Source organism: Sturnira hondurensis, unplaced genomic scaffold (assembly GCF_014824575.4).
Source record: "Sturnira hondurensis isolate 20B ecotype Veracruz unplaced genomic scaffold, ASM1482457v3 Scaffold0022201, whole genome shotgun sequence".
NCBI lineage: Eukaryota > Metazoa > Chordata > Mammalia > Chiroptera > Phyllostomidae > Sturnira > Sturnira hondurensis.
This window is the reverse complement of record NW_028094832.1, coordinates 409293-553471: the sequence shown is the minus strand read 5'-3', so window position 1 is coordinate 553471 and position 144179 is coordinate 409293. Positions and strand designations below refer to the sequence as shown.

The following is a 144179-nucleotide window of genomic DNA, read 5'->3' as shown; positions in this document are numbered from 1 at the left end:
CTGAACTAGAGACAGAACAAAGGGAAGGAATATTTTTCAATAATCAAGACGTCATATGTACTTTTATGATTGCCTCTTTTCTCATGTCAGATTGAAATTTTGGAAAAGGGAAGAAAAACCAGACAGATGCCACACATTATGTTTTCTACTCAGACCTCCTCTGAAGCCTGGGTACACTTCTTGGGAGGTCAAGGAAAAGGAGAAATAGAGAGGTGTCATGAGACTCAGCAGTCCGGGGCCACAGAGAGAATGCGACTAACTCCTTCCATCCCTGTTAGAGGAAGCAGCTGACGTACTTGAACCCTTCAACGGACTAGCAAGGGGAAAATCCACATTGTACTGAAACCCTTCCAGAGGTAGGCTGGTTACTATTTCAAGGAAAGAAACTTTTTAAAAGAAAGGGAAGTGGAAAGAAAGATGAGACATTTTTATGATTTTATTTCAAAATGATAATACAATAACTTATCTTAAAATATAATGGAGCATCTTTATCTTAAAGGGATAATACAATAATTCTATTGTACTACTAGAAGGGATTAGAATAAAGGAAAATAAGTTAGAATGAAGGCTGAAATGCTCTACTGCATATAGAATTGAGTACTTATGTATAAACTACATTCAGAAACTAATATTATTATAAACTACATTATTTTTCCTTACTCTTTTTAGAAACTCTTTCACATATGTTACTTCGATTCTCACGATCTCCTTAAGCAAGACTTAAGAAAAGTATTCTTCTCCCCATTCTTTATTTTCTATAAATGAGAATCATTGAAATGAGGTTAGAATTCAAGCCCAAGTCCTATACGGTTAGGGCTCTTTTCTGCTAAATAACTCAGATATATTTGTTCTGCTGATGACATAGAAAATATCTCATTTCCTCTTTTTTAATATGTATATTGAACTAAAAAATTGATTACAATGGGTAAAATTTTCCACCCATGGAAGCACCCAGTTCAGCCCTCACTTTCAGTGATGTTCGGAAAATATAAGATGACTGACATGCACTTGATCTTAATAAGGAACAGACCTCTTTAGAAAATTATAGTCTTTATATTAGATTTTTCATTACTTTTTCCTTTACTTGAAAATTGCCTACATGCTACTGAAAAGAATACATCTTGGGGGATAAAAAAATGTCTCAAATATCAAAGGACCTGTGGCCAGAGTCTCTTAAGATAGTAATTTCTCTCTCTCTCTCTCTCTCTTTTTTAAATCAACTCAGTAGAAATTACTTAAATCATATTTTTAAAGAAAACCAACCTGATCTTGAACAGCTCACATGCAAAATGAAAAAGAGTGAAGTTAGAAACCACACGACATCCAAAATTGTTCCTGCGGAGAAAATGGCCACGGTCAGAATGGTTCGCTGCTAAGAAACAGTTGGGTTGGGCTTGGTGAAGACAGAACCCTCCTCTCAGCCGACCTGGTCTGTGGCTGTGAGGTTTACCTCTGCATGATAAACCGTAAATACATCCGTGGAGGTATTTATTGAAAAGGTCAATAAGCCATTCAGATGGTTTCTAATTTTCATCTGCCAAGACACATACATGCATGTCTCATATTTCCACCTGACGAAGTTCTCGAAGTGAGTGTCCTCCTCTCTGGTAACCTGGGAATGCGGTTTTCTGCAATCACCTGCATGTGTAAGAATCGTGAACTTTGTATGCCAGGTGGGAAGTAGCTTCCTAGAGACTAGGGTCTATGTTTCTGTAAAATGACTCTGCTCATTTCCCACTAGAACCCACAGTGTATGGACAGAAAGAATGCGGCCGAAGGCGCCTCCCTGGCCTGCTGGCCTTCCAGGAGCTTCCTGGCTGGGGCAGTCGGTGTGGCCATGAGCCTCCTGCTCAGAACCACCTGGTGCTTGTTGATAATGCAGATCCTTGGGCCTCACCCCAGACTTCAGAGTAAGAATTGGAATTTGCATTGTAACAGGCTCCCTGGATGATTCCTGGGAATTTTGAGGGCCTCCAATTTCCCAGCTATCAGAGGAGTAAGATCCACCCCAGCAAGGGTAAACTAACACAACCTAGAGAAAGGGGCTTGGGCCCAGCAAGGATGGGGATAAAGCAGCAGAGTAATGATGGGGGATTGGGCTGGTCAGACAAAACACCTAGACCGAAAGAGCTTCAAATAGTAGTAACAAAGAAACAACCTTTTGCCCACAGAACAGTAAGCTGAGCTCCCCATCCTGCCCACACCTACAACAGGGACTAGAGAGGACTAAACAGTGTTGAAAGAACTGCCAGCCCGCCCCGATGCATTGTGGGATCTGCCCCTTCTCGGCTACACAGGATTGCTGTGCGCAGACATTGAAAACAGGGAGCCTCTACCCTACTGGTGTGCTGGTGAGTGTTTAACAGACTCTCCAGGAAGAATAAAACCCTGACTTAGAGCACTGGCCAGTTTCCACGGTACAGATTCTCTCACCATGGCTAATTTCAAGCCATTTAATGTGATGTCACTGAATGGAGACCTAGGCATATAGGTACATGATGGTTCTCGTAAGCCAATATGAATCAGCGCACACACACTTCTCACATAAAGAGACTCATCACTCTTATACCATTTTGTCCTTCTCACATTCCTGTATCTAAGAGGAGTGTTCTTCCTATCTCACAACTGCACGTGTAACTATTCTTTGCTAATAATGCATTTAGAAGATCCCCATTTCTATACAAAAGATGGTTTTTCCCTAACAAAATAAAAAGTTTGAATCCAGAAAATGTTCCCCATAGTTAACCTGCCTCTTTTTAATCAAATAAAAAAAATTACGTGGTGCCTGTGTGGTAGCAGAATAGGGCCCCCACCAAAGATGTCCACATGCTAATCCCTGAAACCTGTGGCTGCATTCAATTACATGGGAAAGGGAATTAAGGGGGAAGGTGGAATTGAGTTTGCTGATTATCTGATTTTCATATAGATCGTCCTGGGTTATCTGGATGGACCTAGTGTTATCACCAAAGTCCTTAAATGTAGAAGTGGGAGGCAGAAGGGTCAGTGTCCGAGAGAGTGATCCGATGCGACAAAGACTACAGGCCACTGCCAGGTTGGAAGATGGAGGATGTGGCCAGGAACCAAGGGGCGTGGATGGGACCCCTGTAGAGGCTGGAAATGGCAAGACAACGGACTCTCCCCTGGAGCCTTCAGGGAGGAATGCATGCTGCCGGCACCTCGATTTCAGCTCAGGGAGACCCACTGTGGACTTCTCACCTCCAGAATTTATTATTTAAGAAAATAAATCTGTGTTGTGTTAAGCCTCTAAGTTTGTGATCATTTTTGACAGTAGCAGTAGGAAACTAACACAACCTGTTTTTCAGGAAAGAGGCAAAATAAACCAAGAAAAATATATAATCAGAAAGCCGTAAGTGGCCCTAGCAATGCTGGCCACACCTGCCCGAAGTGCAGACAGGGAAAGCCTGTCCACAGTGGTCTTGCTACACTCCTACGTACACACACACACAGCAGGACGGGAGCCCTGGGGGGCTTAAGGAAGCAGTTAGACTCTCTGAGGAATTTGTAAGATACTACAGAGCTTAAGCCTCAGCCGTTCCTTCCAGCTAGTCTCACGGAGGAAGGGTTCCACCTTGATGCCGCTTCTCACGGTCACGGGGATACCTTAAAACAAGACTCTCAGCCTGAAGGGGACACCTGCACCAAACCCTGAAACTGGTACTTAGCCCCGCCCTTCCTGGCCAAAGGCAGGACATTCAGAAACCTCCAGAGGACTCGGGCATCCTCTCTTAAGGATGCATATTCATTCAACGGTGGGAGAGCCTTGAGGCATAAAGTATACCCTCCTTCGAAATCTCTAATTTGCCACCTTTAAATTTTCTCCATGGGGCTCAGAGATCCGTTATTCAAACTTTCACATATTGCAGGCGACACCTAAGACAGGTAAAACCAGTGGCCCAAAGCCACCCCTTAAGCTCATTGGCATCAGAACCAGGACTCATAGCCCGAACCCTGCTCTCGGCACTTGGTTTCTCCACTACAACTCATGACATGGACTCTGTGGAAAAAAAAAAAAGAAGGTAAAGCTTCGTTCTACATTCAAGAGGCAAAGAACAGATACTGATTGTTTTAAAAAATAAGTATAAATTGCCTACTTATTTGCGTAAGATAGGGAAAGGCTTCTCATTCCCCTACTTTGGCCTCCTTCCCTACCCTCTTTCTCAATCTTTCCCAAGGAGAAGAAACACTAAGATGGCTTTCTAATGCAAATATTGACCGGGCCACATTTGTTCTGGAGAAGGTTCACCGGATTTTAAAATGTCAAGCACGTTACCTTCTATTGTGTTTTCATTTCCATGCAACAAGAGAGAATACAAACACAGAACCCACCTCATCGGGACAGGATCCGGTACTCTCTTCTTTTCCTGAGCATTCCATTCATGGTACCACGTGCTGGCCGGAGGATGGTCTACCCCAGATGTGGGCTTGGGGTGGGAGGAGAAAGGTGAGTGACAGCCCTGCCGTGCCAGGAGCTCCGGCTCAGCCGCATCGGAGTTCTGCTTCGGAGTGAGGGTGGGAGGTAGAGGTCTTACCCGGCGCTTGTTAAACCAATAATGAAGTAACGTGACTTGCTTTTGTTTGCTATGGCTCCTGGTACACATGGTTCCCTTCACTTCTCAAGAGGAAAGGCATTGCAGAAAGCCGTCTTTCGGAAGGCCAGGGAGGAAAACAGAGAAAAGAAGGAATGACTGCTCTATACAACACAACCAAATCATCCAACAAACCTTATGTTGACAAAAAGAAGCCAGACACCAAAGGGCATATACAGTTATGTTTCCATGTATACGAAGATCAAGAACAGGCAAAACTAATCTTTGGTAAATGATGTCAGATTAGTGGTTACGGGGAAAGAGTTGAGGGGGAGGAATTATACTAAGACTAAAGGGAGCCTTCTAAGGTGCTGAAATGTGATCTGTCTTGACCTGAGCGATGGTCACACACATGTATATACATGAAACCCAGTTGTTGACCACTGGTTGAGTCACGAACTCTCAAACAAAATCCTGTTTGTCACATGAAATGGTCATTTTCAGGTAGTTATGTAAGTGAAGGTGCATTTCTATTTTTAAAGCTTTGAAATCTTTAAATTAGAAACATAGAAGCTACATTTACTCTTGATTAGGCAGAAGAGTGTTTCATTTAAGACATGTTTAATTGTAGTTCTCAACTTGAATTTTCTTTCTGATTAGAAAGATCATTGGGAAGGCCCTGTATTACCTACTATTTCCGGAAGGAGTCTTTTTTTGTTTGGTTGTTTGAGGAAAGCTAAGGCAAGAATTAGACATTTTATAAGAGTTACCGCATCTGGATTTGTCTGCATTTTTATCTGTAAAAAGCCGAAATGTTTGCCAACGTCTGAGATATTTCAGTGTCTTCTTTGCTGCATAAAGTTCATGTCCTACATCTCTTTTATAAGAAAGGAAATGAAGAGGCACATAACTGTTGTTTCAGAGTGGTGACTGTGGTATACAAAAATTTTTTAATCATCTTGTTGAAGAGTTTAGAGGAGATGTTATAAAATATGCATTTACTGGTATTGGAACAGATGAAAACACCATATTTTAATTTTTAAAGACCAGGAGAGCTATTTTAAAAAGCATGTGTTTTTCATAGCATACTTTATCCCAATGATTCTAAGGTTTCTATTAAACAGAAAAACAAATTACAAGTCTGGCAACCACAAAGATGGAAGGGGGAGACGTCTCCATAAGTGAAAGGGATGGTACCCAATAGTAAAGTGATGACAAAATACCGCGGTGTATTGACAGCATTGTTAAAGCTCCAAATTATACTTAATGATAGCTGACTGATGTCTGGGGGGACAAGAGCCCGTGGATGTCTGACTGTTGAGAAAAAAGGAAGAAAGAGAAACGAGGGCTAGGGTCTCCTGCCGAGAGCAGCTCAGTGAAACAGACCCAGCTGAGACATGGCGGCTTCCAGGACAAACACCTTCTGTTCTAACCCAGAAGGTGCAGGGATCAAGTCCGGCTCTCCCTTGCGTGCACAACCCAAGCTACGTTATCAGCCCGTGGGGAATAAATTTAGCGCCCAACAGTAGCTCTGGATCCAGATTCCAGAGACACCAGTTCAGGTCAGGACTCTCGTCTCTGAGCAGGTGGAACTTTGCTTGTCAAAGGCAGTTTAAATGTGGTATTGAGTGTCAGCTGAAGCTCGGCGAGGTCCCTGTTCCTTGCAGAAATGTAATGTTCCCCAGGAAACTGTGAGCTAAGTAGACTAGGTCTGGTGGAAGGGTGTGGGTGTTTTCGGGTGTCTAAACTTTGAACAGAGAAACTTAATATTTGCATAAGCAAAGAGGATTATTAGACTAATGGATGGACACATTCACATGCCAAGCATCAAAGTCAGACATTGTCAGGTCTGCTTTTCTAGGTAAAAAATTTCAAATGCTAGACTTGTCACCTGGCAAAATACATCCTGGAGCTAATGTGGGGAACTTGAGAGGAATGTGTTCCTTGGCTGAATAAAAACCCCTGCCATCTAGGGAAAACAACTGGACCTTAAGAAGAAGCAAACCCGGATCACTACCCATCATTTTCATCATCACCCAGTAGGTCCCACTGTGAATTGGTCCCATAGGTAAAAATTAAATTCAAGAGGAAGAGAATGGAATTTAGTATTTAAGATAATATTCTCTTAACACTTTTTAAGAGTTTAACATTCCTGTGTGAAAGAAATATTCATCTGATCAAATTTTAATTACACATTTTTCTCCGGTTTTTAGACGAAGCACAAACACTGAGAAGTTTTGATAATGATGTCTAATTCTCAGAGCTGTCAAAATGCTGTTACTTATTAAGATAAATGAGTCATGCTATCATTGTTACAGGGAAAAAAAGATGCTCTTAATTAGAAATAAATGGGCAGTAATCGTAATCTATATCAAAACATTCTTTTACCTAAGTTTAACAAATTCCTAGTACTATCCAGACACAGAAACCCGAATTTAATTTGGCCACCTACCATGCACAAAAAACATTATGTTGGTGCCGTGTGGAAGCCAAGACTTTTACCAGTCCCCGCCCTGCAGAAATTTACAGTATGAGAACCGCGTGCAGGCAGTGCATTCAGCAGGAAGAATGCCATTTTAGCCAAACCAAAGGATTGGTAGGCTATCAACATATGAAGATTGACAGAATTTTCCAAATGAATGTCATGAACAAAGTTTCCTCTAAATGGTGGAAAATAGTCCCTCCTCGGCCCAGAAAATGCAAAGTAACTTAATAGGCTTGTTCACTTCTACAGTCCCTGGCACACAATTTCCCTAAAAGGAATTGCTTAAGCTCTTGTGGGACAGGCAGTGTGGTTCATACCCTGGAGCTCCCTCAAGTTCCGCGTGGACACGCCTCTCACACAGACCCATCTCTGCGGGCTGTTCAGTGGGCAGTCAGTTCTGGGGCACCAACCAGATCACTCTTTGACTTTGGAAACTGAAGAATCTGGCAGGGTCTACTTCTTCTTTCCATGGCATTTTCTCAGCCTGCTTCTTGCCAGCTTCAAGGGGGGATTGAGTGAATGTTTTGCAGCATATGCTGAAGGTGATACCTTTTCAGCAAGCCCATCACAGGAGTCAGAAATCGGAAGGCACCCCACTGTGTGGGTTGTGTGGGCCCAAGGGCCAGCAGCAGGGGCAAATGGCAGCTGTTCTGAGTCTCCTGGTCAAGGAAGAAGGATGAAGGTCACACTCCAGTTTCTTTGGCGGGGTCTGGAGGCCAGGAATTCCCTGACCTCGTAGTGAGGTGGGAATGGACATGTCCATGCTTGGTGCAGGGACTTTTGGTGACCATGAATGAGAAAGAAAAACCTCTGTTGTAAAGAAGCAACGTGCGCCCGTTCCCTGTGGTAATGTGCGCTGTGGTCCCCATGGAGGGACTTGATGAACACAAACACTACGTCAAATGAGAGTTCTGACATTAATGCTGGCGATTAGTATATTAGTGTATCTGTGACCAACAGGAGGGGCAAGGCCTTCTTCATCAGAGGCCTGTAACACTGTGGGGAGGGAGTTCTGCCATGCAGTGCAGTCACTGCTGAAGACGCAGGGAACTGGGAAGCAGAGTAGGAAAGTAAGGAACAATATAAACATCAGCAATCCTGCAGACATGGGAAAGGACCAGAATGACGGTTGCTGAGACCACCATAGAAAACAGTAGAGGCCCAAAGGAGCAGATCAAACACTGGCCTCCAAGAAGAACCTTGTGACCAGAGAGCAAGTGTGAGCCATGGCAGGAAAGCTGGGATGTGGCCACGGTTCCCTTGATCACCACGGTAGAGGAAGAGTTAGCACTGTGGATTATATTTTGTTGTTTTCACCCAAACATTTTGCATCAGTGCAAGCTGGAGTAGTTTGGGAATTTAGGATATACTGGGCTTAAAACTGTATCATTTCTAAATCTGATTGAGACAAAGTTAATGAGTTGGAGCCTTAAAAAAGAGAGAAAGAGTTTTGACTCACTTGAAATAATGCTGGAAAAAATGCATTTCAAATGACAAGGGTTCAGAACCCTTTTTTAAAACACAGCAGTTTCCAAGGTTTACAATTTTGTGGGTCTCTAATGGCGAAGACCCTACAAAGCAAACCCAGCTTTGCCAGCGTTCTCTTTTAGAATGTTCTTGGAATTTGGTTGAGGTTAAGGATATTTCCATAACGTAAGTCTACACCTTAGCTGTTTTCCAGCATCTGAACATCACTGTTAATGGGACAGCTTCTCTTTTTATTTTACTGTGGCCTTTCTCAGCTTCCCACAACTGGGATAGTATTTCATATCCACAGGAATGGAAATAATAACCAATAGCTCACTTTCCTCTTCTGTGGTTTCTGTTTGTGTTTTTCTCCTGCTTCCTTGAGCTTCCTCAGCACCCCTCCTCCCCAACCACTTTTCAAGCACTGCTCCACCCAGCATCTTTACTGAAAGTCAAGTTTCATGAAGAGTAAGACAAAAGGAAGATAATGAGGACTAATGAATGCCTGGAGCCTGTCATCTCCAGAGCACCGAACTTGAATCCAGAAGGCCAAGGTTTAATGCTAACCCCCAAGCTCCACACCAAGTCTTCAATGATTCCCTAATGTCTATAAAAGGTAGAAACTCCTTAGCCTGGAATTCAAAGTTTTCCTCAATCTGACATTGACCTGCATCAGTGTGCTACCGCAGTACCCACATGAATTCTCTTCTGCAGCCAGCTGGGAAGCTGCCCCCGAGCAAGGCACGCTCTTGCCTGGGGTCTGTGCTGTGCCCGGGGCTCCACTCACTGACAACGCCAGCCGCATCCTTCCCCAAAAACGTCCCGTTGATCCGGAGCCCGTTCGTGGGCCTTACTCTGGGTCACCACACTCAGATGCTGAAATAAGGTTATAGCTTCAGTTAAAAGCACATTATATTAGGTGATATTCACTTTCAGTAAACGTCACCTTAAAAAAATCTTTAAGTCAAAAGAATAAAGGGAACTGAAAATAGCATCTGGTATTTGTTAATTGGATATAAATTGAATACAAAAATAGCCCTGGCCTGCTGACTCAGTTTGTTCGCAGCACAGTCCCGTACACCAAAAGTCTGCAGGCTCAATTCCCAGCCAGGGCACTTCTCTAGGTTTCGGGTTCGATCTCAGGTATGGGTGTGTATGGAGGCAACTGATTAATGTTTCCATCTCTCTCTCTCTCTCTTCCTCTCTTTCTAAAATCAGTAAACATATCCTCGGGTGAGGATTAAAAATTAATTGATTAATTCAAAGAGGCCAGTGGTCAAAAAACTATGTGCAGAAAGGATGTGTCAACAAAAAAAGGACTGGCCTGCTTGAAACCTAGAAAAAGGGAGCCCAACGTGTCCATGTATCCGTGTCACTCTCCAGAGGACAGTGCCTCCTCTCTGGTGAGCACAGCACTCTCAGCCACCTGGCTGATGGCCTCTGAGCAGGGATGAGTGTGCTGGAATATCACAATCCAGTCGCCTCCCTGCTGAAACCACCCTATCCTTTACTTTCGCTCAGATTTCATGCCACCAATGAACCTTTGGTCATATTTGAACTCCCATGTAGGTGTCCTTAAGGAAGAGAAACGCTAACTGGAGAGCATGAATATCCCAAACCTAAGACATCAACAAGGGGTCATTGGGTTTGTACTCTTTACCTTTGCCTTCTGTGAGTCTGTTTGGCAGGTATCCCTTGCTGAGACCCTGGCCAGCTTGAGGCACACCGACCAAATTGAATTCGTGAACCTCACAAGCTAAAAGCCAGAGCACAGATGTGGGAACTTCAGGAGGTGATGCTCTCTGAACACCCTGGGTGGGGGGCCAGCATGATCCCTGCAACATCACCCCCCTGTCCCTATCATGGTCTGGTTAAGAGGGAGAACCCACACCAGTTACTTTAACAGAGAGATCTTAATGTGAAGAATTGGGCACTAGGTATTGTTTTTAATTGGAAGTCAAATTTTATTGCTTTTAAAAGGTGATTACACAATGATCACCTTTAAATTGTTTACACTTAATTTTTTAATATATATATTTTATTGATTATACCATTACAGTTGTTCTATTCCCCCCCTTCATTCCCCTCCACCTGCACACCCCCTCCCCCACCGTTCTTCCCGCCTTGGTTTATGACCACGTGTCTCAAGTTCTTTAGATTCTATATTTCCCCTACTATTCTTGCCCTCCTCCCTATCTATTTTTTACCTACCATCTATGCTATTTTCTGTACCTTCTCCCCCTTCTCCTCCTCCCTCTCCCCTGTTGCTAACCCTCCATGTGTTCTTCATTTCTATGGGTCCACTCCTGATCTAGNTCTCTCCTTCATTTTAATCTTGGCTAATGTAATTATGATGTGCCTTGGTGTGTTCCTTCTTGGGTCCAACTTCTTTGGCACTCTCTGAGCTTCCTGGATTTCCTGGAAGTCTATTTCCTTTGCCAGACTGGGGAAGTTCTCCTTTATTATTTGTTCAAATAAGTTTTCCACTCATAGCTGTTTCTTTCCCCCTTCTGGTACCCTTATAATTTGGATGTTGGAATGTTTAAAGATATCCTGGAGGTTCCTAAGCCTCTCCTCATTTTTTTGAATTCTCGTTTCTTCATTCTTTTCTGGTTGGATATTTTATTCTTCCTTGGTCCACTCCATTGATTTGAGTTTAGTTTCCTTTCCATCACTATTGGTTTCCTGTGCATTTCCCTTCATTTCAATTAGCTTAGCCTTCATATGTTCCTCTAATTTGTGACTAAAATCAACCAGTTCTGTGAGCATCCCGATGACCAGTGTTTTGAACTGTGCATCTGAGAGGCTGGCTATTTCCTGGTCGCTTAGAGTTATCGGCTCTGGGGCTTTGAGTTCTTCTTCAGCCATCTTTTGGACTGTTCGTGCCTGTTATGTATCAGGATCGGAGCACTAGGTGTTCACCAGAGCAGGGCAACTCAGTCGCTGGGTTGTGACGCTGTATGTGGGGGTGGGGTCAAAGAGGAGCAATGGCATCCCATCTGCCGCCTCCCACCGCCACAGCTGCCACCGCCACAGCTGCCACCGCCACGGGGGCCTGCGCATTTCGTCCCACTGCACGTGAATGTGCCACCACCGTCAGCCCTCCACCACTGGGTTTGCCCACTGGGGCCTGCGCGGTCTGTCTCACTGTGTGGGAATGTGCGACCTCAGTCAGTCTGCCCCGAACCCCGACTGGGTCTGGGCTTCCTGTGTACCTGGGTCGGGGGATCTGTCCTGCCCGACCCTGCTCCGCTGCTGGCTCCACCTCTCTTACCGGTCCCGGTTGAAGGGTTCGTTGTTGTCAGACTTCCGTAGAGTTCAATTTTCTGTTCTTTGGCTGTGTCATTGTTTACTAAACCGTTGTTGTATTCAAACTTGGTTGTGGGAGAAGGCGCAGTGTTTCCACCTATGCCTCCATCTTGGCAAAGTCTGGGCACTAGGTATTAACCAAAAAAAAAAAAAAAAAGGGAACACAAAAGCAGAAAGTAGCTCCCACCCTTAAGATTTGGGGGAGCAAAGGAAGCATGTTAGAATTATTAAAATTTTGGAGGTTGGAGTAACGTCATGGGCTAAACTACATCCCTCCCCTTAAAAAAATCTGTATGTTGAAGTCCTAATTTCCAGTACTTTGGAAGGTGACTATATTTAGGGATAGGGTCTTTAAAGAGGTGGTTAAGTTAAAATGAGGTCATTAGGGTGGGCACTCATCCAGTATGACTGGTGTCTTTATAAAAGGAGGAGATTTGGACATCGGTGTGTACAGAGGGAGGACCAGATGAAGGAGACACAAGAGAAGACAGCCATCTGCAAGCTAAGGAGAGAGGCCTCAGAAAAGACCAACCACAGCAATACCTTGTTTGGGGGCTTCCAGCCTACAGAACCGTGAGAAAATAAGTTCCTGTTGTTTCAGCCACCCGGACTTTCTGTAGTGCTTTGTTGTGGCAGCCCTAGCAAACTGAAACAAGTGGGGAGGAGGGGATTCCTGCAAACTGGAACTCAGAAAACTAAAAACGGGGCATGCACTGCTGGTGCGGTAACCACGATCCAACAGGCAAAGCAGGGAAGTGGTTTGCTGAGTCCCAGCTCCATCACTGTAAGGCAGGGGAAGAAGGATGGTTTGGAACTAAGACAATAGCTTATGACAGGCATCATATTGTATTTGTAGATATTTGTCATCATCCACTTGAAAGTAGCTCCAACAGGGTAAAGATTTTGTTTGTTCACTGCTCTGCCACCAGTGTCTAGAATACCCTCTGACAAATAGCAAGAACTCAATAAATACGTGTCAAATAATTAAGTGAATTTGTATCATCACCCAAAACAAAGGGTGAAAATCAAAAACTATGGGGACAGATACTCTCCAAAGTATCTCTTTTTTCCCCCCAAAGTATCTCATAATCAATGTATTAGTTAGGATTAGGTTGGCTTTAACTACCAGAAAAACCAAAACGATAGTGGCTTAGGCTAAGGCCCTTATTATTATTTCCTAGCATGTGGTACAATGAATCTTGAAAACATGTGTTAAACTGGGCTGGCTTTTGTTGGCTTTTTTTTTTCTCCCAAGGACAAAGTGCATTTTTCATGGTATTTATTCCAGGCCCCCTCTGGACATCAGCCACGGTTTTGCTTGATCTCCATGAAGACACTGGAAAGTTCCTAGTCTGGAAGCATGTGGGCAGCTATTCACTGAGGAGTGACCTCCCTTTCCGAAGGGTCAAAAGAAGGAAAAGGTTTACCTCTTCGTGGCTGAAAAAAGCACTCACTGGTGCATTGTGGAGGCAGAGAGGGTGCAGCGCTTGCTGCAGTGATCACAAAAGCAAATCTTTCCTTCCGCCTTAATAAAAAATATATGCATCTACAATTTCTTCTGATTATTCATAATTTCGAATTTGCTGATAATGAACATGTATTTCTTATGTAATAAAGACCTTTTTTTAAAAAAGCACAGTACAGTGGTTGTTTCCAATTCTCATGGTTACAGAATGAGTCAATCTTTTTAATGTCAATTTTTTTTTTCAGAGAGTGACCTAGTAGAAGGAACATGAGTCTGGGAGCTGGAAACTTCCTAGTCCTTGTCAAAGCACCAAGAGTCCCTTGCTGTGTAGCCTTTGCAATTCTTTTGACCCCTCTGAATTTTGCATTCTTGTGCCATAAATAAGGATACTCAGGGACATTGAAAAGTACAATTGGTTAGTGTTCACTGTATCTATAAAGGCATGACACCTTTTTTGTTTAGAATAGATCAAGAATTGAGTCTGAGGCATACCACCTAAATAAAAGCTGCCTTTATTGGTCTCTGTGCTGAGAAAAATGCTATGTCCTTTGAGTATATTGCAAAGATCAGAGTTGCAGTAAACCAAAGCCTTGCAATCCAAAACCTGCCTTGGTTGCCATGGAGAAAGAAGATTGGAAACATTCCTTTACTCATTTGCCAAGTATTTACTAAGTGCAGACAATGAGTACCACTCGTAGTAAAGGTACCAGCCTCCCCCATACTCCTTCACAAATATTAGATGTGTGCCCACAGGCCTAGCATCCCTGTTCTTCATGGCACAAGCCCTCTCCAACCCCAGCGGACAGCACTGAAGTGAGGAGCTGGCCCAGGAGGAATTGAGCCTGTCAGAGTCAGTCTCCTGTGAACAGAGACTGAGTCAGGGATCTCCTAGAACTTGGGGTGGCCACCTTGTTGGGCCATGTGCAAGCAGAAGAGCCTGGGGTGCAGCCAGAGCAGAGGAGCATGCACGGAGAGACCCGCAGGGCAGAGACCTTGAACCCGAGGAGAAAGGACAGGGGAGAAGAGAGGAGAAAGCTGCTGGTTTCTACAGACCAGGAAGAACCTTTGCTGGGTTCAGGAAAGTCCTGCATGTCTCCCAGGAAACTCCTTTCTCAATCTGAGTTGAGTAGGTTCTGTTTCATTGCCCCAACAATCCCTGATTAAATCTATAGAGCCTCACCTTTTATGGTTGTGAATACTAGGCTAAACTCGTATACACCAGGAAGAAACCCACCAGAAATCTGGGAAGTAGTATAAAGTTGCCAACTTCTTATTCTGCCAAATAAAATATAAGGAATGTCATACTGTACTATCATCAACATCATGCTATAAATTATAATGTAGATGTAATACATAACACTTTCAAGTTGAATAGTTTAATTTAAAACTCATTGCATTGCTCTTTTTTCATTTTTTATTAAAGTGCAGTTTACGTATAGTAAATTTCACCCTTTCAGGTGTACAGTTCTTCAAGTTTTGAAAAATGTATAGTGCCATATAATCTCACCACAATGGAACAGTTAAAGAGAACAGTTTCATTACCTTAAAAAAAAAAAAACTCCTCTGTGCCCTTTACAATCCACCTCTATCATCACCCTCAGCCCCTGGACACCATTGATCTCTTTTCCATCATCGTAGTTTGGCCTCTGCAAAAATTAGCATTCAAGTGAAACGAGGTAGTATGCAGACTTTGAGTCTGACGGCTTTCACTCACTGTGACATGTTAGAGGTTTAACCATGTTGATGTATGCACTAGTCACTCATTTCTTTCATTTCTGGGTAGTATGCCATCACACGAATGGGCCACGTTTTGTTTGTCTGTTACCCAGTTGGGAGACATTTAGATTGTTTCTGGCCTGGATTGTGAATGAAGCCACTGTGAACATTCACATACAGGTTTTTGTGTGAATATAGGTTTTCGCTTCACTTGGGCAAATATCTAGGAGAGGAATTGCTGGGTCTCACAGTGAATGTGTATTTAACTTCACAAGAAACTGCCAAACTGTTTTTCCAAAGTGGCCAGGCCGTTTTGCATCACACCAGCAACTGCTCCTATTCTTGATAATGTCGGTTTTTGTTTATTTTAGCTATATAATTCTAACAATTATTTAATGGCATTTATGGCTTTTATTTGCATTTCCTCAATGATTAGTGATGTTAAACATCTTTCTATGTGCTTATTTGCCACCTATATAACTTCTTTGATGAAATGTCAGTTTAATTCTTTGCCCATTTTTAATTGGCTTATTTGGTTTTCTTAGTATTGATTTTTAAGAATTCTTTATATATTCTGGAAAGAAGTCCTTTATCAGATAAATGCTTTACAAATATCATCTCCCATTCTGTGGGGTTTTTTTTTTTCATTCTTTAACCACTGCATTATTCTTATTTTTGTATTTTGACTTGGACAGATGAAAATATTGTTAAGAACATCGTTGGCGTGGCAGTGTTTGTGAGTCCCTACTATGCAGAACACAGAAAATAATGGACAAGGATGTGAATAATTTTGTTAGTGAGCTAGTACATACATAACTTAAACCTTATTTTAAGATGGGTAGGCAGCTGTACTCCATGGGGTCATCTAGAGACCCAAGTTCTATCTTTATCTCGTGGTTCTATCATCCTCTGGCATATTGTCTTCAACTGCTTGATTGACGTTAATTCACTTCAATGACATCATTTTATTTGCATTCCTGCCCTGAGGAAAAGAGGAAGTAAAGTGCAACTACTTCCTTTTCAGGGCATAATCTGGAAATTACCAAACCTTAGTCACTTATCCCCAGCTAGCTGTTAGGCAGGCTTGAAAGTATGCTTGTGAGCTGGGGCAGCAAAGTGCTCTCTTGAACTCTATTACCATGGAAGAGTACACATGGGAGGACAAGCACGGTCCACTAGATGTAAGAAGTGGAGCTGTTGTACCTAAAATCAGAGTTTCTTACTTTTACTCCTTTACTCTTACTTTTACTCCTACAGAAACCAGAAAGCCGAAGTTTCTTTTTATAAGCTACAAAATGCTTTGCCCAAAGCCACTTTTGAGGTCAATAGAAAGTGGAATGTGATTTTCTTTTTGCCTTGGAATTAGTGGAAGGAGTTGGCAAAAGCTGAGGACAAAAAGGGAGCCAAGCATCAAGTATGTCAAAGACACCCATACCCCTCCAGCCCTGCCCCAAGCCTCCCAAAGACTGAGTTAGTGAAGAGGTAAGAGGAAGCTGTTGAGTGATTGCCCTATAGGAATGTAACTTTCTATGGTAAGAGATAATTTCTTCCTCATCCTAGAGGATGGGAAAAGAATTTGTCTTTTCCCAATGGTAAGTGAGCAAGGCTCAAGATGATCACTCACCCAAGGGCAATTCTACCCCCTAGGTAGGATGACCAGCAATCCTGATTTGGGTTGGGACTAATGAATTTCTGGATGTTTTAGTTTTCTGCTGCTGCTGTAACAAATAAGCATAAACTTAGTGGCTTAAATGATGAAAATTTTACATCCTACAGATCTGGAAGTCAATAGTCTTTCTAGACTAAAATCAAGATGTTGATAGAATTGTGTTCCTTCTGGAGGCTCCCAGGGAGAAGCTATTCCTCGTTTTGTTCAACTTCTAGCAGTTGACTGCATCCCATGGTCTGTGGTACCCTTCCATTTTCCAAGCCACCAGTTGCATCACTTTGATGTCTCTTCTTGTAGTCACATCTCCCTCTCTGACTCTGGCATTCTTGCTTCTTTCTTATAAGGCCCTTTGTGAATACCATGGGCCATCCAAATTACCCAGGATAATCTTCCCATCTCAAGATACTCAACTAATCACATTTACAAAGTCTCTTTGTCAGGTGAGTTAATACACCCACAGGTTTGGAGAATTTGCATGTAGACCACTTTGGGGAGATGGTATTCTGTGTAGCATTCCAGAAAATGGGATTTTCAGGGTTAGCACCAGAAAAGTTGGTCACCCTATTGCCAGGAGGCAATTGGCAATATCTGGGGATTTTTTTAATTTTTCACAACTGTCATCCAATGGATAGAGGCCAGGGATTCTGCTAAACATCCTACAATGCATAGGACAGTCTCTCATAACAAAGAATTATTGAGCCCAAAATGTCTGTAGTGCAAGGCTGAGAAACTGAATTAGATGTACCTACAAAAGTCATGAATTGCATCCCTACATGGTAAAACTGGTGATTTTTCTCTCTGCCTACCTGAGCAACAGAAAAGTAAATGGAAGGGAATGGTGGGTTTTAGAGAAGATGTGGAGTGAGCAACAGGAGTTTCTATTCTTGGCATGGAGTGGATACTTGAGTTTCTTGTGGGTTGCACGGCTCTTGTGGAAGAGTGCTGGGAGTTTGCCCTGTGGTGCCACACTCTGAAGTTCTACCAAGTGAGTGAACTCTACCACCAGGGGCACACAGCCAGGGGCAGACAGCCAGGGGCAGGCATGAAAGGAGGCTGGAAGAGGTTGAGCTAGACCTTCCAAAATGGGACTTGCACAGTGGGGCAGCTTCATGTTGTTTCATAAGAACTTACTAACTATCCCATAAGAGAATCAACCTTAGCTGCCTGGCACAAAGACAACATGCACAGCCCATTCATTTCACCCAAAGAAGCAGCAACAAGCAACATGAGGAGATAGTCACTATGCGTCCACATTTCCCCTTTGTCCCTAATCCCTCCAAACAACAAGAAAGGAAATTGAAAGGCAGCCCAAGAGCTTCCTCGCTTAAAGTCCTTGAAGCCAAAAATCTAATTTGTGATGAGGGAGAAGGAAGGTTTTGGATAAGATATGCAGTTAGGGTCTAAACTGGACTCATTTCAATAAATTGAGAGTGACTAAAAAGTAAGAGGATCTGTCACAAATGTTTAAAAATCTGCTGCCTAGTAGAACAAGACCAGTGGACAGAGGGCAATGGAAGGCAGTGATGAGAGGAAATATAACTGTATGTGTGTTTCCCACGCAGTTTGCTCTCAGGACTGGCATCATAGCCCCTACAACCTTAAAGTCAACAGGTTTCTTTTGTCTCATAAAGTTAATGAAAAACGTTTTTTTCTTGGTTTTTCAAACCCACAAATATTTATTTGTGGAAGAAAATATAATAAAATTTTATCTTGCTTAGCTCCCCTTATGTTCTTTCCCTTCCACTATTTCAAGCAGGTGGCCAGACATTTCTGTGCCTCATGATAATGGGGTATCAAAGAAGTTACAGAGCCAAAAGGAAAAGTTGCCTGAAAGATATCTTGCCCAGCAAGCAGTGAGATTGCACTTTTTAATACTATTCCCCAGTATGTGAACCAGGGCCCCTTGAAGAAATGGTTGATTCTAGGCCTAGGACAGAAAATACATAAGTCTAGAGCATTGTTTAGTACCAGAAAGTAAGAAAGTATTAAAACACATGGACACACATGATCAAGGAACACAGGACCCGACTGACAGAGTTCTCAATGACCAAAACTGGAACAACTTAAACAAAAAAATAAAGCAATATTGAATGATAACCCAGGGTATAAAATGAATAGCCATGAGTCCATACTGATATTGATTATTGAATAAATAAATAAATGGGGAGAAAGGACAAATCTCTTGTGCAAAACAATTCCAAATAATTTGGGGGTATTCTCCACCCCTAAGAAGGTGAAATGTAATGCCCCACTCATTAAATGTGGGCTGCACACAGTGACAAAGAGGACATCACAGAAAGAGGGGGATAGGGTAGCTTTATGATAAACAAACCAGATTGACACTGTCTCAGGCAGGTGCTCAAGTTCAGTATCAACAGTGAGAAGTGGAGTGCGTAGCGGGTTCACTTGGTGTCATGAGAATGTCATGTTGCCCCTGTGGTCTTCCTCCCCAAAACCTACAACCCAAACCTAATCATAAGAGAAATATTAGACAGATCCCAACAGAGGGATGGTCTGCAGTATCCCTGACCAGTGATCCTCAGGACTGTCAAGGTCATCAAAACAAAGAAAGTGGAAAAGCTTTCATTGCCAAGAGAAGCCTAAGGAAACATGGTGACCACATGTCATGTGGTGTCCTGGATGAGATTCTGGAACAGAAATAGAACATTAGATAAAACTAAAGAAAGTAAATAAAGTATTGACTTTAGTTAATAATAACAATGGACCAATATTGGTTGACCAATTGTAACAAATATATTATATAGTGGACTGAAACTTGGACATTTTATCACAAAGAAAATATAATTTAGTGGTGATAATCTCTAGAAAGAAATTTATACATTTATATAAATTGGTTTGTGCTATCTTGGGAGTCAAAGAAAATGTACTATCTTGAGAGTCAAAAAAATAACTCATGAATAACATGAGTTATTCACAGTGGTGGATGTCTGAGGTGGTACTCAGTGGTTTTGGGAAACATCTATTGTGCTTAACAGGAGTTTTATGATTAAAAATGTTTATATAATTTGAAACTTTCCTTTTGTAATTTCCCTACTATCTCTGAATTATTTTCTTGGGATTCAATAAACCATTCAGAATTTTTTATTCCATCCTCAGTTTTTAAACATTTGAAATGCAACCTCACTTATAATAAGAGATATAGAAATTAGAACCAAAATAGCATTTTTATTACACCTACAAAAATCTAAAAGTATACTATGTTGGCAAAGTTGTGGGGAACCACTCATCTTCATTTAATGCCAATGGGGATGTAAGTTGGTAAAACTTAAATGGAGGGGTATTTGGCAATATCAAAATTACACATGGTCATACCTTTGATCCAACAATTCCATTTCTAGAAATGTATCTTACAGTTATACTCAAAAATAGGCAAATTATGTTAGTATAAGTTTATCCATTGCAGTATTGTGGATAATTGCAAAAGATTCAAAAGGTTTATAAAAAAAGTCTAGTTAAGTAAAGTAAGATGCACTCCTACAGTGAAATACTATGTAGATTTATGTTTTTCAAGAATAAGCAAGCTCTGTATATATTGATATAGAAAAACTTCAAAATATATTAAGTTAAAAAAACAAAATCCACAGCAGTGAATATATCATTTATATATAAAAGAAGGTAGAAATTGGCTTATAAATGCAGTTTTAAATGTCCTTGGAAAGATAAACCAAATATTAATATCAACAATTACATAGTTGGGGATAGAGAAAGGAAATGAAGAGTAAGAACCAGGCAAATAGGAGACAGGTATAGGAGATTTTTGGCTGAATACCTTTTTATACCTTTTGATGTTAGAACTACATAAATATACTATTAAAAAATCAAATAAGTTCTAAAACTTTCACCTTGTGAAAGTTCTACCTTGTCAGAAACAAAAGATCGCTGTTTACAACACACAATTCATTAATTCTTGCTCAGATAAGAATCTAAATGCACACACCATAGAGTATACAAGTTAATTATTACATTTTATATTTCCTGTAAATGATTCAGAACAGAAACAGCAGAATTAAAGGCATGATATTTGTGACTTTAGTATTTGTTATAGTTTTTACTTGCAAACAATCTAAAGCTAGTTTTAGAGACATGATTTGCAATGTTAGTCCTAATGACACCTTAAAAAGCATCTTAAGTTAAATGATACATACTTTAAATGATACCAGATAGAAATATAGACCTACACAGATGAATTGCATAAAGACCCAATAGTAACCGCTTGGGTAAATATTTTTTCTATTATTTAAATTTCCTTACAAGGAAATTAATTTACAGTTTAAATAAAAACAATAAAAATGTAATTTAAAAATATATGACAAGCCATGTAAAAAGTACAGAATAATAGCACAAAAAGAGGAAGAGGTAGAAATGAAAGTAACTATTTTAAGTTTCTAAGACTCTGTATGAAATAGTAAAATATCACTTCAAAATAGACTGTGATTAAATTAAAGATGTCTACCATAAATCCTAAGACAACCATTAAATAACAAAGAGTTACAACTAATAAGTCAACAAAGGAAATAAAATGAAATCATAAAAATAATTATTAGTTCAAAAGAAGACAAAAGAAAGAAGAAATAAAGAACAGATAAGACAAACAGAAAACAAATAGCAAGATGACCAATTTACACTTAACCTTATCAGTAATTATATTAATATGACAAGATCTAAACACATCAATTAAAAGGCAAAGATTGTTCATTATGAATAAAAAATTGAAACCCTACTGTATATTTTCTTTAAAAACATACTTTATATGTAAAGACACAAAATGATTAAAAGTAAAAGGATGAAAAAATATACCATGTTAACACAAACCAAAAGACGGCTGGAGTGGCAACGCTAATACCTGACAAAGTAGACTACAAAACAAAAAAATTTTGCCAAAGACAAATAAGTTCTTTCCTAGTGATAAAAGCATCAATACATAATAATCAATTCATAATAAGGAGAACATAATAATCTAAATGTTTATGCCCTTATAACCAAACTTCAAAATATATAAAGCAAAAACGGGTAGAACTGGAAGGAGAAATAAACAAATCCACAACTACAGCTGAAGCACTCAATAACCTCTCTCAATAACTGATAGAACAAAAGGAAAATCTGTAAGACTGTAGAAGATTCAAACATATCCACCGATTGGACCTAATTGACATTTACAGAAAAACACAGAAAAGACATTCTCCAAAATGTGAAGGGCTCAAGGCACACAAAGTATATTCCCTGACCACAGTGGGATTTCATTAGAAATCAAGAAAATGAAACAAGAAGTAATTCTGATTACTAAATATGTGGTTAAAAACATTACTCACTGCATTTTCAGACCATATTTTAGGACAATGATCAGGACAAACACAAATTCAGCAGGAATTGACTCTCTCAACTCAACAAATCTCGAGACTGGGACTGAGTCACGTGCTTAGTCACACACAGAAGGATGCCATCACTGCCAAGGGAAGCAGGTCTTGCCATGTACAGACAAAAACAAAAAGATGATTGCCCGCCTTAAAAAGAATCTCTTCCCACCACCCAAGGCCAGAACACATGCCACAAAAGCATTTTTGAACGCTGGTTCATAGTAAATTGCAACTGCCTGCGACAGCCTAGGGGACCTACAGGAGGGAAAATAAAGGGAAGAAAGACTTTTGTGCAGATTTCAGTTCCTACTTTAATAAACAAAAGGTGGACAAGTGACCTCCTGGAGAGAGTGATCTAATAGTTATTTAATAAATCCTACATTTCTCCAATTAGTAGGCTTGAGTGGTTCTATTGTGGGAGCTCCCCCCCTTGTCCCTCTGTGCTCTGTTTGCACACCTTGGCTGATGTTAAGAGATGGAGTTAGTAGGAGCCATGATTTCGAGTTGTGACCCACGTAAATGACCTGATAACCAAGAGAGGACCCCAAAAGTGATGTACGTATAATGGGAATATGGGAGGAGGGGAGAGGGTATATTATATCTTTGTGTGATATTATCAGAAGTCCATTGATAATATCTAGTATTAACAAATCACAAAGTGGGGTAGGAGAATATCGTTTGAGAACGCAGAAGTAACTACAAGAAGAAACAAAGAGATGTGGGGGCTCTTGATGGACAGTAGGTTGTTTCTATCTTTGGATTTCATTTTGAATGATGTGGGGGCCTTTGGATGGTTTTGAGAAGAGGAGAGACATGAACTCTGATAAAAAGAATCACTTTGGTATCATATAATTTTACTTATATAGAATCTTAAAGAAAAACAAAATAAATGAACAAACAAACACAAAAACAAACTCATAGATACAAAGCACAAACAGAGATCACCAGATGAGAGGGAGGTTGGGGGGAATGGGTGAAAAAGTAGAAATGATTAAGAAGTACAAATTGCCAGTTATAAAAGCAGTCACAGGGGTGTAAAGTCCAGCATAGAGAACATAATCAACAATATGGCAATAACTATGGTGTCAGGTGAGCACTAAACTTATCACTTGGTGAAGCACATTAATATCTAATAACTATGCTGTAAACCTGAAAGTAATATAATATTGTACTCTGTAGTTGAAAAATTAAAAAACATTTTTTAAAAAGAAGAATCACTTTGGTTTCCGTGCTGAGGTGCAAGGCAACGGCAAAAGCGGGAAAATCACAGACCTAACAAAGAAAGCTGTTGCACACAGTCTTACAAATAACCGAGATTAGTCCGAGATACTCTCACCAGAACATCATTAGCAGACATGACGTAAGTCCCACTATCGAATATTGCCTAGTACTAACAAGGGACCTAGAATATTATAGGTCCCTTCATGTGTCATACAATTGCATCCTTTTAAAAGTATTCTGGGAATCAAGCTTTTCACTAGCTCGATTACCTTTTTCTGCCATGATTTGAGGTGGAGAGGTTTTGCTGGGCAAAGAGCAAGGAATGGGCTCCTTCCTTTCTCTGACCGCAGTGCCTCATCCCTTCCTGTGTCACTCACACCTCAGAGGACAAGTTGCTGGAGGCGTGGGTCACAGGGCACAGGGCCACGGAGGACGCTTGTGTTTCCCTGGGGCGTAGCCTTGAGGTGCACAGAGTCTACAGTCCCTGTGAGTTTGTCACTGCCTGTCCTCTGCTGTTTTGCAAAGAGGTGAGAGGAAAGGAACAGGGAACCAGAAAAACACCTTCTCTACTGAGCCGGCCACAGTGTGAGACAGAAATGCCACAGAGACCACTTTCGTAGGACCCTGAGCCTCAGGTTCCTCATTCGGAGAGAACAGTGCCACCTCATAAACTAACTGGGGGATGAGGGAGACAATCCACGTAAGGTGCTTTGCACAGTGCCTGGCACAAACTACGGACTAAAAAGTATTTGCTATTATTGTGCTCACGTATTTGTTGCCTATGTATTTTAAATGTCAACTAATTCATCTTAGCTATGATTTTGTTCTTTGGCTTAAGAATAATTTGATGATTAAATTTAAACATGTTACACAACTTTATGTACGTAGCAAGGCTCCAAATATTATTTAGTGAGAAACTATTTTGTGGTGCTTCCTTAAATCGAGATTAATGCTTAAGACCCCCTTATAAATAATACGCCCAGTGCCTAGGTTCTCAGGTCTTTTATTTATTAATCCACTTTAGAAAGTGTTCCGTACTAACCTGCCTTTTCCTGAATTTCTCTCTACGGGGAATAGTGTTATGTTCAAGCAAGCTCAATGTCTTTATTTTAACACATATAAAAAAATAAAAGCAGGCACAGTAGGGCATTGAAAACGGTTTCAGTGACGGGCTGACCGAGAGTGGCCCTGCGCTTTGTGGGCTGGTTGGGAAGTTAACATACACCTCAGCAGTTGCTTCAAAAGACATGCCCTCACAACATTAAAAAGCAGATTTCATTTTCCACTTGAAGAAGTCACAATGTCCTACTACTCTCTTAAAAAACAAACCCAGGAAACAAAGTTTGCTTGTTATAGTTCCTCATCACTGTATGTGTAGTGGAGGTTTGTTATTTCTTCCCCTTTAATATTTCTGGGAACATTTCTATTCTTGAGGTATAAATTTACATATTTGGGGGCTCCTCCTGTTTTATTTACTTGCCTTTCAACCAATGTTTATTTTTTATTTATGAAATTAATACATCTTTAATGTAGGAAAGCATAATGATGAAAAGAAAATTGCCTATAATCCTTTCATCTGCAGATAACATTTTGTGTCTTACTTTCAGTCTTTTTAAAAATACATTCTTTTATGGTTACATAGTTGAAGTTAAACAATACACACAACTTCAAACCTGCTTTGTTCCCTTAATATTATAGCATAAGCATTTTCGTATGTTACTAAAAATTCATTTTTAAGGGTGCCAAATAGCCCAACACATGAATGCATCATAGTTTTACTCAGCTCGTCCCCTACTGTGATAGTTGAGTCTCAGATTTTTGCTAAAATAAATAATGCAGAGGTAAACATTTTTTTCATAAGGCTTTTGTCAGGTTATTTCTTCAAGATTGGCTTCTAAAAGAGGAATTAATGTCAAAATGTGCAAAAACTAGGATCATGATAAATACAAAGCTCTTTCCAGAAAGACAAAACCAGTTTGCCTTGGGGGGGATTTCAGAGCATGGTGGGCTGGCCAGCACTTTTTTTAATAGGAAAAAAAAATTTCTAGAGGGATTTTAAAAATGCTATTCACATCCTGTTTTGAGAAAACAAAGTAGAGTGACATCAAAAGTTAGTAATAACTGCCCTGGCTGGTGTAGCTCAGTGGATTGAGCGTGGGCCTGTGAACCAAACAACCACGGTTCTACTCCCAGTCAGGGCTCATGCCTGGGTTTCAGGCCAGTTCCCAGCAGGGGACTCACAAGAGGCAACCATACATTGATATTTCTCTCCCTCTCTAAAGATAAATAAATAAAATCTTTTTAAAAAGTTAATAATAACCTAGAAAAATGGTAAATACCCATAAAAAGCAAATTGTTGTCCTGGGTATACAGAAATAATTCACAAGAGATGTGCACCATATAATAATGATATTTGAAAAATATTTTTCACGTCTGTGTGTCTGTCAGATCCAGAAGTTCATTGATAGATAGCAATGAAACTTTTCCAAACTCAAAGATTTAAGACCAGACATTGGAAAAATTCAGTAGCACTATGTAATTAAGTATTAGAAACATGATTGGAACTGCTTGATCACTAAAAAGGGAGATTCTGGGATGGGGGTAATATACAACTCATTTTTTAATAATGAATGAATTATTTTTAACAAATACCAAAAGAGTTTATAAAACATATCGTTGGCGCCTTTCTTCCCCGGAAGCCAAACTGAGACTTAGTCGTCTGAACTGCACGCTGTAATATTTAAAGCGGTGGGTCTCCAAGTGCAATCCCCAGACCTGCAGCAGCAGCCCCAACATCACCAGGGAACTTGCTAGAAACACAAATTCTCAGGCTCAACGACCTAATGAGTTGGGAACTATGAGGGTAGGTCCCAGCCAGGTATCTTAGCAAGCTCTCCCAGTGATTCTCATGCATTCCCAAGTTTAAGAGAAGCTGATGTAGTGTGTAAAAGCAAATCGGTTTGTGCCCCCTACCCAACACCACCACCTGAGGCTATAAAGCATCTCTTTAAAAAAAAAGTGCTCTGCCTCACTGTTTTTGCTTACCTACAAGTGTTTGGAGAAGTCACTGAGTGTGCTTCGTATGTTGCTGTCCATGACAAAGAAGATATATAGGCATTGTATTAAACTTGTATTAGAATACAAGTGTAGGACCTTTTCCCTATTTCTCACTTTATAACAAGATGGGATTCTTTGTTGCCCCCAGACTTCATAGGGTTAATTGAGAAAGTAGGTGGAAATGCAGAAACAGTTAAGGGAAGGCAGTAGATTACTTTAAGATAGGCCTCAGAGATATGGGAAGCCATTTCCCCGAGAAGAGATTCTGGGAAATGTGTAAGACTCTAGGTTCCAGGCACAGTTGTGAAATATTTGTGCACTGTCTGCAGTGCCCTCTGGCTTGCTCTCCCCAGGGTCATACGCCTTTGGTCTACTCATAATGGTGATGTGGGTGAACTTTTACTGAGAGCCTATCCCGTGCCCTCTTGAAGAGCTCACTGGGCACTGCGTCATTTAATCTTGGCAACTACGCCAGGAGAATGTGGCCTCAAAAACAGCTAAGACTCAGGGAAAATAACACACCCAATATCACACAGATATAAGCATCAGAGGCAAGTCAGACCAGACTTACCTGATTCCAAGGGTTGTGCTCTTAGTCTCTGTACTCCAGTGTTCCGGATTCCAGAAAAATTCATTCCTCTTCCCTTCAGTCAACCCCACTCCCTCAGATCGTGATCTTAGACGCTCCTGGCTCTGCGGGGGCCGTGGGCGTGGGGAAATCGCTCCACAAGCAGAGTGCACATAATTCAGGATAACATCTCTCATGATTATTTGTGTCTAAAAGGGAAAGCGTAAAAAGGCAGTTCTTTAGACCTTAACAATTTGGGGTGGCCTCTCGAGCAGCTAGCGAAAAAGGTCTTTGAGAACAAGTTCAGGGGAACTTTCCAGAAAAGTTTCTGAATTCAGGCCGCTGCCTCTCCAGCCCATGAGTAAGGACAGATGGTTTATATGATTTGGAATGTGTGTGTATAAGGATGGATATAAAGGGATCATTCTGCAGCAAATGTATATTAACCCAGGTTGAAAATTAGATCTAATTTTTACAGTTAGATGTTTTCCCCTATTAGTCTTAGTGAGATTAGCATCTCAGAACAAACTGCAAAACCACTTACTGAGCATTTACTACGCACTCAGTGATAGATAGGCACTGGCATACAAAGACTGACTTCAGGGAGCAAGGTGAGATGGGAGGGGAGGAACTACAGCCACGACACTGAACAACATTGTGACTGGAACAGTGCCAGAAACGTGCACGAAGAATTATGGGAAAAAGGGAAGTCACCCACCTTAGCTTGGGGAAGTCAGAGATAGGTTCTTGGTGGTGGAAGTAACGCCTTTCTTATTCTTAAAGAACTGGTACAAGGCAGAGGAGAGAGCATGCTGAGGGCACTCAGGTGGGTATGTGGAGAGACGAAGCATCTGGGCGGTCTTCAGCATGAAGCTACTGGAGATGCAGGGAGTGTAAGACGATTCACAGGACAAATAATGAACTTAAACACTGTATTTAGGAGCCTTGCCTTTCTTCTGTACCCCGTGGGAGGCTCTTAAATGCTCTCAGAAGAGAAATGGCACGGGTCAATTTGCATTTTAGGTGTGTGGTCTGGCCAGTGAGTGTTAAACTGGAGAAACCCAAATGTAAGAAAAAGGTATTGCAGTTACTCACTGGCGGTTAGATCCAAGTGGCAACAACCTTACAAGTTTGTCAATTATCTGAGTTCCGAAATCTTGAACTATTCACCCCATTAATTTTAAAGGTTTTATTATACTTTAAAAATGTTGTTTAAATCAAACATACACATGCTAGGTTACAAGCCACAGTGCCCTGCCCTCCCTGATCCAGCTCTGGCCCTGTTGCATAAAACCATGGCTTCTTCGTGAGTTGTGCCTTTGACAGTTATAGCTACATTTTCAAATGATATTCTTTTGCCCCACTTCGTGATTTATTTATTTGGGTATTATCAACAGCCTTCTAGTCATATTACACGAAGATATAATACACTCTCTTCCCTCCTCCCATATTCCCATTATACGTACATCACTTTTGGGGTCCTCTCTTGGTTATCAGGTCATTTACGTGGGTCACAACTCGAAATCATGGCTCCTACTAACTCCATCTCTTAACATCAGCCAAGGTGTGCAAACAGAGCACAGAGGGACAAGGGGGGGAGCTCCCACAATAGAACCACTCAAGCCTACTAATTGGAGAAATGTAGGATTTATTAAATAACTATTAGATCACTCTCTCCAGGAGGTCACTTGTCCACCTTTTGTTTATTAAAGTAGGAACTGAAATCTGCACAAAAGTCTTTCTTCCCTTTATTTTCCCTCCTGTAGGTCCCCTAAGCTGTCACAGGCAGTTGCAATTTACTATGAACCAGCGTTCAAAAATGCTTTTGTGGCATGTGTTCTGGCCTTGGGTGGTGGGAAGAGATTCTTTTTAAGGCGGGCAATCATCTTTTTGTTTTTGTCTGTACATGGCAAGACCTGCTTCCCTTGGCAGTGATGGCATCCTTCTGTGTGTGACTAAGCACGTGACTCAGTCCTAGTCTCGAGATTTGTTGAGTTGAGAGAGTCAATTCCTGCTGAATTTGTGTTTGTCCTGATCATTGTCCTAAAATATGGTCTGAAAATGCAGTGAGTAATGTTTTTAACCACATATTTAGTAATCACAACTACTTCTTCTCCCATTTTCTTAATTTCTAATTGGATTCCAACCTAGTTGGATAATCTACTTTGTATGACTTGAATGCTTTATTTTTCTTCATATATGTTATTGATTATGCTATTACAGTTGTCCCATTTCCCCCCTTTTATTTCCCTCTACCCTAAACACACCCTCCCACCCACATTTCCCCCACCTTAGTTCAGGTCCATGCGTCATACATATGTTCTTTGGCTTCTACACATCCTATAGTATTCTTAAACTCCCCCTATTTTATACTTACCATTTATGCTACCTAGTCCCTATATCTTTTCCTCCATTCTCTCCCTCCCCTTCCCTGCTGATAACCCTCCACGTGATCTGCATTTCTGTGATTCTGTTCCTGTTCTAGTTGTTTGCTTAGTCCACTTTTGTTTTTGTTTTGTTTTTTTAGGTTCAGTTGTTGACAGTTGTGAGTTTGTTGTCATTTTTTTGTTCATATTTTTTATCTTTTTTTCTTAGATAAGTCCCTCTAACATTTCATATAATAAGGGCTTGATGATGATGATGAACTCCTTTATCTTGACCTTATCTCAGAAGCACTTTATCTGCCCTTTTATTCTAAATGATAGTTTTGCTGGATAGAGTAATCTTGAATGTTGGCCCTTGTCTTTAATGACTTTAAATACTTCTTTCCCTCCCCTTCTTGCCTGTAAATCTTCTTTTGAGAAATCAGCTAATAGTCTTATGGGAACACATCTGTTGGTAACTGTCTCCTTTTCTCCTGCTGCTAATTTTAAGATTCTCTCCTTATCTTTAATCTTGTGTAATGTGATTCCGACATGCCTTGGAGTGTGCTTCCTGGGGTCCATCTTCTTTGGGACTCTCTGAGCTTCCTGGACTTCCTGGAAGTCTATTTCCTTTGCCAGATTAGGCAAGTTCTCCAATATTTTTCCAAATAAGTTTTCAATTCCTTGGTCTTTGTCTTCTCCTTCTGGTACTCCTATGATTTGGACGTTGGAATGTTTAAAGTTGTCCAAGAGGTTCCTAAGCCTCTCCTCACTTTTTTGAAATCTTATTTCTTCATTCTGTTCTGATTGAGTCCCGATTTCCTTCCCGTCACTGTCAGCTCCCTGTACATTTTCCTTTATTTCACCTTTCATAGCCTTCACTTTTCCTTCTATTTTGTGACCATACTCAACCAATTCTGTGAGCATCCTGATCACCAGTATTTTGAACTGTGCATCTGATAGGTTGGCTATTTCTTCATCACTTAGTTGTATTTCTTCTGGAGCTTTGATCTGTTCTTTCATTTGGGCCATTTTTTTTCTGTCTCTACGTGCCTGTTACATGTAAGGGGCGGAGCCTTAGGTGTTCACCAGGGTGGGGCAACCCACGTCACTGTGTTGTGGCCCTGTATGTGGAAGAGGGGTCCGAGAGAGAACAGTGCCTCTTGTTCAGTCTCTGCCCAATTTCAGTCACTTCTCCCGCCACCCACAAGCAAATTGGGCCCTTCTGGTGCTGGTTTCTGGGTGAGTGGGTTTGTGTACATTCTAGGACCCTGTGGGTCTCTCCAACAGACTCTCCTGTGAGACTAGGAGTTTCTCCTGCCACTTCAACTCCCACAGTTTTTTTCAGTCAGAGGTTTGGAGGCTTTATTTTTCCACTAGAACCCTGGGTTGTGTGGTCTGTCTCAATCCTCTATTGTTCCTCCCGGTTTATCTGCACGCGAATGTGGGACCACCTACTCCACCAGCTGCCACCTCACCATGAGTCCTCTCTGCCCAGCTGCCCGTCTCTACCCATCGTACCAGTCTGGATGTATATTTCTTCTTTAACTCCTCTGTTGTCGGACTTCCATACAGCTTGGTTTTTCTGTCAGTTCTGGTTGGTTTTTGTTTTTAAATTCGTTATTGTCCTTCTTTTGGTTGTGTGAGGAGGCACAGTATAACTACCTATGCCTCCATCTTGACTGGAAGTCCTCTGCTTTACTTTTTTTTTGAGATTTATTATATGGCTCATATTACAATCTAAGTTTGTAAATGTTCCAAAAAAAGAATGTCTATTTTGCGCTGTTCTACAAATGTCAGATCAAATTGGTGGATATATTTGAGTCTTCTATATTTTTGCTGATTTTTTTTAGCATTGGTAGTTAGCTAGTTATTAATAAGAAATAAAATGAAGGGAATTGGACATTGTCAAGACTTAATGGGCTGGGAGCATGAGCCTGTTGGTTTCAATAGGAAGTTACTGCTTCACATACTCCCCATGGAACCGATAGAAGTCAACATGGTGTAGGAGAGATGCCTGCTCACAGAGGCCTGTCAGCCTAACCTGGGAAAAGAATCAATTGGCTAGGGGGTGGACCCATCAGAAGCCCACAAATGCTTGGGAAGTTGACTATTTTGAAAAAAAGCACCTTGCTCTTCCTAGACCCTAGATAATGCAATACTAAGAAACAATGAGGTTTTTTCCTCACCCAGTAACACCCCACGACCACGCAGGTCCAGCAGCTGTGTGGGCTGGCAGCGGACTGCACAGGCTCCAGAGGACTGAGCTTTACTACGAAACAGAAACTCTGGACACCGGCCTTTGTTTTGGCCTTGCTGAAGGCACGGTTGGACTTTCTCTACACTGGGATGGACAGAAATGAGACACTGGGAACCCCAAAACAGACTTCCATTTCCACACAACTATATCTTGCCACACCACAATCTCCCACAGGGAGTCTGTGAAACGCTTTTGTGTGATCCCGCAAAAGAGTCCTACTTCCACCAGCAACAATTTTCTGCTTGTTCCATCAGTTATTGAGAAGGGTTATGAGCGCTTCTGCTACGATTATGAATTTGTCTTCTTCTCCTTACAGATCTGTCAGTTTTTGCTTCATGTATTTTGAATACTTATTATAAGGTGTATAAATATTTTTAATTATTTTGTTCATTTAGAATATTATATTATAACATTTTATGTTATTTTTTATTTAAATGGTATCACATTTAGTATTAGGTATGTTATAAGGCATATAAACATTTAGAATTAAATGTATGGTACACTACATATAAAATATTTCAGAATATTTTATATTCAATGATTTTGTAAATAAAACAATTCCATTTATACTGTACCAAAAATGTCTCCTTCCCTACTCCTTTCATCTCCTTTAAATTTTAACTATAAGAAAGAAAAGATAATTCAAAGTTTTTCTAATTGTTGCATTGTCACTATGAAGCTCCCTAACCAGAGGCCTGCAGTCATGAAGCCTGGCCTGAGAAGGCAGTGTCTGGAGCTCACATAGCTGTTTACATTGGGAAGAACAACTCGGTGGGAACTTCCAACTTGCCAGTTTCTCAATCAGAGAAATTAATGAAAATGTGTGCCTAGAAAAATTAATATGTTTGTCTGGTCAAAAAATTTTAATTCAATCCTGATATATTGAGTAACAAAAAAAACTTTAGTAATTAGTTTGGGTTATATGATACTTTTATTAAAGACAAACAAAGGAATTTAATTAAGATTAAGAATGTTAAGGAAATAGGGCATATGATTAGCTATGAAATAACTTTAACTTTTGAATAAGCTCATTGTTGCTTAATTAAGATATATTGATTTATAGAAACTTCAGAGGTACTTTTGTTCCAAATCGGAAATATGGTGGATTTCTTAATATGTAACTTTTATGCTTCTTAATTACCTATTGGAGCAATGTCAACAACATAGTGCTCTTTCAAAAATAAATTTAATACTTGGGTCTTCCTCTATTTTAAAAAATCTATTTAGTTTATTTTAATCTCTCTCTTAAAGCAAACAAAAATTCTAAAATGCTACCTGGCATAGTCTCACTGTTTAAACTTGCTGCTTTAGATAGAGCCAAGTCCATGCTAATGACTTTAATTGCATCAATCATTCTAAAATTGTGCTTTTTATCTTGACTCGTTCAGTTCTCTTAGACTCCTGATTATGAAACCGTTCAGTCTATGGTCCAAGGCAATTGGAAATGAGGTTAATCAGATCTTGTTGTCAAAAATATATTCAACTACTCACTCTTTATAAAGCACTGTACTCATCAGAAGCACCACACTTCTGTCTAGTGATTCAATTCACTTGCTGTTTCCACCCTTAAATTCTGCAAAACCCAGTGTCAATTACTTCCTCTTGGAAGGCTGCTAAGATTACTCGTTTATGTTCCTCAATTGTGTTGATTTGCATAATTCTTGTGTAAATTGTGCTGATTTGTATCATTTTAATGAATATTCATTGGTATGTTGCTTCATAAGTTGTTTTCGAACCATGTAGTTCTCATGATCTGTTCCCATAGACTTAACCCTTGATGACAGGCACTGTTGTGCATATGACAAGTAACATCATTGAGGTTAGAACACATTCACTTAGAAAGAGCAAGTAATATTTCTAACGATCACATCCAGTCATCATAAAATGCTGAAGTAGGTTTCTAGATAATCAAAGAAAGTTTAAAGTGAGCTTCATGCTATACTCCAATATTTTAAAATTTGAAAAATCTCTTAATGGAAAATGTTCTCATCACCTTCAGTTCACAGACCCTGTGATCCCCAATCATCTGAATAAGCAGAAGTTTACTATGTGGTATTCTGCATAGAGCAGGAACTCAGAGACTGCATTTGATTTTGACAAAAACAGAACAAAACCCCAGAAAGTAGACCTTTTCAATTTCAATCCCATTATTTTACATTTTTTCATAAATTGTCAAACAAGGCCTATGCTGAAGCATATTCTTACTTTTACTATAAAAATAGAGTTTACCTAGTAATATATTTATGTGGAGAGAAAGAATTTTAAATTATTCCTTCAGTCAACAGCTATTTATTGAGCACCTACTAAGTACTATATATTCTTCTAGGTTACCGATATACATAAGTAAGCATAGCAGACAATTATTTCCACCCTTATGGCATTTATATTCTAGTGGAGAGGACACAATTAAAAGTTAGTAACTGTATTGGATAGTGACCATTGCTGCAGAGAAAAATGAAGCAAAGAGGGAAGATAGAGAAGACGAGGGGAGAGGATAGGGGAGGTGGTTCAGAAAGTGCACTCTGGAAAGGTGATATTCAAATAAAAATCTGCAGGGGTGATGGCTGAGGCCATGGATAAGCCTGCAGGTGCCAAAGGAGGAAGTGTGCTCCTGCCAGGCACAGGCACTGGCAGGCACCCCCGGGGTCTGCAGTGGGTTGGGCGAGGAGGAGAGTGGTGGAGAAGGAGGTCAGATCCTGCACAACTGTGGTTCTCCACACTGCCTGCACTTGCGCATTCCCTGTGGGGCTTTTAAAATACTCAGGTGAAGGCCCCGCCCCCCTAGAAACTCTGGTTTTCAAAGGCTCCCAAGGTGATCTACTGAAGGCTTTGGTTTGGATAAAAATTTATTTTCTTATTTTTTTATTTTTCCAGTTTTATTGAGATATAATTGACACATCGGGTTGTTTTAGTGTAACATATACAATATAGTGATTTCTTATATGTATGTATTGTGAAATGGTCATGACAATAAATGTAGTTAACATTCATTACCTCACATAATTACAGTTATTTTTCTTATGATGAGAACTTTTAAAATCTGCTCTCTTAGCGACTTTTGAATTCATAGTACAGTATTATCAGCAGTAGTCACCAAGGTGTACGTTATGTCCCTGGACTTATTTATCTTTAACTGGAACTCTGTACCTTTGGAACGCCTTCACCCATCTCCTCCCAACACCTCCCTGACCACCAGGCTTAACTCTGTTTCTATGAGTTCGGTTCATTTAGATTCCACAGGTAAGTGAGATCATTCAATACTTACTTGTCTTTCTCTGTCTGATGTATTCACTCAGCATAATAGACCTTTCACTCAAGGTCTATTCATGTTCTCCGAAATATTTTCTTATATGCAGTAATACAGTGTACATTTGTTTTATATAAATTTACCATCTCATTCATGATGATCAGTATCTACCTCTTTTAATTCTACAGAGAAGCCTGGAAACTGCCGTCGAAATTTTCTTCTCTTTGAGTCATCCCCAGTAAGCCGTCAGCAATTCAATTCTTATGTGTGTTGCTGTTGTTTATTTGCATGGGTTTTCTGGTTTCAAAATAAAACTGGACAGATGCAGCTGCCCTGGCTTGTTGTTTGAACCTTTGCACATTCCAGTAGCATTTTCCCCTGGAATGTTGAGTTTATTGAATGAAAAACCAGATGTTTCAGGTACATCCAGCCTGGGCTAAAAAGGGCATATGTGACAGGGCCTTGATGCCTTTTGAAATAGTTAATATGTCAGTAGTATCCATGTCAACTCTGCAACATGTGTATTCTCTAAATGTAAGCTTGACATGTTCTCTCAAAGAGAGATTCGTATCACTCAGAATGCTATCAGATCACCTCACAGACGACATGACTTCGTTTACACCAGCTGATACTGTGAAAACTCATAAAAGTGTTTATTCTGCTGTAATATAATAATGTAATCACTAAAACCTCAATCTAATACAGCATTAAATTATTGTTTCAATGGTAAAGAGGCAGAGACTAGAGAGTGTCAAACATTCAATAACAAAGTGATTTTCTCTAAAAGAATCTTAGTTAATAGAAAGTTTTTAACACTGTAAGTGAATGGCTATAAAACCTCAGTATTACTGTGTAAATCCAATACTTGATTACATATGGTTTTTGCTGAAGAGTAATTATGTGTGTGTGTGTGTGTGTATATATATATATATATATATATATATATATATATATACACCATACATACATACATATACATATATATTAGTCACCAGCTGTATTAGTTTGCTAGGGCTTCGATAATAGAGTACCACTCTACTCTAGGGTAACTTAAACAATAGAACTTTATTCCCATATAGTCCTGAAGGCTATAGTATGGTTCCTTCCAAGGGCCATGAGAAAAGGGTGTGCTCCATATCTTTCTCAGATGGCCATCTTCTCCTTCACCCATCTTCCTTGTACACCCATCTGTGTTCAAATTTTCTCTTCTTTAGGGATTAGCGCCCACCCTAATGACCTCATTTTAACTTTACCTCTTTAAAGACCACATCTCCAAATGTAATTATACTCCAACATACTAGAGGTTAGGACTTAAACCTATAAATTTGGCAGGGGGAACACCATTCAACCTCTAATATTAGCGTTATCAATGGTTTCTAACATATTTTTAGCATCTGACTTTTTGATATGCAGATACACTCAGGAAAAGGGGCTGCATTGATTAAGTTATAGCTTCTTCATAGTCTGATTCCAAGATCATATACAATTTGGTATCACTTTATTAACCAATAGCACCCTACATAATGCAAATTATGTTCCCAAACAAATGAATTGCTTTATGGACAGTTGTTATTAAAATATGTGCCGTAGTAAAAATATGTACAGATTGGAAAAGCTCCTGAAAAGTCAGCAGACCTGGGATCTGGTATAGGTCCCACCACTGACCCAAGTTCTGTGACCCGAGCTCTCTGAACAGAATTAGCTTTCTCACAGAATTGTGACAATCAAACATAATCATTAATGCATGACAGCATTGAAAACCATAAATTGCTATGCAAATATATAGAATTTTAAAATCTTTTTAGAGTGAAACATAATACAAACTACAGTTCTGTTTCTTCCTTTCTAGTCCTTATACTTTTATTTTACCTTCTCAACTTAGTATACTGTCAAAACCTCCAGTACCACATTGAGTAGTCGTCATCATGAGCAGATGTTGTAATGGACTCTTAAAATACACTCAAGATCCTCTGATGGAATTGTGAACGACCTGATCCATTTCTGTCATAAATGTTTAATAGAGACCCAGCGAAGCCATCTAAGCCTTTTGTTGGCCCACTGTCTCTCCATGGAAGATAATGTCTTTTTTTTTTTGCTTGCTTTTAAGAGTTTGTGCTGCTGGTTTTCTTCTGTTTTACTACAGTGAGTTTAAGTGAGGGTTAAAGTTTTTTTTCTTTAATTTATCTGGCTTGAAAGTCTGTAGTCTATGGATTGGTACCTTTCATCAGTTCTGGAAAACTCTACCATTATATCTGCAAATACTACTCTTTCCCATTGTCTGTCTCCTCTTCGGGAACTTCAACTAAACGTATGTTAGACCTTCTCTCAGTATCCTCTGTGTTTCCAATCCTTTTTTCCCTCCTTATGCTGTTTCTCTATGCTGTTGTCAGGATATTTTTTCCTGAACTATTACATAGTTCAGCAATTCTGTCTTTAGCTGCCTCTGATCTAGTGTTAAAGCCATCCATTCAGTTTAAATTTTCACCCGTGTTCATCTACATAATTGGTATTTATATTTGATGGTTTCAGATCTGCCACCATTGCTCTTCTCTAGTTACCTTTGACCACTGCACATTGTATTTGTAGAAGTATTTATAGGATAATTCAAGGCTCACAGTGAAGGCACCTTCTTCCAGAAAAGATCTGTGCTTGCTTTTGGCAAGTGTGGCACACTATCAACCCAAGACCCCCTTACACTAAATTTGAGGTTTGACCTTTCTGGAGATCCAAGGAATTCACGCTGCTTAGAGGATTTGAACAGAGATGGTTGTCTTACTTGAGGTTTGCTCCTTATACACCCATTGAGTTCTCAGCTTATTGTTGGGACCGTCATTGGTCTGGCTACCGACCTTGAAAAAACTCTGGACTTTGATGTTTGTCCTCCGGTTTTCAAGTCTATTAAAATGAAGGTTGTAATTTTCCAGGATCACAAAATGACCTCAAGGCAAAACTGACTTCTTTTTTGCTTTTCTTTCATCTTCTTTTCATGTTTGGCCTGAGAGTTTCTCACTGTTCTGTCATCTCTTCAATATTTCAAGTCAATTTAAAAAATATTGTATCCAGTCTTTTTAGTTGTTTTTATCGGGGGGTTTGGGAGGTGATCTGAATAATTTAACTCATCATTACTGTAAACAGGAAGTACATACATAGGTTAATATTTTAAAAATTAGCGTTACTTATGAGGGAAGGAAAACCAACACGTACTTAAAATATTATGTCAGTCCCTCATATATATTCTTTTACATAAGTTTGACAAGAATACTTCAATCCGGATAGTATCTTTATTTTAAGGAGGCAAAACTGAGTCCCTAGGAAGTTAACTAGGCCAAAGTCACCTAACTATTAGTAATTGGTAGAACCCAGACTTGGACACAGATATTTTTTGTACCAAATGGCTATTTTCATTGTAACATAAAATAATACATTTATGCAATAAGCATCTAATAACCTTCACTAGATTCACCCATTGGTAAAATTTCCACGCAGTTACTTTCTCTCTCTCCTCCTCCTCCCTCTTCACCTTGCTCCCTCCCACCCTCTCTCTTCTCCTGTCTCTTCCGCTGTCCGTTCATCTGCCATTAGATGGTTACCTGTGGGCTTCTTGGCATCTCACCACTAACACTTCACCACATGTCTCCTAAGAACAGGAACTTTCTTTCACATCCACAATGCAATTATCATTCTGAATAAAGTGAATATCGATATAATATCATTATGAACTATGGAATCAATTTTAAATTCTCAATTGTCCCTCTATAGTTGTGCTTTTTTAAATCTAGGATCCAATCAGGGGTTATGTATTTCATTTACTTGTCATGTCTATGCCATCTTATTTTAAAAAGAAGTGATTAGAAAAAGACCTGACCAGATACAGACACATAAATGATGATTTGAGGTTGGAGTAAAAACAAGTATTTTAGTTTATACTCTGATGCATTGTTTTTATTTTTTTAAATGAGAATGTGCAATTTACATAATTTTAAGCCAATATATTGTTTAAGAAAGGACTGCATTTTAAAATAATGCTCTTCATAATAATGTTGATGTTCATTAAATTCATAATATTTCTGCTTATTTTTTATGTAAAAATACTCAGCATAGTATTTTTTACTATACTATAGGCTCCCCACTTATCTAAAAAATGTATGGTTTTTATGTAGTAATACATTGAATTGCGGAGATTTTAAAAATAATTATGTTGTCTTTCACAATATTATGATCAATGTACTTTGTTTTGCCTATAAAATAGGGTGATCAACTTACAACATCCACAACTGCCATTGGTACTAAATCACAATTTAGTTGAAGGAAAAAAAATTATACAACCTTAGGGAATTTTAGAAGGTCATGTTTATAGCTACTCAAATATCTTATACTACAGTGACTACTGTCCTTGATATCTCTGAAAATATGCATGCTATTCCTTGGAAATGTATTTTCTTTTGAGAAAACATGTAGTTTTAAAATCAGAAGACATCACTTTAAATCCACACTCTGCTACTGACTACTTGTATAATCTTCAACCAGTCATCTCAGCTCTTTCAACTTGGGCTTTTTCATTTATAAAGTGGAGATTTAAGGTTACTCTAAGGAAAAATTTAAAAATGGAAGACATTGTGCAAAGTCTAGAAAATATACCAACACAGAGAAAAAAACATTGATTTTTCTTATTTTGGGAGCAAATCCCATAAAGTAGTATTATATTCCCCCACCTGACAGAACCTGTTTGAGAGTTTTAAAGATAATCTCAGTTAGAGGGATTAATTCTCTAACTGGCTAAGTACATTCCTTCTGCTCATGTTGTTTTTGAATTTAAAAAACATGCCTAGTTCCGTTATTACTAACAACCATAACTTTTCATTGGGGACTTACTGGAACAATCTTTTCCATGCTAAGTGAATATGGGGATTTTTTTCCCTTTGACCAGACAGCTAACTGTGAGCATTTTAATATATTTCATACTCAACAAAAATGTACAGTATTACAGTGGAAATTTTCATCTGTGGATATAGCATTGGCTTGAAATAGTTAATTCTAGTCAAGAGACTAATAATTACATTAGGGTCTATTGTCAGCTACCATTCTAATTCATGTGAGAAAGAAAATAAGCCTGATAGTGCAGTGCAAATTAGAGGAAATTTGTTTTTTCTATACTCAGGTTTTCACTACATAAAAATGAAGATAGATCAACAAAACAACATTTCTGCTAGATAAAAATGAAGTTTCTGGATGCAAACAGGAAGATTTTTTCTCATTTGTATTGAACAATTTTGGTCTCTAATTGTAACAATATAGGAACAGTACCTCGTATAAAACTACAAATATGTTAACTGAGGATAGACCCTGTAATCCTGATAATTTGTGAGCGAGTCCAGGTAAAGGCACAAACCCCCAAATGTCTGTACATTGTAATAGTCACTCTGATGAAATTTTAAGCCCTGGTTTGTGTGCTCAACTTCAGAGACCCACGATGTCCTATTTCTCACACATAAAAGGGAAAATCAAACAGAGTGGTTCTGATCGATAAGACATGTTCACTGAATCATGGGCACAAGATGAGCTGCAGTCAGATGATCTTGACTCTAGAACTGGTTCCACCAACATATCTGACCTAGAGCAACTTGCTTAGTTTCCATGCAGGTGAAACGAGGAAGTATTGTACAATAAAAGGGTCTTGAAAATCCCTCCTAGTTGTAAAGTTCCACAGCTCTGTAGATTATTTTTAAATTTCAAATGAGACTGAAAGTTGATTCTTAGGATACTTCTATTTTTTCAACCTTTTCCTAATTGAATACAAGTCCTTGAAAATAGTTTAGTGTTATGCAACAAAACTTTCTGTCTGTCATGAGTCTGGAACCATCATCTCTCCCCCAACGACCCCATCCACCCCCTCGACACCACACACACACACTCCACTGTGGCTAAAAACAGACCCAACGTCAGACTGAGGAAAGGACCAGGAGATCCTGCAGGGAACTGAAGAGACAATGACAGGGAGAAGTGGACTGAAGGCTGAGAGAGAGTAGGGGAAGTCAACCAATGATCCTTAGCTTTGAGGCCAAAGTCACTGCAGTGGCAAGTCCTAGACTTTGCATCCTGCTGCATGGAAAGGGAGGATCCTGATTCGGTTACCTGAGTGCATCGCATGCACCTTGGCAAAAATGAACCCAGGTATAAAGTGGAATGCTGTACCAGGTGCTACACCACTCAGGGCTTGGTGAGTTCTGCTACGAGATAAGCTGGGTAGAGACTGAGTGATGATGACGGGAGGCCAACTTCCCTCTCACCGTTGGAATCATCATGAACTGGGCTAAGCGGCAGAGGCCCACAGTGGGGTCGACCAAAACCTCAGTTCTGTGGGACGGGGGCACCTGACATGGTGATCAGAAACCATAGATCATCACCAGTGACACCAGTGGCAAATCTCTGGCATTTGAGGCAACCAAAACCAGAAAATGTGGCAAAGAGTCAACAGTGACAGAGTTTAGCCTCAAAGGACCTTTGAGTTCTCTCTCCACTAATGGACAGTAACAGGGGAATTATAGCAATCCTCGGGGAGTTGGGGGGAGTGGAAAGCCTGCTGATCAAGTTATGGTTTTGGAGGGCCACTATAATTCAGAGTCCAAGATAATTGTAATTTTATTTGTACATTGAATTTGTTGATGTCTCCTCTATACAGATTATGTTTTCAACTATTAAAATTTCTTAACATGAAAGCCAGCAAGAAATTAATGAGAATGACATAGTTTTTTTTCATATTACAGGGATAACATTCATCAAGAAAACATGGTCAGAAGAAACAAGAACCCATGTTTATAAATCCTAACTCAATGAGTGCTAGTCCACATTTTAAAATCTTTTCATTTATTTATTTGCTTTATCCATGTAAAAGGTATTATATGTCATAAGAACTGTATCCTCATTTGAATGTTTCCATATAATATTCTGTGTTCAGACACATACACTGTGACTAAGAAGAGATTTTGACATTCAAGGAATACTTGTCAACAAACACTATACTAAAAACATTAACATCCTTTAAAATCTTATTTTTATTATTTCCAAACAAACCACTTTTCTAAAGCTATTGACTCAGTAGTCACTAAGCCACCATTTTGGAAGACAGAAGGAAAGTTTGAAGAAATAAGACATATCTTCCCATTAGATTCTTATGTTATGTGTACAAAATTATACATGCCAGTTGTGAAAGTTTTGACTAAGAGGTACAGAATTAAACCTGTTTTCAAATGCGAGAAAGAAGATCTTTCATTTTGGTATCTACAAAGCCTTAGTTGTATACGGAGAAAACCTCTCAGTCAGCTTCTATGCACTTACAGTCTGCCCTGCTTTATACAGTCAATCAGAAAATACGCCCGAGACAGGCTCAGAAGCAAAACCTATCATTCTCACAAATGTTAGAAAGTTACGATCATATATATGTATGCATATTTTGCGTATGTTATATATGTGTACATATATTCACTATATGCATAGATAAAAATTCAGATGTTTTATACAATATATTTTTATGGCAATACATTTTCATTTTTCATATTTTTTATCTTAAAAAGCATATACCAAAATGTAAACTATGGGCAATTCTAGGCTTAGAATTATTAGTAAGTTTTATGTGTGTTCAGTTTATTTTCCCTAAAATGGCCATGTATTTCTTATAAAGTAGAAATATCTGTTAAAATTGTATAGAGGAACAGTTTATGGCTGAGAAGGATGTTCATAATAAAAAGTTTCTATTTCGCAGCAGACTTCCAACTTCAGGGGGTGCAATAGGCCAAGGCCCTCAGCTGCTGGCCTCTGAAGTCCATCAAGCCTGCCCTCCCTAACTCTGCTTCTGGCCTGTGACACACAACAAGGTTACTAAGACAGGCTCCCCCCTGGGGGACTCCTCGGATGGCCCATTTTACTTGGGGACCTCTCTGGGGCCTTGCAGAAATTTTCCTGGACCAGGTGTGCTGTGCAGAATTCCATCACCCAGCCTCCTGTCCTTCTCTCTCTCACTCAAAGCCAGACTTGGATCACGGTGTGATGCCGCCACTCCTAGCCTCTCCCAGCTCCCGTCCACTTTCTCTCATAGGCATTTTCTTATGAAATTCGTGTACCTTTAATCCTATCTTGGTGTCTGCTTCTCAGTGGACCTGAAATGAAATGACACAGGCTGCAAAGCAGTGTAGCACATTTTTATGTTTGGGTTGAAGAAAAAATATTCATGTGTGTGTGTGTGTGTGCGTGCACACATGTGTTTTTACATTATGGATATACACATATATCCACAATATGTATGTTTACAAATTTAAAAAACATCATAGAAGAGCAGCTTTCTCTGGGTAGGAAAAGTAAAGGTCATTTTTGGCTGGTCTCTATTTTCTTAACATTCTACTTTAAGTGTACATTACTATATAATTAAAAAAGTAAACTTTTACACATTACTAACTTACTTCAATCTGTGACAGATATGTTTATACTTAATTTTACACTTTACCAGATTAGTTAAAGACTCACTCTGTTCATTCATTTCTTCACAGACACACGTGCCTGGTATGTGCTAGCTCTGTGATAGGAACCAAGGCCAATGTGAAGGTAAAGATGAACCAGTGAAGCCCAGAAGCAGGCGTCTAAAGGCAGTGCCTGGAGAGAGGCACAAAGCACGTGCTATAAAGCTCCAAAAGATGGGAAAAGGCCACGTGTCTGAAGGACCAGGGGAAGTTGGTGCGGAGGTGGCATTTCAGCTAGGCCCCAAAGGAACAGGTAACTTTGGGTTTTTTTTTTTGCTTTGGAAATTTACCTCCGCGGTTTGGGTCACAGTTTGGGAGTGCTTCGGTGTTTGGACTGAGGGCATTCATACTCTTCATTTGTGCCAACGCAGGTCCCATCCGACAACTTTCTGCTAATGAGGGTCCCCTTGCCAACCCCACCCTGAACCTGCATCGCGCCCCGGTGATCTAAGGTCACTGTGCTGTTGGCTTTCTGGCCGCATGGTGTAGTGTCCTCACATTTTTATCTCAGCTTCACGGAGGGCTCATGAATTTTAAGGATGCTTTGGGTTTTGTATTGATCACTTCCCCGTTGGCACTGAAGGGTAGAGTGGATTTGGCCGGGCAGTGTGGGCCCCTGGCGCCTCCTGCTATTCCTGCAGTGAGGGAAGTCTGGGGGTCCAGTCTTGAAGTGTCTGCTTTAGTGGGACCGCCTCTCTTTTCTGCGCTCCGGAAGCATGGCCCGTCCTGACTCATCAGAGACAGACAGGCGGTATAGAAGGGAGCACATCTGAGAGCTGAAGACGGAAAAAGGGAGGGTACAATAGCAAAGGGCTAGAACCCAGTGCTCCACTTTCAGTTCCCACAGCGTTCGACTTTACAAATTAGCAGCAGGTTTTCCATGATCAGAACCTCACAAGATGGCTCATCATTGCACCCAAAGGACTAGACACCTTGGTTTAAAAGTGGCTTAGCACTGCAGTCTTTTTTAATTTGAAAACAGCACTTGAATCATGTTAAAAATCATTTTATCGTAAGTAGAACATCTTTCTTCCCATTCAAATATTGTAACTTTCTGAAATGCCGATGAATAGCCCTTATGGGGCAGAGTGAGGGCGGAAGTACACACTATTAACAAAATCTAACATCACATTCTGCTACACGAGCCCGTAATATTACTGGGCTCACCACAAGCTTGAAATTCAAACACTGCAATAGCTCGTCGCTTTGAGTGCATTTCCTTGCTGGAAGGACCCTATCCGAATCTCACAAGGCTGGCCTGACTCAGGAGCCACTAAACGTGTGAAAGCGCCTCCTAATCGTTTCCGTACCTGGAAAGTCCTGCCTGTGCTTTGCTGTTAGCAGATGAGCTGTTAGAGTAGAACCCTGACATTATCGTGTGGAAAGAAAAGTCGTCTGAAGCAAGAAACAATAGAACACAACGTTCTTCAGTGAAATGCTGACTTCAAGTGTAACATAGACAAAGACGTTATTCATAAATCTGAGGTAACATTCTTTTCAATTTTATTTAAAGAAATGCTATAGTAGCTGAAACTGGAGTCCACAAGTCTTTTCTTAACATGTCATTTTTTCCTCCAATTAAGATACATACACTTATTATTATAATGTTCTTCAGAATTCTTAAGATTTTCCATTTTATCACAGCAAGCATTTCAACATTTATTTTGGAAAAAATGTTTAGAAAGTTTTGTGAATTTTTCTAGTAAGTAAACCAATAATTAGGTATAGGGATGGACGATTACCCAGTGCCTTTCCTCTCCCCCACCTCCAAACAATCAAAGTTCGATTTTTTTCCTTTTTATTTATATAGAAACATTGCTCTTAGAGAAAGAAGAGGGAGGGAAAGAAGGGGGTGCTCTTCTCCAGGTTTATAGAATTTGGGCTAAACAGTCTTATTGAGAACTTACTGTGTGCTGGGCACTGTGCCCCTGCTGGGCTCACCAGGGCGAGTGACTGGGGAGGGTAGGCAGACCTCATATACAGAGATACAAAGGCCTGAAAGAGCCTTATTAATTTGCAGTTTGTAAACTTTTTGAGAATAAGAACTTCTTTTTCATCTAAGTATATTAAAGTGTGGCTCTCTACCCAACAGCAATTGCACTTCTGTCTGTTTAGTTTTCAGACCATGTTTGGGACCCCCACAAAATCACTGACTCCTGACAAATAAATAACCTTGTTGTCAGCCCCAAGATCTGAGGCTGAGACACTGTTCTTTTCCGTTCAAAGGAGGCAGAGTTGTGAGTCACAGAACTATTCTTTTGCAAATGCAATAAGCACTGGGGCTTCCCGAGTCCCACAAAACAGGAGGTTGAATTAAGGATTTTCAGCCACCTTAGCGCAATAATGGGTGCAGAACCCAAAGGGCTTAATATCCAGATAAAGTGCAAATAAGATCAAGTTCCATAAGGATGGAGAAGAGTGACGGGGACAAGGGGAGAGCTCTCTTGCAGCCTACAGTCTTATTTATATACGTGGGAATTTACAAAGTTTTAGGGAAAGTTTTAAACAGAATGGCCAATCAAGAAAGAGGCAAACACCCTACCTGTCCTCCATTTCATCACACACCCATCCCTGCTGAAGAACCTATTGCAAACCAAAGACCAAGGCTACTCAGATTTTTTTTTTCTGTCTGCTACCCTGTCAAGGTTTATTTTTCTGTAGTTCTTTTAACCAACGTGGAAATGAGGTCAGTACTCTGTGATTGTCATTTTGTTCCAAATAGTTGAAATATTTTATTATTTACAAAAGATTTCCCTACTGACTTTGGACAGAAAAAAATGTGGATGTGCAAAACCTGAGTTTTAATAATAAATTTCCATTGTCATGAATTCAGTTAAACAAAACTTATTCCTGAAGGACCTTTGAAGGAAAATAATTAAGAAATGTAGTTTTATTTTGTTTTTATTGGAGAGTTTTATTTTGTTTGTAGATGTGTAAGTAACATATTCATTGTTAGAAATTCAAAAATACTACCCCCCAAAGTATAAAGAATAAAACAAAGGTGTTGCCCTGGCTGGTGTAGCTCAGTGGATTGAGCATCAGCCTGAGAACCAAAAGATTCAATTCCCAGTCAGGGCACATCCCTGGGTTGCAGGCCAGGTCTCCAGTGGGGAGGTGCACAGGAGGCAACCACACATTGATGTTTCTCTCCCTCTCCTTTTCCCTCCCTTCCCCACTGTCTAAAAATGAAATAAATTAAAAATCTTTTTTTAATTTTCTAAAAAACAAAGGTGTTGCCCCTAATGTCGCCACTGCACGTTATGTTTTGGAGTCTGTCTTTACAGACTTTTTTCTGTTCGTTCCCACATGCAGACACACACCCACTGTTTCCAATGTGATCAGAGTATTTTCTATAATCTAGCATGTAATTACCTTCTTCACCTAATATAATATTGTGTCATCTTTTCATGCCATCTCTATGTGTGTACATCTCCAATACATTATCCTCTTTAATCATTGCCTCAGACTGTATTGCATCAATGCACTATACTTTAGAGCACTATTTATTATATAATCAGGTTGTATACTTTTTTATTTCACTTCTATTATAGGAAGAATTCAAATAAATATTCTGGAGCATACATCTTCAGATATATGTTTAATTATTTCTTCCTTGGAGTGGAATTTCTAGGTCAGACAGTTTGCACACTGAAAATCCCAACGCACGTTGTTAAATACCCTTGTGGGAGGCTGACGTTAATCCTAACTCTGTACCAGGATATAGCAATGTCTGTGTCTCCATAGTGCCAACACTGGGGCTTTGCTTTATTTTCTTTTTACCATTAACAATTAAAAAATTAAATGTCATTGTTTTTAGTGCAACTATTGAGAATGACTTTATTTTTCTGTGTTTATTGATTACATACAATACTTTTAAAAACCCGTTTATGCCTTTTGTCCACCTCCTCTCAGCCTGTAGGATTTCAACCTTACAGTTTTTAATAACCTTCTGTATGTTAAGGATAGTGATATCACTTGGTAATGACTGTAAACTCCACGAGGACTGAGACCATCTTCTTTGTCACAATACAGCCAGCATCTAGTCCAGGGATTTTCAATCTTTTTCCTCTCATGGCACACATAAACTATTATAGTGACTAAAATTCTACAGCACACCACAAAATATATTTTTTGCCAATCTGACAAAAATAAGTATAATTTTGATTCATTCACACCAGATGGCTATTGTGTTGACTGTTGTCATTTTTCTATTTGACAATCTAAGGGAAAAGAGATCGGTGCCCCTGACTAAATAGTCAGGTGGGGCATGTTTTAAAAGTTCTCATGGCTCATGAGTTGAAATTTGTTGCTCTAGCGTCATCTCTGATCCACAGCAAGTTCTCAAAAAATATTTGTGGTTTGACTGACCTTGCCCTTCGTATATGTGCTAATTATGTTTTTCCAGTTTATATTTCTCTTCATCTTTTTAATTTATTATCCACCACCCAAAAGTTTTTAAATATCATGTAGGAATAATCTATCAATATATTTCCTTTATGATAGATGACATTTGAGTCATGTAGTTCCTGTATCAAGATTATAAAAATAATAACAACATTTACACATATACTGTATGTACATGGCCATTGCAAACACTGGACATTTGTTCACTCATTTAACCCCTGTAACAAGCCTTCTGTGTAACAGAGTATATCATCCCAATCCTCCCACACCCCCCAATTATTTCTCCTTTTAAAAAACTATCCTAACCATTCCTCTCAATTACTTTCATTAATTTAAATATGTAATGCTTTCACATTTTCTAAACCAGAAGGAGGAGGGAGAAGAAAGCAAGATGTCTCACTCTCTCCCCTTTATCTTAGCTGCACCCTATTTCCCTCCACGCGTGTGATTCCCTCCCCTTTTTACAGAAACTGTAACACACTTGCACACACTGTTCTGCAGCCTGTGTGTTCAATTCACTTAATAAGATATCCAGATGCTCTTTAAAGTCACTTTGTCAATTTTTTATTGTGGTTGAGTTAGATTTATAAATGTGTAGACGATTTCATCTTTAAAATATTGTCTTCCCACTCAAAAATATATTCCTTTTTCTTTCCAGCTTCCTTTTGTGTCCTTCAGTTGGGTTTTTAGTTTTCTTCTTATAAATCCTATATATTTTTAAAATTTATTTCTGAATGGTTGGTCTTTTCAGCTTTTATCTAATAGGCTGGAAAAACATCTCCTTTGTGTTTTTTAACTTGTATTTACATTATTACCAATGAGGTAATTCATTTTCAAATGCCTATTGGCTGTGTGTATTCTCTGTAAATTCAACTTCTCGCCCTAAACATCTGAATAACAGAGAAGGTTTGAGAAGTTTGCAGGACCACTAAAATCATTTTTCACCACTGTAAAAACTGAATTCATCATTCCCACCAAAAGCAATTTCTTCACCTTATTCCTTTGTTTCTCTTAATAGGAAAGCAATTCTCCATCATTCAGGCGCAGAAATCACAGTATCTTCTTTGATGACTTTTCCTTCCTCACTCCCTACTTTATTTCATTTGCCTAAAGTGATTTTTTAAAAATCTACCATCAAAATTTCTCTTGCTCTGATTCTTTCTTTGTTATTGCCACAACTTTGTTCAGGTTCTCCGTACCTTTGCCTAGTAAGGGCCAGTTTTATGGTCTCCCCACCTCCTGTCTCTTCCTTCTCTCCCTAAACCGAGGATAAGTGAAGTACAAATGCAATTATATTCTACTGTTCATAAAACTTGAATAGTACACACTGCCTACCAAATTTAGTTCCCCTTGCTACCATTTTCTGTCTGTCCACCACCACTATACTATGTTCTCCCTATAGTTCAGCAAAACCACACCACTTAATGTTCCCAAAATACGCTCTATGCTTCTCTTACTCTTTCTGTGCTTTTGCTCCTGCATCACAAGCACCCGAAATGCCCTCTTTCTATTAAAGCTACTTTATTTTGTTTATATTTTTTGGTGTCTTGCAATCTCGTCCCTTCTTCAAGGCTCATGTGAACTACCCTCTCCAAGAAACCTTCCCTGTGATCTCCTCCTCTGAACTCCCAGGATACACATCTTGTTCTTCAACTGCCTGCCCTGTTATTATCACCATTGTAAATTGTTTACGCAAAGAGAATGAAGTCTTGCCTAACAGTGAAAAGGACCTGGCATATGCAATAAGAGGATTTGTTCAAAGGCCCACTGTTCACTTACTAAATTTCTTAGTTTGGGTAAGTCATTTATCCTCTTGAACTTTAAGATCTTTTGTTACGAATTGGTAGTGGTAGAAATAATGTATATAACAAAAAGAACCTGTGAAGAACAAAGTAGACAATATATGGGGGAAAACTCTGCAAATTATAAAGCATTGTATAATAAATACTGGTTTCTAATTGGGAGGCCCCGAGCTGCTGCATATTCACGCATCACACCAATGTATCGATATGCCATATTCTACACCAGACAGTAGCAATATTTTCTGATAAGGTTTAGCATCATGATGTGGCCTCAAAAATGAAAATCATCATTTTTAGAAAAAAACAGATTTTTTAGTAAATGATTTTATAGTCACTGAAAAGTGAAGAAGAACCCTAAAAGTACTGGGCACCCAAGTCTAGCTTAAAGGTAAATGACATTCTTATAGAATGTAAAAAATTGCAAGTGATGCTGACAGAAACTATTCCAAATGGAACGTATTTTAGTTAAAGAGTCTATGGTATATGGGGAAAGGGGGAGATGAAGATGAGAAGATTAGCCATTCTCATTTCTTCAAGTCTAGTCCTGAGGCAAAGGGTAGCTGAATAAGGGAAGAGGATTGTTGACTTCTCGTGGATCAATCTGCTGTTATTATTCTCCTAAAATAAGTTTTTAAATTATTCATAACAACTTCTGATGCTTCTTTCATCAGCGTTGTCACAAAACACACACACACACACACCATATTTTGTGCACATGTGAATGAATCGCCCGACCTACCCTAGGGAGAGATGAGATGAGTGACTCTCTGCCTTTTTATCACCATCTCCTCTCCATAAGCTTTTTTCTCACACTCGTATTCTGGGCAAAGACCTTGCTTTTTACACATATGAAAGGTAGGAAGCCCCCATAGCCTCTCTAATGTTCCGCTTTTTTCTCAGATAGTTTCCCTACATTTTCCCTCATTTTCTCCTTTCTTTACTTTTTCTTGAAGTACAAGTGTATTCTATAAAGTGCCTAAATGGCATCTAACTTTCGTGTGTACAGCTCAGCAAATTTTTGCATATGTTTAAATCCAACAACCACCACCCAGATCAAGATGTAGAACATTCTAGTACCGCAGTAGGTTCCTTTATGACACATTCTATTCAAAACTTCTCACCTTGCACCCACCCCAGAGGTAACCACTATTCAGACTTGTATTCCCATCAGTTAGTTCTGCCTGTTCTTGAATTTCACATATATGGAATCATACAATGTGTATTCTTTTATGTCTGGATTTTCCCCCCTTTCAGAGTGTTAATGAGGTTCATCCATTTTGTTAAGTGTATCAGTAATTCACTCCTTTAAAATATGTAACATTCCTATTAAAATATAGTCTACATACCATAAAATTCACTTTCAAAGTGCAAAATTCAGTGGTTTTTAGTATATTCAGAGCTATGAAACCATCACCAATATATAATTTTGGATCATTTTGATTATCCCCCCCAAAAAACCCTGTACCAATTGAAAGTCACTCCGTATTCCTCCTGCCTCTGGCAAACACTAATCTATTTTCTGCCTCTATGGATTTTTCTACCCAGGACAGTTCATATACATAGAATCATACAGCATATGGTCTTTTGTGATGGGCTTCTTTTAGTTAATATAGTGGGTTCAAGATTCATCCATGTTATAACATATATTAGTAGTTCACTCCTTTTTATTGCTGAATTATATTCTATTGTATGGATATACCATCTTTGCTTATCATTTATCAGTTGAGGAATATTTGGGTTGTTTTAACTTTTTGGCTACTATGAATGATGCTGCTATAAATGTTATATACAAGTTTTTGTGTGGACATATGTTCTCATTTCCCTTAGTTATTACCTAATTTTTAATTTAGGTGAGGTCCTAAATTAATATAGGTATCTATATTTTCTTTTGTTTTTTATGCTTTTGATATATCTAAGAAACCACTGCTCAACACAAGGTCATGAAGATTGACTCCTGTATTTTTTCTAAGATTTTTAAAGTTCAGGCACTTGGGTTTATGGTTTAATTTGAGTGAGGAAATATACATGGGGTGAAGTGTACTCTCAACTTCACACTTTTGCGTATGGATACACATGTGTCCCAGTACCATTTGTTGAAACAACTATTCTCTCTCCCTCTTGAATTGTCTTGGCATTCTCACTGAAAATTAATTGACCCTAAGTAAATGGATTTGTTCCTTCTTTTTTATTGAGTAACACTGCATTGTATAAATATACTACAATTTATTCTTCCTTCTCTTGATAGACATTTGGATTGTTGCCAGTTTGGGGCTATTAAGAATGATGCTATTGTGAACATTCAGTTTTGGGCTATTATGGTTAATATTATATGACTATTCATGTACATGCTTTTTGATTGTCCTATGCACTTATTTCTCCTGGGCATATGCACAGGAGTGAAATTGTTGAAAGCCAGAGTTCTCCAGGGGAACAAAACCAATAGGATAGATAGGTAGGTAGGTAGATAGATAGGTAGATAAGGAATTTCTCCCATGATTATGGAGGCTGACAAATTCAACTTACAGAATGACTGCTGGTAAACTAGAGACCCAGGGAGAGCCAATGTCACAGTTTCAGTTCAAAAGCCATCAGACAGGAGAACCAGGAAGAACTGATATTCCCAGTCAAGTCAGAAAACTATCTGCTGGAGAGTTTCTCCTACCTCCGGATAGTTGCTCTTTTGTTCTAATCAAACCTTCGATGATTGGGTGCGGCCCATCCACTATGAAGGACAAACTGCTTTAGTCAAAGCCCACCAATTTAAATGTTAATATATAAGACACAGTTGCAGAAATACCCCAAATAATGTTTGACCAATTGTCTGGACACCCTAACCCTGCCAAGTTGACACATAAAATAAACCCAAATAGTTGAGTCATAGAGCAGGCATATATTTAGCTTATTTAGATACTGCCAAAGGGATTTCCAGTTTGGTTGAACCAGTTTATGTCCCCATCTGCCGTGCATGAGAATTCAGGTTGCTCTATATCCCATCTTAGAGATAGGAAGGAAGTCAGCCAGGGAGTGAGAGAAATGGTTCTTGGAAACATTTTCCCTCTCTTAAGAGGATCTCTTCTTCTCTGGACATTATGACTTCAGGATATGACAACACTTGGCACTGTCAGACTTTTTAATTTTAGTCATTTTGGTGGGTAGGTAGTGAGAAGTCATTGTGTTTGTGCTTTGTACTCCTGTGATATGAAATTATGTTGAACACTTTTCTATAAACTATCAGCTATTTGGAAATCGACTTTTGTAGAGTACCTCTTCAAGAGTTTCCCCCATTCTAAAAATTTAGTCATTTGGTTTTTTCTTATTGATTTAGAGAAATTTATACATATTCTGAATGAGTTCATTGTCAGACGTATGCATCAAAATATATTCTTTCCACCCCACCCACTCTCATGATAGTATCTTTTGATTAATAGCAACTTTGTTTTGTTAGCTTCTCATTTAGGTCTGTGACCCATCTTGAATTAATTTTTCTGTGTATGTTATGAGGTAGGAGTCAAGAATCTTTTTTTCTGTATAAATAGCCAATTGCTCCAGCACCATTTATTGACAATATCATCCTTTCCTCACTGAGTTACAGCAGAGTCTTTGTCATAAATCAAGTTCTATTTCTGGATCCTCTATTATGTTCCTTCGTATACCCTTGTGCCAATACCACACTGTCTTAATTACTGAGCCTTTTAATAAGTCTTTAAATTTGGTAGAGTGAGTCTTTTGATTTCATTTTTCAAAATTGTCTGAGTTATTTTATATCCTTATATTTCCACATAAATTTAAGAATCAACTTTCAATTTGTACACACATAAATGCACACGCATACACAAATATTTTGGGACTTTCTTTCTTGTTTATTTCTGTCTCCGCTAATGTCTCTTCCCCTAAAAAGTTAAACTCTCTTTTCATGTCTTCATTATTATTCCCATATGCTTCTCGTGGATGCTCCATTCTTGCATCTCCAGTCTTTACACTACTTTAAATTTGCACCTCAGCCTCTAAACATGGCCAAATGTCTCATTTCCTACCAAATCAAAACTAATAAAAGCAAATATTTTTCAACCTTACAGTACTCTGACATTACCATCCCCATTTAATATTTTAAATATATGCATATACATCTTAATTATAAAATTTCTAAAACATTACAGATACTTTGGAAAATAGAAAAATATGCCATGGTCCAACAACTCCAAGGAATTATATACTTTATTTTATGTATTTTTCTAGTATCTTTATGTGCACATGTATATATGTACTTCTTAGTGTTGTGATTCATGTGTTTGATGTTTTATTTAAGTTTTTTCTATCCTTTTCCTTCATTTATTATTAAAGTTTTTTCATACTGCTTTGTAATCTTAGTCATTATTTTCAATGATTGTATCACATACAATTCAGTATATAAACTCAAATTTTTAAATAATATATTCAAAAAATTCTGTTGCTTCTGATGTTTAGTCTTAAAAAATATTACTATAAACATCCTCATTCATCCACTTTCTCTTTCATGACTACCAGACTTTTTGAAAGAATAGTCCTCATGCTTCTAGCTATCCTTACTCCTGAAATCTACCTGTTCCTATCTTGCTATGGGACAACTCTCTCACAGGTCACAATGACCTTCCAGTTGGCAGCCCGATGTCTCTAAGTGGACATGATTTTGAATCTCTGACTAGCACTGTTGGTCTTGAAGCTCCATCCATTCTTCCTGATTTCTGGCAATATATGGCCTAGGTTCACTTACCTCTCTGACCATGTTTCCCCTGCTCAATTCATCCTCCAGAGTTGTGTTGTAGACACCCCACCTCTACTCTGGCTGTATTTTTTTTCTCTCTGCAGATGATGTCCGATGTATAACCTCATTTCTGATATTTCATTCTAAACTCCAGTCCCATGTTCTTACACATTGATCATCTCCACCTAGATATCTCTTTGGCGCCGCAAATTAGGACGATCGCAACAATCGTATTTTCTTCCATAACTTCTCCTCTTCCTATGTACTGTACTCATTCAGGTTTAACCCCCAGAGCCATCTTAAACTCTCACCTCTCTGTCTTTGACTCCTCAACATGTGTTCCATCAGCTAGACCAAGGACTACTTCATGAATGGCCACGTCGTTCAACCAGGGCCTAGGAGATGGGAGGGAAGTCAGCCAGGGAGTGAGAGAGTGGTTCTCGGAAACATATTCCCTCCCTTAAGAGGATCTCTCTTCTTCTCTGGACATTATAATTGCAGGATATGACACCGGGAACTTTCATTACTATCTTGTTATTAGCCAGAAAATGATGCCAACACCCAAGACACCAGAGCAAACATGAAAAGAACCTGGTCCTTGATGACAGTATCAAACTTCTGTTCTGAATCTTTTCAACCTGAAGTCTACCTCGTAATCCCCAAATTTGTGAGATATAGATTTCCTTATTGCTTAAGCCATTTTAAATCAGAATAGTTACACGCAGATGAACACATCCTTAGTGATAGACCACTTTACATCAACTCCTTGTTATCCCTCGGTTGGGTTTTTGCAGTGCTATGTGGTCTTAGTGCCTTCAAACACAACCCATTTTATACATATGCTGCTAGATCATCCTTCTTAAAGAAATATTTTATCATGTCTCTTATCTTGTTCAAAGACCATCAGTCACTTCCTATTGCCTAGAGAGTAGCCCAGGCTCAGCAGCTTAGCATTTGTGGTTTTATACAGACCTACCCTCCTTTATATACCTTGTGTTGTAGATATGCAGAATTAAATTCTATCTATCTCTTGAATATGCCTCTCCTTTTTTCTGCCTAGTTCATATTTTCTTAACCTGGAATATTCTTGCTCCTCTTCCTCCTGTCCATATGCAATCTGATTCTCAGAAGCGTTCCTAATGTTTCCCCACTTCCACATCCTGCAAAGAAATGGCTCCTTCTTTTAAGCTTCTGTAGTATTTATTAGTCTACTTTGTAGTGCTGTTAATTGTATAGTGTAATCTCTTCTACTACCTGTGATGTTCGATAGAACTTTCTGTGAAGATGGTTAATGAGCACTTGAAATATGGCTGGTGCAATGGAGGGCCTGAATGTTTCATTTTGTTTTGCTAATTTAAATGTAAATATTGGATTGGCCAAAAAGTCTGTATGTTTTTTTTTACAGTACAAAAAAACACATTTTTTCATTTTCACCAATAACTTTATTGATTTGGATACTTTGAGTACATCTGCTATCTCCCACATGGTATAATGTTGATTGTTCTCAATTAATGTCTTGATTTGATCGCTATCAACTTCAACTGGTCTACCCAACCCTGGAGCACTGTCCAACGAGAAATTTCCAGCACAAAGATTCACGAACCACTTTTGACACATTTAATCAGTCACAGCACCTTTTCCATACACTGCACAAATCTTTTTTTTTTGCATTTCACTTGCATTTTTACTTTTCTTGAAATAATAAAACATAATATGCCAAAAATGTGGCCTATTTTCTTCATCTTAAATATTAAAATGGCTACACAAAAATTCACCAATTTTTATTTTTTTAAATGCACACTGATATGACAGCTGTCACAATACCATCAAACAAAATTGTTTCGAATGAGGTTAAAGACTAAGCACTGCTAGCACCACCTTATAGAAAAAAACCAAATGAATTTTTGGCCAATCCAATAACTACTGTCTCAGCACAGTAGCAGACTAAAAGGCTCCCGAACATAGTACAGGGATTATATCTTACTTCTGTAATCACCAAAGAGTACCTGAAAGGCACAGACTGCTTGTATTCCCTATTCTCTTCTCCACATAGCCTTGTTGATAATAAACACTGAATATTTATTGGATCATTAAATATGGAAATCACATTTACTAAATATAGAAGGGTTCCTATTTTTGTTCCAAATTCAATCAAATAGGGAAGAATGACCAAAACTCGAACTTGTTACTGAGAAACAGACAGCCAGTTCCATTGTAAAAGGATCTCTCCCTCTCTTCCTATCTCACAACATTCTTCCTTAGTCACATAAACTTCTTTGCAGTCCAAAGCTCTTTTTTTTTTAAAACTTTCAATTGTGCAACAATTTCAAACAGTGAAAAATTGCAAGAATAGTACAGAAATTTCCATACTCATCCAGTTTTTTAAATACTTAAACATTTCTTAGAATTTAAACATACCATGTGGTTGTCATGGACTGGGAGGAGGGAATTAGTGTGTAGTAGGTAAAAGAGTTTCTGTGTCACAGGCTGAAAAAGTTCTAGAAATCTCTTGCACAGTAATTTAAATATACTTAACACTACTGAATTCTACATTTAAAATGGTTAACATGGTGGGCTGCGTTGGGAGTGGGGGTGGAAAACTGTACTTGAACAATAATTAAATAAAAATATTAAAAAAATAAATAAAATGGTTAATATGGTAAATTTAATATTGTTTTTTCACCACAATAAAAAAACCACATACCATCATCTTCAAGCATGAGAACAGTTAATCCATCTTTAAAAAGCAAGCTATAATTTTATTACAGATTCCAAAAGAAGCAAATATCTTCTCTTTTGTACTGCAAATTATTTTTCTAGGAGTCAATCTGCTTTTGTTTTTTGGAAGTTCTTCCTTATGGCTGATTTTTAATTCCTTGTTTTATAAGATAACCCTTTTTCATCATATTCCAACCTCAATAGAAATAAAATTAATTCTTCAATAAAAAACAATAATAACAGATTCACCAAGTTTTAGATTTTTGTTAGTAATTTCTGTACATGTGTATGTGCAATGTAAGAGGGTTTTTTTTTAGATTTTATTTATTTTTAGAGAAAAGGTAAGGGGCAGAGAAAGAGAGAGAAACATCAATGTGAGAAAGAAACATCAGTCTGTTGCCTCTCATACATGCCCTGACTCAGCAACCCAAGAAGTGCCCTGATGGGGAATCCAACTGGCTGCGACCTTTTGTTTCATGCAGTATGACACCCAACCAACTGAGGCACACAGTTCAGGGTGAGGGATTTTACGTGTGTGTAATTTTTCTGAACCACTTGTGAGAAAATTGCATGCCTTTTTTTATGACTAAGATATTCTCATACATAACATTCTAGAAATTTAATACTGATACAGTACTTTTATCTATAGTCCATATCCCAACTGCATCAATTATCCCAATAATGTCCTTTACAGCATTTTTCTCCTCCAGTAAACGATCCAGTTCAGGGTCACATATTGCATTTAGTTTCCTTTAATCTACAGGTTTGTTTTGTCTTTTTGTGACATTCATGGTGTTTTAAGGGCACATGTCTATTATTTTATAGTTTTCCTATATTTGGGTTTGTCTGATGCTTCCTCATGATGAGATCCTGGATGTATTGTTACACATACTTTCTCTGCCACCCACTGGTTCTTAGACTTGACCTATTCACACCTATCATATTCCTAAGTTTATAAAGCATATCTCTGTGAAAATATATACCCATACATTTCATTTAATACATTTATTTTTGTATAAAATACAAAATTCTAGCATTTCAAAAGCAGTTGTTGGCTCTGTGCTTATAATGGTTTCAAAAGCAAGTGAAATTTACTTAAGGGATTCAGTTTCTCTCTTTACATCAATTATTTTAAGTGTGGAAATAATTCCTCAAAGAGGACTACTGTAAAGTATTAGAGTTTAGTGATCTTACTACTGCCAGTGAATATATCAGAACCCTAGTCTTTCCATTTTTTAAATCCTAATTTACTTTTATACCTCTTAATGAAATCGACAATGTAGGAAAAAGACAAACTCTGATTTATAAGTAATAAATACTTTTGATTTTCGAAGTGGTAAAGGTTTTGAATCCGTACTACATCCCAAGATTTCAGGTATTTTTAAATGAGAGGGAAATAGACTGGCAAGGCCCTTTAGAGAAGCTTGTACTTAAAACGTGCTCTAAAGGGGGGAAAAAGGCCCTCAACTGTAGCTATAGCGCTCACACTGGAAACAGAAGAATAAAAATGGTCCTTGAGGATTTTTCTGGGGAGTAAGAACATTGTTTCAAGGAAGAAACTGGCAGAGATATGGAAATTTTGGACAGAGGAAGAAAAAATGCCGTAGTGTTTTGGACACCGTGAAAGCGCTAGAATGTTTAAATAAACATTTTACATTGTGAGAAATGTCTGAGTGGTTTTTTTTTTCTAGAGGAAATTAAATATTTCTTTAAGAGGACAGAAAGAAGTCTCCCCTTCTCCCCCCAAGTTAAAGTGTCTTTGGCTCTGCTTCTAGGACTTCTAGGAACGTGCAATTAAAATAAAATCGACACGACAAAACGCTTGCAGCATTTAAAGTTGTTTTGTTTTGTTGTTTTGTTTCCCAAGCGCTCAAGAAAACTCAAACACTGGGACCCTTTTTTGAAGTCTAGAAGCCGGGCGTTCCGGGCGTTTAGAACGTCTCCGGCACATTCCCGGACGACTCCGGTCTCCTGCACCAGTCACCTCCCTTAGCCCGCTGCTTCCGAGCCGCGGGGCTCCAAGGGGGTGTGTCCCGCCCCGCAGTGGCTTGACACTAGCCTCGCCGTGGGCCCACCTGCCGCGGTCCACGGCCGGGGCCCGGAGGGGGCGCCGGGCGGCTGCAGGGCTGCGGCGTCGGGTCCGCCTCCCCACCCCACGAGCCCGGAGTGCGAGACCCCGACCCCGCGCCATGAGGCTGAGCGCTGCCCCCCGGCCCCAGCAGGCGTGAGCTGGGGGTCCTCTCTCCTTTCGGCCCCAACTGCTATAGGCCTCCGCGAGGGGAAAGCCTTGCATTTTTCTCCCCACACTTACACCCCCCTCCAAAGTCTGTGCGGCTGGGACCAAAAAAACAAAAACAAAAACAAAAAAAACCCAAACAAACAAAAACCAAAACAAACAAAAAAGACCCAAAAGATCGAGAGAGGGTTCCGGCCCTTCCCGGGCCGTGAGCGGCAGCGCCGTCCCGCGCACGGCCGCGGCGGCGGCGGCCAGCTCCAGTCCGCGCGGCTGGGCAGCGATCTCCCTGCAGCCTCCGCAGGACGGGCGTGGAGTCTGCGAGCGCCGGGGGAGGGGTGCAGGGCGGAGAAAGAGCATCCCCGCGCCGCTGCAGCCCGCCGCTCCCCCGCCGCCCGGCGGGGGGAGGCCTCGTCACAACCGCCGCCTCAGCAGTGGCCGCAGATCTCGCGGTGTTTGCCGGCGGCCGCGCCGCCATATTGTGTGACAGTATTTTGATTTGCACTGGGCTGGCACCGCGGCGGCGAGAGCGAGCGAGAGCTGGGGGGGGTGGGGGGAGGGCAGCGAGCGTGAGGGGGGTGGGGGCAGCGGGAGGTAGGGAGGCCGAACGAGCCCGAGCGGAGGAGCGGGGAGCGGCGACGCCACCCAGCCACCGTTTTTGATCTGCAGCCGCCGCCGGCGGGGCGACCCAGCCCGACCCCCTCCCCTCCCCCTCAGCCACGAGCGGCGGCGGCGGCGGCCGGAGGGAGTTGGCGGCGGCGGCCGATCCGAGGGGCTGAGCGGGGAGGGAGGGAGGGCTGAGGTGTCCCCCCTGCCGGGAGGAGTCGGAGGCGGCGGCGGCGCTGGCGGCGGCCGTGGTGGTGGAGGCGGCAGCGGCGACGGTGGAGACGGCTGCCCTAGTGGGAGAGGCGGCGGCGGCGGCCGAGGAGGAGGAGGGGGAAGCGGCGGCGAAGGGTAAGCGGACGGCGCTGCCGGGCCTCGGCGGGCTCCCGGGTCTGGGCTCTCCCCTCGGCTCCCCGCACCCCCCTCCGTCTGCGGGGCGCTCCGGCGATTCGCGAGGCCCCCTCGGGGCGTCCGCTCCTTCCTCTCACTCTTCCTCCCTCCGCCTCCTTCCTTCCCCCAGCGGTGAGGCGGAGAGGGAGGCCCCCCCAGTCTCCAGCCCGGGTGGGGGTGGGGAGCATCGGGCCGGGCCGAGCTCCGGGGAGTCGCGGGGGAGGGGGAGAGCCCCGGGTGGGGGAGGGTGCCCGGGGCGGGGGGCCCTGCGGGCGCCGGCGTCCCCGGCCCGCCCCTCGGGCAAGGGCGCGATGCGGGTGAGGGACGCGAAACTCCTTTGGGGAACCGGGGTCCGCCGAAAGGCGCCCCGCAGGCGAGGTGCTGGGGGAAGAGGCCGAGGGAGTTCAGGGGGCCTGGAGGGGAGCGGCGTTGCCCTCCCAGTGCTGGCTGTGTGCAGCCTCGCGGGAGCGGGGGGCCCGCCCCGCGGCGGTGGTGCGGCCCCCTGGGGTTCACAGGACGGCTGTCGTCCTCGGTCCGCCGAGCCGCGGACCCCCGAGGTCGTGGTTGTGGCCGGGAGGCTGAATGGCCGGGTGCTGCTCCGCAGGTGACAGGTGTACCTTTCGGTTGCTGATGCTGCGGCGTCGCTGGGGCGGCGTGGTGCACCCGAGTGTCAGAGGCCGTGGGAGTGTGTGTGTGTGTGTGTTTGGCCCTGTCTCATTCCATACATAGCGTATTTGCGATGTTAGGTTCCCATTCTTCAAGTCAGCCTCGTCGTTGGGGAGGAATTCTTCACATGTTTCTGATAAGAGGGGTTTCCAGGGGCGCGGAGGCCGGCAGCGGGCGGCGTCTCGCGGGTGCGCGGGTCGTGGAAGTCCGGTGCCCGGCTCGGCGGTCCGCGGCGCCTCGATTCATTGGGAGGTTCCTGAGCGCCAAGGTGGTTGGTGCTCGAGGCAACAGCGAGGCAGTGTGATTTTGCATCCATTTTGTCTGTTTTAGGTAAGTCTGGGAAGGGTCGCGTGTTAGGGTCAGGTTGATTCACATTTTAGAAAATGTGCTTTAGCTTACTCAGGAGAGTACGATGCTCATTGTGCAGTTTCAGATTTGGCCTGGAATTTTGGTGGGCATGGAATGGGATTTTGCTTTCAGTTTTTACGCAACTACTGCTTACCACACTCTTCATACAGTAGCATAGTATTGATGCTTTTGAAAAACTACCTTTAAACTTTTTGTAACAGTGAAGTCGTGGCTGATTTTTAATGCTGACAGCTTGGGGTTTTAGATTTTGAAACCAGTTGCATTCTCTTACAAAGATACACTTTTCATCTAATTGTATGCCTTGGCTGAGCACATAAAGTAGACACAGTGGGATAAATTGTCAGATAAATGAGCTACAAGTTAAGTTACGGCCAAGCTAGTTTTTAAAGAATCCTATAGCTTTTTAAAAGTGTGTATGAGACTGATACTGAATGATGGTCTATCAGTATGTTAACGGGAAAAAGAACAAAAATTCCAGTGATTCAGAACTTCTGTTGGGGTTTTTTCCCCCCTTAAAATCTACTCAGTTTTTAATAGAGGGTGCTTAAGATTTAAATCTTTAAAGGATCAACTGAAAGTTGATGTGTTAATTAGATGAGTCAGTCATCCACTGAATATACTCCATTATTTCATTTTTCTCTTGGGTGCATGGAATAACTTTTCCTGAGTTTGAAAGTATTCTCAAAGGACACTAATGAAATGTACCCTTTCAGCCCTCTTTAGTGAACTGTCACGTTGTAGAAGCTGTGCTTTTGTAACTCATTAAGAAATGGGAAATGATCAGAATCTCATGTATTACAGATTTTCTGAAAAATTAATTTTAACTTGGATCAATCCCATTTGATTGAAATAGTACCTACATTAGGTCCTCTCTTCAGTAAAAGGAAGTACCTGCCTTCAGCTAAGGATATTGTTTAAAACTTGCATACCAATTATTAAACTTCATAAAATGAGGTCCTTAAACTCCCAGAGTTAGGTAGGTACTACCCAGAACCCCAATTATATCATTATTAAATATTGCTTCTTTAGTATTAGTAATACATTACAATTGTGAAATGTCTTAATATGATTGTTCTTGTGTGTCTTGATAGAAGTAAAAGTTTGTTCTACTTCTCTAGTTTTCCCTGTAATAAAAATCTTTAAAATACTGCTTAGGATTAAATGTATGTACCCATTTCTGAATATACTGCATTTTGAAAAATAGGTATAATGTAGACTATTTACATGAAACGCACATGAATTTCATGCCCCCAAAAACCCATGAGGAATGTCTGGATTTTTTTAAACAGCATTTTTAAAAAGTTATATAACCTGATCAATACTAAGAGTTTATTTTTTAAAGATCATCAACATACTTTAAAGGGGAATGTTTGCTTTGTTGTAGATGTTTTGGAAATAAGCCCTTGATAATCTCTATAATATGTACAGTTCATAAATAAAACTGTAATTCAGAAAGGCTTCTATTCCATTATATCTGAACTAAGCTCTCATGACCCAGAAGAGAACAGTAGTAGCACTTTTCCCTTGCTTCACTTACCTCATCTTTATTTGATCCATCAAAAATGGCAGTGCTCTAAAATAGAAGGGTAATGAGGTAATAACAGGCAAATGTGCAAATTGGGGCAAAACAGTAATAAGAAGAAGTTGGGGCATAAGATACTAGTAGAGCATTAGGTGAACAGTTTCAGGCAGCAGGGAATTTGGAGATGCAGGTTGTAGTGGCTGCCAAGCATAGGAAGGTGATCGGGCTGAACCTGAGAATCTTTTGATAGACTCTGACAATCTGTATATGTCACCTTATTTTAAACTCTCTGCATTAGGATGGTAAGGATTTGGAGACAGTAAAATTGTCTGAAATTTGAATATATGTATGTTCATATCTATTTACCACTGGCTCAGATTTCTAGAATATTTACTGTATTTTAATGTTTTATCCTATGATTCTGAGCCTTAAAAAGTCAAGAACGCTTGCTTAAGCATCTTTGTTTTTTTTTAGCAAGAACACTTGCTAAAGAAAAAAACAAAACCATGAGTTAAATACTCTTAGGGGTAGCTAATACTGTATTTTTTTTTACATTTTCTTTAGTTAACCACCAAGCTTGACTGCCTTGATAGAGTCAGACTAAGAATGGCTATCTTTTTCTTTGTTTTCTAAGGATTCCAGCCCTCAAATTATCATGTTTAGTTCTAAGTAGTACTGCTTCTAGCCAGCTATATGAAAGTTATGCATTTCACTTACACTTTTCATTTTGATTTTTATTAGACTAATTTCAGAATATACTTAGTTTCTTATTCCTCAGAAAAAGACTGCTAACATGTTGCTGTTTCAGAAGGCGATCCCAGTAAGAATTGCCACAAAGTAAAAATCGTGGAAATACATATCAACAAAAGATCTCTATGAAAATTGATCAAAGTTTTGGTACTTAAAAGTGCATTCGTTTGAAATTTATTTGTGTAGATACCTTTATCACCTGACACTGCTTGATAAATGAGGCTTTGCTGAATGTGTCTTTCTGATTTGCCTATCAATCGTAATGTAAAACTTTAATAAATTCTATTATATTTCTAAGTATCTATTTCAGTAAAACATTTGGTATTGAGTTGTAAATTTCTTTTGATCTTTAATATCTTAATGTTAACCTTTTTAGTGCTTCCTGCATAGTAAAGGGAAGAGAAAGAAACTCTATTTACCAACTGCCTTTTGGGTACCCAACTTTCATTTATTTCACAAATATTTATTGAGCACTTACTAATGTGTGGGCCAGGGACCTTTGAGATGCTGCAGATGCAGCAGTGAACAACATAGACAAAATTTCTGTCCACATTATAGTTTACATTTTAGTAGTGGAAGACATAAATAAGTAAAATATAGTGTGTCTTAGAGAAAAAAGTGCTGTGGAGAAAAATAAAACAGAAAAGGTGTTTTGGGAATGAACATAGCCTGTTTGTTCCTTTAGTAACTGGAATGGATATTATCCTTGCTTTCAGAAAAAAAAATATTCTACACATAATTTTTTTCTTCTATCAAGAGTACACTTTGTAGCTTGGCAACACCATTGTATTTGTACTTAAGAGTTACAGAGTTTCAGTTAATAGCGGTTTTCTGTTGTTAGTAGTTAAGAAAGCTGCTTTGTGGCTCAGTAGAAAATGTGGAGTTTACTGTCCTGGTGGCCATTTATTAGTTTTGTGATTTGGGGCCAGTTACAATGTCTTAGCTTTGTTTTCTGTTCTGTAAGAGTTATAATAACTGTAAGGTTATTGTGATAAATTACACATTTTGTGTATCTGATATGGAAGGGGCTCAAGTAAATTGAAATTTTTTCGTTTACTGCCTATCTGGAGTTCTGTTAAACATAGTTGAAGTTGGTGATCCTTCCAAGAAGTTTAGCACTGTGTGGGACATAGTTTCATGTACATGAAACAGTTGGTTTGAACGACTAATGCAGTCTTGTCTGATAGCATAAGGTTAATTAAAATGCAACTGTAACTTAACAGTCACTGTTGCTTTCTGGGGAGTTTGTACATGTTATCTAGTCAATGTGGTGTCAGCAAACCTGCTGTCTTCCTTTTTCTGGAAGATTGTATGATACATTTTGTCTTATAAGTTGATGAGCTGGGTCTCAGCATTTTAACAAGTAGACACAAATACTGTGTAAGATTCCAATTCATGAAAATACTTGTAAAATGTTTAGTGCCTGGCATACTGTAAATACTCAATAAATGTTTGTTATTGTTATCATTTATTATTTCTTTATTGTGCAAAAAGAGGGTTAATTTAGAGAATTTACAATTAAGGAAAAACCTTTACAAAGATAAAATAATGCAAATGTGAATGAGTTGGTTTTTTTTTTTTTTTTTTTTTTTTGNATGTGAATGAGTTGGTTTTTTTTTTTTTTTTTTTTTTGAGGAAAGAGTAGAATAGCTAATCTAATTGCAATTGGTTTCCATTTTTTTGATTGGGAGATCACTAAATTGAGTTTCTCAAGGACAGATTATGTCTTATTTTGCCTTCGGTCTTGACTTCACCATACCTTCAGTGCCTGGCCTGTAGTTACAAGCTGCAGAAATACTGTGTGTTAAATGTTGAATGGTTCCTGTTGATAGTTTTGCTGTGTATCACAACTCTTTGGTAGTAAGCATCTTCTGAGTCTGAGAAGTGGCTATGCTACATGTCTTCGAATCTTTCATTTTAAGCATAGACTAAGGTGTCATGCAAAGCCTTCTGAGTACCATTCTTTTAATCTAGCCAAAAATTTGAAAAATATCCCACAAATTGAAAGAAAGAAAAGAAACCAATTATTTGCAGCTAGATTAGTATTTGTTAACCCATTCCCTGTGAGTTGTTGAAATTAAAGTGAATAGCAGTTTTAGAAAACAGTAGAAAAAATAGTTCATGCATAATTATAGGCTCTTAGTTGCTAAAAGACAACTTAAATCTTATCTCTTCAATGCAGTTTCACTGAAACTGTAGGTTTATACTGGCTTTGTGAATTTAGTGGCTCAGTCACTTTCTTAAATTCCTGTGATGTAAGGGATATTGGTGTTTTCACAGAAAAAGGAAAACATCCCAACTCACCCTCCTTTAACCATTTTTAGATGTTTAAATCTTAGCACCAGTTAGCTTTTTCCAGTTCTGTGGCAAGTTATCCTCTACCTAGTAATAATAATTTTAGCTTTTGTAAAATGTAATACTTCTCTTAAGTTCTAAGCTCTTTAGTCATTTACACCAAATATTTCTTGGCTTTAAAAAAATCCCCACAAACATGTATAGGACAAATTGTTTTATATTCAAATCAGATATGACACAATACTATTTTAAAAATGATAGAAATACAGCCCTGGCTGGTGTAGCTCAGTGGATTTAGCGCAGGCCTGCGAAACCACATGATCGAGGTTCGATTCCCAGTCAGGGCACATGCCTGGGTTGCAGGCCAGTTCCCAGCAGGGGACTCACAAGAGGCAGCCACACATTGATATTTCTCTCCTTCTCTCCTTCCCTTCCTCTCTAAAGATAAATAAATAAAATCTTTTTAAAAACGATAGAAATACAGACAATTTAATATCGCAATACTCTTGTGGCCTGTTTGCTTGTTTTGAACTGCAACAACTTTTCACTGGAAAAAGATGCTACTGCTGAACATTAGTTTGAGTGGCTTCAGAAAGTAAGTCTGATTTATCCACAAACAGGTACAACATAGATGAGGACATTTTAAGAATTTGTAGTATTTTAATTGTCTTGTTAAAGAAAATGGCATTTCTTGTTTCACTTAAGAAGAAAAACAAAAACAGTCCTAGTATAAGTCACAGAGCCAAATAATAAAATGGGAAAAGTCCTTTAAAGAGAGATAGGAGAAGAGTAAGATATGTAGAATTTAACAGAGATTTTGGTGGAAATACATGAATACCAGTTGTTATTAGTAGAATTATTCAGAAGAACTAATCTGTTAAAGTGTGTGATCTCTGCATCCAACCTCTCATCCCCAACCTGGCCTAAGCAGTGCCACATTCCTGGATATTACTACAGAAATCAGTGCTACCATCAAAGACTTGAAAGTTTCTGGGAGGTAATTTTGGCCATTTAAATTGCCTCTTTGGCTGGTGCAGAAGGCAGTTTCTGGGAGAATGAATTATTGCACACACAAAAAGTGAAAGTAATTAATCAGTTGTACTTATTCCCAGGTTTATTTACCTATACTTTTATCTGAATTATTAAATAACACTTTTATTTTGAGCTTCAGCTAAAAGTTTTATTCTAACATTTATATTAAGGAAAACTTCTCTTGACCTTTAATATCTTTGTTAACCTTTTTAGTATTAGCAGAATTAATCATATCACAAGTTTCCTGTCAATTTGCCAGCCAGGCAGGTCACAGATATGGCATGTTTCATCAGTGTAGGGCTAATAGTAATTGAGTAGATTTTCCATTCCCTATCAATGAGAGAAAATACTTGGCAATATAAACAAAACTTGAAATCAGCATCTTGACCTTGCAAAAAATATAGTCCTCACACAGGCAAGTGTTGTTTAGTCAGAGAAATAAAAACAGTAATTCTGTTACGAGCTGGAGAGAGAGGAGTAGAAGGGAGCTTACCTAGTTTTAATTCTCTCAGCAACCTAAGAAAATACTGCTTTTGAGTTGGCGTCTGTTGACTTGTTGCCCTCCATCCCTTTAAATACCTTTAATTTTATCTTGTTGGGAGTCAGCGAGGTGTAATAAGAAAAGACTTGGGCTTTAAAGTCAGATGAACCCAAGCTCAAATATGAGTTCTATTATTGCTGACTATAGCTATGTGGTCTTAGGCTCATCACTTAGACTCTTTGAGCCTAGGATTTTTCTTTAGAAAAATACACATGTATAGTAACACCTACTCTTCCTGGTAGTTTTAACTACATTGTCTGTACTTCTTACGTTAGCTTGGCTTAGTACCTATCTGGAACCTATTAGGCATCAATCAAAACTAGTCAAAATGTAAAAATACATCCTATAATATTCTATGCTGAAGTTTTTCTTCCCTGTAACTTATATTATTTTCATTTTGGGCATTTTCTATTTAATAAAGTTTAATTTTTGGAAGTATTAATCTTTCAACTAGAATAAGGTAAATTCTTGTTCTAGTTACATTAGAAACACGTAGCTTAAATAATGGTAATTAATTTTATTGGAATTTTGTCTTGTTAGACAGTTTTTCCCTCAGGGTACTTGTTCAGTTCATTTTTCCTCAACAGATAGATGAAAAAGAAATAATTTCTATACTGTTTAATTTGCTGTAACTCTTTAGACCAAACATGAAATAAACAAAATACCAGTTTTTAATTGCAAACTAAACATGCAAATCATTATTAACTCTTTGTATTTTTCTTAACTATTCTTGTGAAAAATCCTACATTCTCAATTTGAAAGTAGTCTATAACCCATAATTTAATTCTTTTGTGTGAAAAGCACTAGAAAATTGGCATGGGTCAGATTTTAAAAACACCTCAAATATACTTTAAAACTTTTGCCACTTTATCTGTATAAAGTAATCTTTATATTTTTTCTGTTCTAAGTTGCTAATCTCTTTTTTCAGTTATTTCAACAATACTCTTTCCTGTGTCCATGTTTACACTCAAAAGGGACATAGTGCAGAATTTCCCAATATTTATTACTGGATTAATTTTTTTCTTTGCTTTTTTTCCTAATTTTTTTATCTTAATACATTGAATAGACTAGTGTGATTATTATAGAATATTTTTCTCTACTAATTAATATTAAATGCTGTTTGTATACATAATATTTAACATATTACCAGTAATAATATGTTAAGCCCTGGCTGGTGTAGCTCAGTGGATTGAGCACGGGCCTGCGAACCACACTATCGCTGTTCGATTCCCAGTTAGGGCACATGCCTGGGTTGCGGGTCAGTTCCCACCAGGGGACTCACGAGAGGCAACCATACATTGATGTTTCTCTCCTTCTCTCCTTTCTTTCCTCTCTAAAGATAAATAAATATGTTAATATCATTTGTTTATTGATTTTTCTGTATACTTCAGAACTCAGTTCCTGTTAGTATAGTAATACAGATAGCTTATTACTGAACTGTAAATCTAATTACTACAATTACTGTTGAAACATTTTTTTTAAAATGCTTGAGTTTTAATAAGTGTGTTTGGAACATTTAATAATGATATGTGAAAGCTCTAATTCTGGAGGTAATAAGTATTCTTTAATCTTCCACATGTGCTGTTTTCATGTAATCTTTAGAATAAATCCAGAAACACAAATAGTGATGAAGACCCAAACATGAATCATCAAATAAATAACTTATGATTGCAGAAAATAGACTGTGAGATACATATTGATCTTTTCAGTCTTGTTTTAAATGCTAAGTAGCTTTGCTGTTAGCAAAGTTGACATGTGGTATGAAGGATTACTTATGTATATATACACAAAAGTTTTATTTTTGTTTTCATCAAATATTATTATTTTGGAGCATTTTTAAATTCAGATAGGTCACTTATTAGTAATAATCAGATCAGCAAGTTAAGTTTGCTCTTCTGCAATTTGCAACAGTTTATCTTATGTGTAACAAATAAACCAATAATCAGTTGTATACAAATTTAAATTGAAGAAACCTCCCTTTAAAAATTAATATTCAGCCTTGGCTAGACCATCATTCCATAATCAAAAGGTTGCATGTTTGATTTCTAGTCAGGGCATAGGTTGTGGGTTCAACCCTGATCCAGGATCATGGGAGGCAAGTAATCCGTTTCTGATGTTTCTCTCTCTGCCCTTGTGTCCCTCTCTCTTTCTAAAAAAAAGGAATGAAAAAGTGTCCTCGAGTGAGAATTTTTTAAAAAATAATACTCATATTGACATTCTATGGACTGTTCTTCCTTTTATGCTTTCCTTTTTTTATGCTAGCATTTCCTGATCAAAGGTTTTTATTGGTGCTCAGTCATCACTAGAAAATAGTTAATAGAAAACTTAACAGTATAGGCAAGAAAATGTGTGTGTGGGGGGTGTGTGTGTGTGTGTGTTTTGTTTTTTTAAGGAATTGAAGCCCTGGGCAGTGTGACTCAATTGGTTGGATCACCATTCTATAGCTTAAAGGTTATAGTTAGATTCCTGGTGAGGGCATATGCCTGGGTTGCAGGTCAAACCTCCATCCAGGCCATGGATCCCCAGTCCAGCGGGAGGCAACCAATGGATGCTTCTCCCTGGCATTGATGCTTCTGAAAGCAATGAACAAATTGCTTTCCCTCTCTCTAAAAGCAATGAACAAATGTCCTCCAGTGAGGATTAAAAAAATAAAATATAAGGAATTCAAAACAATGCATATTCCATTTTAATCCTTTGAGCACAAATTACGGTATAGTTGTTTGGTTAGTTTTTAAAAAGCAATTAGTGACCTGATAAACTTGGGCATTTACTTTTGGGAACTTAGATGAATGTAGGTATCACAGATAATTCAGTTCAATTAGAGCTGAAAAAAAGTACTTAAGGAGATACCTAAGAGATCATTGTCAGAAGTTGGTGAAATACAGGCACTGCATATTTGCATTGAGTGTAACTTGCCATTTACCTTTTGACTTGCATGTACCTGAACTGTATTTGACTAAGTACTGTTTGCCACTTTATGGTGATTTGTTAAAGAAATAAATAAACACATGGAAATGGGGGTTTCAAAAAATTCTCATTTCTGCATAGTCTGTTCTACATTTTTATATATAAAAGTGTATTGACATGTATTGGTTTAGCTTACTTTTTCTTTCAGGTTTTTTTTTTCTTTTTTGAGATTTTTTCTAGCTGAGATGATTTGTTGGTCTGAGTGAGACAGCCTCATTCTCTTCGTGAGATTCCCCCTCGTGAACAGTGGTGTGAGTTTATGGGATGACTGTGCAGAGTGGTTGCTGAAGCTCTGCAAGTGGAACAGGAAGTACTTTTGGGGGAGGTAACTGGTTCGTAGGAAATTGGACTGGTGATCTTAGCCAAACCAAGCCATAGGATCAACTTTTATAGGATATCACATGATTAAAAGAATAGCAAGAAAGTCCATAGAGTTTGTTTCTTATGCTTTCTGTCACCTGTTTCTACCTGTTCAAAATGGCTGACTAGTCCAAGAAATCTTCCACTATGTCTCATCTCTGCATTTTTTATTAGTCTCTCTAATTCACTTACCCAGTAGTTTTGTCTTCCTGCTGTGTGTCAGGTGCTTTGCTAACGTGACAAGGGTGGGGAGATGAGTTGGGAGGAGAGAGGCCATTTCAGTCAGAACAACATGTGCAAAGGATGGAGAAGATTAAAAAGTTTATAGGTGTCCAGTAACTAATGTCAACAGTGCACTAGGCATCAGCATTGAGTCAGTAGGAAGTGATGTAGAAAATTAGAAAGAAGATGGAGTATGAAGATGCTTACGTACTTTAAAAAGTGTATTTGACTTCATCCTATAATTGATGAAAGGCAAGTGCTTAAATTCACATTCCATAAAAAGCTACAATGCAGGTCTCTCTGCATTGTAGAAAAGATTTTAGAAAAGAGCTAGGCTTGGGGGAGAGAGGCAGATGTGTGAGAGTTGAGAAGGAGCTGAAATAGGGCTCTGATTAAGGAGATGAGTAGATGATGAATTCGAGAAGAGAATCCTGAGTATGAAGTAAACACAACGTAAGGATTGTACTGTGCCCTGGCTTGAGTACTGTGTGTATAGTGTCATGCCTGCTATTCCCAGTACAGGAACATACCAGGGGGGCAGTAACAGGTGAGGAAGATATTTGAGTTATTTTTGCTGATTCTATGGAGAGAAAAAGAGGAAGAAGTCATGACATTATATGGGGAAGGGGGAACAGGGAAAACTACTCTGATTAGATAACGTTTGAGCAGGTACTTAAATGAAGGGATCAAGAGAAAGCTTTCCAAATGAAGGGAATAGCAAATGCAGAGGCCTTTAGGTGGGAACATGCTTGCAGTGTTTAAGAATAAGAAGGCCAGTGTAGTTGGAGCTGAGACAAAAGGAGAAGGGTAGATGGAGATCTGTGTGTGTGCTTTTCCCGTAGCATCTTTAGATTGTATTAGGGACATTAGATTTTATTAAGGATGAGCTAGGAAGCCACTGAAGGGTTTTAAGACATGACCTATTTGTCTTTTTTCTCCTCACTTATAATTTAGTTTTTGGTCATTGTGTGGGTTTAGTTCCATATCATTTATCATGTGTATAGGTTCATGTAACCATCACGGTCAAGCTATAGAACTAGAACTGTTCACCAAAAAGAAATTTCTCTGTGTTACCCCTATATAGATGTTTCTTGACTTACAATGGGTTTATGTCCCAATAACCCTTTCATTAGTTGAAAGTATCATTAAGTCAGAAATGCATTTAGTAAACCTAAGCTGCCAACATCCAAAGCTGAAACACAGCCTGTCTTAAATGTGCTCAAAACACTTGGCATTAGCCTGCAGTTGGGCAGTTATCTTGAGGTTCATCTCAAGATGCCTTCTTCTCAGTAGAAGCAAGAAGCACAGATGGGTGTTTTGTAGACATGATGGGATGTGAAAACACAAAACACAGTGTCCAAAAAGCTGGCAACAGAGTGCACTGTAGAATATTGGTTGCTTACCCTCATGATCACGTGGCTGCTGGGGAGCTGCAGCCTGCTGCCACTAACCAGGGTCACATGAGAGAGTATCATACTGAATATCACTAGCCTGAGAAAAGGTCACAATTCAAGTACAATTACTATTGAATGTGTATCGCTTTCACACTATTGGTAAGTCAAACTATGGTAAGTCAGGAACCATCTGTATATATAGTCTTTCCTTTCTCTCAGCCTTAACCCCTGGCAACCACTGATCTGTTCTCTGTCACTGTAATTTTATTCTTGGAGAGTGTTATGTAAATAGAATTACATGTTATGTTATCGTTGGCTTTTTTCAGTCAGCATTATGTCCTTGAGATGCATCCAATTTGGTGCATGTATCAATAGTTCCTTCCATTTTAATGCTAAGAAGTATATCTTTGTAGGGATGCACTGCAGTTTGTTTAACCATTGACTGACTGAAGGACTTTTGGTGATAAAAATAAAACTGCTGTGAACAGTTTTGTACAGGTTTTTACATAAAAATACATTTTTATTTTTCTATGATGAATCAATCCCCAAGAGTGCAGTTGCTGGGTTGTGTGATAATTTATAAGAAGCTACTACTTTTCCAGAGTGGCTGCACCATTTTACATTCCCACCAGTAATTCATGCAAGATTCAGTTTCTCCACATCCCTGCCAGCATTAGGTATTATCAGTATTTTTTATTTTAGCAATTCTAATGGGTATGTAGTGACATCTTATTGTAGCATTAATTTGCATTTCCTAAATGGCTAATGATGTTGAACATATTTCCAAGTTCTCCTTTGCTGTCTATGTATCCTCTGTGGTGACATGTCCATTCCAATCTTTTGCTCGTATTCTAATGGTGTTCTTACCGAGCTTACTGAATTCTTTCTATATTCTGGATACAAGTCCTTTTGAGTATGTGATTTGCAGATATTTTCTAATGGTCTGCTGCTTATCTTTTCATCCTTAACAGGGGCTTTTGCAGAGCAAAAAAAATTAATTTTGATGAGTCTAATTTATCTTTTTTATTAATGGATTGTGACTTTGTTATTAAGTCTAAAAACTCTTTGCTTATCCTTAGGTCCCAAAGATTTATTCCTGTTTTCTTCTAAAAGCTTTCTAAAAGCTTTATAGATTGCATGTATAAATCTGTAGTCCATTTTCACTTAATTTTTATTTAAAGGTATGATGTTTAGATTAAGGGTATTTTTGGTTTTGTGGGGATTTTTGTTTTGTTTTTGTTTATTTATTTTTTGTTTTGTTTTTGGTCTATGGGTATACAGTTGTTTGAACACTATTTGTTGAGAAAATTATCCTTCCTCCATTGAATTGTATTTGCACCTTTGTCAAAATCAAATGGCTATACTTATGAGAATTTATTTCTAGATTCTCTGTTCTGTTCCACTGATCTTTGTGGCTGTCCCTCCACCAATAAGTACTGTCTTGATTAGTACTATACTATAGCTGTATAGTAAGTCTTAAAATTAGGTAATGAAATTAACTTAATCCTCCTTTTTCAGAATTGTTTTATCTATTTCAGCTCCTTAACATGAAAAATTTGGAATCTACAAACAAATCCTACTGGGATTATGGTAGGAACTATATTAAAACTATAAACCAATTGGGAAATTGACACTTTTATTTTGTTGTCTTTTAATCTATGAATACAGTTTGTCTGTCCTTATATGTAGGTGGTCTTTGATTTCTTTCATTAGCATTTTGTAGTCTTCAACACAAACCCTAAACTTGGTTTTGGCCTTTTTTAAAAAAAAGTCGTACCTAGTTACATTTTTTGGAGCAATTATAAGTGCTACATGTTTTTAATTTTGATTTTCAATTATTTATTTCCAGTTTATAGCAATATGGTTGATTTCTGTGAGTTGACCTTGCTAAGCTAAACAGTTCTCAAGAGTTTTTAGTAGATTCTGTGAGCTGTCTAATGTGTATATAAACAGTTTTACTTCTTCCTTTTCTGTCCACACTGCCTTTTATTTCCTTTTCTTGCCTTACTGCTATGACTAGTGTTTCCAGTACTGTGTGTAATAGGACCAGTGGAATCAGACAAGCTTGTCTTGTTCCTGATCTTAGGGAAGAATGCATTCACTCTTTCACAATTAAGTAAATGTTAGCTGTAGGTTTTTTGTAGATGCTGTTTATCAGGTTGACAAACTAGTCCTAGTTTAAGAGTTTTTATTATGACTGGGTACTAAATTTTGTGAAATGCTTTTTCTGCTTTCACTTATATGATCATTTGGCTTTTCTTTCTTAAACTGTTAATTGATGGTAACTGATGCGGACACTGGCCCACAGTGTCCAAGTCATTATGGATAAAATGAGACATTCACAAGGACTACCGAGTCCTGTGGAGGAAAAGGGCAGGCTTGGCCTTTCTCTCAAGGGGAGCAAAAGCCACGGCCCTTGCCTGGGCTGGCCTTTATTGGGTTTCTCTGCACATTACATGATGGTCCTCATTTACTATGCACAGGTTTGCTTTAAGTGGTTACCTTTTACAGAAAACTAAGGAGAGGATGCTGGTAGTCACATCACAAAAGAGGAATATTTGCAAATAAAAATGCAAGAGTGGTTGAACCGGTTTCACTGGTCCTTGGAAGGTTTAGCACGGTTTTTAGGGAGTTACTTTGCAGTAAATGTTTGCCACAAATCCAGGAGAGGGAGTTTTTAGCAAAAAAGCAAGACTCAAAGCGGCCTGCGTACATAGCAGACCTGATCCCCCACAGGAGAACCTATCCGTGGGCGTGGATCCTGTGCATCTCCCAGTGGGAGCTGGGCCCACACCACACAAAACGGTCTCCTACAGTAACTTTTTAAAGATTCATCCTGGCTGCTCTGTGTGGAATAAATTGTGGGAATGAAGCAAAGATGTAAGCAGGAAAACCATGTTGGAAATTATTACGATAATCCAAATGAGATGATAGTGGTTGGACCAGGGCAGTAGCAGGAAAAGGGGAGAAGAGGTCAGGTTTTGGATATGTTTCAAACTATGAGGGCAGGAATTGCTGAGGAATAAAAGAGAAGTCAAGAATGACTCCAAGATTATTGGCCCAAACAATTAAAAGTAGAGTGGTACCTTGGCACTTGTTAATTTGTTCTAAAATTCTCAATGAGTGCCAAATCCGACGAGTGATGAAACATTTTCTCTTGTGGATCAGCTTCATGACTCCCACAAGTTCTATCTAGTAAGTATGATGAGTCCTGACCGAGCACCAAAGGCTGAAACTTTTTTTTTTCTTGTCAAAATGTGAGGAATACGGAGGTATGACTACATGGAGTTGGTGTTGAACGAGTTGGGGAACACAGTGAAGTAGCAAGTTTGAGTTGGGAAATCAAGAATTTTTTAGGACATGTTAACTTTGAAAGGCATAGTAGACATAACTAGAGATGTCAAGTAGGCAGTTTGATTTACAGAATAGAATTTTGGCAAGTGATTCAGGGTAGAAGTAGAAATTTTTGAGAGTCATCAGTTGAGTTAGTTGATAGATGAGAAATTACAGTGTTATTTATTGAAAAGTATATCTGTAATCTTTTCCCTTTTACTGTACTGTTTTAAGATTTATTAATAAAAAGCCATATTCTTCTAGCATGTGAAGAACTTTGTGAAAATTTGGATTGGTTTTGTCTGTTACCAGATTGTCATGTATTTGACATTAAGTGCACCAGAAATTATGTGACTGGGAGATAATTTGGGGGGATATGTATTTTTATATGCATTTAACCATACTTATTTGATAGGTAGGTGGCTATAATATTAATGTAGATATATGTCTCATTAATTTCAGAGCATTGTTCTAAATCTTTATAAAATGAAGTAATCCTGTATGTATTGTGAAAAGACTTGATACCATTATTAAGCATTTGGATGGCTTTCTATGGCAGTATTTCTTTTTGTACAGAACAGACAAATCAAAATCAAAAAGTAAAAATAGGAATGCAAAACAGCTAGCAAGGAGAGACTTAGATTTCTAACTTAGAACCAAAAATCAGAAAAGAGAGAGGGTGAGCCTCAGTTTACAGAATTAGTAAAAAGACAGATCTTCTGAGTTCCATTCAAATATGTTTACTTCATTTTAACTGTTCTGGAAAATATTTTTAAAATGCCATGATCTTCTGTTGTAACTGTAACTGGTTAACTTGGTTAACTCTAATGATATTTTCTGATTAATTTATATATCTCTAGGTCTTTGTTTTATTTTACAAGATTTATCATATTGTAGTATAATAAATATTGTGTTTACTTTTTAGTTTCTTTCACTAAAATATAAGTTTTTACAGCATTAGTACAATGGCTTGGCAATTAAGCACTCTAAATATTTGTGAGTGACTGAGTGAACCTACACACTGCTGAATTTTAAAGTCCATGAACTTGCTTGCTTTTGAAAGTAAATGAGTTTTTGAGGTTCCAATGTGTAATGGTCAGATATCTTTTTCTGAGTAGTACCTTAGGCTTTCAAATTGTTTAGTGCTCTGGGTTAGGCATTATGGGGAATAAGGTGAGGGTGGCGATGTATAAAATAATCATTATTCCTCCCTGGGAAAGAACAATATATGGTAAATTGAGTCTGATGCAGAGATAATACCTTGCATGATTATTGGGAGCATTGAATGAATGAATGCTTTTAAATCATTTGACACAGTGTACCTAGCATATAATGAATTCTTTTTTTTTAAATCTTCACCTGAGGACATGCCTACTGATAATAGAGAGAGGGGAAGAAGGGGAGAGAGAGGGGGGAGAGAAACATTAATTGGTTGCTTCTAATACGCACCCAGACCCACCAGGCACCCATCCTGTAACCTAGGCCTATGCCCTGACCAGGAATTGAACCCAAGACCTTTCAGTTTACAGGCTGACATTTCAACCAACTGAACCACACCAGCCAGGGCTAAATTCTTAATACATACTAGATATTTATAGAAAACATTTTGCTATTAAAAAACTTAAAAATTTATAATAATTATTGTTAAGCCTTTTTTCATTTACTGTCTTGATCTCATTCTTTTCTGTGCTTTATCTAACTTTTCTGACCCCTTTTTAATAAGTTCTTGGTCTTCCAGTCTTCTCTCTTCCTGCCTAGCCTCTTTTCCATTATTCCCACAGTCAATATCACCACCTTCTGCCGAAACTCCGTACAATAATATCTCTTACCTCTTCTGGGGAGGAAGATCCAGATACAGTTTTAGGCACTATAAAATTTGTTAGCACTGTGAAATACAGCTTAGAAAGGCCTAGGAGTGGAGTAAGTCATCAGATAAGAGATTACTGTGTTACTGTGACTGTACAGGTAACAGATACCTGAAGAACAAGGACATTCTAGGAATAGGGAAAAGGATGAATACAAGAAATATTTAAGAGTAATCAGTGGAAATTCACTATTCATTGTATGTGGAGGAAAAGAAGAAGACCCTGAGGTTTCTAGCTTCAGAATCATGCTCATTATTAATAATTAACATAGGGATACATTATTGGGTGGGAAGAATTGAGTTGAGTTTTCGATAACATGACTGTAGGTTGCTAGTAAGGCTGTTTGTTTCGGCCCTGCCCGTATTTCTGTACCCTTCACTCATTTAGGAAAAGTAATTTATATTTGATGTCATAATCAGATAATCAGCAATTGAGATTAAAATGTGTGGCCAGCATTTTCTTTTTTCCCAGCCATATTTGAACTATCCTCTTTTGTGTCCTTTCCTCCAATGAAAAAGATTAGATTGTTTAGAACAATATTTATCACCATCACTACTGCCATCCCACCCCACTTCTGGGATGCTGGTAGTTTTTATATGGAATAAATGAAGTAACTTGTCAGAACTCTTTATGAAGTGTTTGTGATTAAAATATTAATCAGCCCTGGCTGGTGTGGCTCAGTGGATTGAGTACCGGCCTGCAAACCAAAGGGTTGCATGGTTTGATTCCCAGTCAGAGCACATGCCTGGGTTGCGGGGCACATGCCCAGTAGGGGCTGCAAGAGAGGCAACCACACACTGATGTTTCTCTCCCTCTCTTTCTCCCTCCCTTCCCCTCTGTCTAAAAATAAATAAATAAATAAAGATATTAGTCAATGAGTAAGGAATACCTCATTCATCTAGTATCATTAAGTAATAAATATTCTACATAAGATCAATGACCATAAGATCATTGACCAAATCTGTACCTTTATAGATTTTATATAGCCTGATTTTTATGTTTTTAGATGTACTATGTAGATTTTATATATACATATTTTAATAGCTCCAAATCTTTGTTTTTATAACTTAGCCTTCTGAAATGAAGAACATTTCCCCTGCCCCATACTTAACCTTTTCTGAAAAACAAATGACTTTTTTTGTTTCACAGTTTTAGAATGAGAGTCAGGAGCCCCACGTTCTAGTCCCAGGTCTAACAGAAAATTCCTGTGTGAAATGTTTTTTGTTTTTTTCACCCCTGTATCTTAGAATCTGGAATAGTGCCTTGCATGTATATAGTAGGTACTTAGCAAATATTTTTGAAATGAATCATTGTTTTATGTCTACTTTAGTACTCCTTTTCTGATTTATTATTTGGAATTTATTACTGCCTAATAAATAAGCTTCTGAGTGTTTAATATAGTAAGAGTATTTAGGTTCTGATTGAGAGTGAACTGTTAAGCTTTACTTATAACATCTATTTTAACTGCTTAGTAGAACTTTCGGCCTTTTCTGTATGTATTTTCTGCTACTTTAATTTGCCAAACAAATGATACTCTAATACTTGATTTACTGATAATAGTTTATTTCATACATTCTGTATGCCTATATATAGGCAGTGTGCCATATACAAGCATATAGCTCATATCCCCAGGGATCTTCTACCTTAGATGAGGAGACAGAGAAGTAGAACCATAAGAAAATAATTAAATGTTGGATTATGAATCCTACAGTATTAGGAATAGCCCTGGTCCATATGGCTCAGTTGGTTGGGTGTAATTTATTACACAAAGCAAAAGGTCGCCAGTTCGATTCCTGGTGAGGACACATGCCTGAGTTGCAAATTCTGTCCCCACTCAGGTGTCAGACGAGAGGCAGCTGGCAATCAATCAATGTTTCTCTCCCTCAAAAAGTAAAAAGTTTTAGGAGTAGAGAGATTCATGGGGCTGAGGCAGTAGAATGAGGATTCAGGGAGGAGATGAAACTTGAACGGTTTTGAAGAGGTAGTTGAGATTTTGATAAGCATCGAAGTGGAGAAATGACATTCTAAGCATAGTCAGGTAAGGAAGAATAGATGAACGTGTTCAGACAAGCCTGACTGGATTCTTACAGGTGAAGGGGATAGCAGGAAATAAAAGGAGGTGGGTTTAACAAAGGTTTTTACACTGGTCTCCATGACCCCTGAAGGCAGTCTGAGGATAGAATTTAGAGGAATCTATGCAATTAGATGAGGAAAAAAAATCACATTTTAATATTTTCACTAACAATAACTGCAACTGAAATTTAGCAGCCCTTCTATTATTATTTTAAGCAATAACCACAGTAGTATTAGCAGTGCCTTTGATTTTATTACTAATTGAAAAAGCACTGATATTTTCATATTAATTTACAATTGTAGACATCTCTGAATATAATTTGTGCATATTTCTACTTCAAAATTATGGTTGTTGTTAGACCCTGTTAGATTTTAATGTGTTGAGTGTTAATAAATAAGCATGTATATTAATATATTACAAATATGGATTTTAGAAACACTTGGTAACTTTTTGTATAACTGATTTTCTTTGTAATCATATTTTATGCATTTAAAAATTAACTATATTTCACTAAAACTCTTTCTTTGTAATCCTGTGTACTATATGTATTATGCATTTAAAAACATTCTGAGTGGGAATCTAGCTTTCTTTATCCAGATTGCCTAAGGGGTCCATGGCACCAGATCTGGTGGAACCAAACTGGAGAAGGCGTTGAAAACTACACCAGCAAAGGAACCCAGTAAATTTTTCACTTGTTTGTTTTAATTACAGAATAAATATAGGTTAATTTAGAAAATTTTTAAATTTTACAACATTTTTAAAAAGAGGGAAGACCTCTTTTTGGCTCACAACTATAAATGAAGGTTTCGCAGTTAAAACAACATATATCTGTGATCCCACAATCACTTTTCTTACTCTCTTATTGTTTATCTGCTCCAGTTTATTAATTTCTTGTTCACAGCAGTAAAATATTTAAAGTGGTTATGAAGGAACATTTCTTAATGTGCTATAGTCTACTCGATAAGTCAAGTGGGAAGACCTGGGTGTGGCAGGGAGGTAAGCTATGGGTCTGGTCATTCAGATGCTGGATGATCCGTGGGTAGTGTGGGAGCAGTGGGAATGGAGCAGAACTGACGATTCCAAGTCCCCTTACAGGACTGAGTGGTAAATAGTGAGGCCGAAATTCATGAAGTGCTGGAAGAGGACATATCAGAAAGAAGGGAATAAGGTGCTTAAATCGGGATTCTTGGAATAATCTTGTACAGGTCCACAATACCTCATCTGAAACCCAGAGGCCAACTGGGTTTTGGAATTCAAATTTTTTTGAGTTTTTGAAGGGGAACATTGTGTGTTTGGTATATATTATGTAACACCCCCAGGAAGATCTAAGGTATCACTCAGAATTAAACACTAACATTTTTGCAGTGAAACATGGAAATATTCACAGTAAATAGGCCAAATAAAGCCTAGAAATAGCCTCATATCAGTTCAAAGCAGATTTTTGCCACTGCCAGATGAGTTTTGACATGGAGTTGCATGAAAAAAGATCTTTGCAGTACGTTCTAGATTTCAGGACTGTGCAAGTGATTGTAGGCTGTATTGATGGTAACAAGCAGTGAGAAGACTCTTGGAAATTGTGTGAAAATGATAATTAAATGGATGAGAGTTAAAGGAGCCAAGAGAGGCATGTGAAGAGCTTAGGTAATTTTTGTTTTCAGACTAAAAAGAGAATTGCTACTTCGAATAAAAGTGAGAAGTTGAGGGAAGCTAGTTTAGGAAAGAGTGTAAGTTTAAATTTGCTTCACATGAGATTCCCTTTTAATTTTCATGTATTTCATATCATGGATAAAGTAAAAGCTCAGATGTATTAGACTATAAAGTTTCCTTTTAAAATAAGCTCTGAATTTTCAGAGCCTTCAGACTTCTAGGCTGAGATAGGTGGTCCTGGATAACTAGGAATCAGGGCCATGCTCACCTGGAAAGTAGACTGAAAGGAGTACAGTGAGGTACTTGTCCCCTAACAGTAGTCTTTTCTGTAGAGTCATTAATATGGCCTTATTTGTATGATACCAATATATGCAAAGGGAGTCATGGCTGCAGCAGCCGCAGTGGTAGCTGTAAGAGGTTTTGAATTTTGAATTTCTACCATGTGCCAGCCACTGGTCTAAGTGCTTCACAGCAAGCAAGTCCAGTGGTGTCTGTGTGTGCCCAGTGGGTTGGGTCGTATCACCCTAGCCAGGAAGTATTACCATAGGTAGAGGTATGATTTTGATTCCCAGTTCACATTAAAAATCTGAAATATAGATAATTAATGCGTGAATATAAAGAATTGGGTAGGTTTTAACTGCATTGCAGTTCTGTGACATTTCTAAAGATCTACTTTGATAAATGGACTCAATATGTTAATACTGTCGTATAAATAAAAATTCTTAGAAATAGGGACTACTGTTTCTTTGACAAAAATGAAATAAGGTCCAGTAATTATACTTAAAATTAGTTTTATTTCTGTTTATGTACAAATGTATGCATTATGTGATTCATACATTCTAAAAGGCAAATTTTGTATTAAACTTTTATTCAAATTCTGCTACCAACTTGTATGATTTGAACTTTGATTTTCTTCTATTAAATAAGGATGTTGGGCTAGATGATCTGTAAGGCTTCTTTCAGTATCAAATTCTACAATTTTGAGTATTTAAGTTTCATCAAGTAGAATAGAAAACTTAAACCACAGTTCAAAGGAGATTCTCCTTAGATTGTATTACAAGTGTAAATGAGATACCAGGGGAAGAAGTTAGAGAAGGAATGTCGTAATTTTACACCTACATTCTTTTGACAGACAGTAAGAACGAACACAGAAATAAGGACCCTGGGAAACTAGAAGAACATGCAGTAAAAGTTTTTAAGATAACGATCACTAATCAGGTTAGTGATCAGTCAGTCAATTTCATAACAATATGGAGAAGGAGCCCTGGACCTGGAATTAGAAAGCCACAAAGACATTTCTGGCTCTGGCTCTGCTGTTTATCAGAGCTTTGATAATCAGTAAATTAGTTTTCTGAGCCTTGCAAAAAAGGGAGAGTAATAACTACCTAACCTTCCTCAGTGGTTTTCATAAGGATCAAATGATAATGGTAAAGTAGAAATGACTAGTAAACCTTAAAATATTTATGAACTTAACGTTATTGCAAAAAGGTAGGTGAGGATCCTTAAGAGGTTGGATTTGATGATTATAATAAAACTATTTTAAGGGAAGAAACTTGAAGGCAGGTTAAAACAAAGTTCAGGCCATAGTGTAAGTACTCAGTAGGTAAATTTGGCAAGACATGAATGGTAGATAGATGGACTGGCATAGCATATTCGTTCTTTATGTTGCTATTGCAGATTTTTGCATGCATGTTTATGGTTCTTACTGGACTAGGGGGTAGGTAAAGGGCAGGAACTACAGCTCATTCTCTGTTTCCTCAGTGCCTTGAATAAAGTACCAATTTTAATAAATAGCTTTGTGAACAAATAATTACTAAACAAGATATAAACGCGTTCATAGGTGGAAGGGAGAGATTGAAAAGGGAGATGTGAATGAAAGGGGTAAGATCTGGAGCCACAAATGAAAACTATTAGTCTTACTAGTAAGAGACTTTTCCCCTAAAAAAGCACCAGACCTGGGAGGTTTTACTATTGAACTCCTTAAAACATCAAGCGCCAGGTAACTATTTTAGAATATAGAGAGGAAAATGGTATGCCTCCCATTTCGTTTTATAAAGACAGCATCACATGATAAAATATGAAAGACAGAGACACACACAAATCTCACAAAAGTTGGTATAAAAATGCTTAATAAAACTGTAAAATGGAATTTATCATTAACAGAATAATACTGTAATTCACTGTAGGAACACAGTGATAAATCAAATTCATATTAGAAGGTGAGGAGGGATTATGACTAAAAGACACCAAAACGAGAGAAACAACCAACATTTATTTCTGATACTAATCCTTAGTGAAACAAGAATAAATTGATATACCTAGGATTTTATGTATCTCAGACCAGAAGTCAGCATTTTTATGGTTGAATTCCTATTTTAGTATTTAGTGAAATAGCGAAATTCCTTTTAAAAAGCCATGAATCAAGAAAGATGTGACCAGCATTACTATTATATAACATTGTCCTGAGAATGCTGACCAATATAATTAGACAAAAAAAAAAATAGGGGGTGTAATTAGAGATGTAATTATTTGAAAGGAAGGAGGCAAATTCACTATATGTGGAAAGGCCAAAAGAATCAACTGAAATATTATTGAGTAATGAGATTTCAGTATGATAGAAGTTAATCTAAAGTGGATTTTAGTTTGTCTGTTTTTTTCTTTTATGTCCTTTAACGGAAAGCCTGTTCATATGGATCAATGAATGGGAATCTTCATTCTTAAAATAGCTTTTGTCGGGTTTTTTTGTTTGTTTGTTTTGCTCTTAGGGGAATGTAACAGACTATATTGCTAAGAAAAGTGCAGCCTATTTTGAATAAGACACTTTTATATATTAACTTTTAAAAACTACTTTGAAATAAAATTGCAGCAGTAAATACATTTAGAATGACTTTAAGGAAATCTTTTTTTTTTAATTCCTTGTGTCTGTGATACTATTACTTGGTAATAGAAGAGAAGGTGTGATCTGATCTTTGAGCCATATTTAGTAAATAATAATTTTGTATGGAAACCACTGTTCTATCAGTAAGCAAAATGATTGCATAAATGTAGGACTTTTCTTTGCCCTTAAAGCATTTCCTGACTTCAAGACCCAGGTTATATCACGTGTTGATTCTTCTGTTTTTTACAAAGTACTGTATTCCAGATCTATAACCTTAACAAGAGGTGTGTTGATAAAAGTATTTTCTACTCTACTTGAAAAAGAGTTACATGTCTTACTGTTTGCCATTAAATGTAAATTGGTATGTTTTTATTTATCATTAGCTCTCAGAATTGAGCTCTCTCACACATCTACTTTGTAGTTGTTCTGCAATCAATGATGATAAATTGGTTTTATCTCTTAGGATATGATGCAGAGGAGTTATTTAAAACTAAAGCTTATTTACATAGCTGTTGCTTTAGTATTTATGAAATGAAATTATACCCATGTTGAGAACAAAAACATGTTTTGTCTTTTAGTAATAAAGAAAATCTATTGAATACCTGCTATATGCCAGATTGTTAGCTGTTTTTCTTATACTTAAGCTAAATTCTCATGGCCATCCAGTGAGGTGGGCAGTGGTGCCCCATTTAATAGAAAGGAAACTTCTGCAGAGAATTTTTGTCCAAGGCAATACTAAGAACCAGATTTTTTCCACCAACAGTATGCCATCACAAAAGATCAAAAATTTCTATTTTTCTTAAAAACTACTTAATTCTGTTTTTTTGTTGTATTGCTAATTACTAAAGATGCAGGGAGTTATTTGAATCCTTGTCTTCACTTTTTTTTTTGTCTTGTTATAATTCTCGCAGTCACCTATCATTTGGCAGCAGCAGGCAATTCAATGTATTTTGACTGCTGTGGGATTGGTTTCTTGGAGAAACTCCTTAGGGTGCCAGCTCACCAAGAATAAGGACATTGTTTCCAGGCCCTGGTGATCTAATTCATACAACAGTCTACCACTTTCCATATCCTACCATTTCTGTAACATTTGTAGTTGCAGAGTTGTTTGTTCTGTTTGTTTTTCAATATGGACTTAACCAAAAAAAATTTTTTTTAATCGTTGGATCTGTTTTGGTAATGGAAGGGAGAATTTCAGTGTGGTTAAGAACCATGTCTTATGAGCTGTTCTTTGTTTCCCTCTTTATAAACTACCAAGTATTTTGTTCAAATTGGAACTTGAAATTTAATTCATTGTTTGGCTATATCTAAAGCATTTCTTAAAGAAACCTCAAGAGAATTATTTTAAGAAATTAGGTGCACAGTTAGAAGAGGACTATAAATAGGATAGCGAAAGAGAAAAGCAAAATGACCTGAAAATGAGGACTTTGGGAAGTTTTACTGTTGAAAATGGGTTTATTGTTTTTCTCTTTCTGTTACACTCTGCAGTCTGATATTGGACAGTCTATTGCTAAAAGCTAGTAGAGATCTTACAAAGGTTATTGTTCCAGCTTCAAGGTTGGGAGTTTAAAATAGAGTTGGGTAGATTAAAATAATGACTTAACTAATGTAAATAGCATCTTCTGGTAACATATAACTTAAGAGACCCTTTTTCCACTTTGGAATATTTTATGTGAGAGACATTGGGGACTGCCTAACTGCTGTTAGATCTCATATAATGTTATCTGGTCACGGTTTTTGTTCTGCCTACCTCTAGTTTACTCTAGTTTCTCTTCTGCTTTCAAGGCTCCAGACCCAGTTCCTGGACCTGCCCTGGAAAAGAAGTATCCAGTAGAGATGAGCTCACTGCAGTTACTTAATTAAAAATTTGTAAGCTGCAAAAATGGCAATGGGCCAACCAAGAACAGCTACAATTTGAATTTTTCTATTTCCAGGTATGCTAAAGTGGATGGCACCCATCAAACTTAGCCTATGTAACTGCCTTATGATGAAATCTTTAATAACCAAAAGTTTACTTTAAAATTTTGTGGTCCTCTTGCTTTAAAGTGTAGTAGCATCCCTAATATTGAAGTAACTTGCAGCTAGTATTGACCTTAACATACCTTTTGCCTGAATATTTCTAATTTAACTTGTTTTCTAGTGGCAGCAAACTAATCTATAAACAAATTTAGAATAATAAATTTGAAATGTTATTGAGGTAAGCCCTATAAATGTATACAAAAAGTAATCTGGTCTTCACTGAAAAGTAAGCATTAACCACAATAGAACTATCTTCCTTTAAGAGTTGTACATATACAGCAAGTAATGTACATATAGGGAATTAAATAAATGGAACGACTTCTCTATCCTAAGTTCCTCAATCTTTCTATACTATGAATGCCTTCATGTAAAGAGTTAATATATTCTTCATTGGAGAATATATTCTTATCATTGGAAATGATAAGTAAGAGTTCCAGATACAACCAAGTAATGTATTATATGGACCTGTTACCTGATGAATTTAATTTTAAATATAAGTGTATAACTAATATTTACCTTATTTTTATTTGATTGCTCAAAAAAATAACCATACTAGAAAGTTACAACTATTTGGAATTATAACAACAAAACGTAACAACAAACCTAAAACTGAGGTTTCCTACTGCCTTAGATTTTAACCAAGGGGAAACTACCTGTGAATGATTTGAGGGTTAAGGTCAATTAGTTTTTAAGGATATTAATTGCTTTTACCAGTTCGTATAAATTTAGGAACAGAATTAATCCATAAAAGATGATTTTTACTTACTAAAAAAGATAATCATATCTTTTTATTTTAAAAGCATTTACTTATTTATTTTTAAAGATTTTATTTATTTTTAGAGAGAAAGAAAGAGAGAGAAACATCTGTGTATGGTTGCCTCTCATGCGCTCTCTCCCTACTGGGGACCTGACCTGCAACCCAGGCATATTCCCTGACCAGGAATCAAACCACCAACCCTTTGGTTCCAGGCCAGCACTCAATTTGCTGAGCCACACCAACCAGGGCTCTTTATTTATTTTCAGAGAGAGGGGAAAGGAGGGAGAGAAACATCAATTTCTGTTGCCTCTCACACACACCACCAACTGAGAACCTGGCCCACAACCCATGCCTTGACTGGCAGTCAAACTGATGACCTTTTGCTTCATAGGCCAGTGCCCAATCCACTGAGTCACACCAGCCAGGACCACATCTTTTGATTTTGAAGATCAGTTCAGATAGGTTAGAGATTACCCAATATCAAACAGAGGAATTTAATATTCCAGTTGTGATTTTAAGAGATGATTCTAATATTCTAGCTCCAGCTTTAAATTCCTCCCTCCATTGTTAATGCATAAAGAATTTAAAACCAGCCAATCTGGTCAGTATTAAGTCACTGATTATGTGCCACATTATTTGTTTGGTGTTGACAAAATTTTATCTGAGTGTTGAATTAGGACTGGAAAGGGAGCTACTACTAGAATTATTGCAGCATTACTACTGTTAAGTGAATTAAAGGAAAAAATGAAGAGGGAATTGCATCTGATTTTCAAATCTTATTAGTTATCACTGGGGCTGTTAGTAATGGTAAAAAACTTTATAGAGTGCAAATTGTGTTTAAAGCATGGTGGTAGGCACAGTGAGGTTGTCAAGAAGAATAAACCTAACTTTGAGTGAGCTTATAGACAAGTAATTTTTTAAAAAGTATCATAATAATGATGCAAACAGGATAGTCGAAAATACCAGACAGAATCAATTTTGCGGGGGAAAGTTACTTTTTCTACTGAGCCTTGAAGGATAGACGAATTCTTTAGAAAGTGTGGCAAGAGTATTTCTAAGTTATGGAAATGAAAGTATGTAATGTATCCTAGAAATTGTGAGCAGTCCAGTGTGCCTAGAAAATAGTAAGGGATGATGGAAGATGGAACTATGCCGTGTATGCTTACGATTGTCAGGTGAAGGAGTTTGATTTAATTCAGTAAGTAGTAGAGCTCCATTGAGGATTTCTTGGCCCTGGTTCACATAGATCACTGAGTCTTTTGAAAAGCTGGAGGTGGCAGAGGGAGAATTGCTTGATAAAGTTGAGAGATTAGGCAGTAGTAATACCTAATAAAGGGCAGCATTTAGTATTGTATGTGTGAGGCATTGTGTATGAAGAGTTTTACCTACAATGTCTCATTTAATCCTTACTACAGGAATGTTGTGAGAACTGAAATAATACATGTCAATCATTTAGCACAGGACCCGGTCTATAGTAAGTGCTAAACTCTATTGACTCTCCTATAAGGTCAAAGAAGTGTTCTTGTCCACCATTATTTGTGATAAATTCTGTAACAGTGCCACATTTATTTGAAGGCTTTTAAGCTTGAGATAGTAACAATAAACTTCTTTTTCTACTACCCCTTACCTCTTTCTTTTAAACATTTATACCATCTCATTGGTAGACAGTATTGCTTACTCAGTTTGAAGGCTGCATGTTAGTTCATGTTGAGGTAGCCTTTGGGTGAGAGAGAGAGACAGACCTGTCTCCCTCCTTTTGTTGTTGTTATAAACAGTACACTATGAATTAGGAGACTAAGAACAGAGATTGTTATGGATAAATTAATTAAAACATAACTACATCTTATCTGTCAAGCATTCTGAAAATTGATAATTGCTGCATCTGTTAACTATATCATTAACAATTTCAACATAGGTAACATAATCTTTACGTATTTAAAAGTGCATATAGTTGGCTAAGTACAAGTACTTTCAAATAACTCATTCTGTTTTACTATTACTCTCCTACCCACATATCAGAATACAGGTAACGTTATGTGGAAATACATAGGAAATACTTTTATGAGGAAACTATTCTGCTGCAGTTATCTTCAGTTGTTTATACTGACTACTGTATCTATAGTCTTATAAAAGTGAAAACACAGTAGAGATGACTAAACTTCCTTGGACTGTCTTCCATCCATGGGCCCCTTTCCCAGCCCCATCATCAAAATAATAGTGACATCCTCTCAGAACCTGTCCTAGAAATCTCTTTTTGGTATCTTTATTTTTAAAAAACACAAATTGATTATACATGGATTTTGCATTTTTTTCATTTGATAATATTTAATAGGTGTTTCCATATAATTACTTGGATATCTTACTCCACTTTTTTAAAAAAAAGCAGTTGAATGGCATTCCTTAGTATTGCTATACAATAATTTACTTATTCTTTCCTCACTGGACACTTAGGTTGTTTTTACTAATATACAGTGAGGTGTGTCATCCTTATATGCTCCTCTTTGAACACATATGCTTGTCTCTAGATTAGATACTTTATATAAACATAAATAAAGAGAATTCTGGTACTTTATTATTAACTACTTTCATTCAACCCATCTCGCAACTGATTGCAGTAGCAGTGAACTACTGGCTGAGAATATTGATCTGCTACTGACTTAGCTGAAACTGGGTATATATCTTAATAGGTCTCTTAATTCTCTTCAGCTCAAAAAATGATAAAACAGTTGTCTTCTCTGCTTCATATATGGGAAAGGTAAAATGAGATAACAAATATTTGCTATAAGAAGTCCTATATAAATCTGAATTCTACTAGATTTTAATCTCAAAAGCACTGACTATAGTTTATTCATCTTTGCATATTTTAGAGCACATTGCATGGTGTATAATGGGCAATGTTTATAGAATGGATACCAGAAATGGTGAACCAAGAAGTAGGTCATATCTCTGAGAAAGTTTCAGACCACTTGAATTTTCTTACATGTATATTCTACATCACCTGATATCTGTGTATTTTTCACTGAAATTTTCCTGTGTTTTCAACTTCATCTCACTTCCCAGTTGCATTATACCACAGTTGATTAAATTTATGTTGTTCTTTCATGACCTTTCCCCCAACACAGTTGTCATTGACATCCTGCAAGACTTTTATTACTCATCTCTCATGGTTAAGTTCAAGCACTACATTCTTCGTGAAGTTTCTCCTGCCTGTCCTTAATTCCTGAGTTGGCATTTCTTTCTTTTGACCTCCATTGCAGGTTATGACCTGCACATTGGCACAGTAAATGTTGCTGAATGAATGCATGCCCGCCTCTGGGACCTGGTGGGATGTCACAGAACCAGGCAGGGCTTGGAACTTCGGAGATAAATTATCTGAATGGAGAAAGGGAGGGGCATGTTTTTGCTGACTTAGGGGATGCAGTATACATGGTGCAGAGGAGGTCAGTTAGATCTTATATGGTATAACCCTACCTGTCCCATGTTTTCATCCTCATCTTTCATCCCATTTTCTCCTTCTTTGCTTTACTACCTGCACTTCACCAATAGCCCAGCTACTTGTGGTTTCTCAAAACTTGCCATTCTGTTTTATTCCTTTAAATCTTTCTGTGTATAGTTAACTTATGTCTAAGATATTCTTTTCCTCCCACGTACCCACCTAGGAAACCTACTTTCATCTTCCAAGGCCCAGCTTGTCACCTTTACTGAATCCTCTTTTAAAATTCTCCCCTTATATCAGAATTGACTGCTCCCTCCTTTTCTCTTATATACTGCACTTCCAACTCAGTTATTACATGTATTTGTTGATGTGTTTGTCTCCTACTAAAATGAGAATTTTTTTCAACATAAGCAACTGTGCTTTTATTAATTTGAATATTTCAGTGCCCATTATAGTATTAAGTAGTAGTCAATGAGTTTATTAAAATATATATACACCTAATACATATGAAAATATATTAAAATAATACATTAGAAAATGTTATTTTATAAAGATGTTAATTAGATGATCACTTTCATGTAGTTCACAGTTCAAAGTTCATATTTCATTAGGGAAGTCCTTCTAGATTTATGGATAAGTATTATGGGATCATATTCTGATTTTTTAAATTCTGTTATACAATTAAAAATATTAAATTAAATACTCTCTAAGGGTATCTATAATTGTTTGGAGAAATGTGAAGCAAATTTATATGTAATAAATTGCTGAGATAAGAGTTTCTCTACAGTTCCGGGGTTATTTTTGACCAGCTAACAAAAATTTCATTCACTATAATTATGATAAGAGTACTAGCCATCTATACAATCAAGTGTTAGATTTGAAAGACTGACACATACTTCATAAAATTATTGCATTGTACGTATTATATTTTAGAGACTTGATTCAGTCTAATATTTTTTCTTTTTATTAAATTTGTTGTGGTGACTATATTGTTCTATCAGTTTTAACTTTGCTCATCTTGAATTTTCTTTTTAAGATTCTGAGTAACATTTTAGTAATGAAATATTTGTTTAAAAGTTTTTCTTTATACATAGATTTTATTTTTGTTAGCAGGCTTAATGGTCTCATGATTTACCACAGTTGTCAAATGACCAATTGAGTATAGGTGTATAATTTAACAGTAGTCAATTTAGCTTTTTGTTAGTTAATAAAGGTTTTAAGGTATCACTAATAACTATCCATTTACATTATATCTAACTCAGGAACTTAATCATCACACTCCCAGTGCCATAATACTCCCAGTGCCATAACACACATAACACACTACCATCTGGTTAGCAGTCCCATCTGGGGAAAGTCAGCTGAGGGCCATGATGTTAGAAAAGAAGGGCAAGGTGTTAGGAGAAAAACAGGGAAACCAAGAAGGGATTGCAACTGCATGGGGCTCAGGTGGTGAAACTTCTCATAACTTTCTCTTAATCTTCATATGAAAATACCATTTTATATTAATATTTAACCAAATTATTTTTTTCTTTTTTTTTTAAATTTAATTGTTGTTCAAGTACAGTTTTCTGTCTTTTACTCCCATCCCAGCCCACTCCCCCATTAACCAAATTATTTTAATTTCACTTGTCATTGAGTTCATTGGTTCATTACAAGTCTTTATGGTTAATGTGAAATGAAAATTGGTTCTTTCAAGTGCTTTCATTATCTTTCTCCTTTTTTCTTCTTTTTAACCCGTTATAGGAACTTATTGTCATAGTACATTTATGTCATCTTTTTTTAAAGATAACATTTATGCAGAGGATGAATTACCCAAAATTTAATTAAAGAAAGAGGCACTGAACAGTAACTCTTATTTTTATCTTAAAGCCCTAATGTATTGAAAAATAATGAGATATGAATTGGAAAATATACAAAAAGGTAGTTATATAGTATGTTTTGATGAATTATAACCATTCTGCCTTAGATTTATTGCACTTTTCTTGATCCTTAGAAAATGGTAGCACTCACCACAAAACCACAGTACATAAATTGCCAAGTGTGGCTGACTTGCACATTCCTTTTAGAAGAACTTATTACTGGTAAGCCTTTTAACCATGAGAAATGATCAACATTCATGAACTTGAGGCAGTGTATTAAATGAGAAAATTGGGAAGTTTTCTTTTTAAGAAAAGGTAATATGTATCATTATGTTACTTCAACTATTAATGTTTATTATTTTTCTTTAGAAAGTAATTTATTATACAGTTATGAAGTTGAGAAATCCATTGTTTGGTAACATAATTCTTTGCTCCCTTCAAGCTTATAAATGCCACTAAATCTGCCAGTTAAGTAAATAGCATTTAAATGACCGATTTGGTGTGTTTCTGTTATTTTATATTTGCAAATAACTGGTTAACTATATAAAGTAATCAAATATGGCAGCTATTTTATTGTAAAGATGGGTTACAGTTATTTTATTTTTAATCTTAAATGGTTAATATTTGAACTTTAGATTTTTAAATACATAGCTATAATTCTTATATTTGAAGTTGTAGGAAAATTACTTGATATTACAGGTTTTGGGAGGAAGTTTGCTTTGCCTTCATGAAATTGTAACATCATGCTCTAAGAAGTATAATTCTAATAATATGCTATTAAAAATAACTTTGAAATTTTTCATGTTTTACATTTGTAAATTCTTTTAAAGGTAAAAAATGTGAAGTGTATCAACTATTACCTAAATGGCATTTTAATTTTAAAAGTTATAACGTCACTCAGCTATTTTTACCGCATATCAGTGCTTCTGTCTATATTAAAAATATTATTTAAAGAGTAACTCAGGTGCAGTATGATAATGTCAGGCAATCACAGAAGAGACACCTTATAGTTAGTGATAAGAAATTGTTAACAGCATATTGACAACCAAAGAGATAAGTCGAAAGATTCTACCTTCCCATTAAACATTCTGGGGAAGTTAGTGTTAATAGTTGTTGAGGTCAGAGGGTCTTTGCAATACAGACAGTTCTGTTAAATTGTGCAAAAAACACATCACAAGATTTATGGGGAAAATGGAATTCAGAGTATAACACTCAAAACTTCATTGGTGAACATTTTTAAAAAATAGGAACTTTTACAGAAAACACAGTAGTATAAATGTTAATGGTTAAAAAACTATGTAAATACTTATGCAGTGTTTTTATATAGTAGATGTTCTTTGCTTTGAAAAAGCCTGAAGTTTGCTTATGGAAATGAGCTTATTGTTGTGAAGTAGTGGGGGGGGGTTCTGAAATTAGAAGGAAAATTGTGACGCAAGGTGTGGATGGGTGTGACAGACTGCACGCAGGTGCTCTGAGCTGAGAGGTGGCTGGCAGACATTTGAGGTGTGTTCATATTCACATTTTGTGTATTCGTATATAGCTTGTTTCAGGAAAGTATGGTTTCTGCATTCATCTAGTGTTTCTCACAGTCAAATTCACAGCAAAATTTACTTAGATTATTTTCCATCACCATTTATCATCCCATACCCTCTACCACCCAACCCCAACATGTACCACACTGTTGTCCATGTCCAAGACAGCAAAATTTACTTAATGCTCAAGTTGTTCACTAGTATATCAATTGCACTGGGACAAATTTGCAGTTTCAAAACAGGTATTATAGCAGCACTGACTTACAGCTGAGGATATAAAAAACACCAGTTTGGAGAGCTAGATACCACTTTTTTACTAGTCTTTAAATCTAGAGATATTCTGGTGCATATTTAGAGATTTATTGCAACAAATAGTTACTAAGCATCTACTAATTGCCATACACTTTCTAAGTGTTTAGGGTACAGGAATGAACATGTTACTTTCTTCACTTTGGAACTAACATTACTTTAAAGAATTTGTTGACAAGGTTTGGTTTTAAGAGGTAAAATTGGACAGATGTGTGAAAGAGAAGTCTTGCAAGGAGTGTATTAGGCAATGTGGCCTTTCTCTAACCTCTTCTTAGATTACATACTTTTACAGGATAATCTCCTAGGATCCTGTGTAAATCAAGATTCCAGTATTCACAGAAAAGATGGTTACTCTTTTGGTTACTGTAAAAGATGGCTCTCTAATGGTTACTGTAAAAATCACAATTACATTTTACCATGGTATATATGTTAAAGTGGAAGGACCTCCTTACCATCTTGATAAGCTAAAGGAGAATCCTAATGCAGTTGAGAAGTGAATTTTAGTACATCTTATTTCTCCTTGATATTCAGCATGAACTGTATATTTCTGTTAACAGAATTGTGTTCAAGTAAAACTCAGTCATGTAAGAATGGGACAAAGATAAAATTATATGTATGTAGTTATACATGATACTAAAACATTAGCATTAGAGTCTATCAGAGCCTTCCGCAGTGGTTACCTCTACAGAATAGGACAAGTGTGAGGAGGCATGATGCAGGGAATGTGGTGCTTTCCCTGATAAACCCTGTAGTACTATTTGACTTTTTAAACTATGTACATGTTTTCTTCTTTAATTTTATTTAAATTTTTATTGTAATGTGTGTCATGTTAAAATTTATTTCCTGAACAAAAAAATTAAGATACTTGAAAATCAGTTTTTGTATATATACTGTTTTGTTGTTTGAGCTTATAAGAGCCTAAAAAATATTAATATTTCTCCCCCACCCTCAAAATCCTTCTGGCTGGGCTAATAATCAAACTAGCAGACAGATTAACAGAAGAAAATCAAAGTTTTAATACATGTGCATGAGAATTCACATAGACATGAGAATTTCCATGTAAGTTCCAAAGACAGTAAGGCAACACTGGGTATATAAGACATTTTTGTCTTACATAGAAAGAAAGGGGAGGATATTAGATTTCAGAAGTGAGAATGGGCAATTACAGTTCGTTGAGGAAGAGAGGAACATACATGGCAAGAAAATTCTTGCTAGGCAACTCAAACAATGGGATGGATATATGGTAGCTAGCCTAATGAGTACATCCTAAGACCTTCGTGAAGCAGGTTTCTCTGTCCGAGCCTCTTGGGCGAGAAAGGGGGAGGGTCAAAAGTTTTCTCTAAATCTTGTGTTTTAGTAAACAACTTAAAATCAATATTCCCAAAAGCAGATTCAGGGTGGCAAGCTTGTCCCTTTGAGCTGTAAAGAATGTTGGCCTTTAGGGGAAATTAGTAATGACTATATAATGTTTTATGTTTATAATCAAGAATATTTTCAACTGTTCTTAAAATTTTTTTAAATATTTATTTATTTTTAGAGAGAGGGGAAGGGAAGGAGAAAGAATGGAAGAGAAATATCAATGTGTGGTTGCCTCACATGTGTCCCCTGCTGGGGACCTGGCCTGCAACCCAGGCATGTACCCCAACTGGGAATCAAACCAGCGACCCCTTGCTTCACAGGCCCGCACTCAATCCACTGAGCCACACCAGCCAGGGTGAACTATTCTTAAATTATATGGTAGGATTATCTAGCTTGTCTGCATTCAAGTTTTGATAAACACCAACACCAGAAATGCTTTTCAAATGTTTATCTGCAGCCGAGACCTCTCCTCAGTTCCAGACCCATATATTCCAACTTCTTCTTGTGATATCTCTGTTTTAGTGTTTCAAAGGTACATGAGGATATAAAGTACAGCATAGGGAATATGATTAATAATATTATAATAACATATCAAATGGATACAAGACTTATTGGGGGAAGTCACTTTATAAGTTACATAAATTTCTAATCACTATGTTGTACACCTGAAACTAAAATAATATTGTATATCAACTGTAATTGAAAAAAAATAGCCAAAAGTAAATGAATGAATGAATGTTCCCTCCCTGGTCTCGGCATGTTCAAAACCAAACTGTAATCTACCCCTTAGTTTATATATAGTCTTAGACCTTTTCCATTGTTCCCTAGTTTATAAATGGAACTGCCATACAATTGAGCACATCAGAAATCAACCTTGACACCTCCTTCTGTACCCCAATATCTGGTCCATCACCAAGTGCTGTTAATTATTACTTCCTAAATATATCTTAAGTTTCTTCTTCTACTCAGTCTCCATTGCTGACTCTACAATTACAGTTTATTACCATTTCCTGGCTAGTCTACATCAGTAGTTTTCTAACTGGGCTTCTCACATATCCTTTTACCTTTTTCTCCACACTATTGCCATTGTCTGTTTATGAGATCTGTCCAGAATAAGTCCAGCCATTGTTAATATAATGAGAATGGTTTGTGCAACATCCATATAACCTGGCAGCCAAGGAAAGTGGACTGGAATGCATATGCATGAACAATGACGACTTCACTGTACTAGTCAGTGGAGGCAGTAAATAGCATTGAGTGAGCGTGTGTACTGTGTGGCTGTTGCATTCAAAATGAGCAAGTAGAGCAACAAATCTGCATTACATTTTGTATTAAGCTTGAACATTCCTCTGTAGAAACTATTTGTATGATCCAGAAGGCCACAGCTATGGACATCTGGTGATTGGCAGCTTCATCACAACAACACACCTGCTCGTGCATCACATCTCATTTGAAATATCAAATCATTCATGTGACTCAGCCCCCTACAGCCCAGATTTGGTGCTCTGCGACTTATGGCTTTTCCCAAAACTGAAATCACCTTTGAAAGGGAAGAGATTTCAGATCATAGGTGACATTCAGGAAAATACAACAGGGCCCTTGATGGTGATTGGGGAACTGTGCAAGGTCCCAAGGTGCCTACTTTGAAGGGGACTGAGGCATCATTGTCCTATGTACAGTGTTTCTTGTATCTTCTTCAATCATTGTCTCTATTTTTAATATTATGTGGCTGGATACCTTCTGGACAGACCTCATATACATACTCTCATGTCGCCTTCCCTGCTTTTGAGCTTAAATCCTTTGGTGGCTTCCCATTACCTTGAAGATAAAACTTCCAAATTGTAATGGCCTATAATAAGGCCATTGAATCGCTTCGTGATTCGGGCCCTACCTTTTTCCTGCTCTGTTCTCTACAGTTTTTCCTAATGTTCCATGCCGCCTTTTAATCTCTGTTTTTGAATAATAAAAAGGATGAAAAATGACTGATAGCGACAAAATAAACTGAGATGGCAGGCATCCAGTCTGGTGGCAGAAGGAGAAAGACAGAAGATAAAATAGTGGGCAAGTTAAAATAGTTATCTAAGTTACGAACTTGTATTGATGTGCCTTTAATCCAGGAGCTTCTGTGACCTGGAGAGCAAGGGCATTATGAATGCCAGATTGTAGAGGTTGTGCATTCTGTTGCGTTCCTCCAGTGTGTATTGATGTTTGGTTCTTTGGTTTGCTTGCTTGTTTACTCTCTTGTCTGTTTTAATTAACATGGCTGAACTCAAACTGTAGAGTGAAATCTCAGTTTTGTTATTTTAACCTTAGCCTGGCTGCTTGGAATCATTCCCATACGTGTAGTTTGGGGATCAGAAGTGTGTACAGATAGAATACATGGAATTCAACGCTTGGGGGGGGTGTTTGATTTTTTCTTTTTTGTGATTTACTCACTAGGTTTTCAGCTGCTGTGGTTATGTCAGTCTGTCCTTTGGTTCATTAAGCGAGTAAAACTGCAGCTTTTCTGTCTCAGTGTTACCTCTGCTCTCTCTGGCTGAAAGCCATTAAAAATTGGAAAGTCGCCCCATTCCATCTTCCAAGTACTGAGTCCCTTCTCCCCACCCCTAGCAGCAGCAGCACCACCACCGCTTCATTGCTGTTTCTGCCTTCTGCCTGCAAGTAGTTGTTTTTTAATACTTTGTTGTTTCTAGTTGTTATGGTGAGAGCTGGTCTAGTAGGAGCTTAGCCATTACAGGGAGTGGAGCCCTCAGATACATTAAATACATTTGAACAGTTTCCGCATTTGCGTACTTGACAGTCTTTATTAGAAAAGCAAGCAGGTGTGATGAGTTTCACAAAGAATTTTAGAAATTTCTGTATATGTTTTAATAATGGAAGGAGTTTAAATTTATTTGCCTCTCCCTCAAATTGTATATATATTTCCAAATCTAGCTCATGGAAATATGTTTTGAAACAAAGTAATGGGAAGAAACCATACAGTGAAAACCTTCATTTCATCAAAAGGTGTGACCTAAGTTCTGGGGAGATAGCAGTAAATTTCAAAGTTCTTGCTCCTTTGGAGCTAACATTGTGGGCATAGCTACATAGAAAATAAATAAAATGCTGTGAAGCAAAAGCAGAGTGTAAGAATGCAGTGGAGGTAGACAAGTATAGCATTATTTTAGATAGATTGGTCAGGAAGTGGTTTCGGAGGAAGTAATATTTGGCCAGAGATCTTAATGATCTCTGGGGAGGAGCCATGCACGTAATCTGAGGGGAAAATGTTCCAGGCACCAGGAACAGCAAGTCCAAAAGCCCTTAAAATTGGGGCTTCTTTGAGAAATCAAAGAACCAAAGGCTCAGTTCAGAACTGAGGGAACAAGGAGCGTGGTAGGAGATGAAGTTTGAGGGGTAGCAGTTAGCCAGTTGTAGGACTTTGAGCAGGGGGAGTGATTGCTTTCCCCCTGTGAAAAGTGGTTTACTTTTCACAAAGATCACTCTGCTCACTGGAGTAGGGGTGCGTGTGGAGCAAACAGTGAAGGCAGGGAGAAGACCACTTAGGAGGCATGTGCAGGTTATGATGGGGAAAGTGGTTAGATTCAGAATATTTATTTTCAGATGACTTGATGATGGATTGGATATGGGACTTTAGAGAAGGAGCAACTGGATGAATGATGGTACTATTATTTACTGAGATGAGAAGGACTGGGGAAGAATTGATTTGGATGGGAGGAAATGAAGAGTTTTAGATATCCAGAAGGAGATGTCAGGCAGGCAGCAGGCTCTATTAGTCTGGGACTCAAGAGGGAGCGCTCCCCTGGAGTTGGGAATATAAATTTGCAAAGCCTCTGTTTAAAGCAGTGTGTTTAAATGGATTACCTTGAAAAGAAACCCTAGGTCTGCACTCCATAGCCCACCAACATTTAGATTTCCAGAAAAGCAAGAGAATCTGACAGAACTGAGAAGAAGCTGCCAATGGGTAGGAAGAAAGCCAGAAGAGTATAAATCTCAGATGCCAAGAGAAGAAATTGTTTAAAGAATGAGGGAGTAACCCTGGCTGGTGTGCCTTGAAGTATTGTCCCATGGGTTAGATTCCAGGTCAGGTCACATGCCTAGGTTGCTGGTTCGTTCCCAGTCAGGTTGAGTATAAGATGCAACCAATAGCCCTGGCTGGTGTAGCTCAGTGGATTGAGCGTGGGCCTGCGAACCAGAGGACTGGGGTTCGATTCCCAGTGGGGGCACATGCCTGGGTTGCGGGCCAGTTCCCAGCAAGGGACACATGAGAGGCAACCATACATTGATATTTCTCCCTCTCTCCTTCCCTTCCCCTCTAAAGATAAATAAACAAAATCTTTTTTAAAAAGATGCAACCAATAAATGTCTGTCTGTCTGTCTGTCTCTCTCTCCCCCCACTTCCTAGAATCTAAATAAATAAGTAAATAAATTTTTAAGAAGAATGATGAAGTGACTAAGGAGAGATTCAGTAAAATGAGGATTGAGGACTGACCTTTGGGTTTGACAACCTGAAGGTCTATAATTGCATTGATTGCTAAATACTTTCAATGGAGGAAAAACTATGAAAGCCTGATTGTGGTAGGTTTAAAAGAGATGAGGAGGAAGGAAATAACACATAAATATAAACAACCCTTTCCAGCAGTTTTAGCCCGAAAGAAGAAGGGGCAGAGAACTGATATAGCTTGATTGAAGTCAAGGGCAGCTTTCTCAAGATGAGCAGTACCCCTTAAATTATTTTAAAATATTGTTTACTGCCCTGGCCAGTGTGGCTCAGTTAGGTGCCATCCTGCAAAGCAAAAGGTCGCCAGTTCGATTCCCAGTCAGGGCATATAACTGGGTTGCAGAATCAGTCCCCAAAATGGGGCATGTACAAGAGGCAGCCAATTAATGTTTCTATCCCTCTCTTTCTCCCTCCCTTCCTCTCTAAAAATAATTTAAAAATTAAATATATCATTTACTAATTTCAGTACTCCTTTTTTCTGCAACACTATTGTAGAAAGACTTTAAGTACTGAAATTGTGTGTGTGTGTGTGTGTGTGTGTGTGTGTGTGTTTTACATAGAAATAGATTTGGGAAATCTAGAATGCAGATAATTTGGTTTGGCGGTGCTTTCACCTGATGTGTAACCAAGCTAAAGTTTCATTGAATCAAGTAAAATTTAATCAAATGATAATAAAAAGCTGAAAGTCTTTACTATGCATGCTATCTAAGTGAGCTTTTAGTCTGCTGAGGACTCAGGAGTTCTATCATAACTAAATTTAAACGCAAAAATAGTTAATGTCTACTGTCATGCTGAAAACTGTCTTCAAAGCTCTAGATATACAATAATGGATCAGGGATCCAGTTATTACATTCGTAGAGTCCACAGGCTTCTATTTATTTTAGCTTATGTTTATGTGGTTGAAAGAAGTACTGCAGATAAGAAATTTGTTTTAAAGAGATTGTACTTTTGTTAAATTTTATCCTAAAATTAAATATATTTTAATTATTAAGCAGATGCCATGATTTTAAATATTTTAATAAGTTACTTAGGTTTAATATACTTATATATTAATTATATCCCAAAAAAGCTTTCAAGAACCAGCATGGTTTACACTAGGAATATTAGGAATAAAAATAAGGCAGATAGTTCCCAACTTTGGCCACATGTTAGAATCACTTGAGGAACTTTTAAAAATAGGTATGTCCAGGCTCCTCCCCAGCCAGTTAAATCAGAACCTTTCAAGTGGGGTTGAGGGTCGAAGCAAGCATTAGTATTCTTTAAATACTAGTGTAAAAGAAACATGGAATAAAATTCTACTAAGCCCCTGAGAATGAATTGATTATACATTTAAGGATTAAATCTGAAAATTAAGAGAAAATATCAAATGTATTGGGTTATAGATCATTTTTAAACAAAGTATGCAAAGTTTTTTGTAGAACCAGAACCAAACTTTTTTAGGATCCTAATTTTGTGTAGAATGAGAATTACTCTCCTCAGGCTGTCCTCTAATCATTAAGAAAAAAATCAGTAGTTCCTCAGTTTCCCTTTTTAAAAGAATGAGAGAAGACCCCCTTGACAGTAATTCTTAAATACCTTTGGCATAGCCATTATAAAGCATAAAAATATGTAGGAATTAGACAGTTTAAAGTTTGCCATCAGGAATTATAAACTGAAAAGATAGTATAAAGCTTTATAGGACTAAGTAATATTTTTATAGTTTATATTAAATCTAGTATATATTATACTAGAGCACAATACCCTTTTGTATTGAAATTTTAAATCCGCAACAGTATTCATTCTGTAATCAGTTCTCATTAAAATTTTTTTTCTTTCTTTCACAGAAAATGCTTGGACAGAAGAGATGAGTTCTATTTCCACTAAGGCCTAGAATTGCCTACTGTACAAACAGTCCTGATCAGGCAATATACGAATGGCCCAAGGAAGCCACCAAATTGATTTTCAGGTTTTACATGACCTGCGACAAAAATTTCCTGAAGTACCTGAAGTTGTTGTATCCAGGTGCATGTTACAGGTCAGTGTTCAATGATTTCTGAATTTATTAGTACAAACTTGGTATTTTTTAAAACGTGAGAAGAAAACTTTTTGATCTTCTTGCTGGCTTTAATGTGCTATGGTGAAAAGAGATGAGTTTTGGTGTCTGGTAGTCATGCCGCCTTTAACAAGTCATGTAGTCTCTGTACCCCATCAGTAATGTGGATGATACCTACCTTGTAAAGTAGATGTGAGAATTAAGCAAGATCCCAATATAAAGCATTGATACATGGTTTATTCTTACTGTGAGCTTGCTTTACTTTTCCCCCTCCTATTTTGCCAGGAGAGTTCCAGATCTTCATGTGAAAGTGAGAAAGTCATTAAATAGGAGTCAAGACTTTTGGGTTCTAATCCTAAATAGGCATCTCAAGCATATTTGGCAAGTACTGTGCCTTCTTTGTACTTGAGTTTTCTTATCTGTAAAAATGAAGGAAATTGACTAGACAAAGCCTAAGATCCCAGTTCTAAAAAGTTCATTTTTATATTTTTAAATTTAATCTGTAAGCTTTCCAATTAATATTACTAAACAACTAATAAATTTTTTTATTTTTCTTAGTATGTACAATTTTAGAAATCCATGGTTCTGAATATTTAGTGATGGTTGTGCCTTCTCATTTGATTAAACTGGGTCTTCCTATCAAAAACTAGTTTTCAATTTGTTAAAATAGAGATAGGAAAAAGTAATTTGGACTCAAGATATATTTACTCTTGACAAATTAAAGTTTGAAATAGTACGAAAATTTTAAAGACTCAATATTTATACTTGCTATTAAGTGACATTTTGTTAACACCCTTATTACCTTTTATCTGTATAGTTAATTTGTGTGAACCTACCTTTACTCTCCCATCCATCCTCCTGACTTCTACCAAAGTCTTTCTAAATTCGGATTTTAGTATATATTTACCTGCTTAAACCCCATTGTTGTTCTCCATACCTTCAGAGTAAAGTTCGTATCTTGCCTAGGTCGGTAGTCTGGAGTCCTGCCTTTTGTAGCCTGAATACTTGTCCATTCCTTCTTCCTCACACCCTATGCTGTAGTCATCCTCAACTGATTAGAATTCTCCAGACATTCCTGGCTCTTTATATAATATAGTATTAAATGTTTTCAGTTAATAATACGCATTGCTGGAAGGGTAGATCTTAAGTGTTCTCACCACCAAGAAAAAAAAAGGTTGACTCTGTGAAGTGGTGGGTATGTTAATTAACTTGGTTGTTTAATTTTACAATATATACATATATGACATCACTGCAGTGTAGATGTAAAAAGCATGGTATAACCTGAATATATACAATCTCTAGTTGTCAATTGTACCTCAGTAAAGCTGGGAAGAAATAAATTTTAAAAAAATTAAAATAATAAATAGCCTATGTTTTGGAGATAGACTTGAGTTCAGGTTTGATAGTTACTAGGAGTATTAGCTTCTGTGATTCTCATTTTTCTCAACTGCATAATAGGAATAAAAAAACCTTTACAGAGAATTAAATATGATAATGCAGGTAAAGCAACTAGTAGGATACTTAATTCATAAAAAGTGCTCAGTAAGTGTTAGCAGCCAGTACTAATAACAGTAATAATGTAATACCCATAATAAATATTTGGTGAGTGAATCAGTAGTCCACATTTGTTGGTATAGGATGTGAAAGAAAAAAAATAAAAGAGGGGGGAAGGTAATAACAATGGACTCAGAAGTTAAAGAAAGTATGGGGAGGAGTAGAGATAGTTCTGGAAGGTATCTCCCCTAGGTCTCAGGTACTTAACTTTTCACATAGAATTGTGTGATAAAATAAGACTATGCTGAGAATGTTCAGTGAGTCATAGAAAAATACAACATGTTCTTCAATAAAATTTTTAAGGTTCTAATGAAAGAACTATCTGGAACACTTTCCTGATAGTACAACCATAGAAATTTTGAAGTACCCTAACTGGAACTAAAACACAGAGCCTTTTGTGGAATTATTTAAAATTTATTAAAAAAATAAAGAACTCTGTACTTTTACAGTATGATCTTCAAGAGGTTGTATTAAGAAGGCAAAGCACACATCAGTATGTATAGATGAGAGCATAGATGATTTTGAACTTCCTTTGTGCACTCAGTAGTACTATCATTACTGTCCCAATGATGGTACTATTAACTACTAAACAAACAGTTAATCATTACTGTTTGCTTCTTACAAAACAAACCTTCCTACAACATGCTCTCCAACACCTAGTGACTACTAAAATGAATCCTGTTTTGCTTGCCAATTACCTGTGAAGTAGATCATACTCATACTGAGTTAATAATCATTCTGAGCATCCCAGTAATGTACTTTATAGCTGATGGTACAAGAATGCACCCCTGTTTCTGGAGCTACTCAACGTCAATTCCTTGCGCTCTAGATTCTCTAAGGTAGCTATATTACCATCAGGTATAATACATATTTTTTAAATTTATTGATAGTCGGTGATTAAATCTTAGAATAGTGTGAAAATATAGCATAGTTGGCATTTTGGGGATTTTTTTCACTATCTTTTAATACAGTTGAATCTGTATAAGTTTAGAATTGCTGTCTACGGCCATACCACCCTGAACGCGCCCGATCTCGTCTGATCTCGGAAGCTAAGCAGGGTCGGGCCTGGTTAGTACTTGGATGGGAGAATTGTTTTCAAAATAATGTATTAAATAGTATTCATTCAGTATTTGTAAGATTTAGTATTTAAGTATCATATCCTTAGTTGATAACTTCTCAGATGATTGCTACCTACCATCTTTATCCGTATTTCTGTTAAAACACCTACCATTCAGTATTACATTTATATACACATTAATTTCCTCCACTGGATTGTGAGATCTTTAGGAACAGTGACTGTATTTCTTCCTACTTGCTGAGTGGATTGAAGGAGTGAATGAGTAAGAGTTTGAGAAGGATGATCACAGTATATACTTACTTTTGATTACCATCTGTAATCTCCATGTCTACACTTGAAGCTTGGGGAAGAATGAACAAGGAACTGGAATTACAGTTCCTGTTCTTTTATAGCTTTGAAGAGAATGTTGGTTTGTATATAAAAAAAGCAGTGATTCTCAACCTTTTAAAAACTTACCCCACCTGTTTTGATACACTCAAAAGGAACCTTCTAAAGTTCCCCAGTAAAAGTACTTAAGGCTTATTTGAGAAATAGCTGATTCCAGGTCTGGGGTAGGGAATGTACAAAGTGATCCAGAAAGCAAGGAAGCTATGAAAGACTACTGGGTTCACAGCATATGTACACAGAAACCAACTTTAAGTTATTTCCACTAGCTTAAAGATAGTAGTATATAATGACCACAGTCAGCTGACACATATCAACGTGTTAGAGATATAGGAGTTTATAATGATACAAAAATATATCTTGGTCACCTTTGGAGGTTGTTGGGGTACCAATTCATTACTCTAAAAACTAGCAAAGAAAAATAATATATTTATCCCGCCTCTTCTGTGCAAAGACCAACCAAATAGTTGAAGAAAGCAAGTTCTTTGAGGAAGAATTGGAGCTAAAATATGAAGGAATATGAGGAAGAAGGAATCATGTAATTGGGATATCACCACTATCACCATTTTGCAACCCCTAATAAAATTAAGTTTCTAGAGAACGATCATCAGTACCTGCTGAAAGTCATCGGCTGGATCAAGCTGACATCAGAATCTACCAGTCAGCTTCAAGATCACAAAAAGTCAGACATTGTTGTGCTTCTTGTGTGATGCAATAAGAAATAGACCCTCTAAAGGGTCTGGACAAACATTCACACAAAACCTGCTCACACCTATAGAATTATAACTACTAGTTTAGGATGAGATACAGGGGATATTGACACCACAGGGTGCAGTCAGCCAGTCCAGATGGGGAATTCTACTAGACAGATGGTCAAGTTTTCCAACATATCGCTAAAAAAAAAATTAGAAATATAAGAGGCATATCAACCAAATAATTGGCCCTTGCCTAGGTCCTGATTTAAGTGAACTAAAAGGACATTTATGAGGCAATCAAGGGACTATAAATCCTTTGGATATTAGATGATATTAAGTATTGATTATTTTGAGGTATGATAATGGCATTGTGGTTGTTTGGGGTTTTTTTAAAGTTCTGATTATTTAAAGATACATACAGACATATTTACAGATGAAAACAAAACATGTAAGACTTAAGTTACCTTGGTGGGGAGAGTATTTGGGTCATACACATTGGATGAAAAAAGATTTGCCATATATCAAATACTGTTAAAGATGATGGATGATGGATAAAGGGGAATTTGTTATATTCTATTTATTCTATTGTAGCATTATAAAATTCTTGTAATCCTTTTATGTTTTGCTGGTAAGAAAGTAATGTGAGTTATGGCGTATCTGGGACTAGAACATATTAAATAATCAGAGATCATAAAGGATTGAAGGGATTTTTGAGAGCTCAAGAAAATTAGAGAGGAAGACTTTGTAAAGATGAGTGCCAGCTTTTAGAAAGCAAGTTCAGGATTGGATTTGCTTTGGAATGTACATTTTAATTTGGAAATGTTGGCAGAGATGAGAAGTTGGAGTCTTTGTGGGCTTTGGCTTAGAAGAGAGAATAATTTACTAGGAATAGCAATAAAATTAGCTTGAAGCAAAAGGCACCAATTGGTTTTGGCTAAAGATACAATCTAATTATTATAAGGGATAATGAGTTTATAGAAGATGGTGATGAATTTTTAAATTACATTTGGAAAAATAACATCAGAGTTAGGAGTCCCATAAAAAGATTTGTATAGCGTGAGAGATTCGAGCTGTTGATTTGGGGTGGGAAAAAAAATAAAATCACCTTTTCCTTTGTGCTGTCGTTCAGACTGCGGGCTCTCATTTCTTAAACAAGAATTCAAAATGCCTTTTTAGTTCAATGTTCTGTAACAAGAATTATATCTCCTATCAAAATACCTATAGACATTTTAACTTGGTTATTTATCTTTTTTTTTATATCTAAAACTGCCTCAGGCTTCTAATTCTCAAGTTTTCTTTGAATTCTTTCTCATAAGCACATTTTGTTGACTGTTGTCTTTTAGTCTTTCATAATTTGTTTCTGCTATGTCATGTCTTCTAATGGGTCTTCTTGTATCAGTTGACTTATCTTCCCAACACCCTTTGTGTCTTCACCTCTCTGTTCATTTATGTTTAGCAGGTCTCCCCATTGCCTGTATTAAAGTCCAGACTCCAGTGTGACTCATTTTTCAAAGTCCTCACTTATTTCATCCCGGTCTGCTTTTCTGACAACTTATTCTTCAGAATACTCAATATAAACCTTTAACGTCAGCCAAATAAATCTGTTATAATCACCTTGTTTAGAACATGCTTTTACTTAATATTTATCTTCCTTTACTCATTCCATTTTCTTCACCAAAAATATTTTTTAGCCAAATCCTACATATCCAATGAAATCCATTAAGTATTACCCCCCTCATAAACAGAGTCCTTCCTTCTTTCTTCAGTGTCCTACAAAATTTACTCTCTGTCGAACTTCAATACCAGTTATTATTTGGCAAATACCCAACATTTTAATGTTACCTTTTCAGAAGCCCATGGTTTGTCTCTAACCAAGTTGCAAGCTCTTCTAGGGAAAAATTTGGTTTATGTGTCATTAAGTCTTTCACAGTCTCAGTCTACATGTTCAGTAAATATTTTTATATTCTCTCTCTCTTTTAAAAAGTTTGTTTGTTTGTTCATTTATTTATTTATTTATTTATTTTAAGAGGAAAGGGGGAGAGAAACAAATCAGTGTGCAAGAGAAACATTGATTCGTTGCCTCTTGCACACCCCCAACCAGGACCTGGCCCAACAACCCAGGCATGTGCCATGCAGGGAAATTGAACCAGCGACCTTTTGGTTTATGTAATGACAACCAACCCACTGAGCCACACCAGTCAGGGCTGTTCAGTAAATGTTTTTATGGATGATTTGTGAATAGTTGTTAGTCTTTTTTGAGGATTCTTCAGAAACAACCTGGTTGGGTTTTTTGTTTTTGTTTTGTTTTTTTTAATCTCTGGAGTAGATTTTTATATGGTGTATGTATTCTAAAGATAGCTATAAACTCAGGAGTCTACTTTGAGCATATATTTCATTTATATATGTGTGCGTATTTTTCTTCTTTGTAACACAAGTTAGGAAGAAGCATGTAAGGAATTAAAATGACTTTACTACGAATTTTAAATTTTTTTTAATTTAAAAGGTCATTTTAAAAAGATTTATATAGTACTTGAATGTAGAAAATATTTAACCATAAAATATGATATGCTTAAGTTGAATGTTCAGCACTCAAATTTCATTTTTAAATAAGTTTCAAATATATGTTATTTTTAACTAATTTTTTGTTGATTATGTAATATTTAAGTAGTGATGAGTATAAACATTCACTTTTGGTCTTAACATCAAGCTGTATTTATTTTGTTTCATAGAATAATAATAACCTGGATGCTTGCTGTGCAGTTCTCTCTCAGGAGAGTACGAGGTATCTTTATGGTGAAGGAGACTTGAATTTTTCGGACGATTCCGGAATTTCTGGTCTGCGCAATCACATGACTTCTCTCAACTTGGACTTGCAGTCACAGAATGTTTACCATCATGGAAGAGAAGGAAATAGAATGAATGGAAGTAGGACTCTGACGCACAGCATTAGTGATGGGCAACTTCAAGGTGGCCAGTCCAATAATGAACTCTTTCAGCAGGAGCCACAGACAGCACCAGCTCAAGTTCCTCAAGGCTTTAATGTTTTTGGAATATCCAGTACATCTGGTGCTTCAAATTCAGCACCACATCTTGGATTTCACTTAGGAAGCAAAGGAACATCGAACCTTTCTCAACATACTCCCAGATTTAATCCCATTATGGTAACTTTAGCCCCAAATATCCAGACTGGTCGGAATACTCCTACATCTTTGCATATACATGGTGTACCTCCACCGGTACTTAACAGTCCACAGGGGAATTCTATCTATATTAGGCCTTACATTACAACTCCTAGTGGTACAACTCGGCAGACACAACAGCATTCTGGCTGGGTATCTCAGTTTAATCCCATGAACTCTCAGCAAGTCTATCAACCTTCACAACCTGGTCCTTGGACTACTTATCCTGCATCTAATCCTCTGTCACATACCTCAGCCCAGCAGCCAAATCATCAAGGCCACCAGACCTCTCACGTCTACATGCCCATCAGTTCACCTACTACCCCACAGCCACCAACAATTCATTCATCTGGTAGCTCACAGTCTTCTGCCCATAGCCAATATAACATTCAGAATATTTCAACAGGATCTCGAAAAAACCAGATTGAAATCAAACTTGAACCTCCACAAAGGAACAACTCTTCAAAATTACGTTCTTCTGGACCTCGAACCTCCAGCAATTCCTCTTCTGTCAACAGCCAGACTTTAAATAGAAATCAGCCCACTGTTTACTTTGCTACCAGTCCCCCAAATACTGATGAGATGATGCCACGGAGTCAGTCTAAGGTCTATATTTCAGCTAATGCCACCACAGGAGATGAGCAGGTCATCCGGAATCAGCCTACCCTCGTCATATCCACAAACTCCGGAGCATCTGCCGCCTCCAGGAATATGTCTGGGCAAGTGAGCATGGGTCCTACCTTTATTCATCACCACCCTCCCAAAAGTCGAGCAATAGGCAATAACTCTGCAACTTCTCCTCGAGTGGTGGTCACTCAGCCCAACACAAAATACACATTCAAAATTACAGTTTCCCCCAATAAGCCCCCTGCTGTTTCACCAGGGGTTGTGTCCCCTACCTTTGAACTTACAAACCTTCTAAATCATCCTGATCATTATGTAGAAACAGAGAATATTCAACACCTCACGGACCCTGCTTTAGCACATGTGGATAGAATAAGTGAAGCACGGAAGTTGAGTATGGGATCTGACGATGCTGCCTACACACAAGGTAATGACGCTGAATGCGCTTATTGTACATTGGTTTCACTGCAGAAATGGGTATCGGCATTATTTCATCTTTTAAATGTTGCCCTAAATAATGCTATTTTAAGAATATTTGCCAGTGTTTATATAAATTTTAAATTTCAATTTTATTACAGTATAACTTGAAGTTTGAATGATACAATTATCAAATGTTCAAATAATCAACTCTTATTTGTTCTCTTAACGTTTATAATAACATGTTCTTTTCAGCTACGTCTTAACCGTGGTAATAATTACTTTCCCTTTAAAATTTCTGCAAGTAAAAATTTATAAAAACACATTTTAGTAAGTTAGTGAACCAATACAGTAAATCTGCCTTTGACCAGTTGAATTGTCTTCATTTCTCTTAATACCACATTGTTAGTCTTATTTTGTATCAAAGTTTTTATCACTGTGACTCCTAGAATAATTTAAAGAAAAATATGAATCCTATCCTAATATTGGTCTCTTTCAGCCAGTCCCTTAAAAAATAAGATAATGGAACCTTTCCCCTTATTTGGAATTGTCATAAGAAGGTTTTAAATCTAATCTCACTTGAATATTTTCTGTGATAGACTGGTTGATATTGGCATAGTACTAAAATGTAATTATTAATTCAAGCAGAGATCATTTTTTCATGTTATATTTTATCTGACCCCTTAAGTTGCTCAGTCTTCAATGAGAACAGAAACTTCTTTCAGGTAAGGGGGTGGAGGATAGGGGTTGTTTTCTTGAATATTGATGCAGATTTGAAGGTTAGCTCTGAATCCTTTAGGATAACAACGTATCTTTGTTATCTTTGTAGCCCCAATGAATTGTTCCAAGTAGCTGTATCTTCACCCCCTTGGGGCATGCAGCCCCCAGCTACTGCTGGTACCACTTGTCCTTTTTAAAATTTCTAAAAATAGTGATTTTATTGCTGAGTTTTTTAGAGGAGCTTGAGCTTATTTTATGTTTTAAACAATTCTAGTGATTCTCAACCCAACCTGAGCTATGGTGCTTTCAGATTCTATTATCACCTGTGGAGCTTTTAAAAAATAAAAATGCCCAGAGCTCATCCAGACTTGATCAGTTAGAATTTGGGAATGGTGAAGTCTGAGTGTGCCTGTGCTTACAGGCCTGTTTGTTTTTAAGGTACACGGATTATTCTGATTGCACAGGAAATTGGGCTAAAACATTTTCCCCTGTAAGTCTGTAACTAGAACCATTTTTGTTTAGTTCAGCAGAATGTGATTTTTAATATACCATTATTTACTTGTTCCACTGATTTCATTCCTGTTTTTTCCCCTAAAGTCCTCTTTCTTCTATGACATTTCCATCAAAATAACAGATTTCCTGTGTTTGGAGAATTGCTGATTTTTAAAAGGAGAGTAAAATTTTTAAGAGAATTTGATAAGGGGAATTTTGTCTTGAACTAGATATAAGATATTCATATTTAGGTGGCATGTGAAAATAAAGTTGCTTAAGCTTGCTATTACCAATTTCTCTCCCATCCATCTTAAATCTACTGTAGTCAGGATTTTTTCCATGAGTCAACCAAAACTGCTCTTGCGAAGGTCATCAGTGACAGCATTGTTCCTAGACCCAGTGGCGGTCTCTCAGCCCTCTCATCGCCTTGATGTTTGTATCAACAGCATTTGCCACACTTGGGCGCTCGCCTCTCTTGAAACATTTTGCTCATTTGACCTCCAGGATTCTACACAAGGCTTTCCACCTCTCCTTTTATTCTTTGCTGGTTTTTCCACATCTCTCTGCCCGCCCACATACTGTTGCTTAAGAAATGAGGTCAGAATCTCAGAGCTCAATCTTTGGGCCTCTTTTTGTCCATACTGTGTCCTAGATGATCCCACTCAGTCTCGTGACTTTAAATATGTCACGCACCATATCACAACATTTCGGTCAACACTGGGCTGCACATACATGGTCCCATAAGATTAAAACGGGTGTTGAAAGAAAAGGCTAGGCCTGACAAAGGTGTTAAATTTACTGTTAGCTCTCTGTGGTTTAAATAAATTGTGTTATTAGCATGGTATCCAAGCATGGTTTCCATTTGCACCCTACTGTGGCTGGGATCCAGAGTTGGTGAGGGAGCCAGAGAGAGGGCTGGGCACCCTTGCGTGCGAACACAGGCACGCATACTCCCCTTTCCTCCATTACTTTTTATCTCTCTCCCCAGTCCTGGTTCTCTCCCTCTTTCTTCCATCTCTTTGTTTTATTATTTCTAGTCTCAGGCCTTATCTCTCTGGGTCTCTTTCTCTTGCCTTCTCTCCCTTCCCTCTTTTCTTGCTCCCCTCTCCTTCTAGTGTTTACTGTCCCACAGATGGCACCTCCCTACACAGTACTGTACCCCTCTGCACCCCTACAGCACAGTACAAACTTTATATTTTATACCTTACTTTTAATGAGCTTTTTATGCTGATATCTTAAGATACACAAATACTTACAATTGTGTTAGAGTTGCCTGTTGTATTCACCATAGTAACATGCTGTACAGGTTTGTGGCCTAGGAGCAATAGGCTCTATGTATAGCCTGTGTGTGTAGTATACCATCTCCATTTATTTATGTAAGTGCACTCCATGATGTCTGCGTGACAATGAAATTGCCTGACCACACATATCTCAGAACAGGTCCTCATCAAGTGACCCGTGAGTATACTAGAATATGTTAATGAATCTAATGTGTTAATGAATCCCAAATTTATAATTCCAACCTGGACTTACTCCCTGAATCTCAAGCTAGTTTATTTAAATATCTACTTAACATCTCCACTTGAATGTTTACGAGGCATCTCAAGTTTACTAAGTCTGAAACAGCTTCTCACATTCTACCTCCCAGCTTCTTATACCCCCTACTCAGCTTTCTCTTCCTATTGTAGTTAATGGCAACTTAATTTGTATTTAATGATTAAGCCAGAAACTTCAAATTTTCACATCGAATTTAACAATGGGTCCTATCAATTCTGATTTACCACCCTCATTGTCACTCACCACTCTGGTCCTAGCTGCCATTCTCTCTCAAGTGGATTATTGCAGTGGCCTACCTGCTTTCACCGTTTCCTCCTTATGGTCTTCTTTGAACCCAGGAGATATGGTTAAACAACATAAGTCAGATCATATCACTCCCCACATATTACTCAAACTATTTCAATTCAGAGTAGAAGCTGTAGAGCCTTACATGGTCTACTGTCCCTGCCCCCTTCTCTTTTCTTTTCATTCACCACCACACTCATGCTGTTCCAGTCCTATGGGGCTTCTTGCTCTTCCTTAAACAAAAGAGGCATACCTTAGGGCCCTTGTACTTGCTGTTTGTTCCTTCTGTCTTAAATTCTCTTCTTCCAGAATCCAGTTAACTCCCTCACTCCCTTCAGGTCTTTATTGAAAAGTCACCTTTTCAGTGAAGTAGTCCCTGGTCTCCCTATCTAAATCCACAGCTCAACATTTCCTATCTTCCCATCCTTCTTCAAGGGGGGAAAGTGATTAATTTTAAGCTATATAATAACTAATAACAGCTGAAAATTTACTGTGTGCTAGGCACTGTTCTGAAAGCCAATTTCTCAAAACCAGCTCTAAAGTAGGAACTAGTATTATTTCTTCTTTCAGATTAAAATATTTAGGAACAGATAGTTTAAGTACCTCGCCAAAAGTTGGGTGGGAGAGTCAAGATTCTAACCTAGAAAGTTAGCAGTAGAGCCCACACTCTTAACCATGACAGTGTAAGGGCTTTCTGGATCTTCAGAATAAAACTTCTGGAAAAATGCTCCAGGTTTAATTGTAGCTTCCCATAACAACCCCTGGTGCACAATCATGGGCATCTCGTGTGCCTCAATTTGAGAATCATGGAGTTAAAAGATCACTCAATAAAAAATAAAACAAAAACAGGCAGCTATAGAGAAAGAAATCACAATATATAGATATAATTAGAAATAAAACAATAAAGTAAGGCCCTGGATAGGTGCAGAGAGCACCTTATAAACGCACATACAGGTTATAAAGAGTACTCATGAGTGAAGGAAGGCTCTGGTTGATTGATCAAAGCCTCCCCAGAAAGGCAGTATTCCCCAAAATCTGCCACTCAAATCACTTTTCTTTGCTAACAACCTTCAGATAGCTCTAACAACTGTGATCACTTTTTTTACACATACTTACATAACATATGGAATTTCCTAACATTCATAGGGCTCTCTGCCTTTATATTATCTATGTATGGGCACATGGTTTTGGGGTGGAGACTGTTCTCAGCCTTTCATCTCACTTCCTTCCATTTACTGTGGAATTGGTATTGACCCTGGTTTATATATCACTCATTGACAAAATCTCTGTCTAGTGTTTCTTTGATTTTATTCCAGTGAAATCAAAGAATTGTTCGTTTCTGGAAAGTACTTTTTTTGTGGTGATATCTTGTGTGTGATGCTTTACAGTTTATGCAGCACTCACTCACAGTACAAAATGGGGTGTCCTAAGTAATACTGATCTTTAAGCAAGGATCTTTCCTGAACTCTAGCTTGTGTCTGATGGGTAGTAAGGGGGAAAGAAATATCTTTGCCTTCTGCAGTGAAATTGATCTTCCTAAAGCTCCAGGGACATACTGTTTCAGAGTGGAAAAATAAGTTGAACCAGGTACTAAACTCACAGGAAAATATTTTCTGAAATTCAAGAGGGAACATACATAAATAAATTTGGTCACCAAAATGCATTATTTTGCATTTATATTTCATCTAACATTTGAAATCTAAAAATGCTACAATAAATGTTTCAAAAATAAGAATTTATGTTCATAAGAACTATATTGTTTGATATTGCCCTCTTCCATAGAATGAGCAGAAGAAGAAGAAGTAAGTTAATGAAACTTCTACCAGGACATTGCTCATCTCATCACCAAGTCTGTCACGGTATCCACCACCAGCCTAAAGGAATTAAATTACATTTAGTCCTTAAAGTACTACAGGAATCAGACAAAAATGAGTGCCAAATAGAAAAAGCTATTAGGTTAGAGAGAAATTTTAGCTTAAAAATCTGTAGATACAAAGAAGAGTCTCTTGTTATTTTACCGACTAAGAACAAATATTGAAATGCAGTTGCTTACCAGTGGTAAGGTTGCTGACCAGGTATATCTACATTTTTCCCTTCCAGTCATACCACCTGACTCTACCTAATTTCTGGAAATTACCAATAAATACTTACCATTCACTGTATTCTGAGACTTTCTGATGTTTCCTCCCATTTATAGAACTATGCTTTTTGTAATACTGACAACTCATTCAAACCAATTTTCTTGGGTTGGGGAAGAAAGCCTGCTTCCTGTGTTTCGTTATAATAGCCAGAGGCTCTTACAAAATTAACATTACTGCCAAAACTGACTTCTCGTTCTGTATTATCTCTACAGAAATCCATCTGTGGTGTTCATCTAACTAGTAAACTGCAGTGTTTTTAAAAATTACTCGTATAAAGTTATAAACCTTAATGATACCTTAATACTGTTTTTTCTTTAATTTTTTTCTCTGATCTTTATGTCTATCCTTATGCCAGTTTTACACTCTTTTGATTAGTGTTACTTTGTAAGTTTTGTCATTGGGACACGTAAGTTGTACTTTTTTCTTTTTCAAACCTATTTTGGCTGTTCGGGAGGTGTCTGGCTATTCCATATAAATTTTAGAATTGTCAGTTTTAAATTTTACCACACTCAAAAGTTTTTTTAAAGACATCAAGTATATGTAGGAACAAAAGGGTGTATAGGAAAAGTTCACCTCACCAGAGACAACCAGTAGCTCTTCATGAACAGTTCATTTTGTATTCTTCGGAAATTGAAATTGTGTATCAAACAGAACATAGTATTTTGCTCTGTCTTTAACCTTTTTAAAAAATATTTTTGAGTATTCTAGGTCAACAAGTTTAGATCTGATTTTTGTAGAAAATGGCTGCATAGTATAGTATTTTGTACATAATCTCTAACCAGATCTTTCTTGATAAACCTTAAAGTCTTGCTTTTACAAACTGCCACAGTAGAAATTGTCTGTGTGTGTGTGAGCAGAAGAGACTACTAGGAGTGGAACTGCTGTGTCACAGGATATGTGTATTTTTAATTTTGATAGATGTATCATTCATGTAGGCTTGGTTGTGCTGCAGTGACAAACTGTGTCTTTAAAACAACAAAGGTTTATTTCTAGCTCACTTGCCATAGATTAGCTGGTGGGCTCTGTTATGTATCATCCTCACTCAGGGACCTAGGTTGAATATTCAGGCAAGACAAAGGAAATGCAGCCGATCAGCACTGACTCTAAGTCTCCGCCCCAACATACATGACTAGCTAAGACAAGCCACATAGCCACACCAAATTCAGACAGAATGGAGAAGCTCAATTCTACAGTGTGTGCCAGAGGCCCCTCTTGCCCCTGGGGAATATGTTCCAAGACTTCCAGTGAGTGCCTGAAACTGCAGATAGTACCAAATGCTATGTATACACTGTGTTTTTTCCTGTAGAAACATACCTGTGATAAAGTTAGATTTCTATGTTAGGCACAGCCAGAGATTAACAACAATAATAAAATGAGTAATTATAACAATATACTGTAATGAAAATTATGTGACTGTCTCTCTCCTCTCCCCTCCCGTCCCCTCTGTATCTTATTTACTATATTCACCTTTTCACTTTAAGGAAGCACATTACAGCTTCTCTTCGGCGTATCTGAATGGCTAGCATCACCAGTCTTGTGTTATAGGGCCATTAGTAAGTAAAATGAGGGTTACTTGAACACAAGCGCTAAGATACTACAGTTTATCTGATAACCAAGAAGTGAGTCGCAAGGGTAGGAGGGAGGCCATGCATGGAGATGCTGGGCAAGGACAGTTCACGTCTCCAGCAGGATACACAAGATTTCATCACACTACTCAGAACGGCAGGCAATTTAAAACTTATCAATTGTTCATTTGTGGGATTTTCCATTTAATATTTTCAGGCCATGGCTGACCAAGGGTAACTGAAACCACAGAAAGTGAAAGAAACTACAAATATGGGGAAACTACTGTACCTAGGAGACATTCAGAGAGCCAGAAATACTTGGTGAAGGGCACCGCTCATGTTCCCAATTTTAATTTTGAGACTCTAAAGACATTCCTCTACCAGAGTATAAACTGGTAGAATATTTATTTTTTTCCCATATATAAATGGGGAACATTCAGGCAGCATTTTTAAGAATGTTCTTTTCTTTCATTCTATCCCACCCATCATTATGTAGGTGATTGAAAAAAAATACATCTTTGTCATTCTGGAGATAAAAATGTCTTGTTTTGGTATTTTTTAATTTACATTTTTAAATACAAGTAAGATGAAACATCTTTTCAAATATTTTTAAGCCATTTGTATTTCTTATTTTGTGAACTTGTTTTTTTACAGAATGCCTAGTCTGTTTATTCTAATGTTACTTTAACTTGGTGAATTAAAGTATTTTTTTTTACTTTTATATATTCATACTTATCAGTCTTTTTTCCCTCTGGTTTCCAGACTTAGTTTTATGTCTTATTTACAAAGCTCTTCTCCATTCCAATATTTTGAAAAAACAACAGAAATCTTATGTGTGTCTTTTCTTTAATTATAATATTCTTCAAAACCTTATTGACTGGCCTTATTTCTCTTTTATATGGCATACCTTCAAAAACTTGAAATTAGCTACCGTATTTCCTTTTACAGTACAAACTTTTCTGAGCTGTAAGCCATACCAGTTTCTCTGATGGTTCGTCTAGTTCATCTTTGAGACTCCTTTGATGCATATGGGCCCCAGTTTTCTTTTTCTATAAAACAGAAGTTTTAGGCATTGTCTGTATTTTAATGCTCTAAGATTGCACGCAGCATCTTAATTACATACAAATAAATGCCAACAAAGTATTATAAAACAGAGGCCATGTGTTTACTTATTAATGCTAATGTGTAAATAATTTAAATTTCTTTAAAATAATTACAGAGGTTAAACATTTCTCATAGTTTTCTCCAAATTATGAGCCCAGTTGCAGAACTATTGCAAAATCTCATTTCAGACTGACCTTAAACAGTGGCAAAATAAATGAAACATCAAGAGGCTTTCTTTTAGAATAATTGCCATCTCTAAATTTTTTGTGAGTCAGTCACCAAATGAGTGACTGTGGTTATTCAGTGGTGTACAAAACAGATCTTCGTGCTGTCAGCAGTTACAGTCTAGAAAAATCTTGATTTATTTCAGAAGCTGACAGTGTACCTTTTTAGGTACAATGACTTGGCAGGTACAGGCAAAAAACTTAAATAAGTACATGTTTTCTTTTTTTTTAAGTATTTTTTATTAATTATGCTGTTACAGTTTTCCCAATTTCTCCCTCTATCCCCCTCCACCCCCCAACCCTCCAGCATCCCCCTGCCTTAGTTCGTGTCCCTGGGTTATACTTACAAGTTCTTTGGAGTTCTCTGTTTCCTATACCATTTTTATCTCTCCCTATTATTTTATGTTTACTGATTATGCTTCTTCTTCCCGGTACCTTTTCCCCCATACCTCCCTTATCCCTTGTCACTGAAATCCCTCCATGTGATGTCCATTTCCCTGATTCTTTTCCTATTCTAGTTGTTTGCTTAGTTTTTGCCTATTACATTTTCTAATGGCAGTTTTTTAAATGTAGAATCACATTCTACATTATTTATTTATTCTTCAACTTTATTTAATATTTAACTCCATGCAATGTTACTTATATATTTTAAAATCTAGGGGGTATATTTTTTCCTTCACATTTGTTTTTATTGTTTAAGTACAGTTGTCTCCGTCTTCCCTCCCACCACTCCCCCCGCCACACCCCACCCCAGCCATCTCTACTTCCCACCCTTGATCCTACTCCCCTTTGGCCCTGCCCATGTGAAAGACAAGTACCACATGATCTCACCTGTGAGTAGAACCTAATCAACAAAACAAACAATCGAGAAAAATAGAACCAGAGACACTAAAATTAAGAACAAACTGATAGTAACCAGAGGGGAGGTGAGAGGGGATAATGGGGGGAATGGGAGGACTTGTCCGGAACATGCATGAAGGACACACAGACAAAGACAGTTTTTTTTTTTAAAGCCTGAGATCTTTGTATCCATAAATAGCTGTACATTTTTCAATGGCAAAGGTACTTTTTTAAATATGTACATTCCATTCTCTATCTTTTTTAACTTCTGGAGAAATTAGACATTTACACTGTAGAATGCCTAAAATCAATAAAGTTTATACCATCTGGAACTTCAGGTATGTTTTTCTAATTACAAATAAAGTTAAATGAAAAAAAATGTCTTCATTGTTCATCAGAAGCTGATCAAAGTTGAGTCAAGACCAGGCTTTCTGAAATTGCTGTATAAAATACCTAGTACACACCAGAGTGCTCTAAGAGCCCTAGGTTTTCCACTAACTAATGGTTGTTTTAACAACCACAAGAGGGAGTTGCATGCTTAAATTATCTTTGTCCATTAAATGTTTATTTTGACTGGAAAATGATTTAAAAGGTACTAAATAGTTTTTCTACCTGTTCTCCTTTTTTTTCTTCTTTAGAGGGTAAAGAAGATAGGTAAGTTTAAAAAACTAAAGAAGTTGGTGTGTGATAGAGATGTCAGCTGCATCACTTATTTCCTCGTTAGAACTAGCATATAAAAAAGCCACCTTCCTGCAGTGTTCTCAGCCTAGAAGTCTTGCCGTATTTCAAAACGTATCAAATCTTACTGAGTGAAAAATATTAACACTAAACATTGAGGGACACTTTAAAATAAATCTTGACTTCTGGTTCTGTCATTATTTCTATTTCTTGGCCTTAGAATTTTACTCTGCCGTCCATTAAAAGTCAAATTGTTGTCATTATTTTATATATAATAGATATTTATCAAGTGCCTATGATTTGCAAGGTTTAATAGTAGATACCAGGTGGTATAAAACTGAATTCAGTATTTACCTTCAAGGAACTTGAAGCTTAATTGAGAAATATACTTGATAATGAAAACTCTAAAATGCTGAAATTTTCCAAGTATGAAATGAAATAAACTTGCCCCTTAGTGTGATAAAGACTTATAAATACAAATAATATCTACGCTCTTGAGATAGTGGTTCAGTGCAAATAACCACAGATGAAATTGCACCAGTCTTTCCTAGACCTCATTATGGTTTAAATACTTCTATGTAATTGGATATTTCAATTTTATCAAGGTATACATATTTGTATACATACATTTACACAGTGTATACATTGCTTCTATATAAAGACAATAATGTGTTGGGGTATAGGTCTTTTTTAATAACTATTTCACCTCTGCACCCCTTCAGTTTAAAAGCTAGTGTCTCCCTTCAACCATGAAAATCCCATTCTGATTCCCAGTTTCTCCATTCTCTTTCTATAACTTCTTTTATGCAGCCATTTAACGTCCGGGGCCAACTTTTTATTTATTTTACATTGTCCTCTTTTTCAGTATATTCCACTGCCTTCTCTTTCCATTGTACAATTAATTTTTGTTCCAATGTATATATGAAATTTTAATTTCAGCAGTGATGTCTTTTAATTTCTAAGACCTAGTTCTCTGGTTATTATAGCAGGTTGTTGTTTTATGGGTGCATTACTGTCCCACATCTGTTCATGGTGTTTATTAGAATTTAAGTTCTTAGTTCTCTCCTGAATTACCTCTACTTAATCTGGGATTTAGTCTTTCTCTTTGTTTATCTAGATCTTTTTCTAAGTCAGATGTTCCTCAGATATGTTGTGATCGTTGTCTACTGGTTCATATTTAAGAATGAAAAAACTTCGGAGACTAATTGAAAACCCTGTATAAGAAATGAGATTTACTTGGCAGACTGCTTTGTGTTGAATAAGTAGGAGCCAGCTCCTACAAGAGAATAGTCCACCATCACCACCTAGCATTCTTTGTATATGGGGACCAACTTTAGAAATGTGTTTAGGCGCCTTACAAACGAACATATGGTTACTGGGTAGTAAAAGGTTGACTATTCTATAAATAGGCGTCCCATTAAGCCCCTTATTTCCAGCCCATTTCTTCCTTCTATCTCCTGTTTACCTGCATTCTTGAAAGTCGAGCCTCTTTAGTTTTCTGCAGGACAAGTTCTGCCTTTGTATTTTAAGTGCTCTACTTGTCTGTGACTCCTTCATTAGTCTATGCCATTTCATTCAGTCTTCCAGAAACTAGCTGAAATCTCCGGTCCGTTAACTGCCTTCTTCCTTATGTATCATTGGATTGTACCACTTATATTCCTCTCATGTTCGTGGGGTTTCAGAAGGCATAAGAATGTATATACATATAAATGCAGTGCTCAGCCAACTAGTCTTAAATGAAAGTCCTAGGTAATATAATTGATTAATTATAGCTTGGCTTTTTAAGTCCATATTAGTCTATATGTAAATAACAGGAATGGAGAGAATTTTTCCTTCAGCTGGAATCTGTAACAAATTACCCCTTCTATGTAAGTACATATTCCTAGATGTACGTGAGCTTGATGCATGGGTATGTATAGTTGGTATGATTTTGTTTGTGACAGTTTATCCATATGCCAAAAGAAAGAAAGAAACCCCAAAAAGCCAGTCTAAGGGATTCCTTAAATTCCTGTTCACAGTCACTTCCCATAACAGAGGTAGAATTTTCTTAGCCTCACCCCACAACTGAAGCCCTTATTTCTGTCAGCCCCCTGAGTCTCTCGCCAGGCCTCCCCTTTGTATAGACCCTGGAAATACAACTGTCTCGTTTGTTCTTCTCAGTTGGCACCCAGCTCTTTCTCATTTAGTGGAAGCTGATCAGAGGACATTGTCTTCATAAAGAAACACTCTTAAGTGTTCATTATGAGTCTAATAATGTTTCTTAATGGATACAGGTTCCATAATATTTTGTATGGTGAAGGTTTAAATTGCAAAAACTACAACTAGAGAAAAAAGTTTAGCTGAACTTTCACAGCAATTTTTAGAAATTTACCTTGACATTATTTTTTTGTAATTTATTATTCTCTCATTTCTATCTAAAAATCCCAAACCACAAATGGAAACTAAACTAGACACAAAAATTTGGGCACACAGAAGAAAGAATTGCTAAGAAATAGAGATAATATCTCCTTCCTTCTTTTTCAGAGCATCTTCAGCATGTTTGTAATTAACAGACATACTTAAATCCTGAGTAGTCTGTGAAGTAGATTTGCCATGTCTAAGTACTATAGTCATTATTACACCTAAGATTTTGTTTTCATGAGAAATACCTCTTAAATTCCACAGCGATGGATTTAGAGTACTTTGCTTTACAGCTTCCGTTTGATCATGAGAGGTATCTTGCCTTAATTCCAAAAGGCAAGCTATGTCTGTAGCCATTGCAAAAACTCTTTTTGTGAATCCCAGGGGTGTAATATTTTTTTCTGTTTTAGAACTGTTTTTTAAGAATTCACTCTTTAACTTCAAAACATCCCCTATATCATACTTTCAACAACTTGCAGCTCCTTCATTGCTCCTAAATCTTTTGAAGCAAATTTCTGCTACTTGCTGAAGGTTTACTTTCCTGTTTTGATAGAAACATGAAATATTGTATTGAGGATTACAAATGAAGCTATCTGTGACTAGGAGGATGTTTAACCCTTGTCTTGGAATGTATGTTCTGAAATATGCATTAGTTGAAAAATAGAATACACTTTTATGGTGTTCCATACAGAATGATAGTTGTATGCTACCATTATTTTCCTTTTATCACTAACTGAAGAACTTTATATCATAACATATTGTGCCCTAAAGTCCACTTTTTTCTTAAATAAATATTTAAGAAAATATTCATTTTCTCTTTTTAATATATATTTTTAAAGATTTTATTTATTTATCTTTAGAGGGAAAGGGAAGGAGAGAAATATACCATCATAAATTAATAACAGGGAAATAAGAAAAATCATAATAAAGCAACCTTGAATTTACAAAACATATTATTTATTTGTCTCTAAATATACAGCTGTAAGTATATGGGTGGGAGGGGTGTACATGTGTGCTTTTGTGAACATGCATGAATATGCTCCCAGTATTAGGATCCAGACAATGAAATTTTTATGAAGTGAAATCAGCAGCATTCCATCATTTTCTTTGATATGTAGTCTATATAATAATAATCAGGAGATAGAATAAATAAAAAATGAATTTCTTTAGGGAAAGTAATTTGAGGATGGTTAGGCCTTTTCACATCTTGTAAGAGGCTTCCACAGAACACAGTTGATTTAATTTAAATTTTAATTATTTAAAAAAATAAATTTTATTGATTATGCTATTGCAGTTGTCCCATTTCCTCCCCCCCTTTACTCCCCTCCATCCTGTGCACCCCCTCCCACCTGCATTTCCCCCCTTCAGTTCATGTCCGTGGGTCATATATATGTTCTTTGGCTTCTACATTTCCTATTACTATTCTTAACCTTCCCCTGTCTACTACCTACCATTTATGCTTATTCTCTGTACCTTTTCCCCCTCTCTCCCCACCCACTTTCCCCACTGACAACCCTCCATGTGATCTCCATTTCTGTGATTCTGATCCTCTTGTAGTTCGTTTAGTTTGTTTTAGGTTCAGCTGTTAATAACTGTGAGTTTGTGGTCATTTTACTGTTCATGTTTTTTATTTTCTTAGATAAGTCCCTTTAATATTTCATATAATAAGGGCTTGGTGATGATGAACTCCTTTAACATGATGTTGTCTGGGAAGCACTTTATCTGCCCTTCCATTCTAAATGATAGCTTTGCTGGATAGAGTGATCTTGGATGTAGGTGCTTGCCTTTCATGATTTAGAATACTTCTTTCCAGCCCCTTCTTGCCTCTAAGGTTTCTTTTGAGAAATCAGCTCCTTTGTAGGTAACTATGTCTTTTTCTCTTGCTGCTTTTAAGATTCTCCCTTCGTCTTTAATCTTGGGTAATGTCATTATGGTGTGCCTTGGTGTGTGCTTCCTTGGGTCCAACTTCTTTGGGACTCTGAGCTTCCTAGACTTCCTGGAAATCTATTTCCTTTGCCAGATTGGGGAAGTTCTCCTTTATTATTTTTTTGAATGTTTTTTGTTTCTTGCTCTTTCTCTTCTCCTTTTGGCACCTCTGTGATTCAGATGTTGTAGTGTTTAAGGTTGTCCCAGAGGTTTTTAAGCCTCTCCTCATTTTTTTGAGTTCTTATTTCTTCAATTTGTTCTGGTTGAATGTTTCTTTCCTTCTTCTGGTCCAAACCGTTGATTTGAGTCCCAGTTCCTTCCCATCATTGTTGGTTCCCTGTACATTTTCCTTTATTTCACTTAGCATAGCCTTCATTTTTTTCATCTAATTTGTGACCATATTGAACCAATTCTGTGAGCATTCTGATTACCAGTGTTTTGAACTGTGCATCTTGATAGGTTGGCTGTCTCTTCATCACTTAGTTGTATTTTTTATGGAGCTTTGATCTGTTCTTGCATCTGGGCCATTTTTTCTTTCAGTATGCCTGTTACGTAGTAGGTGGCAGAACCTTAAGAGTTCACCAGGGCGGGGCAGTGCATGTTGCTGCGCTGTGACAGTGTATGTGGGGGAGGGGTCTGAGAGGGAACAGTGCTATTTGCTCCGATCTCTGCTGGTTTTCAGTCCCTTCCCCTGCTACCCACAATCATATTGGGCCCTTCTGGTACTGATTTCCAGTGGGTGTGTTTGTGTACATTCCAGGATCCTGTGGGTCTGTCCAGTGAACTCTCCGGAGAGGCTGGGAGTTTCTCCCGCTGCCACCTCAATCCTCACAGGTGTTTTCAATCAGAGATTTGAGGCTTTATTCCCCTGTGCTAGAACTCCAGGTTGCATGGTTTGTCTAGCTCCCCAGTTGTTCCTCCAGTTTATCTGCATGAGAATGTGGGACCACCTGCTCTGCCAGCGTTGAGTCCTCTCCCCCAGCTATCTGAGTCCGCCCTTCCTACCATCCTGGATGAATGTTTCTTCTTTAACTCCTTGGTTGTTGGACTTTCATACAGTTTGATTTTCTGTCAGTTCTGTTGTTTTTGTTTTTAAATTATTGTTGTCCTTCTTTTGGTTGTGTGAGGAGGCACAGTGTGTCTACCTACACCTCCATCTTGACCAGAAGTCTTAAGACCTTCTTTTCATTGAGTATTTTTCCTTTATGGATCCCATAAGTGGTAGCTCCCTGGTAGGGGAAGTGGATCTCGGGAGCAGTTTGCATTTGCTTCACCCTAGCGCCCCAGGGAAATCACCAGCCTGGGGCTAATTATTATAATAATTTAAAATCCCGAAGTCTCACTTTGCCTTATAGTATCAATTGTGACCACTCAAGTGTGGTATAAACCATTTCAGTTTCTCAGGAAATCTATTCTCATCCCTTCTCCATGTATAATATTGAATGATAACACAAATATATATGTATCTTATTTTCTAATTTCAGCATAAACAAACCATCTTATTAGAACCACTAAATAAATGTGTTTAATTTTTTACAAATCTTCAGCATTTTAAGAAGTGCTACTTTCAAATAAAATAATTATTAATTTAAACAAATGTCTAATTAATGCCTCTTGAGACATGTTGGTCAGGTGGTTGGAATTCAGAAATGAAGGAAAGTATATATCCTTAGTTTGCACTTCATTCCACTTCCTGCTTCCATCTTTTCTTCTCTTATTGTCCTATTCAAAAAATAAAACCCACATCCTCATCTTCTTTTAGGACAATAAACTCTAACACAGTTCATGTAAAATAAACCAAACTAATATAAGTTTGACCAAAAAAGCTTAGGTAGGTATGGATGTGCAAAGATGCAGCAAGTTTTTAACCAGGACTCTGTGTACCTTACAAACATCTCCCTTCATTACAGAATATATATAAAAATGGCAGAGAAATTACCAGGATTTTAGAGTTTATCAGAATTAGCCATGGTTTTTAAAACTTGAAACATAATGCCCTCATATTTCTTTCAATAAGTAAGAGAGAAAAATTACAGAAGGAAACATCAGCAGATTATATTAGTGTTGAATTTTTCTTGGGAAAAATTATCAACTGAAATTGATTTTGAAGTCCTTGAGCCTGATAGGATTCCCACCCCACATCCTCATTCTGGCTCTAGAAGACACTAGTAGCTTAAATGGCCTGACTGTACATTAATGTGCCATAGCCTTTTCCTTATTTTTTAGATTCATAGAACTTTTGGTTTAGTTGAGGATGACTGTTCAACATTAATCTGATTGGTTTTATCTGCTTGATTTTTTATTTTAATTACTATTTTTCACTTGTAAAGGTTAGTTATTGTTCTTTTCTAATTAGGCCTGCCTGTTTTCTCGTGGTAGAATCATCCCAAGCTGCCTTCTTACAGACGTAGATCCAGGTATCTGCACTTTCAGTTCAGTGTCCTAAAAACGGAGGCTCGGGTTGTCCAGGGATGGATCACAAGAACATGTGTCCATTTTTATGGCTCGATAGGCTTCCCAAGCAGTTCATCATTCGTGCTACAGGCTGATAACTTATTTCCTTTTTAAAAAATCTTAGGGAAACATTTTCATAAAATATAATTAGAATATAAGAAAATGTGTTTGATTTCTCTAAATAGTATAGATTTTACTCTGCAATTTCAACAGCTTAATGTTTACATTCATGTGGATTCAAATCAATCTTTATTTGTTGCATACATCAAGATAGATTAACCCATATTCCCTTCCAAAATATCTATAAAATGTTTCTGTTAAAATACTGCATGCATTTTCCAAACATACTAGACTTTTTGCAGTAGAAGTGCTTATTTCAGAAAGTCAGATGTGAATTAAATAGTAGTAAGTAGGTTATTTGACTAGATTAGAGCCTTTAGGGAAGGAATAGGATAAAAAATGCTCTATCTTTGGCCGTAAAATAGGTTTATCCAAACCCTAAAAAAAATTACTGAGTGACGTTTGTCCACTTAAATAATTAAGATAATTTTCAAGTTAAGACTCTTGAAATTTCAAATGTTTAAATTGAAATATTTTGTCTTAATGTACCTTTGGGATTCTTGGCAAACTCTTGTCACAAATATTCATTTGTATTGTTTTCTCAAGGCTGCTTATGACTAAAGCAGGTGAGTAGGTCCTCATGTTTGCTAATATGTATTGCAGCTCTGTTGGTACACCAGAAGGCCAGAATGGAACGGCTTCAAAGAGAACTTGAGATTCAAAAGAAAAAGTTGGACAAACTAAAATCTGAGGTCAATGAAATGGAAAATAATCTCACTCGAAGGCGTCTGAAAAGATCGAATTCCATATCCCAAATACCTTCAGTAAGTCTTTCTGTTAACTGTTGTGACCTCTCTGCTTGAGCATGTGAATAAGCAATCTTATCAGAAGTATAAAAGCTTGATCTGGTTTTAAAAGCTCTTAATTCGTACTTGTTTTTCTGAACTTGCCTTCCCCTGCCAATCTTTTTTTTTTCTTAACTAATAACATGAGAATTCAATGTAGATCCTTCTCACATGGAATTATCTTTCAGCTGGAAGAAATGCAGCAGTTGAGAAGTTGTAATAGACAACTCCAGATTGACATTGACTGCTTAACCAAAGAAATTGATCTTTTTCAAGCCCGAGGTAAACTTCAGTGCATACTCAGCAGAAATTTGTTATATAAATATACCTGCTCTTTTCCTGTGGCTCAAAACAGATTTATCAGTCATAATCTTACAGTCTCAGATTTGACTTTGGAGCCAGATAGTGCTAGAAAACTATTGGGTTTTAATTTTCTCTCGCACCCTCCCCCCCCCAAAAGACATAATATATTTAGTTGAGGAGTAATTGATACATCTTATATCCTTCGAATCTTCTTTAGTAGTAATGTGCTAAAGGAAGACAAGGATTAGTATCTCTAGCTGTGTTGCTTAAGTATTGCTACTATGTATTATTAGAATGTGTTACAATAATATTAAGATTAAAATGTATGTACTCATACATCATTTTTGTATTTCTGTTTTACCTTTTAAAAATTATGCTGTTCAAAATATAATTTAAAAGCCATCCCCACCCTAATGGCACTATCTTAATTGACAAAGTAGAGAACTGAATAAATACACATTTTTAGAATAGTGATAATTTGTTATACTTGAGCTATTATTTAGAAGTAATCATTGCTCATTATAATTTAAAAAAGCTTATAATTTAATCTAGTTCCATAGACAATTAAAAGGAAATTTTATAACTTAAACCTAACTCGGAAGTTGGGGAAATAATAGAAATATATAAAATGGAAAAGATAGAAAAGGGATGGAAACCAACAAAAAATGAAGTCCTTCTGTCACACTTTTGACTGTGTGCCAGAATCCATTAAAGTGAAGGATGATTCATTTTATTCTCTTTTAAAATGTTAGTAAGCCTTTTATCTTGAAACATTCATAGAAAATGCCATAATTTAACTTTGGAGAGAAAAAGAAAGTTAGGGCTTGTCTAGAAACTAATTCTGAACTTGTTCCTTTTGTTTAAAATGTGAACCATTGTATTACATCAGTGCAGAGTTTTTATACTTACTTGTGACCAAATTGTTTAGTTGCTTAAGACCATGTTGGGTCATTTAAAATTACACATTTGTCCCATGGAACAGGGATCTGCTTCTAATCATGTTATTGTCTTACTAGCATTAAGATGACTTCTTCCCCAGTTTACCACTTAGGTCACTGTTATGAGTGCCATGTTAGACCTGCCTCAGCCATTTTGAACTCCTTACATATCATTTGAGATTAGAGGTACAAATAATTGAAACACATCTCTGTAATTATTTTTGAGAAATTAAAAATATTTGCTTTTTAAAAAATAAAATATTTTTAACTATAAACATTGATATATTTACTTTTATATATTTCAGGGCCACATTTTAATCCCAGCGCAATTCATAACTTTTATGACAATATTGGATTTGTAGGTCCTGTGCCACCAAAACCCAAAGGTTAGTGTATCCATTAAGTGTGAAACTGTTACATTTTGAAAAGCAGTATTTTAAAAAATACTATTTTTAGCAACCATCCACTCTAGAAGTGCTTCAGACTTAGACATTCTTGGATGGGTTCATTAGGAATACGTTTGTTGATTTTTTTTCTTTACGTGCTGGGTGTTGGGGAGGATGCAAAAGCTCTTAAAAAGTAGTAGATGTCCTTAGGATTCATCATACACTCACAAAATAGCAAGTCCTTTTTTAAAAAAGAATCAGGTAAAAAATCTGTACTCTTTAAAATTGTAGACAAAAATGCCCTGGCTGGTGTAGTTTAGTGATTGAGCACGGGCCTGCGAACCAGAGGATCACGGTTTGATTCCCAGTCAGGGCACATGCCTGGGTTGCAGGCTGGTTCCCAGCGGGGGACCCACAAGAGGCAACCATACATTGGTATTCTCTCCCTCTCTCCTTCCCTTCCCCTCTAAAAATAAATAAATTAAATCTTTTAAAAAGTTGTAGACAAATCATGAGGCAGATACCATAGGGAAGTAAGTTTATTTTCCATGAGTAGCTTGTTTTATCTAACTTACGCATAATTCTGTAAAATCAAATACTCAGAATTCCAGATGAGTGATTTTTGAAAACTGTTACCTACTAGCATTTTACACCATTGATATTCACAGGATGTATGTACTCCAAACTACAAAATGTCAAAATATATGTGTGAATTTTTTACTCCAAGCAATAAAAATACAGGAATAAGACTGTGTTACTGGTGCTTTGGTTTGTTGCAAGAATTTTAACATTCTCATTCAAGAACCTGTTCTCTTCATTTCCATATTTTAAGTATAATTTAATTAGGCCTAGCTAATCATTATATTATTTTTTATTTCGTAAACGTTTTTAAACATAGCTAGAATGTAATGAATTGTTATTACATAGCAAAAGTGAGATTAGGGCATTTGGCACCGTTAGCGAGTATTCAGACACCAGATGCTATTAGGTGCTAACTGAATAAAGAAATAAAATTGTGGCGTAACCTAGCTCCTTAAAGTAAGAAAAGTAGATATTTCAGACTAGATGAGTTCCCTGTGTATATGCATTTTACTTTTTCAAAAAACAGAATTTTTCTCATAAAAATATCCTGTTTTGTTTCAACATAATCTAATACTTTGTGTTAAGGGCAAGAGAAAGATAGAATATAGATAAAATAAGAAACACGACAGTTTATTTTGTCATTCGCTACTTTTGTTGTATGTGTTTGAAATTTTCTATGGTAAAAAAGAAAAGAAAAACTTCGTTACTTGAAAGCAGTTTTTTACAAAATATGGAAACTTGTATCCTGGCTATTTTTAGAAAAATAACGAATCAATTGTTTTTGCCTTAAGGCTAAAATGAGGAGTTACTAGTTTCACTTATAGAGGTTAATTTAGTTCAAAATCAGATTTACTTCACAATGCAGGGGTTTTAAAATTTATTTTAAAGATTTTATTTATTTATTTTCAGAGAGAGGGAAAGGGACCTGGCCCACAACCTGGACATGTGCCCTAACCAGGAATCAAACAGGCGACCTTTTGGTTTGCAGGCTGGTGCTCAGTCCACTGAGCCACAGCAGCCAGGGCAATGAATTTTTTTAAACAGCTGAAATTACGAATTCTCTTTTTCATTGTAACTTCCTCTTTTTTCAATTCTGATGGTTTAGTTTCCAAATACCGCTAATAAAAAGATTTATAATTGGGTAATTACCAAGTGAAATTGTGCAGATGTAAGAAACCATTGGAGACTTTTTATTTATTTCTTTTTTTTATAAATATTTTTTTTTATTTATCTCTAGTGGGGAAGGGAAGGAGAGAGGAAGAGAAACATCAATGTATGGTTGCTTCTCGTGCATCCCCTGCTGGGAACTGGCCCCTGCCGGGAACTGGCCTGCAACCCAGGCATGTGCCCTGACTGGGAATCGAACCGCAATCGTCTGCTTCTCAGGCCCACACTCAATCCACTGAGCTACACCAGCCAGGGCTGAGACTTTTTATTTCTTAAAAAAAAAAGAGTAGGTCCTCCACTGATTACCTTAGATATTAAACAATTAAGTAGATGCTGGTATTTAAAGGGATTGAAGTGTTATAGATTAAGTAGTACCTCCTACTGAAAAAAAACTTTTGTTAGTTAAACACAAAGGACAGACAGTTTCACTAAAAGTGAGCTAGGTTAGGGTGTTTTCTAACTCACCTGCGAGACCAGATTTCTTGCGAGCAGCAGGATGGATCTTCAGATTAGAACAACCATTCTGTAACATGTTTCTCACATGTAGAATGTGAAATAAATTCAGATATAACTGTGTTTATTTTAATGTGTTTTAGGGGACACTAACTGGTATTATCAGACCCTTGATTTTTCAAATATTTTCCAAGTTGCTCATGCATGTGGCAAAAATTGTGAGGATGCCTAAAAATTGTGACCAATGCCTAAAGTTGGGACTGTTGCAATAAAATGCTCTTGAAGATTAATTACTAAATAAAGTACTGGTAAATGGGCCCAGAGCACCAGACAGCACTTAAATATCTTAAATTTGTTATAAAACTTTCTATTTTAATCTAGTAGTCTTTTAAAACAGCAGAAAAGATATCATTTAGTTGCCATTTCAGTACCTGAATGATAGTAGATGAAATTTACAAATTAATATATATTGTTTTAATAGTTTAAATCCTTAAATTGTAAACTTTGGTAGGAGACATCATCCCAAAAATAATTTGTAAGAATACTATTCTACATTTATAATGGCATTCCCCCCCAAAAAAATTCTATTAATGTAATTTCATTTAGCTACAACCTTGAAAGAATGTAACTTCCTCATATTTAAGATACCTCTGTTTATTCAAACAGGCTAGAACACTGGCCTCTTAAAGCTTCAGTGACTTTATCAGTAAGAAAGAGTAGACCAAGAGGCCATGATTTATCTCAGATCACAGTGCAAAGAAATCAGGAGTTAGTGGCAGAGCCAGGTGTAGAACCCCATTCTCACAACCCTCGATCTGGTGTTCTTTCTGCTGTGAAAAGTGAAAAATAAATACGGTAAAATTTTTTTACTCTTGATTAACTTCTCCGGGGTCTATTGATAGTTAATAAGATTATAGAAATTAGTTCATCTTTATATTTTATTTGTGTTCAAGGCTTACATTTTCAGCAGATGAACATTTAACAAAAACTTTAATCTGGGACGTAAAACTCTAACTGTAATGAGACATAAATTCACTGTCCGTATTGTATTGGGACACCTTTTCACAGTCATAGGTGACACTATGGGAATCTTTGCTGTCAGTTACCATATGGATTGATTTCCCCTTTCTCCTGCTGTAAATGGGGGAATCGATGCTCTTTGCTCCTTTAATAAGGTGTTGAGGTAAGGCATCATGTTCATGTTTGTGTTCCCCAGCAGAGAGTACCAGCTTGAAGGAAACGGGTGAGGACCAAGCATGTGTGTGGGTTTCAGTTAGATGCTCCGTTTGGTTAACAACTGTCTTAGTGCCGTGCAGGACAAGCAGTGGTGAAGATGGCCAGTAGTTGATGACTTTGTGATGTTTGCTTCCTTGCAGATCAGAGGTCCACTGTCAAAACACCAAAGACTCAAGATACAGAAGATGACGAGGGGGCTCAGTGGAATTGTACTGCCTGTACTTTCTTGAACCATCCCGCCTTAATCCGCTGTGAACAGTGTGAGATGCCAAGGCATTTCTGAGCCAGAAGGCCTGTATCTTCTCCAGAACCATATCTGAAGTTCAAGAAACCAGTCTGCCATCGGGAAAAGTTTTCACTGCTACATAGGATTTTGTCAAATGGAAGGTGTGACAAGACAGTGTTGTGCTAATGGTAAATGTCAGCCCACGGAGCTAATAATACCTCAGTCTAATGTCATGGGCAGTTGAAATCCACCACATGAAAGGTAATCTGCTGAAAGACTCGGTTGCCCGCTGCCTAACCACGTTCAGTGTTACCAGTAGCCCATTACAGATCATTCTCAATGTGTTAATGCCTGGGTGTTCCCATACCTTTTCCCCTCGTGTCACTACTGAATTTTGACAGGAGGAAGGAATAAAATGATGGCTTTTTTTTTAAAGCTTTCAGTGAAACACTACAAACATGAAGAAATGGAACAAGGTTTAACTATTTAAAAACTTTGCTGCCGCATAGTGCCAACGGATAGGGGAAGAACTTCACAAATCTGTGGTACTCTTGGCCTTGTCTTTGTCTTCCCTGAAAACGTCTCCACTCTGAAGCCAGCATCTAGGTCTAAAGGTGAAAAGGAAGCAGCATGCATTGTCTGTACAAACACGCAGTGAAGTATCCCAGCGCTTTTCCTACTGTACAGGTCTCTCAAGTCTGCTTTAAGCGATTTCTCTTCTCCTTTATTATTTTCTTATATTTCTATATGTATAGTGTAATAGTCTTTTGTTAACTAATTTTCTTGTTTCCTTTTAGTGATTAAGCACGATCATGTCCCTTTTTAAGCCTTACCCAAAAGAAGCAATGCCTTAAAATAAAAAAGCATTAATGAATTGAAACTATGCACAAAATAACTTTCCTCTGCTTACTCTGTACTTTGCCCTCATGAGTGCCAGCACTCTGTGAAGACATCCCAATGCTGCGCAGTGAACTGTAGGAAATGTAATTACAAGACTTCGGTCTGTAGGTCACACTGTGTCCTGCCTTTAGCAGTGGGTGACACAGCACAGTGTTTTATCTTCCCCAGGGAAGCGTAAAACGAGAGGTTTCCAACCCACTGACAGAGCAACAAGGTTAAACTTCCTCATCTGCCTGGTGTCCCACAGAACTTTCACAAGGGGTTGCTATTGGGAAAGTACAGTTTCAGAACCAGCAACAGCAGCAGTACTTACAGCCTTTTTGTTGTTTTTTTGTTTTTTTGGTTTTTTTTTTTTTGGAGAGAGAGAGAAAGAAGTTTAAATGCTTTACTGTTGGGGCAGTTCATTTCTAAACCTGACTTGGTGGCGGTATCATGTGTATTTATAGAACAAGGCTGGTCATATTTAGGACAACTGAAGAAAAGCTGGAAGAAAAAACAAGCAAACTTGAACACTGAAACAACCTCAAGCATCTCTTTATTTTGATGATATATTTTTATAAGTAAAATAAATATTCAGATGATCAGGAATGTATATAACTAGATAAAATCAAGAAAAAAATAACAGTATGCATTTAAAAAGACAGAATTATGAAATTATATATCAGTGCTTAGAATGGGGCTAACAGAAGTGCTGAGATGTAGCAAAAGATAGGTAATGTAGACTGTCACCCACTGTAAATGTTTGCAGGTGGATATTTTTAAATACACAGGATTATGACAGGTGATCTATATGAATGTCAAAGCCTCGACTTCCAGGCTTTGTGCTGAGTATATGGGAAGAAATATGACAATCCTAGTTAGTTAGACAGTAGACCCAAAGCCCCCTTACATTTGGTGCGTTTTGCTTTAAAAATAGGCCTTGTTTTTCAGCTTCATCTGCAGTTCTATGTGAAGATTGATAAATCAGTTTTTACTTGTTTTATTAATAAAACGTAATTTGGATATCTTGAGTTGATGGTTTTGTGATTTAGCTGGGTAAACTATCTTTGTAACAGATAAGTTATTTATAAAAATTAAAAAACTTATATTCTAATGTGGATTTTGTGACTTGTTTTTAAGGTTTGTGGCATAGGAGATAATTTATAATTAATTGAAACCAGAGAAGACTCATTCTCTAGAGTCTTCTCATGACATCATGGCATTCAACTGCATTTCTTGGGTTGTTTTTATTAATTTCCCCAGGCTTTTGAACTGATGAAAGAAACCATGTTTCCACTGAGACAGAAAAATGAATGTACCTTTTTTTCATAATTCATTAAAGCTTTTCCTTTCCTTTATTTTAGGGCTTTTAATGTTTACCCCATGGTTGAAAACATGATTTCTTGGGTCATTTAGCCTGGGTAGTCATTTAGTTCATATTTGCTCTTATCGGTGCTGAGGATGTGGTATTTCTCTTGAAGAAAACCTTTATATGGAGTTTTCAAAAAATTGTGAATTGGTCTTTCTGAGCTTGAGAAGAGCAGAGTGGTGCTTACTGATCACTCTGACATAACTAGAAAACCCTGCCTTGCCGCCACCGGTGTTTAAACCCAGTGGGACAGAAATAGTCTTTACTGGGACATGTGAAGCCTGGATGTGTTGGTGGACTGGAGGCCACCTTTAAGGAATTACTGCACTGAAGTAGAATTACAGGTACTGAAAACTTCAAATGGGAAGATGAACTTTCATCTTTTCTTTGGGTGCTAACATTCTCTCTATTTTAAGGGGAGGTGGATAGTTAGCAAGCAGTTCGTGTAAACTGGATTTCTCAGGAAAAGCTTTATGTTAACAAAATGTTGACTAGTATCTACTCCCATAACTAGTACTAGTACAGTCTACAAATGTGTGTTACATTACAGATGTTTGTGGGAAAAAATGAAACTTTATTTTTCTTTTAAGATTTTCATTTTTTAAATAATCTGGATCCATCTGCAGTCTAATTATATTAACAGACTTTATATTGGAGAAATAAAACCATGGTTTTCTATGCAGAAAACCATAGATAGTCCTAAACTTTAAACTTATATTTTAATCAAAGCATTTATAAATAGCAAAGTTAACTGACATTTCAAAGTTTTCTTCTCCCCAATTTAATGTTGGTGGGAAATTCTAGTGAGTAATGGTAGGTTTAAGAAATGAACAGTGTGCGATGATAGAATATGCAGTCCGTGAGTAATTGAAGTGGCACTGAAGGCCACTCCCGATGGCGTATCTACATGTTGGGTATGAGTGTAGTTTCCCACATAATATTACAAAATACTTCTATTTCTCTGTGACAAGTGAGCACATTTTGGGCTCCAGTTTTCAGAAGCTTCAATTATATCCATTTCACTTGAAGATAAAATGACTCAGCTACATTTCAATTTTCATTGCTTCCATCTGAAAATATAGTTAGGCATCCGAGAGAAAAGAAAGGACATTTTCTAAAGACAACACAATTTCGTAGCTTTATATGTGTTGAGATGGGTTTTCCCCACTCTGCATGTAGCAAGATGTTGGAATTTCCGTTTTTTGATGGAGCATAGTTAATCATAAAAAAATGCTTGGGCCCTGGCTGGTGTGGCTCAGATAGAGCATTTTCTGGTGACTAAAAGGTGCAGGCTCAGTTCCCAGTCAGGGCACACACCTGGGTTGAGGGTTCAGTCTTCCATCTGAAGATGGGCAACTCCCAGTCTGGCACACGTGGTCCGGGGCATGTCCATGTGGGAGGCAGCCCATCAGTGTTTCTCTCTCCCTCTAAAAAGGAGTGAAAACAAAAAAATGTCCTGAGGTGAGGATTTTAGAAATGCTTGGTGTAATGCATTGTATTTGTAACTATAAATTCCATTCTATATTATTATTTAAAAAACAGAATTGGCATGTTCTAGTATAATAGTCTATTGATTTACCTAGTTGCTTGGGAAGGTTATGTGTGGCACGTTGCTCCCCAGATAGACCTCACAAATTTTGCGAGGACAGTTGGGGTTCCATTCTGCTCTCTCTCCAGATTTACTCTTTAACCCTGGGATACTTTCTTGTCTTTCTCTGCATGTTAAACCCACCTCATGGGGTGTTAGGGGACTAATGTCAGCTACCTGAGCCAACCCCTTCTCTCGAGAGGAACTGGATTACCTTAAAACAGTAGGTCATGTTCTTGCATAAAGGGGTTTTCAGGCACTTTTCTCAACAGTATTAATGAACAAAAGAGTAAGTTTGCTATTTCTCTGAATTGGTCTAGGGAGATCTCAAGCGACCAGAATTTAATGTTTCAGTTACTGTAATTGAATTTTTTACCTTATCTAAAGGTTGCTTGCTTCGCAAAGGCAAAATGACACTGATCTAAAGATCAAGTGCGTTCTGTTACATGTCCAGCTACCTAAAGAATGTATATTTTATGATGAAACACAGCAAATTATTTCTCCAGGAAAATAAACACCTTCTTCAAAGGACTTGACTCCATGTTTGCTTCAAGCCTAAAATTGACCCAGGATATACTTCATTCTAGCTTCTCTCTCTGTAGATATTCTGTACCTCCTTTTTCTTCCTTTTCCGAGGGCAGGAACACATTCTTCCTCTGACCTCATCCTCAGAACAGAACCATTACCACTTACTGATGCTGTGTTCTAGAAATGTTTGTTGGTCCTCATTGCACAGTGAACAAATACTGCAGCATCTCCACTGCGGAACTGCTTTCCAGAAGGACTTTCACTCCCACCTGTGAGCCCACTCATCTGCTCTCAGTGGGCCTAATGCCTTTTCACGCCCTGATCTAATTGGTGTTTCTCCCTCCAGCTGGCTCATACCTCGGCACCCTGCAGCTGGAAGAAAGAGGTAGCACCAATGAAGTCCACACACCTGTTCAGGAACCTTCGTTTCCCCACAGCTGCCTGGCTTGTCAGACTATAGTCTGATCCTTACCTACCTCTCCAAGGATGATGTGTTGCTTTCCAACAGAATATTCTTACACTAAATTAGCCTAATCACTAATTGCACATTCCTATTAATGTACTTCTGTCCATCCCCTCTCCCCTCTCTCTACTCAAGTCTAACCTTTAAGGATCAGGCCAGGAGGCAAGATTATGAGATCTTTCCAAACTGCACCTCCTTGTGGCACTTGCTGTGTATTCTGCCCACTTGGCATTCGTTGCTACTTCAACTTCCCATTTGTATACTGACATGGGTGTTATGACACATCCCTTCGTGTCCCTCACAATAAATACCCTTAGGCATAGTAAGAGGTCAGTAAGTGGTGAGGGCCAAGTTAATCAGTGGGTATCGCCATTTTGAACTTGGTGTATATTTCCCCATAGAACCAGTACTAAAACAGGTTTCCAGGCCAACCTGCTGATTAGTGGAAATACATCTGAAATACAGAAATAAGGAACAGTACTCTTGGAATGTACACCTGTAACTGTGAACAGAGAATGTCTCTGTTGTCTTCCGTGGGGTTCTAGAAGAGGGTAGAAGTTGACATTCAAAATTGAGGTTTCTGATTCTGTTAATGTCCAGTTTTACTTCAAAGCCTAAATTTTGCCTTTTCTTGCGTACATATGTTTGAGTGGTGTCTTGTTCTTAAACAAGAAGGATCTTTATTTTTCCCGTCAAAATTAAAGCAGAGGCATGGGGGAGTGTTTTTCTGAGAAAATTGGTCAAGAAAAGAGGAGAGAAAGAGGGAAACTGGATGCAAAGTGTGTAATAACCTTCTCCTTTCCCAAGAAAGATGTGAAAAAACAGGCTTCCAACAAAAGGACTGACGGAAAGCAGGGACTATGCATACCTGTGAGTTGGCTGTGGGGAACCACGTCACCGTATGGCGGCTGCCGCGAGAGAAGAGTACATTGTATTTTTTGGCTTGAAATCTTAATCGTTACCTTTTGGGGTCTTAACAGAATGATTTCACAAACCCTTTTGCTGAAGTGCCAGATTCTTTACATAACAGGACAGTCCACACCTCTAAGAACACTTGTTTACTAACCCAGGCAACCAAACTCTGCTAAACTACTGACTGAGAAGCAATTTTATTCTGGTGTATGGTAATAGGTGATTTCTGCTAAAACTGTGAAGTTTCCCAAAGCATAATTGTATTTACTATCAAATGACAAAAACAGCAGTTTTTGAAATTTGTGATCTGTATTCTCTTTATTAACCACAAACTTTCTTTTCTACTGTTTATGACAAGATGCCACAGTTAAATGCAATGGCTTCACATTATATGAAACAAATGGCCCCCACATTCTAAGACAAGTGAAATAAAGAATAAGCAGGACTCACTGAAAACTTTAAACTCATTTTTTTCCCCTCTGAGCTCACATGCTTAGCATCTGGACTTGCTACAGTGCAGAAATCCTGACTTCTGACCAAGACAGAGATGTAGGTAGACACACTGCCTCTTCACACAACCAAAAGAAGGACAACAACAAATTTAAAAACAACCAGAACTGCCAGGAAATCTAACTATGGAAGTCCAACAACCAAGGAGTTCAGAAACATTCATGCAGGCCAGTAGGAGGGGTGGAGATGGGCAGCCAGGCAGAGAGGACTCCTGAAGAGGCAGCAGCTGGCAGACAAGGGTTCCCACATTTGCATGCGGATAAACCCCGAGGACCAACTGGGGAGTGAGACAGAGCACGCAACCCTGGGCCCCAACGCAAGGAAATAAAGCCTGCAAACCTCTGGCTAAAAACACCTGTGGGGGTTTGGAGGCATCGAGAGAAACTCCCAGTCTCATAGGAGGGTTCGTTGGAGAGACCCAGAGGGTTTTAGAACATGTGCAAAGCCACCTACCTGGAAATCAGCACCAGTAGGTCTCAATTTGCTTGTGGGTAGCGCGGGAAGTGACTGAAAACCAGCAGAGAGCTGAGCAAATGACACTGTTCCCTCTAGGACTCCTCCCCGAGAGGGAACATGCAGCGTCAACGCAGTGACGTGGGTTGCCCCGCCCTGGTGAACGCCTAAGGCTCCACCCCATACTATATAACAGGTGCGCCAAGACCAAAAAAAAAAAGGCCCAAATGAAAAAACAGATCAACAGAACAGAAAAAAATACAACTAAATGACAAAGAGCTAGCCAAACAGACAAAGAGTTCAAAACACTGGTAATCAGGATGTTCACAGAATTGGTTGAGTATGGTCCCAAATAGAGGAAAGAGTGAAGGCTATGAAAAGTGAAATATAGGAAAATGTATAGGGAACCAACAGTGATGGGAAGGAAACCGGGACTCAAATCAATGGAGTGGACGAGAAGGAATAAAGAAACATTCAACCAGAACAGAATGAAGAAGCAAGAATTCAAAAAATTGAGAGGCTTAGGAACCCCCAGGACAACTTTAAACATTCCAACATCCAAATCTTAAGAGGTGCCAGAAGAAGAGGAAGAGCAAGAAATTGAAAACTTCCTTGGAGAAGAGAACTTCCTCAATCTGGCAAGGGAAATAGACTTCCAGGAAGTCCAGGAAACTCAAGAGAGTCCCAAAGAAATTGGACCCAAGGGGGAACACACCAAAGCACATTATAATTACATTACCCAAGATTAAACATAGGGAATCTTAAAAGCAGCAAGAGAAAAAAGACAGTTACCTACAAAGGAGTTCCCATAAGACCATCAGCTGATTTCTCAAAAGAAATCTTACAGGCAAGAAGGGGCTGGAAAGAAGTATACACAGTCATGAACAGCAAGGACCTACATCCAAGATTAGGCTATCCAGCAAAACTATCATTTAGAATGGAAGAGCAGATAAAGTGCTTCCCAGATAAGGTCAAGTTAACAGAGTTCATCATCACCAACCCATTATTATATGAAATGTTAAAAGGAGTTATATAAGAAAAAGACCAAAACTATGAACAGTAAAATGACAACAAACACAACTATCAACAACTGAGCCTAAAATTAAAAAACAAAAGCAAACTAGACCAGGAAGAGAATCAGAGAAATGATGTCACAAGGAGGGATTTCAGTGGGGAAGGGGAAGTGGAATGTGGGGGAAGGTACAGGGAAGAAGCATAACTGATAGGCATAAAATAGGGAGATACGAAAATGCTATAGGAAACAGAACTAAAAGAACTTATATGTATAACCCATGGACATGAACTAAGGGGGTGATGCTAGAGGGTTGGGTGGGTGCAGGGCAGAGGGGGGATAAAGAAGGGGAAACTGGGACAACTGTAATAGCATAATCAATAAAATATACTTAAAAATAATTATGTAACCAAATGACCAACTCCATACTCTCAAAATATCACATATTATTTGTAATGAAAGCTATTATTTTCAGTGTCATATAAATATGTGAGTTAAAGGGGAAAAAAAACCTTGAGACACCTCCCCCTTTTTTGTTTGTTTGTTTTTTGTTTTTTGTTTTTTGTTTACATACTATCTATTTTTACCAAGAGGAGAAGGGAAGGAGGCAGAGAGAAACATTAATATGCGGTTGCCTCCTGTGCGCCACCCACTGGGGCCCTGGCCTACAACCCAGGCATGTGCCCTGACTGGGAATCAAACTGGCAACCTTTTGGTTTGCAGGCCGCTGCTCAATCCACTGAGCCACAGCAGCCAGGGCTGGGCTTTCATTTTCATAGCATTTTGACATAATTATCAGTTTTTTACAGGCATGATACAGAGGGGGGAAATCCCCTGTCATTCTCAGTGCAAGTAAGTAACTCCAGCTTTTTCTTCTCAAGATAGAATAAGTATCTTCAGTCTTTCTTCATACACTCTATTTCCCTTAGGGGCCAGCTTCCTGTACCACATTTTGTGAATTATGATTGGACCTTGAACTTTTGGCCTCCTGATTCATTCAGAAAATGGGCTGAGTGCTTGTTTTCTGGCTCTTGCATTCTGTGTGCTTTCGATCATGGGCTAGGGGCGTCCTGGGAGTTTCCCACTGTGGCGCCGCTCATCACAGCTGACCCCAGAGCCTTGCGGTCCCGTCACTCCCTGCGGTTTCTACTTTCATTTTTTGTTTTGTTTATTTTTTAATCCACCAGTGATTTTAATTCATGGACTTCATGCTATTTTTATAGAGTCATTTTTTTTCTAAGGTACATTATTTAAGCTTTATTTTGTATTGTTAATAGTCCATTCTAAGTTAATTCTTCTCTACATATCTGGGCACTTTCTCAGGAGGTCTGTATGTCACTCACCAAGGAGCTGAGCACAATGGCCATGGCGATGCCTACCCTGAGTCCAGCTGTTCGGGCCTGTGCTGAGTGTCCGGCCCTCTCTACACAGCTCATCTTCACACAAGGCCGCTCGCCTGCGTGGGCAAGACTGCATTCCCCGGCCAGCAGTGAGGACGCCAAGTAGAAGGAACTACCTCTTACTCCACTTACCTGTTTCTCTCCAAGACAATCAAATTGACCTGACAAGATTTAGTATATAATCTTTTAAACTATAATTAATACATGCTTACTACTGCACTAGGCACTGTTCTGGATGCTTTACAAATATCCCCACATAATCCTCCCAACAGCCCTGAGGGAGACAGCGTGATGTCCTCATTGCTCACAAGAGGGATGGGGGCAGAGACAGGTGAGGGGACTCAACCGCAGGTGACAGCGTGTTGGACCCAGGGCCGAATTCAAGACGGCGCAGCGTGACTCCTCTGCAACATGCTTTCAACCACTGTGACGCGCTGCCTTCAGCCTCTCCTGGTGGCTGCAGATTGATTCTCATTTCTGTGTATGCCAAAGGAGCTTACATGTGTTACCGCCTCTCAGTCTCTAAAGTTATCTGCCTTTCAAGTTCTGCTGCTTCTTCCTGCCGGTCTTCCTAATCGAATTATGTGTGAGGACGGGTCTCTCAGTTTGTTCCCCACTGCACGTCCTGCTCCCAGCATGGGCCTGGCACATAATAGGCGCACAACAAATTTTAAGTTACAATGTGGTAATCTAGTGTAAGTTGATTTTCCTATCATCTCCTCCAAAATGCTTCTCAGTATCCCTGCCTCCCAGAGGCCAGGCAGTGTGTTAGACAATGCGGGAGAAACAGCAAGCACCTTGGAGAGTTTACAGGAGGGAACACAGTACCAGCAGCCGCATTATTCTCGGATTCCGTGGTTTGTGAGTTCGCCGCCTCACTGTGGTCATTCATCGACATGCCTAGAGGGGTACAAATCTTGAGCCTCCTGATGCACTCGCGCCCACTGAGGTTGAAGAGGCCGACGACGCTCTGCCTTCCTGTTTCAGCTCCTTCTCTGTACAAGTTCCGTTTATGGTCTATATAGGCCACACGGTTTGTTTGGTTTTGTTTTTTTTGCATCTTTGTGCTTTTTTGTTGGTGGTTTTGCTGTTTAAAATGACCCAGGGCATAGTGCTGAAGGGCTATCTAGCATTCCAAAGTTCAAGGAGCCTGGGACGTGCCTTCAGAGAAAGTGGGTGTATGAGATAAACGTCATCTGGGCGGGAGGCACAGGATTGCCTGTGAGTTCCAAGTGTTAGTGAGTCAACAATATATATTAAACAAGGTGTGTTTGCACAGAAACAGAAAAACAAGGTCGTACAATGATTCGTTAAGGAAAATATAACCCGATGGTCATAGGAAGCTGACCCTGTATTTCCCTAGGAGTAATGGTTTAGTATTTGCTAATTCAGTGTTTGTGGACACTTTATAGAATACATCTACTAATAAAAAAATGACAATCAATGGAAATGATAACATGAGGCAAGCGCTGTACAGAGACACAAAGTTCAGTGAAGGAAGAGATGACTTCCAATGGTTGAGTCAGGGACACTATGAAAGGGAGGCGTTGGCACTGGGACTCAAGTGGTGAGAACTGATAGCTGTGGGAAGATCCCCCAAAGGCAGAGCACAGGAGCCACGGTGGGTCTAGAAACTACAGGGCTCTTCAGAGACGTGCAGGTGACTTGCTTGGCTGAAAAGTGGATACACATCAGGAATATAAGCAGGGAAGGTAATTTTGTGGGGGATGATTAAGAGTGTACTTAATTTGATAGGCAAATATGAGCCATGAAAATAATGCAAGAGGAATGAAGATGTTAAATCTACATTAAGATTTGAACGTGACTGTGGAAAGCAGCTATATTCCAAGTGACCAAAAACGGGAACAATATGACCATCCATCCGTCGGTGAAGGGATAGACTGTGGTCTGTCTATACATTGGAGTACTATTCAGCATTTTAATGGAACAAATACAACAATACAGATGAGTCTCAAATGCATTGTGCTGAGTGAAAGAAGCCAAATACAGGAGTGCAGGCTCTGTGATTTTCTTTACATGAAATTGTAGAAGGGGAAAGACAAATCAATAGCAGCAGGAAGCAGTGTGGTGGGGTAGGATTCACTAAAAGCAGCACAAGGGGCCTTTTTTGGGAGATGGCTATATTACATCTTGATTGTGGCAGGTTATGTAGGTATGTTCATTTGTCAAAACTCGTTTTAAAATGGACACATTTGGCATAAAAATGATGCAATTTATTAATGTATTTATATAAATTAAATAATAAATCTGTTTTACACAAAGGTTTAGAGAAGGAGACATCTGATGATTTGATACATATTCCCATCCTGATGAACAAACTCCCATGAACAAGGTAAATGAAGAGAAAAGCAGAAAGAAAGCAAGTTACCAACTAGATCCTTAGTAATGATCAGGAATAAAGTTAAACTGGTCTTATCTAAAGCTAAATATTCACACACTGTGGAGGAGCTCTGTCCAGCAGAGCCCACACCCCACCCCACCCTGGCCGTTGTGGATGAAAGTAAGTCTACCAAGACATGATCTGCTTGGGGAGGAAAGGTGGCCAGTCTTTCAAAGGAGAAGGGCCAGAAGTCTGTTCTTCAATGGACTTTTATTGGGTTCAATATGCACAGGAATACAGGCAAATCTCATCAATCATTGTCAGGCAGTGATGATCAAACAA

At 37.9% G+C, this 144179-nt stretch overlaps 1 protein-coding gene across 9 annotated transcripts; it reads left to right on the top strand.

Annotated features, from left to right (window-relative positions):
- Positions 1-60028: 60028 nt before the first annotated feature.
- Positions 60029-133566, top strand: TAB2 (TGF-beta activated kinase 1 (MAP3K7) binding protein 2). 9 transcript variants are annotated; one of them, XM_037034829.1, is made up of 11 exons: positions 60636-61146; positions 85851-85999; positions 88257-88315; positions 92274-92361; positions 101661-101851; positions 102155-102254; positions 108310-109810; positions 126910-127070; positions 127280-127373; positions 128638-128718; positions 132297-133566. In XM_037034829.1, exons 5-11 carry the CDS (start codon positions 101790-101792, stop codon positions 132437-132439), a joined length of 2142 nt encoding a protein of 713 aa, XP_036890724.1. In that variant the 5' UTR covers positions 60636-61146; positions 85851-85999; positions 88257-88315; positions 92274-92361; positions 101661-101789; the 3' UTR covers positions 132440-133566. The 9 variants fall into 9 exon arrangements, with proteins under 9 accessions (XP_036890723.1, XP_036890730.1, XP_036890729.1 ...); XM_037034831.1 differs by lacking the exon at positions 88257-88315; XM_037034830.1 differs by lacking the exon at positions 92274-92361.
- Positions 133567-144179: the final 10613 nt, after the last annotated feature.

Bases quoted from the DNA above. Each gene is read 5' to 3' on its own strand.
- TAB2 (XM_037034828.1), top strand. From the start codon at position 101,790: ATGACCTGCGACAAAAATTTCCTGAAGTACCTGAAGTTGTTGTATCCA. The intron at 109,811-126,909 runs GTAATGACGCTG...TATGTATTGCAG, and splicing joins CGATGCTGCCTACACACAAG to CTCTGTTGGTACACCAGAAG. The intron at 128,719-132,296 runs GTTAGTGTATCC...GCTTCCTTGCAG, and splicing joins TGTGCCACCAAAACCCAAAG to ATCAGAGGTCCACTGTCAAA.